The sequence below is a fragment of the Cupressus sempervirens genome, chromosome 2 (assembly GCF_028749045.1).
Source record: "Cupressus sempervirens isolate cs-2001-9-10 chromosome 2, ASM2874904v1, whole genome shotgun sequence".
NCBI classification, from domain to species: domain Eukaryota; kingdom Viridiplantae; phylum Streptophyta; class Pinopsida; order Cupressales; family Cupressaceae; genus Cupressus; species Cupressus sempervirens.
In genome coordinates, this window is record NC_143119.1 from 465088979 (window position 1) to 465233157 (window position 144179).

At 34.8% G+C, this 144179-nt stretch overlaps 2 protein-coding genes across 2 annotated transcripts; one reads left to right on the top strand and one right to left on the bottom strand.

The window, feature by feature from the left end:
- Positions 1–8965: 8965 nt before the first annotated feature.
- Positions 8966–51007, bottom strand: LOC149573060 (uncharacterized). The gene is made up of 2 exons (XM_089815906.1): positions 49687–51007; positions 8966–9084 (listed from the first exon to the last, which is right to left on the bottom strand). The coding sequence occupies exons 1-2, from the start codon at positions 51005–51007 to the stop codon at positions 8966–8968; spliced, it is 1440 nt and encodes a 479-aa protein (XP_089672032.1).
- A 9048-nt stretch (positions 51008–60055) lies between these two features.
- LOC149573061 (mitochondrial import inner membrane translocase subunit TIM14-1-like) lies at positions 60056–60965 on the top strand. The gene is made up of 3 exons (XM_089814232.1): positions 60056–60223; positions 60300–60469; positions 60566–60965. The coding sequence occupies exons 1-3, from the start codon at positions 60221–60223 to the stop codon at positions 60720–60722; spliced, it is 330 nt and encodes a 109-aa protein (XP_089670358.1). The 5' UTR covers positions 60056–60220; the 3' UTR covers positions 60723–60965.
- The last annotated feature ends 83214 nt before the right edge of the window (positions 60966–144179 follow it).

A 144179-nucleotide genomic window follows, 5' to 3' on the forward strand; every position in this document is an offset into this window, starting at 1 on the left:
TCCACTTGTCAGACCCTCATAGTGGAGAGAGGGTCACATTTTTAGCTACCATCAAAGCAAGGGTCAAAAACTAAAAATTATTTCAAGCTCAAAGACGTAATTCAATATCTGATTGAGGCTGGTAAGGTTGTCACTGATGGCCTCGTTAAAAATTCTGACCACAAAGCTTTTAAACAACCCTTTCCAAAATATGAGAAAGGTGAAACCTCCAAAGCTACTAAGAAGAATCCTGATGTCAAGATCAGATATGCCTATGCTGACATAGACAACCTTATAGGCATGCTTGAGCCGGTTGAGTATTTATGCATGGCAAGTTCTAATGATGATAACCAACTTGAAGATGAAAGACCCAAAGTTTTCCTAAAAATGCAAAATTATCCTCAACACCATAATAACACTAAACCTAAGGTGGTACTCTAAGTGGCTGAATCTTCCTCTTCACGGAGTGAACTGCTTAACTTCATCACTAGGGGGCAATATAAAGTTGTCCTAAAAGTTACTCATGATCCTAAGAATGCTTCATCTTCTAAACAACCAACTACTTCTAGGATCTCCAACTATGACCTCATCAGCCAATTACAATGTACCCCAACTCAAATTTCTATTTTTAAGTTGTTAGAATTATCCCCTTTGCACAAGGATATCCTTGAAAAAGCTTTACATTATTCCAATGTTCCCATGGATATTGATCTGAAATGATTCCAGGCTATGGTGAACCATATCTCCTTTTCTAAAGAAGGTGACCGAGCTCTCAATCATCCCCACAACCTTTCTCTCCATGTGGAAGTCTAAATCTTCCATACTTGCATTCGTCGAGTCTTGATAGATACATCATTTCATTTAATGTGATCCAACAGTTGGGCATGTCTGAATTTTATATTGACTCTAGGTGCAAGATCACTATAAGAGCCTATGATGAGGTTGAAAGACCTTCCAAAGGTCTAACTGTGCTTCCAATAAGAATTGGTCCAGTTGAGAAGGATGTCATTTTCCAAGTCCTAGACATACCACTTGCATACAATTTGTTGTTGGAATGACCATGGATTCATGACATGCAAGAAGTACCTTCTACGTACCATTATTGCATCAAGTTCCCTTTTAACGGTACTAAGATAGTTATCCCAAGTAACAACTCAATGTCTATCAATACATTATCTATTGTAGAAATATTGGTTCCACATAATCACTCTTCTCATAAGCCGCCACCATCCTTTACAGAGTGTGAACAAAAATTGAAAATAATGAGCCTTAGTATGGGTGAATACGCTCTCAACTCTACTATTGCTTTACCTATTTCCCCTCGGTCTTATGGGAAACCTTCTATCAAAAAGAAGCCTTTTGCTTCTGCAATGACTCTTTTTGGTAATTTTGTGTAATCCTCAGTTCCCCTAGAAGCAGAGAATGAAGAATAAGCAATTAAAGATTGGATCTATAGTGAACAGGAAGATGAGGAAGAAGTCATAATCACTATTCCCATTTCTCCTAAATGTTATGGAAAAGGATATAAATTTCTTGCAAACATGGGCTATCAAGGCCACGGGTCCTTAATTGGTAACAAAAAAGCTCTAGTTGAACCTTTAAGTCATACTCAAGGTCATGATGCTCAAGATATTGTTGGCCTAGGTTTTGGGTTAGAAGATGACATACCAACATTCGATTGAAGAGCACCCATGTCTAGCAAATTGAAGGATGATGATCCTACCTTTGTTGTTGCCACTTCACCAAATGAGGACTTTATGCCCATAACTTCTCTCCTTTTAGGAGAAGAAACAATAACTACCAATAATGATGCTAAAGCCTCCACTTCTCGATAGCCGGAACAAGATGAATCTGACCATGAAGACATGAACAAAGGATGAATTAGACAAAATATTGCTCATCTAATTACTAGAGATTAGAGTATAGACTCTCACATGTATGAATGCAATCCTGTCAGATGCATCTTGTGAGCTAGGAGTAGATGTTATTCATGCCTATTTAACCCAACTGAATGTAGTTGAAGAGTCTAGTATAAGGTTAGACGAGTTTGGCTCACAACATGCTTTAGTGGATCACACTAGTCCCTCTAGGTCTATTCTTGGTCTGGCCTCCCTTGCAACATTCACTATAGGCTTGACTTCACATGTCACCAAAGATGACTCTTTTGTAATAACAACCTTGAAGCTTCCACATCACTCTCATTGATTCACCCTGATCTCATAGATTGGTCAATTCAAAATCAAAGACTTGAAATACCATCTTTTCAAAATGACTATGAGATTGCTTGTTACCTAAATACCATTGAACCTATCATTTCTTCCACCACTGAACCCATGGTTAGCATGATGGAATTAGATATCAAGTACCTCAGTCATAAAATTAAAGGAAAAAACAAGCGGTTAGATGGCAAAAACCACATTGTGGTGGTATCTAAACCTAAAAAAAGTAAAAACAAAGATGTATCTAATGGTGAAAACCTCCTTGAGGCACATGCAGATGAGGTGCTTAGTAGTCTACCAAGCTATTTTCAGGATAGATCTTCAATTCTCATCAAACTTACACAACCTATCAACTTGGGGATAGACGAATCTCCTAAAATTATCCATGTGGCTCAATCATTGTCAACCAAGGAAAAGGAGAATTTTGCTAAATTCTTTCAAGACAAGAAGATCAATTTTGCATGGACGTACTCAAATATGCCAAGACTTGACACATCTTATCATGCATCATTTATCTATCTCTCCTAGTGTAAAATCTATTAAATAAAAATTGAGAAAGATGCATCCACACGTAGCCCTATTGGTCAAAGCAGAGTTGGAAAAACTCCTGAGTGCAAACTTTATCAGAGCTATTGACTGTGTGGAATGGATTTCCAACATTGTACCTATGTCTAAACATGACAAATCCATCTTCAAGATCTAAAGAAAGCATGCCCCAAGGATGACTTTCTACTAACAAACATAGACATGATAATGGACATGATGATGGGTTTGAAATTTACTCCCTCGTGGATGGCTTTTCTAGGTATAACCAAATTAAGATTGCTCCAGCTGATCAAGAGAAGATAGCTTTCGCATGTGCCTGGGGTACTTTCTACTGGAATTTCATACACTTTAGACTCAAAAATGTTGGTGCCACCTATCAAAGAGAAATGACTACCATCTTCCACGATATGATGCATAAAAATATGGAAGACTATGTTGATGACACACTGGCTAAATCTAGAAAATGAGACACACGTCTTGAAGACCTTAGTATGATGTTGGACCATATGGAACAATTTTAATTGAGGTTGAACCCAAAAAAGTGTGCCTTTGGTGTCACATCTGGAAAATTGCTAGGCTACATTATCTCAACAAAAAGCATTGAGGTCAATCCTAAAAAAGTCAAAGCTATCATGGAAATGCCACCTTCAAGAAATATTAATCAACTTAGAAGTCTACAAAGATGTCTACAATCCATAAGGAGATTCATTTCTCAGTTGGCTAATAAAGCTCAATCTTTTAACAAGAATTTGCATAAAGGCTTTACTCGTATCTAGAATGATGAATGTCAACAAAGTCTAGACCAAATCAAAGGATACTTGGCTAAACCTCCAGTTTTGATGCTACCCACTCTGAGAAAACCTTTGATCTTGTATATATCAGCTATAGCTTCTTCTTAGGAGCATTATTAGCCCAAAGAGATGGGACTGGTAAAGAATGGGCTATATATTACATCAATCAGACTTTGGTAGCTTATGAAATGAATTACACCAATATTGAGAAAGCATGCCTTGCAATGGTCTTTGCTTCTCAAAATCTCTAACATTACATGTCGACACATACAATTCACCTAATTACTAAAATTGATCCTTTGAAATATTTGTTGAGAAAAGTTGTGCTTACCAGTCATCTAGCTAAATGGATGATGATTCTTTCAAAACTTGACATTTAGTATGTTGAACATAAAGCCATCAAAGGATAGGCCATAGTTGACCAATTGGTTGATTTTCCACTAGACAATACTACACCCATGCCAATTGAGTTTCTAGATGCCTCAATTATGTACATTACTGAGAGAACTTGGAAAATATTCTTTGACGGTTCTCATGCATAGAATGGGGTTGGATCAGGTGTCTTGTTTATTTCCCCCCATGGTTATATTATCCCAAAATCCTATAAACTCTTATTCCCTTGCATAAACAACATTATAGAATATGAGGCATTAACAAATGGGATCAAAATGGCTCTTCAATGGAGAATCATTGAATTATACATCTATGGAGATTCTCAACTTGTTACAAACCAAGTGAATAATGAATATCAAACAAAGGATGACAAGTTGATACCTTACAAGAAGTTGATAGATGCTCTAAGAACTATTTCACTTTTGTGACATTCTAGCAAATTCCTAGAGTAGAAAACAAGGTTGTTAATGCTATGGCCACTTTGGGATCTATCCTCCAACTAAAAGAACATGAATCGTGATTTGAGTTCCAAGTGGAAGAACTATGTCATCCCACCTAAAATTCTCAAGATAACTAGGTGATTTGCACTATTGTAGGTCATGATTCCTCCCACTATGTGGCTATCTTCTCTTACCTATGTGATCAAGTTATTCCTGAAACCCTCACGCACAACCAAAAATGCCAACTCCTCTGTAATGCTTCACATTACACTTTAGTCTCTAGTGACTTGTATAGGAAGAGCCTAGATGGAACGTTGCTTAGGTGTTTAGAGCTATAAGAGTTTGAAAAGTCACTCACTGAAGTCCACGACAGTATTTGTGGGGCACATTCTAATGGCCTTGCACTTGCTCAAAAATTGCTTAGGGTGGGTTATTACTAGCCCACCATGCAAGCTAATGGCATTCATTATGCCAAGTCTTGTCAAAAACATCAACTTCATGGCAACTTAATTCATGCTCCTGGATGTGAGTCGATTCCCTCTGTGACATATTGTCTATTTCAACAATGGGCCTTTGACTTGGTAGGTTTCATCTAAGTTCATCTACTAGTCACAAGTTCATCATTACAACAACTAAGTATTTCACCAAATGGGTTGAAGTTGTACCACTATCTGCTACTATAGGCAAACATGCTACCCTGTTTATACTAAACCACATCAATTTTCATTATGGTATTCCTTCCTCCATTATTATTGATAATGGAGAACAATTAAAGAACAAGGACCTCAAAAAATTGTGCAAGATGGCCACGCTAAGGCCTCCAACAAAACATTGCTAAAAATCTTACACTAAATGGTTCAAAAGTCTAAGAAAGATTGGCACCTACAAATAAATTTGACACTTTGGGCCTACTAAACTACCATTCATACTCCTACAGGGGTCGCACCCTTTTCTTTAGTCTATGGCTTTGAGGTTGTCCTCCCCTTAGAAGTTGAGATCCTCTCATTGTGAGTCTCCTTACATGGGTTGATAATTGATAAAGATCATAGAGCTATGCGAGTACAGGAACTAGAAACTCTTGATAAGCACCGCAAGGCTACTTTTGATCACATGATGGCTTATTAGAAGTGCATGTCTACTCGGTATAACAGAAAGTTCACCCACATGAGTTTCAAGTAGGTGAACTTGTGCTTAGAGAGAATCCAAAAAATTAGCAACATAGAGAATAGAAGGGAAAGTTTGAACCTAATTGGTTAGGCTCGTATATTATCACAACAATATTTGTGTCTGGTACTTATCAACTATCTACTCCTAAAGGAGAAGAACTTGCAAAGCCTATCAATGTCCTACATTTAAAGAAATATTATGCTTAGAGGCTCACAGCTTTGCTATCTTGTACATGCTTATTGATCCTTAAAAAATAATCATCTTAGTGAAAACCTAGCAATGGGCACTTTGATGTATCACCGACAAAATCAAAAAAATCAAAAATACAATTTTTTTTTGAAAAAAGCCCTAAAAAAATGAAAATATAAAATCTATCAAGTGGTGAAAACTTAGAAATAGGCACTACTTAAGACCCTTGCACCTATGTCTATTAGTCTCAATCACTCACTTTGCAACACATTTCCTAGCTTGGAATTGTTTCTTGGGCATAGTTGCTTAGCCTATTCAGGTGTGCTTGTGCATTAGGGTTTTTTTTGCAACTCACGCAATAGTGTTTCTCAACACTACCTCCCCAACTTGACATCGAGTGTTTCTCAACACTTTTCAGATAGTCTACCTATAGTCTCTGATGTCACAATGTTTCTAACTATCAGAATCAAGTCTTGAAGAAATGGCCAAGTGACTTACACACACACACACACACACATAAACACTTAAACGACCAAGCTATTTTGATCTTTATTTTCTTTGTGTGTTGTCTATGACAATTTCTTTGCTATATGTTCCCTCCCTAATAGTCTTTTGAGGATGTCATTGACTAGAAGACTGGGGGCATGGGGCATGTTTTCTTGATTTCTACTTGTGGGTATACTTTGTCTACAATGTTTTTGAGCATTAATGCTTGTCCTACTTAACACTTTGACTCACAACATATTATCCTTGATTGTTTTCACAAGACCAAAATCAAGGGTTATTATGGCACTTATGTCTTGATACTGGTGTAATCTTGCTATATCAAACCTAGGGAATCTAATTGTGTAGTCATCTTGACTTACATGTCTTTGATGGTTAGATTGGATTTCCACATGCCTATCTAAAATTGATCTATCTGATATTGATCATACTCATATCCTCATAGTTATACTATTGATGGTTGTATGATCTCATGATGTCCTTATTAAATGCTCAATGATGAAATTAGAGTCTAAATGTTATGTGCTTCTTGTTGGTAAACCACTTTGCATATTAGCTTGCATTATAGGTTCATTCTCTATCATAGTTTTGCATTCTTGTGTATGGGGAGAACTCTCTTTGTTCATCTTTTTTGTGTACATATATGCTAACTACTTTCATATCTTTCTTTACTTTCTTTTGGATCGTGTCTTTTCATTTTCTTGATCTTTCACCTCACCTTTTTGTTATCCTATCATCACAAGGGGTTAATCTAAAAATCACATTCAATCTATCCAAATGTTACATGTTCCAAGAACATAAGTCTATATCATACACATGAGAGCTAAACATCATGGATGAGAGAGATACATGAGCATAAACATACAAGTATAAAAGCAACACATATATGAGCAAGAAACTAAAACATCACATGAAAACTTAAAATGCTGAAACATCCATCAAAATGAGACAAGTACACAAAATATGTTGATCAAATCTAGTATCTCATATATATCAATGTGTCATAAATACATATACAAATGAGTACCCCAAAATCTGGATATCTATCTTAAACTATAGGGAGTACACTCAAAACTATCAAAACTGCTAGCCTAGACCTAAGATTGACTTGCACCCTCTGCAGCTGGTGGTGGCCCTGGTGGCAGAGCCTGTCTCCTATCTAACCACTATACTACACCCTCTGATATATCGGCCTACTCTAAATAGTTAGGAAGTCCTTGCCCTGGTGGCACCACTCCCCTATAGGTGGCATAATAGTATGTGATACATGTACCATGATGCGACGCCTCTCGCCTAGCATCATCTCACTCCCTACGAAGCTCTTCTCCTTGCCCCTACTCATCCATGAGCTATTGATCCTATACTACAATAGTGACCCAGGCTGCCTATAGCTCTGCCTCTAAGGTTTGAATCCTCACATCATGGTTATCATCTCCCCTGGTAGGCCACTTTGCATATGCCTCTACCTACACTGCTCTCTATCACCTCAGTGACACCTCCTCCTCCTCCTCCTCCCTAGTGGCTTGCATCCACGTTCATCTCCTCCCAGACTGGGAACTATCCCCGACCTCCATCTGTCTCCCAACTCCACCTCTGTCTCCTCCATGTCCCCTATTGTGGGTAGGGCATCTGGCTCTGTAAATTGTAGAAAAGGATGTCTCAGCATCTTGTATAGATAGCCTAGATTTGCCCCTGCATCAACTACCTCTGGGCGATAATCCCAAGGAGTCTACACTAAGGTTGTTATCTCTCTAATAGTTGGTTGATAGTCTAACATAGGTAGCCATCCTCAGGCCTCATCCAAGTGGAAGTGAGCATAGGTAGTAGTCTCCATTGAGATGACCTATCATTCTACAATCTGTCACCATACTTGACTGATCACAAATCTCTCCATGATCTCTGAGTGCCTGCCCACTAATGGTTTGCTATAGCACATATACTCTAGCTCCCAGGCATCCAACCATCTATGGCACTCTTGATAGGGCCACCATGTGAAAGTTGTCAACTCATCAAAAATGTGTTGGTAATATGGAATATCACCACTATGGGTATGTGGGACAAATCTTTTCTATCCAAAAATATAGGGCTAGCTCCACTCCTATGGTTGCACCCATGGTCAAATCACAGCAATGTGCTCCCATGCCTAGATCTATGCTAATATTGCTTGGCATGCCCAGGAATGACCCTCATGGTACACTATCTCATGTAGCACATGATACATGTTTGCAAGAATAGCTAGTCCCCATGTCATCCTGCGAGGCCACACAATCAAATTTGCTACCAGTTGACCCCATCCCAGTGGGAAGCCCTTCTGGCCCCTATCCATCACCAATACCTAAGCAACTAGAGAGCATAATAAACATGGTAGGGGGAAATCACTCCCATACTTATCAATGAGTCGCTCCCAACTCAAATGATAGTCTAAGATGGTGACATCATGAAGCATCTACTACATCACTGTCCGCCCCTCTGTTAGGGTCTAATCATAGTACACCTATGACATATAACGAAACTTGGCATCATTATACCTCACATCCATATCAGAACTTAAAAGTATAGCAGTGTAATCAAACATATAACTCACTGGATCACCATGGAAAGGTACTCAAAGGATGTCATACAAATCCTCTATGGTGGTCAAGGCCTCTCCAGTCAGTGAGTGAAATGTATTATGCTCACTATACCACCACTTAGCAAGCATAGTCAGCAATCCATGATTCACCCGTATATGGGGCATCTATATAACCCATCTCAAGCCCATGCCAGATATGGTGGCAATCTCATCATCTGTCAGATACTGTACAACCTGCAACCCACCACTTTGGGGGCTCTGATAAGAAGCACAGGAAATACCATCTACAACACAAGCCATGCAAACATCAGTAACACATCAAAAACATGATCAACACACAAAATTCAATGAAAAATGTTTCAAAACAAGTTGTGCAACATTTCCTACTATATGCAGGCGATATAAAATTTTGCTTACATATCATGCAATAGTTCTTGATATACTTGTGCGATACATTTTTGCGATGCGACATTTTACATTGATTTGTGCAACAAATGGGTATGATCCATACAACATAGTTTTTATTGCCTGTACGATACATTTTTCAATGTGAAGTATCGTGTGATATTTTATAAAGTACTCGTGCAATACTTTTTAAAATAGCACACAATATTCCTTATTTTACTTCTAAAAACATGCAAAAAAGGATTTTAAAAGCTTAAAAAGTGGTAAAAAGGTGAAAAACTTACCGACTCCTTGTAATGGATTGGCCAATTGTGCAACCAATTGCACTCAAAATGGTGTCGATGGATCAAAATGCCTATTAATGCCATTTTCTCTCTCCAAATCACTCTAAGCTCTCCAAATTCACAAAAGAAAAAATGAATTTGAAAATGACCTGTGGACCCCTTTTATAGCCTTCCAACCTCATTTTGACCTAATTTTCAAACTCCTCATAATTCTACAAAAATTGCACCCCTAGTTAATTTCAATGTCTTGGATCCATTTTTGGGATCAAAATCAAAATATGAGTTCATCTTGATAGTCAAAATTACATTTTAAAATTCTACCTTCTTTTGAGCAGTTAGCTGACCTTTTCAAGTCTAATCTTCAAATCTTTGTTGGGGCATCTTCATTTCTTCATGTCTTCATCATTTCTATGCTTCATATCTACTCCAATTTACACTTTCATGTCTAAAATAACCTTTCTACTTGATTTGACCTAATTTTTGCTTTATCTTTCATGGTCAACTATGGTCAAACTGGGGCATTCTATCATTCTATAAGGTCATTCTTTGGTTCTAATCATCTATATGTCATCGTGGACATTACTATATCTCAATTTTATTAGATCTCACTTGTTTCTACATTTCCCTTACCTCATTTCGATTTTGATCTCGAGGGGGCAGAAATACTCTATCATCGTTTGCTATAGATATCTATTTCTTAGGGGCATATGTTTGATCTTTTCATTTGCTCTAGGATCTATCTACTTTGCTAGGTGTTAGTATTCTTCTTGAATTCAGACATTGTCTGTTTCCTAGTGTTTAGTACTACCGCTTTCAGGCTGTATATTAAGGATTTGCTATCTTTTTTTGCATTTCATTCTTCAAAATTAGATATCTATATCTATTGCTGCCGGCTTGGCTTCTATTTACTTTGACATAATGTGTTCCCAAATAGAAAATGCATTAGTCAAAGAGGGGCAAATGTAATCACTTAAAAATTGTCATCTAGATTATTAGCCCCCTTCTCAGCATTTTGGCTAATTTAATTAATCATTTACCTAGACAAAATTGCTAATAATCAATTAATTTTATTATAACCTATAGTTTGGCTATGCTATCCTAAGTTCATTATTTGATTAAAAGAACATGTCCCCTTTTAGTTAAATAAAAGACCTCATTCTTCTAACCCACTTAGAGTGCACACATAAAGTCTTTTTTCTATTTTTCAAATTAAAAGAAAAGGGTTTTTTGACTTTTGTCTTGTATGTGAAGTCAACTTCTATTTATTGGTTGACTTGCTTGCGCAGATGGATCACTTCTATTTTTAAACTCCATCATTGATCTCCCATCATCTTGACCTTGATCTCTACCATCCATATGACTTTAAAAGAGAGAGCTTTCCTCCTCAAAGGATTCATCCACCTTTTGAATATTGTTATGTTGTAGGTTTTCTAACAGGTTTCTTTGGAGCTTTGTGGAGAACTTCCATTTTCTTGTCTTCATTCTCTCATTCCATCACATTCTAGCTTAATATCATGTTGCATGTTAGTTTAGTTTCTCTTATGCAATGATTTTTCTTACATAGCTTAATCAGGTTGGTGGTAACACTCTCATGCTTGCTTAACATAGCTGCATTTTGCATATTCATACTAGTTTAGTTTACATTTGCATTGCATTATTGAGGCATTCTTTGTAGACATTTGCACTCTTGCATCTCGTCTCTAAGAGAACCTCCCATTGCATGGTTTACTAGCAAGAATAGCATTCCTAAGGCTCAATTGAGAGCCTTCATATTTAAATCATACTCTCTTGCACTTTGTGGATAATGAGCTCTAAGCTGACATCCAAGCATTCTAAACTCATGGAATCACTTGGATAGAAGGGTTTAGAGTGTGACACATTTCTAGTGTACAAATATTTGGTTATCCAATATTTAAACATATCTCTTATTATGTTAGATGTGGATTTAATACTATGGTGATTTACTTCATTCTTGCTTTGTTATGCTTTACACGAACGTGAGTAATCTAAATGGATTATTTCAGTATATTTGAATAAATGGTTAAATTAGGTAATTAATGCTTTTATTGCTTTGACTGTGTTATTATATGCAATTGCACTTGATCATGTGTTCTACTGTACAAGATTTATATCCCTAGCAATGGCATGTGGAGTTAGTGATTCAATTGTTCATATGTTACCAATGTCATCCCTATATGGTTGAGGTATCTTTATTAATTGTTTAAATTAAACCTTCTCATGATTTGATAAATCTGGACTCATTTGCATTATGTGGTTAGACCTGTGAATGTGTTTGTGCATTTAGAGGTTTGCATTGTCGTGAAAGTTTTTAAGGAAATTTATGTGATTTTGGGTTTTCAAGCTTTATTTTACTTGATTTTAATTTCTAGCAACTTTTCCATAGATGAATTCCAATTACTTGGAATAGTCTATTTTCATTTCTATGATTCAGAGTTTAACTAGGTTACCTAGTTATTTACCCCAATCGATTATTCACTCAAAAAGTGAATAACTATCCAAAGAGGAAATTAATTCCTCACTTCTCACTTTTGAAAATTACAAATTTGAGAGCTTTTTCCAAAATCCTCTTCTAGAGGATTGTGTTTCTATTCATTGTGAGAGTTGTGAGTGTGGGATCTTCACGACATCAGTCTCATTGGATCCAACTTCAGGAAACCTTGGTTTGCCATGACTTTTGGCAGCTTCTGCGAGATATTTATATTAACTGGTTGATTCTTGTTTTAGTCCTTTTGGCTATTAGGTAGAGCTTTCCCATTTTTATATTTTAGCTTTATTTCTACTTCCATTTTTGGTAGTTGTATGCTAGGAGGCTAAGAACTAATGTTCCCCTTTGTTTTTGATTGCTAGTTCTACTCGGTTGGACAACTATGAACATTTTCCTATTTTTCAAGATGAGGGTTTGGGGTTTCACACTGTCATGTTAGTCACTTTTGCATATGATGTCTAAATCTGAATTTTATTGGATTTTGTGGCTTTTATGCCCTAAGACCAAATGGGTTTTATTTTTAAAGTTTTCGAGTTTTGAGGTTTTTACCTCGATTTGTGTGTAGTCCAATTTTCTCAAGTTTTCTTGGCATGATGTTAGTCATAGACTTAGATCATTTGTAGGATGTTAGTTAGACCATTGTTGCACTTTTATGATTGCATTAGGATGTGTGTCTCATCTGTACTCCCAAGGTTGTATTCAGTTGAGTGTGTTTTAGATTGTGTTCTCATCCACCCCTTGTGTTTTGAATTTCATGATGCTAGTGCACCCAAGAACAAGCATGTGCGTGTGTATTTATCGGGTGACTTGCAAGGCCCAGACTCTCAATGGTAATTTGGTTGAGTTATTTCTTATGGGTTTGGGTTAGGAATGTGCATGCCTATGGGCACTCATCGTTGGATGAGTATGGGTAGGGTAGGGTAGCTTCATGGAGGGGCTTCTACCGCAACCTTGGTGACATTTCCTAGGTTGGCAGAAAGAAGGCTTAACAAGTGATAACTAAATAAATTACTGGGTAATAAACTTAAGATAATAAAATGTGTGACCATCGGATTAAGTTCGAGGACACAGTGCATGAGCCTTCCATTGGGAAGTTGATTCAACACCATGCTAACTTTGGCTACCTAATGCCAAGCTATTTCCCCTCTAGAAAAGTCCCTACATAGTAACTCATTGAGTGTATCACCAAGACTTATTGTACTTGCATTGTCTCATGATCTTGGTTGTAGTCATCTTACTGTTTGGCATGAGTGTTAGCCATGGATGTTTGCTTTATGTGTTTCGTGGTTGGATCATCATCTCCATCAGCACAACAAGAGTGGACCTATAGGTTTCATGTGGTTGGGAGGTGTAGCTACCTATACCACTACTGGGGACCAGCGTACAAAGATGGTCTATTATTCTAGTGCAACTAGTGCTTGATGTTCACTTGGTATATTTGAGATTTCAGAGTATGCTTCCTTTTTATTTATGCTTTCATTGGAATGCTTGGATATCATGTTTACATGATGTTATTCACTTGATGCATTCCTATATTATGATGTTTAGCATATGATTAAATGATGTGATTTTCTTAGTTGGATTATCTATTGCTTATTGGTTTAGCATGTTCAATTTCCTGTTTTTATGATGTTATTACATTTTAGAAGTGAAGTCCTAATAAGATAGCTATGAATATCTAGTTGGTAGTTTGGGATGTTATGCACGAGGGATGGCTAGGGCCTTCAAGGTCTCATGATGCTATTATGGTTGGGAGGATTCACGCATGAGTTTTGTTGTTTTTGTACATTGTGATGTTGTTTTCAGTATGTTTCCTTTACTATTGTGGTTTAGATGGTTAGTTGTATTTCTATTTGTTGCTTTTGTGTTCGAGTGTCCAAGCCTCAACTTATGGATGTGGTACTCCATGGTGTGGAGGTTCTAAGTCTCTATTTTATCTCTCTAAAGATTTTTGTATTATTTCTTGTTATTCCTGGATGACAGTGTTCCAGCACTGGACGATACTTATAAAGTATCGCACGCCTAAAGAAGAAGTATCATGTGATGCTGGAAAGTATCACACACCTTAAAGGAAAATGTCATGTGATACTAGAAAGTATCGCATGCCTTTTGGTGAATTGTTGTACGACACTAGAAGAGCGGTGCACAACTTTAGGGGAAATGTCGCCTAGACCCTGAAACTCTCGATGACCTTGGAAGAAAGGTCATATGATACCAAAAAGTATCGCCCATGTTGTATGAAAGTATCGCCTAGGTTTGTGAAAAACTTGCTCAAACAACTAGCAAGTACTTTCTGACTTGACCAAAAGATTTTGAGAGGTGTTTGGGATACCCATTGTAGATTTTTTGAACCCTAGTGTTTGACTTTTTAAATTCAAGATGTTTCGGATTCAAATGTGTTTTGTGACTTTCGTAGTTTTTCATTTTTGGTCAATAGTGGCATTTGGAGATCCGTTGGTGTTTGGATGTTTGTTTATTCTTCTGTTGTGATATTTATGATCTTTGTATATCATTTTTCATCTGCATTCATACTTGTTTAGAAAAAAAATATCTTAGTTTGTATTGATCCTTGTTCCAAGGATCTTCGGGTAGGGCATTAAAGTTGTAACACTTCACCAATATGTCATTTGTTTATGAGATATAATGAACACTTTATATTATCCCTTCCAAAAAACCATGCTAAGTAGCCTTAAATTTCTTTTCTAATATGAAATTTTCATTTGTAAACATTGGTTGCATTCATTTTCTACTTGTGACAAATCATCATAACTTTCTGACTATAGATTGTTGGTTGATTCACCTCACTTCTATTCTACACCATTTCACTTATTATGTATTGATCATTTTGAGAATTACAAGTCAAATGAACTAAAGTAGTGCTCTTCCATACAAGGACACTATAATTGAAGCCTGACATAGAATTAAACCTCAATGAGAAAATTCATTGTATAGAAATGAATGTTATGAAAGCCTCGTTGAGATTTGATTTGGAACAAATGACTATGTGACAGTCATAGTTATACAAATTGAAAGAAAAAATTTCAAAATAGGTACTTGCTTCTACTTATTTAAAAGTTAATACCTTTGATTTAATCATTTGATTGAATATCTCTCATAAAGGGAACCACATCTCTTTGTACTTTGATAATACTTACATAACCATTATTGTTGTATGAATCTTTTCACCTAATTGCATTATATTTTCTACTTCATGATCATTCTTGATGTTATGTTGATAGTTAAACATGCTAATAAACATCTCCACTTTTATCCATTTTTAATTATACATAAATCCATAACATGTTTCTTAATGAAATATAAGGTTTCAATTACAATGCATTGTCCCTTTGATAATCTATTAGTTTGTTTTCACTTGTTTACAACTAAATGCAATAAAAGGTTTCATGTATTATGATTGCATGTCCCTTCAATATTGTTTAATAGTTCTTCCCCTAGATCTTGTCCACACATCACTAGTAGACAAGATTGTTGCACAAAACAAAATAAGCTAGAAATGAATTTGGGTTTGGGGTTTGAAGCATGGATACATGTGTAGAGTATACTAGTGAGGTAGAGTTAGTCATTGCTAAGATCCATTGGATATAACCCCTTTGAATTTTGTCATTTTTAGGATCTAGCATTAGAAATTAGGAATACAGGAGCATCAAGATAACGGGAGCACAAATGGCCAAGACAATCAGAACAACCTCCAGTCATTCAGAAAATGACTAGTCCTACCCTTCTCTTATGCCTTCTCATTTCACACATATGTATTCATCTTAATATATTAAAAATTCTGAATTTGTCTTTAGCTAGTTTCATGGCTTGTGTGAAGCAATAAGAAACTTTTAAGAATAAATATTTACATTTTAATAAAAGAGTTTTATGATGTATGATGTAGTTCTATTTGTTCTCTTTCCTTCATCAAATGTAATACTTATACACATAAAGCAATCAATGTAACTGCATTTCTTGGAATATTATACAATGAGAGCAATTTTGAATGTACCTTTCTTTAGTAAGTAAAAGTTCTACTTGATTGAGCCTATAGGGTGAAAATTAGGTAACACTAACATTAGTGGTTCTTATATTACTCACAAATCCATTGAATCTGTAATATCTATCTGTATATCACAAATTAATGTATTTGTAACATGTGACAACATAGTTTCCATACCTTGTTCCATTCCTATTTACTTATAGTCTGCAATCTCTAGTGATGTGTATAAAGTTGTTGCATTTGTCACATGTGACACCATTCAACATAACATTATTGTTTCCCAAATTTCTTCTTGCATTAACATTCAGTCTTTTATTTTTTCTTTCATTATTTCATTGATTATGTCTTTTGCATTCACATAACTTATGTCCATAAAGTCAATAATTGAAAAATATCTAGTAAAATCAATTTTACCTTTGCATTCTTTCTTCATGTGACAATATTTGTTGCATGTGGAACATCTTCCCCTAAAATGCCTTTTCTACTCTTTAGGTTTCTCATTTTGATTTTTTTTAAAATTATGATCTTGTATAAATTTATCTTTTGATTCCTTTGAACACTCACCCTCAAGATAGCCAATCCTTGCCATATCTCCTTTAGGCTTCTGTTGCATCAATTGCTCATCAAGTATGCCATTATCTAAGTATAAATTTTCAAGATGCAACTTGTTTCTACAAGCTCACCCTTTATAATATTAGTATACTTCTCAAGTTCTTGATACTTAGTCTTTGAATCTTTAAGTTTGGATTTTACCTTACCGAGCTGAGTGTTCAAACAGTTGCATCTATCAATTTTTCTCTTCATATCTGCTCAATTTTTTCTTTTAGTGATTTTCCTTATTTAATATCCTTAGCCATCTGAATTGATGTAACTTCATGTTCGTGTTTCAGAATATGATTCTCCTTCTCAAGTTTTGTAATCAAATTTGATTCATTGTTAGGTTTAGATTCCTTGATCTATTTAGCTATCTCCTTCCTCTTACTTCTTGAGACATTAATCTAATCTTTGAGTTTCTTGATGTAATCTTGTGAATCCTTAAGCTTCAACTTTAATTACCTCTATCTGGATCTTCAAGTGTCACCTCAAAGCTACCTTACAAGTTATCTATATCCATCTGGACTCTCCTCAAGCTGCAATTTTTTTTCTAAGGAGTGAAGATCAAATACCAATTGTTAGAAATAGGAAATACTAAGGGGGGCAAGGTGAATCAATATTGCAACAGTTTTACACCAAGTTATTATTTCAAAACTTAACCATATGCATTCACTAAGAACAATACTAAAAAGTAAATAAATTAACAACAAGAAACTCATAATACCATGATTTGTTTTTGAGGAAACCCTATCCAAGGGGAAACCTCATTGGGGATGGTAACCACAATTATTTACTAATTTGAAAATATTTTGTTAGGAGTTTTGACCCTATTAGGAGTCATTATAAACATTTAGTGTGTTAGTCCTTATTAGAGAAAATTACCTTGTTAGAGGTCTCAACCTTGTTAGTATTAGTTTTATAATGGGATTTCACTGCTCAATAGGGATTCATTGTCCAACACATAAGAGATAGTGATTATAATGCCAAAATAACTGTGTTGATATCACAATATCTAATTATTCATTTATGTAGCTCACATGCATTCTAATCAATTATTGAATCTAACATCTAATTACTTGAACAACATCATGTCATATACAAAGTTCACATATCATCATCATACATCGCATCCAAAAACTAACTCCTTTGTATACCTTTCCAAGTTATTTTCTCAATCGGCTTCTAAATTGTTTTTCACAAACAATGTGGCACATTAACAAAAAATTAATATTATAATATGTTATCTAAAGGTTAACATCTAGGATGTGGTTCCTTCAATGTTAAGTAATTGAATTGACAAGGCAATTCAATTCCTTGGACCAATTTATGTGATTACTAACGCTTACTCTAAATTTTGCAATATCAATCATTTTACATAACATCCATCCAAAATGTGTTGTTGTGATGTGGAGCCTAATCAAACTCAGAGGTTTATTCAATGCAGTTTCCCTCAAATTATTTTTATGGGGGTTTGAGGGAAACGTCCTTCGGGGTCCTAGGGCAACACCCTAGGTGTGCTCCTTGTTGTAGTTTAGGGTAGGGTCAAGGGGAAATGCCCCCGCAAAGGTTTTCAGGGGCAATACCCCTAAAGCCAAAAATGACCTTATATTGCAAAAGGTGTTGGCTACTATTTTTCTATTGGAAGACCTATTCTAGCCCTAATTTTGTAAGCAACAAAAGATTGTATAAAATGGCTTAGGGTTAGGGATTTTATAATGTATGGTGATATTGTAGCTTCTTGCAATGGTAATTGAGCTGTAAGGGATTGCAATAATCACTGGATAATAATAATATTGGATTTGCTATTGGTGGAGGTAGCCCAGGGATTTGGTGAACCATGTTAAATCTTTATGTCTTGTGTTCTCTTCCGTGCAATCTATTATTTTCTGATATTGGTTATATTTGCATGTAACTGTTATTTTTGTCCATAGTTAATCCTAACAAAATGTATACCAATCACTATATGAACTTGATTAAACATTCTTAAACCATATGCATACCTTATACTACCAATCTCCAAAATTGTGGCCATAGAAGAGTAATATCAAGTGTGCTCACTAATTGAAAATATTTGACTGTACATTGTCTTCTTGGATTATACTTAGGCATTTTTCTTGATTACCCATAACTAAAACTAATCATTAAGTCAAGTGACCATACCAACTAATTATTTTGCCATCAATGAAAATATATGTGCCTTCAATACCTCTCATACATTAATAAACCCCTTGGCTTATTACAAGGATGTTCTACCAAGAAGTGGTCTTCTAAAGCTATTAATTGTCTCCAAGATGTTTTTTAGAATGTTGATCTCATTGCATGGGAGGAGTTTGCCATGAAGTTTTATATTCCTAGTACTTAGTGTTGGATATAATTGTTCAATTGTGTGTTGTCTTTGATGTCACACAAATGTCATATCAGGCAAAAGACAGAGTCTACCGAGCTCAGTTGGTCAGCAAGGCGAAAGATAGAGTTTACCAAGCTCAGATGGTTAGCAAGGCAAAAGACAACATCTACTGAGCCCAGAAGGTTAGTAAAGAAAATTTGCAGTGTCTACCAAGTAGATAGTTGTTACCGAGCTTTCAAGGTTAAACAAAGAAATTTAATTGTTATCGAGCTCATTCGGTCATCAAAGGAAATGTGGCAGAAGTAGTTCTTACTGAGCTCTCACAGACAGTGAAGGAATTTAGTTCTTACCGAGTAAACTCGGCAACCAAAGGATTTTGTAGATGTTGCAATGTTAACCAAGTCAAGACGGTTAACTCAGGAAATTTCTGGAAGCAGTATTTACTAAGCAGGGTCGGCCAATGAAGGATTTCATTGTTTTGTGAAATAACATTTATTTGTTTAAAGTAATATTTGTAGCCGACTGATGTATGGATTATTGGTAAATTTAACATGAGAATGAGCCGACTTGATAATCTAAATGGTATAAATAAGAGGTCAAGTTGCAAATTCTAAGTATGGAAGTAGAATTGATGTGATATGAGGACTAATTATTATGGAAGCGAATTTGAAGGATGATCAAAGATCATTGAGGAGCAGCAAAGCCATATTTGATCAAAGAGGATCTAATGATGCAGAACAGAGACCTGTAATCAGAAAATTCAGTTGCATCTTGTTCAGGTCACATTGTTGCTTTCTAACAATTGTAGTAGTGATTTCAAATCTCTTAACAGAGTTGGTTTAACAACCATTTTGTAAATCCTCTAACAAGGTGACAGTTTAGTTAATTTTTTCTAAAGACCTCTAGCAAGGCCACTCCTAATAGGGTGATCAAAATCCTCTAACAGGGTCACACCTAACAGTGTGTATTGTAACCTTTAACAGGGTTGGCTCCTAATAGGGCTCACTTTAGAAGATTGAAAAATTGGTAACTAGTTACTTGGTGGTCTTTCCCATATTGGGTTTCCACGTTAAATCTGGTGTCTCTTGTGTTCATTTTATTTTCAATTGCATACATGAATGCTTGAAGATAAGTAACAGTTTAATTTACTGAGTTACAACATTTTTGTTATGTTTACCGAGTATCAGAAGTAACTAGATCTTTAAGACATCTAAGGGATCTGAGGATTAATTTTTGTTAGTAACTGATTCACACCCCCCCCTCCCCCTCTTAGTCACTCTCTCTTTAATCCCAACACTTAGGGTATACACTACTCTAGCAGATGCCTACTCTTTCCTTAATCTTCTTAAACCCTGTTGTAACCCTTTAGTCTATTCTACTCTCCTTGAGTGGTGTGATATATCCCTTGTATTTGGTCAAGGCTAAATATAATCACTCCTTTCTCAACCATAAATTTGACATCCTAGACCACCTTAATAGAAGATAAAATATTAATTTGGATTATCAGTACTGGAGTAAACACTTGTCTAACCCATGTCATAAATCCATTGAACCCAAGATTGCTTGTTTTTATTTTGTGCCTCTTCCTACATAAACTGCCCTTAAAGAAGCCTAATGACTAGCCATATATTTGCCTATTTGTAGATGTTGTGAGTCTATTTATCATGTTTTTGTTGATTGCCTATTTTCCAAATAAGTTTGGGGTACTTTTGGCTCAAGCTTGAACAACAACTTCCTTCTTGAACATGTGATCTTTTGAACTATTTCAAGTGACAACAAATTTTGCAATATCTTTTGGTAAATATTTCCCTCTCTATTTCTTTGGAATATTTAGAAATTTAGGAATGATGATGTTTTCAATGGGAGGGTTCAATATCTTTTCGAGTCCTCACAAAGACTCATATCTTTTAACATTGTTATGCAGGTTACTACCATTCTCAAGTTGAAAGAGAAAAAAATTCCTTAAATTGTTTAGAAAGGGAAAAGCAAAAGTTGACAGGAAGGATGTCACATATGGCTATACCACTCTCAAATAAAGGAATGAATTTGACATAAATTTGGAAAAACTCATCCAATAGTTGAAGAATGAGGGAAAGTGGAGAGGTTCAAGCATTGGGAGCAATGATCATGTAAGTCATAACATAAATAAGATTTGTAGAACAATTTAGATAGTTCCCACAGGAGGGCAAAGATCTACTGCTCAGACCAAAAATGGCATCCCAACTACTCATCGCTCAGGTTTTGCAGGGATGACTTTTGTAAGGTTCACTTATGATCACCCGACATCACTAAGTCACCCCAAGATTATTCCTAATGTGACACTAACTGAAAACCTAGAGGCAAGCATTTCAATCTTCTAGTTGTTGGTAGACCACCATCCATAGATAAAGGATGGTCTATCATGTTTTAAAATTGTTGGTTATGATTATATTTGTATATGTCTTTCGTAACTTTTGATATTGATCATATGGTAAACTCTACTGCCCTAAAATTCTATTATATATTCTGGATGTAATGCTCTGAAAGTTTTTTAAATATATTCAATAGGACAAAATAATTTTGGAACTCACAAATTCGATCTTCGTTATGTTTGAGTAGTATAAAGATTACATTTTTTATAAAAACATTTAGCGAATCTATTGAATCACAAGATTCATTTTCTCATAGTTTGTAATCTTAAATAGATAGACTTTGCATGTTTAAGAGAAGATTTAGAGACAATAAACAACCATTTAATGGATGTAAGACAATATATATGTATTTATGTATTAAATTTCACTTTTTCTCTTTATGACTCAAATTTAAGATATATACAAATTTTTTAACAATAAATAAATATATTTAAATACAAACACTAAATCTCAAATCAATAAAATTATGCAAAAATTAATTTACAACAATTAATAAAATAACCAATAAAAAAGTTTTTAAAAAATTGAAGATTACAAAATTGAGCAAATCTAAGTGAAAAAGATAACTATAAAAATAAAATAAGTCTACAATTAATTATACGAAGAATTAAAATATAGATCAAATTACAGTAGCTACATATAAGAAATCTTAAATGATTGAGAATTTCAAATATGCTACAAAGCAAAATATAAGCTAGCACTTGCACAAATCAATGCAAGGGTCTAGTCGATTCTAATTAGAAGTTGTTGTGAACATGATAGTGTAACAAAAGAGTTTCAAAATAAATTATTTCTAAATTGTTTTATTTACTTGATTGCTAATTATGTTTAGTGGAATCTAAAAGTTCAACACCAATAGAAAAGAGCAAATTTCTGCATAATATCAGTAGATCATGAGGAAAGTGGATAACATTTTGGAAAAATGTAACAAAAATAAATTACAACATAGAGAATCAAATTTGTTGGAACATAACTATAAATTGTGATCTATAGATACAAAAAAATATTGATGACAAGCATTGTGAAAATAAATATTCTCTGATAACCTCCATTGTTCACTTTCCATGAAAACTCTGTATTGTTGGCTATAATGGCAACGAATCTTTCTCATCTTCAAATATTTCTGATTACAAAATTCATATACAACCTAAATATGTATATATCTTTCTATAATCTATTGTGAAATAACTTCACTTTGGCTTTCTTCATTTTGCCAACAAATGATACCTTCGTTGTATGCATTGCTTTCATAGTGCTAACAAATGACATGATCCCATTAGATAGGTACATATAGAACTTAAACATGTTAACATTTGACATATTATCATTATATTACAACACCATTTAAAGCTACAAAAATTTAATGTTTTTCTATGTTTTATTGTATTTGTTTGCAACTTTATATACCAAGTTCATTAGGTTTATTGCTACCTGAACATTAGCAAAAAAGTTCTAATTATTAAACTTTTAACATGCATTTGTAATGTTCACCATAGTCCTAACTACTTAAAAAACTTGACTAAATGCATCTCTTGTCTCATCTTTCCAATAAAATTACCCTAAATCCATGAGAGAAGGGCTCAATCCACTTAAATGAATTATCCCCTCAATCTAATTAAATAAATTATCCAACCAAACCACCATTGAAAACTCCTAATTGAATTCTTGAATCAAAACTTTACTCTTATATAATTAAAAAAGATAATCCTTATCAATGTTCAAAATATAAAATTTCATATAATTTATGTAAAATCTCTAATGATGAATGTATAATGTTTCTAAATTAAATCACGCAAATTTATGTTATTTTTTGGAATAATTGTGTGTATATTTGTATTAATTTTTTGAATAATTTTCTAGAAAAAAGTTTTAAAATAATATAAAATTCATGAATTATAATAACTTAAACACAATCATACTTATAAGTTCAAGCACACAATATTTATTTCTATCAATATTTTTCATCACACTTCACAATCTATCATCCCTACATCTCTATAAGAAAATTAACATATCAATTTGTGAAATTCATCTATTGAAAAATATTCAAAATGAACTGCTACAGTATCATGGGGATGTGGAATTGGATATAGCCAAAATTCACCATTTTACAGCAAGATTATTTAGCAATTCCAAACTTGTTTAAAAAAATCATAAGAGAATGTATAGCAAACAAAACATCCACCTATGCCTTTGGCGGTCTCTTCAAAATTGTAATAAACTAATGATAGCAGGCTACATCTCGTCCAGTTCATAGAATGAAATAACCAAGCACACTTGTATCTGGTTTTGAGCCAAATAAAAAATGGATGTCTAAGGTGGCACCAAGAACTCTAGTTTTATGAAAGAGCTCAAATACAACGTCCTCTAGAGCCATACAGGTTGCAATGGGCCCCACAAATTGAAGGTGAAATGGGAAAAGAGAATCTGATACACCCAAAGCATCGAGTGCCTTCCCGACATTAGGCCACATATTGAAGGCAACTTTGACATTTATATCATAACCCATTTTTCTTAAACTAGATAAATCACTATTGTTACTAAAACTTAGAATTATTTCAAAATTCTTTATCTTTTATTTAATTGAAATGAAATTATTCAGTTAATGTGGTCATTAGGAATAAAAGAATCAGTTTTGTTTACCTTCCATTTATTGGTTTCATTGCATGCGAGTGGGGAAGAAAGTGGGGGACAACACACAAAAGGTAAGCTATTGTTTGTAGTTGACACAAAGAGAAGGAAAAACAAGACGAAAAAGAAATTGGAAGCACATCAAAGAGGAAATTGTGGATTGAACAAGAAGTTTTAAAGGTCGCCAACGCAATACAATTATTAATCCTTACCATTCCTATTGGGTGTTTAGGCACTCAATCATCCAATGGAAAGAAAATGTGGCTTTTGGGAAGAATTCTAGAGGAGACTCAACCCATGTGACCTTTGGGTGCACATTCTAATCATCTACCAATAATCCAATGTTGGGAAACTTGGACATAGCACGTAAGAAAGAAAAGATAGGAAGGGAGATTTGGAAAGAGTTATAGTGGGGATAGATGGAAGGCATCCTTGTTTGGCTTTACCAGGTTCACATCGCTTATACTCATTTATTTATTCTTGTGTTTCAAAATCTGAGACTATAGTAGAATGCAAAAAATAGATCTTCTTAAGAACTGCTAAAATTTTGCTTGTTACTTGAATACTATAACGAGCCTTCTTGTTGCAACTTTTTGTGTGTGTTTATAATGGTTCTTGTCGGTAACCTAACTCTATTTATTCATTCTGATTAAAATATTGTTGTATTCCCTTCACTCGGTGCAAATTCCAATTGATTTCTCTAAAGAGTCGATCCTTGTAGTCTCAAAAGGAAATGGAAATGTTTAATGACAGTCCATTTTAATTTTTGACCATTTCCCTCTCTAATTTAACCGGACAGCTTAGCTTTGGGTCTGGATAAATTAATGAATAGATAGTCACACTATCAGAGCATAGTTGACATTGCCTTCAGATTGGGCACTACCCTATTGGACGTCGTATGCTTGTCTCGTTGCTAGAAACCATTTTTTCATGAGCCACTAAAGATAGGTAGCTTGAACACTTTTGGCTATATACATTCAAGCTTGTTGGAACTGGGAACTTGTCACACCAAACCGAGGGGGGGAAATGAATCTGCACTATCCGTTCCTTGGAAAATTATACCTCCTGCTATGCTTTCGGATCTGTTCCAGCATCTAGTCTGTTCAACTAGATTTACTTTTGTGTAATCAATAATCAATTTTCTGGTAAGACCATTGAGCATTATAGATCTAGTCTTATATGCCAAGAAATTATCTGTTGAACATGGCTGCCAATCAAATTTAATTGTCTATTGATGCTCTCCTTAAATGAAAATTATTGTAATTAGCATTGTTAACCCTTATAACTCTTGCGAATCAATACAAATATCATAACATGCATCAAGCCGAACAAGCACTTCCCAGGTTCAGTACTTTCATTATCTATTCGAAACACATTTTACTATTTCCAATTATATACTTAAGTGCTATGTATATATTGAACTCAGTCACAATTATAGAGTCGTAGCTAACACCTTGGAATGAATGTTAATGATAAACAACATAAGAATGTGACATGGAGGTCATCTTCAATAATGTCACTTCTGCATCTATTCTCTTATCTACTACTAAGGAAACATCATGTTGTTTGAAATCTCCGCTAAGTAAACTGTTATTTAATTATGTTCAGGGTAACATTGTAATTTAAATGTATCTTATCGTATGCCTATGTGTAGGCATATGTTGATTAAATGCAAATGATCTTGAAAGTGTTACATAATATTTAAGCAATGTTCACATCCTTCAATAAGCATAAAATTACTGTATGGCCATGTGTTGATAGTATATAAGGACTTTGCAGTTAGTTTTGGAATTATTACATACATTGAATCCTTCTTTTTCTATCATGAGTGTGTTATCTTCCTTATGAATATGTGTTTTACATGATTAATATCTTGGAATTCATAATGATATGTTTGGAAACAATTTTTAATAATCAATGTATAGTACTCTAAATTCTTGAGAAAGTTGTGATTCTGGGTGGGAAATATATTGCTATTATACTTATTAATATTGATATCTTACCCATACTATGAGATGTCAAATTTATTGTAATAGGAAGCATTTTAAATCTACTAGGGTGAATGTGATAAACTATTAATTTCCATCCTTACTCATACTTGCTTTGTAAAACGTTTATCTTGTTACATGATAATTGCACACAGATGGAAGGAAAGGTATTATTGAGTTTAGGACACATAATCTTGGGACTTATTATGTTTGTTTAAGTTCCATTATGACATGGTGGAAGTCCTTTCTCAAAATAAATAATGACAATGAATGTATCCTCTATACTTCATTTCAATTTATGGTGGGTAATATGTTATTTTTCCTTATGTGAGTTAGAATATGAATTTTGATATATTCTTGAGAACTGAAAGAATGGTTCTTTGTGTACCGGTGTCTTATAAGATGAGCTCAAGATATGATGATATACTTTGGATGTTATGCGATGAAGAGTAAGTTTCAATTATACTAGAGAAAAGATATATTATACTTGTTGCACAAAATTCCATTACTATTTGTAGTTTTACTTGTTTAGACTATCTCGTTGCCAAGATGGGTATCTTTCATGTTAGGAAAGATTTTGGGGAAGTTTAACAGCGTTGTGGTAGGGTGGTAAAGCACACCTACAATTATTCTCATCCTTATGTTTCTTGAGCAAGTTCTGGAGCCTCTATCAGAATGGTCGATATGTTTAGAACTTCTTGGTATTTTGGTATATGACTTACTGATTATGGGTTATAAATTTATTAAGTTCATTGTAATTATTTTAAACTAATGTTAATTAAAAATTAATGTTGACTGGTCAATATTCAAATGACCTTGACTCTCGTTGAATCTTTTGCTTTTTATGGAGAGTGTTGATGTGGCATTGGTTTTGCATGGGTAGTCCTTACAATTTCAAAGGCCATTGGCATGCTCAAGTAAAATTTTATGAGTTTTTTAGGAGTGCTTACCTATGGACTACTAGTGTAGTGGCTAACTCTACAACACCGCCTCCTACGAGCACAATATCTTCTTCTTATAACATCAACAATTGAATTGAAAATAACAACAAAGAAAACACTCATAAGGCGGTAATTCATAGTGAGCATCTCTATGTCCAAAGTAGATTTTTTCGGTGGCATGCTTCTCCAGCAGTAAAAGCACCATTCCTGTAAGCACCTCATTGGCGAAGCCACCACAATAGCTTTGTTGCATGTCATAGTCAGCCACGTGGTAGGCAAATATGGCCACCTTATTTGGGTGAAGGAAGATTTCAACCTTTTCCCTTATTTTATTGGAAAGCTCCTCTATCAGACCATTGACTGCGATGAGACAATCAAACTTGACTTCCCCGAGTAATAGCCTATCAACTAGATAAATAAAGGGCAGTAATAACTAGCACTTGCACCAATAGGGTGCAATGGTTATGCCAATTAAGAATTATGTCATCTCTAATAATTTTTTATTATATCAAAAAGTCAAAAGATCAATACTAGAAGAAATTATACATCATAATTTCATGGATCAAGTATATTGCCATTTACAAATATATAGGAAAGAGAAACACAATATGGTTCAATGGATCATTGTTTTTTAAGTTGTTGAGACTTGTAGAGAATATTGTCATAGTACAAAAATGTTTAGGAATAGCTCCCTAGAAGACCTGCACAAATCAAAGAAGAAAAACTATTAAAATTGTGCATGATAAATTTAGTATCCTAAGAAAATGGTTGTTTTGTGTTGTGGACCTTAGCAAGTGTATGAGGAGAATGTGTGAGAAATTTATAGCATTAAGTGGCATAAGAAAATAGTTTTGTTGACTTATGTACCTTAGATTTGTTAAAGAGAGCACTGTTGCAACCAGGCTTCCTCTTTTTGCCTTGAGATTGTATTTAAGTTATCTTGCATTTTGGAGTATCTCTCGAAGGAGAACATGGGTTGAATGCGAAGGTCATTCAATGTTCTAACTCTAGACATAAATGCACATGAATGTCAACCCCTGCCTTTTTGTCTTCCCAATGTCAATTGTTGCTTTTTGCAGTGTCAGACCTTGAGATTTGTGTATGGTTATAGCCCATGCCATTTTGAGTGGTATTTTCCTTTGACTACCTAGTGACATAGGAGTTATGGGTACAATCTTGGGGTCATCTTTGTTCCATGGGGGTCCAGTATAATTATCGATCCTTGTGGTAATATACATTGGAATATCAAGTGGTTTGGAACTAGGACTATACATAATATCAACTACTTCACCAAGAGATCCATTTACAAGACCTACTTGCGTCCATATGTTTGTCATGAGCATGATGCATTGGCCTTTACAAAGTAGCACTCATTTTTTGAGTTTTTCATCACTAATTGCATTGTCCATTTTGTTCCTTGTGTTCGCTGCAATACTTATTGCAATAGGGCAATTCAACAATTTCAGCATTTATTTATTGTGTAGATTAACCAAATCATTAGTAGAAAATAGACGCATTGAGTGGTCAAATTCTTCCCTTTCAGATGATGTTATTTGTTTGTTTGTTCGGGTCATCAACAACTGCCAATCTTCTTGCCTTGGCTTTTCATTTCATATGTTTCGTAACATTTGATAGAATTATGTTTGGGTTGTACTTTCACCTTGTTGTTGAAACATTATTTCTAAAGTAACAATTATTGTGAACTACTCCCATAGAAACCTAGCGCTAGAGTGTGTTGTGTAGATAGGTTTGTCCATCACAGGTGGCAATTGCACAAGGTCCATCATAGGTGGAAATTGCGCAAGGTCTCCAATTGAGCTAGTGTGAGTGATTGGCTTCCTTGTTCTGGTGTCTCACTCTTGAGTGCATTTCGTATGCAAGCAATCAAGTAGGATTTTCTTGTACTAGTTGTCCCTTGAATGATCATGTGAAGTGGTTTGGAACTCAAGTGATTCTTGTGGTTTATAATTATTTCTAAAGAAATTTATGGCTTTTTTGACAATGTATAGCTTGGGATGTCAAAGTTAGACAACATGCTTTCCTCTTGCCAATTTGTTTTCTTTTCAATTATGAATTGTGTTGCAATTACATGTAAATGTTTTGGTATTGTAACCAATTCCCATCTATTGTTGTGATCAAACTCACGCCTACCAAGCATTTCAAGTTCACTTACGCTGACACAACTTGAGGGCCCCATTTGTGAAAACAATTGCCATTCATTTAGCTCTATTGTTTCGTCCATGTTGTATCATTGTTACTTTCATCTTCTTCTAAGATTGCTCCCTTTTGGGTAGTATGATTGACATGCCATACATAATATCTTGTTGCATTTATTTGCTTCTAGTTTGTAATAATTTGATCCTTTGTAAGCCCCATTTCGATCTCTATATGACAAAAATATTTATATAAGAGTAACTCACTCTAACATAATATTTTAAATTTCTCTAACTCCTTATCTAGGATGTTGTAAAACTTTGGGTAGACATTGACTATGGCTTTTACCTATCTCTTTTTCTACTTGCTTTGTTTACGATTCACAGAATAGGTGTGTGATCTTGCAAATTCAAGAAGTGTTAGTGTTTTGAGCTCTGAGGGTCATTAAATGTAGCTATGCAAGTAGGTAGATTGAACTTGGCTTTCACCCTTTTTCTTTGTTATCTATTAGAATACTTTTCGTCCAACATTCAAGGATGCAAAAGGACAACTGCATATGACAAGTGGTAGTTTTTGGAGCATGTGGCATGTTTCTTATGCCCCTATATCACACTTGCAACAATCTCTGTTATTAACTTTTGATATGCAACGAGGACTAGCATGTCTTCTTTTTGTGTTGTTGATATTCTTCTTAGCATATTCGTACAAGTATCAAATGCTTTCTCTGCTTTTGATGCATATTTGGTGATGTACTTGAGAACAAGGGCTTGTGAGATAACTTACTGACAATCTATATTTTCTCTCTAGATCTTTAACATATCTTTGTTGGTTATGTTTATCCTATCATCATTTCATGCAGGTGCATATATTTTAATCCCATCACTATCACATGATAAAGTGGAGACATTTTGTTCTTTCCATGGAGCTTTATATTGACACTCTATTTTTTTACCCTTCTTCCACAAACATGTTCCCTCTTTACATTTTGTGTGTCTCTGGACATGGTTAATAATTTCTTCATAGTCATGTACATGATCCGTAGCGAATATCTTAGCTGTATTGAGCAAGCATGGATCATCTAGCAAAGCTCGAAATATTGTATTGCTTCTATGAGCTGCATCTCTAGGGTTCCAAGCGCATACATACATGTCAAAAAAATTGCGTGCTTTTTCAACCTCTGCATCATTTTTCCAATCATTTTTTTCCATATCCAATGCATTTCTTAGCCAGATAAAATCCATGTATGTGTGCATTCCCTCTATGTTGCCATTCATATATGTACCAATAATCTTTTGCACCAAGAAGTTTTTCAAGCCTCTTCATGAAATATTGTGAATCGCTTATGCAAGCAAGTACAATGATGTGGGGTGGGGGTTGTTTATCCTGTTTGCCAACCATTGTTTTCTCAAGACCATATTTTGATAGGTGTGTCATGTGCAAACAGACATTATAGATCTAGCCACTTTGTGTCTACTACACTTAAAGGGAAAAATAACGTCGATGCTCCTAGTTGATTGATCATGTTTGTTAATTATGAGTGATACTTTTTCCAATATTGTCTTGTGCCTCTGATTGAAGATCCAAAGTTCATGAGTTCCTCTACAAGTTGTGAGTTTGGGAGGTTTTCTAGATGACTATGGAAACTTTCGATGGTGACCAATATCTTCTCTTCAACGTTTCTCTTCATGAACACTGTTGCAAGGGCTTGACTGCGATGTTGCATCATAAGATTGTAGATAAAATATCAAAACCAAAGGTGCTTTCCAAACCTATGGTCATGAAACCTCATCAAGTGTAATATATACTCATGAAATTATACTTCTTGTAGTCGTAATTGCATGTGTTATGCAAAACTTGTTGAGGAGAGGGTGGGAATAGCCATATCCAACAAGCCCTTGGTGTTGTATTCATTTATTGGAGAAGTGTCTATTTCAGGCCAGTTGATGACATCATCCATATTGTTCTCCAATTCCAATGTTTTCTTAATAATTTCTAGCTCATGACATCTATTTGGCAATTTAGACATGAATGATGATGTGCATGGAACACTATTTTCAGTTACATCTCCATCAATTTCCATCTTGTCATCTAGTATCACCATCCCTTCCTTTGTTTCAATGCTATGAAGCATGCTCGAAACATCTATTCTTTTTTCAAGGATTTTCACTAAGCATTCAACATCTATGGTGACATCATTATAATATGGGTCATGTCTGACTTTGTATTTTTGTGCATCTATAACATGACTTCTACTCACATAACAATCATAATAATGTCCTTGTGTATGCACTCTTCGAATTATGAACACATCTAATTCTTGTATTCTTCGTGGAAGCACCTTGGTAATATTTTTTAATGTCCCATGAAAAGTTGATTGTGTGTCCACTATATTTATACTGGCCCCCAAAACTATGGATGACTTTCAATACTGGGTTGATTCTGGCAATAAGCATCTCTTCCACCTAGGTCGATCTTCTCAACACCAAAAATTTCTCTCCTGGGTCCATGTTGTTCATTGGTGAGAATCGAGGTATCACTTTCTCATTGAAACATCTCCTACAAGATGGGTTTGAGCTTGATGACTGCAAAAGCATGCCTAGATAACATTTGTTGCCTATAATGCATATTCGTAAGTTTGTTAAGGAGTCTATTTAGTGTTGAAATCTTTTTAATGCTCTCACAAAGTTAGCATTAGCATCTGGTGGTATTGTGACTTTTGATTCTTATTGTTTTTCAACTTCTCTATGTGATGCATAGTACCGTCAATTGTAATCTTGTTGTCCTCGTCTATCTGTGCCTTTTACATGTCTACAAATAACTATTTCATCTCTATGGTGTACATAGTATTATCATTTTCTTTTACAAGTTTTCTCTCTTTGCATTAATATCCGTTTAGTATCAATTTCACTTTTCTCATTGCAAGATCCCATTGTTTGGATTTTAGCATCACATGTTAGGTTAGGGTTTTCATAATAATTGCATTTATTAATAAAGCTAAAAAATCAAGAAGCCAACTATTATAGACTATCTATACTGTTATTTAATTCTTATATTTTTTGATATGAAATTTAATTGTTATATTAGTCTTATGTTAAATAAATTAAAACAAAGATATCTACATTTCAAGTACTACAAATTTAACGTAATCCAATATCAACAAAGAAAACCTAATTTTATTTTATCTAATATATAATTCACCATCAAGCACATAAATTAGAAAATTTTGTAAGATATAATAAACATTTATACTAATGACATAAACAATGTAGATTATTTTCATATATATGTACCTTATGATTAGAAGACAAATAAATTAAGTATGATAATTTAATATATTAAACCTATTTATAAAAACTTTGACAAATTGTCATAATTGAAACGAGATACTCTATTAACATTCTTAAGATAATATTTAATATTCAAGACTACTTTATTATTGAGGCAGTCACCCCTATCATATCAGTCTTGTGATATTTCACTAATAACTACTAATTTTCAAACTAATTTGTTTTTCAATTCTCTTTATACACAGTTTCATGGAAGATGTGACATAATGTATTTGAGCAGCGAACATATGCCTAGACAAATCTCAGGCCAAGCAATTGCATGAGGCCATAGAAGAAAAGGCTTAAAACTATTGTACCACACATAAGCCACTAACAATCACAATCTAATAAAGGGTACCATTTTACATTGAAGAAAGTTTCTAACTTCACATCCATTTTTTAAAATTAAAATGTGTATACTTTTTAGTTGAGGTTTCACCATGTCAAGTGATTAAGTAATATTTAGAATCACATCATTTAGTCACATCCAGTCTTAATACAATGCATCATTTCCTAAATAATATTTCAATTATACTCAATGATTTATCATTTAATTTGAAATCATGCCTACAATACAATTCATCTAGTGATTCCATGAGTTGATGATTTGCTTAAAAAATATGTTCCTAAATGATATTTGAGTCACTGTCACACCTAATGGTTCATCATCTAATTTTGAATTACACCCGATGATTCTAAAAGTTGATTAAAACATTGTACATGATTTCATAAAAAATCCAAATGAACTATAGAAAATTCTCATATTTACCCAAGATGTTGCCACATGAAATGTTTACTTAGAGGCCCAGGTTGTATAGTTTACTTCCAATGTTCAATGCTACGTGTCGCCTACTTACACTATTTAAATCTAATATTGGTGTGGCTTTTTGTAAAGTATATGAAGATTGCAGATGTGTTGGCTATAACATATCCATGATATTAAATTTGCATTGTGCTGGATAAATGTTTTTCAGAGATGAACATTTGCACTAAAAATATTAAATAATATGATTAACTATTTAATCTGAAATATTTTAAATGATTTTTAAATAAGTATATATCACTATTGCTAGAAGTTCCTAGGGGAATGATTATAAAAATATATATTTAATTTATTTTTACGATGTTGTAATAAGATCATAGCCAAAGTGTCTTGACAACAATAGATAGGTATGTTCTTTTGTTTAAAGAGCACAGGGCTTCAACAATGACTGCAACATATGTAACAATTATGCATCCTTGACAATAGACCTAACAATATTCAATAATGACAATTGGAATTTTTTTTACAGTTAAGTACATTCTTGAGAGCGTTAACCCAACTATTAAAATAAGGTATTTTGCAAAAAATCTGGTTATTATCTGTCATCTACCTGCAATACTTTCTTTTACCGTACTACAAGAAATACCTTCATCAAGTTCCAAAAATGCCCTGATCGAGCTCTAAATACAAATCTCTCTCTCCCTCGATGGAACAAAGTCTCAACATTTAACATGTATAGGCATCACAACTAAATATTTCTTCTGCAAAATGATAAAAAAGTCACACTGCCTCTCACAATATGCAACAGTAAATAAATACGAAATAGAATATTAATACTTGAAAGAGTGAGCCTGAAAATTCTCCAGAGGATGATAATGCAATCTTTTCCCATGCAGCTACTAAAACCAAAGCCTGATATGAAGTACATGAATGACAATCAAAAGAAACCCACAATGAAAGTTTGCTAATCAAGAAAATCGATTTCCACTAAATTAATAAGGTTGTATAAGCAAAAGGGTGAGTGAATAGCCGAGTTGGTGTGAAGGCGAGTCGTGAGGCATAGTGTTAGGCTAATGATCCCGGTGCTACGCATCAACTCCGGTTCGAGTCACACTAGGTGATGCAGGAGCATCCAGAGGTATAAGGGCAATCCTGTGTCACCCAAAAAAATGTACTTAGACTTAGTTTCTATTTTATGTCTTTGCATTTTTGGATACCCATTTGGCTCAAATAAAGGTTCCAACTCTCATAGTTCAACTATCAGTGCATTTAAAAATCCCGAAAAAATAGGAGCATGCAATTTGACCATCATTTTGGTGACCTAGAAGGTGTGACTTGGCCAGATGAATGTAATCAAGATTTAGAGCATTCCAGAAAAAGAATCAGGTCAAAAGGCCCCACGGTTTGAAAGTTATTGCAGTTTTTTGGGTTTTGGAGACCCCCTAAGAATGCTTCAGAGTCAGATTTGGGGCATTAAATGACCTCGAAAAGGGTCGAAAAATGGGGGACGAGCAAAGCTTGTCCATAGGGCTATAGAGCGCTTCGAGAGCTTTCCGAAAATGTAAACGGTTCGTCAATCGGAGTTACAGTTCAAAAGTTATGCCTCCCGGAAGTTCGGCTACCGTTTCTGGATTCTTCTAGAATTGCACCGACTTCTAACGCAGCTTCCGGAACCTTCTATTTTGTCGGTGGATGCCTACTAGCACTTTCTAGAATGTACTCCTAGTCCTTAACCCTCCGGGGTCTATTTAAGGAGATTTTTGGCATTGTAAAAGGCAGTTCGGATTGGAGCTTGAGAGGAGGTGCTAAAAGGAGAAATATTCTCCAGATTTATGCTATTGTAAGCCCGCAGGGCATGTTTTGAGTTTATTTTCTCCGCACTGTTTGTACCAGCTTATTTTCTCAGTTAATATAATTTCCCCTTTCTATTGTGTCTATTCTGGTTGTTGGGTTGTGTCCCCATCACTAGGTTACCACAAACCCTTTAAGCCAATAGTGGCATGTTGTGATGGTTAAGTTGTTGTGTTGTTATCCTTGCCATCAAGGTTCAAATCTAATGGGGATGAGGTCCCCCGTTTGTGGCCTCACTGGTTCATAGCTCCAGGTCAAAGCGTTTACCCCTCTTTTAAAAAAAAAAAAAAGGTTGTATAAGCAACAAAATACCTGTGAAAAGGAAGGATTTGAGGAAAAGCTTGTGAACTTTGCAAAGTAGTGTCAATAGAACCCTGTGAGAACTATTTTGGCATCAAATTAAGACATAATTGTTTGAGTTAAGAATGAAGCATATGCATACAAGATGGGGGATTATATGGCTTCCATAAAACATTCATATGACATGTTCCACCTACATGCTTGGGTTGTCTCTTCTCCATATGTCATATCCTTGCTTGGTTGTCTCTTCTCACCGTTCTTTCCAATCTCAACTATTTATGCCTATAAATGAAATCACAAATCTTTTAGGGTCCATTTGGTTCATGAAATTGTAGAAATCAAGATTTGTAAAAATCTCGATTTAGCCAAATCAAGGTTTTGCAAATCTTCATTCTTATTTTTGGGATTTTACTTGAACCATTTGTTTCACTCCGAAGATGAGTGTGAAGACACATTTTTATGTGTAAGCTTGGAGTTGAAGCCAAACTCCAAAAAATAGTCAAATCTATTGATTTTACACTCCTCAAAAAACATAACCAAGCTTTGATTTTCAATTCCAACTTGCTAGTAGAAGTCAGAAAACCTAGTTTTGAGACAAAATTAGAAGTCTGGTATTCTAATTCCATTTTGCCAATTTTGAAACAAACGCAAAAATACACTTGCATATATCAAACACAATTCCCATGTGCAAGAGATGTTTCCATGAGAAAGGCGTACACCAATTTTCATTCTTAAACAATATGGATCCAAGAGAACAACCTATAATACTCAAAAGATTGACCCAGGTTGAAGAGATGTTGATTGCTAAAGTTAACCTAGTATTATAGGTGACTTAGGATTTTGGAGGTCAATATAAATATCATGGTCATATGATAATGTAATGACCCTTTTTGGGACATTAGGGTTTCTTACTGTAAATATGTTTTCTCCCGGTTCCTTCCATTTGTAATGACTTTTTAGGGGTCATTCGTTTGTGATTTTTTCTATAATTTGTATCCCCTTTTCCATATCTTTTCTCTGATGTATTTTCCAATGCGTTGATATATTATATATGAGTATATACATAGAGTCATGTCCTTTCAAATTAATTTTAATTATATTAATAAGGTATTTTATTATTTTATTAATTATATATTATTTTTAATGATTATAAACTATATTATTATATTAACTATATTAGATTAAATAATGATATATTATTATACATATTTAGATATATACTATATATATATCATGTATATTTAATATTATTTATCTTATTTATTATAATTTAAATGTGATAATAATTAGATATATTATCGTCTTATTGATTTACATTGTAATTATAACATTTATTGCTTATATATATATATATATATATATATATATATATATATATATATATATATATATATATATATATATATATATATATATATATATATATATATATATATATATATATATATATATATATCGGTATTATTATAATGAATAATAATTTCATTATAAATAATATAAAAAATTAAGTAAAATAGATCATAAATATTTATAGTTTATCAATATTATTTCTTTAGGAATAGTATATGAATTATTATTATATTTTATCCCATAATTATAGGATTCTCTTTAAGAGGGGTCATGACAAGTCTGCCCCTCTTGAATTTGCTTGTCCTCGTGCAATAAACATTTTCATATTTGTTTCACCTTATATAACGAAATTGACTACTAGATCCTATTCAAATTTTTACTTGTAATATTACTTCGTTTATTCTATAAAAGAGTCACATATGTAGTATGCATCTGAATGCAAAGTATACACATGAATGTATGAATACACAAAGCAAACACGAAGCATGCATGAAGTAGACACATGTAAACACAAAGCATACACGATGAAGACAGATGATGCATGAAGGCACGAAGTAGACACGATGTAGACAGATGAAGACACGGAGCAAACACAATGCAAACACATCATACATAACCTTGATTAGATCCTAAAATTAACAATGCACAATGACTATACTTCTTCATTAGGCTTATGAACCCTGCAACCACAAAATGAGCATTAGTGCATGCATATAAATATATATAAACTTCAAAGAAATTTGAATAATAATTAGTTAATCCAAGCCAATTCCATACTAAGCCCAAGAGCAAAACTTTGGCCCCCTTGGCCCCAGTGGTGGGTGTTAGGCATCCACACGAGGTGGTCTACTTAGTGGATTGCTTGTTTGGCTAGAAAGGTTCTTGTGAAAAGGATCCATTACTATCTTTCCCTTAACTAGCACTACAATAGGGTGTTCTCTCCCGATTGCAGACTCCATAGGAAAGTGGTAGGGTTCCTTTTTCTTATTTACATAATCTTTTGGAAGGAATATTTCTCTCTCTTCTTATTATGATCATCATAAGATGGTAGATTTATGGTGCAGAGGGCACGTGAAACAAGCTCCAAGCATATCCGACAAGTGCTCAAAATTACTCCGCCTCTCCCTCCACCAACTCCCTACCTTAGGATATCATAATGTGGATGAGAAGATGAGAATTTAATTTAATTTACTTAGTTCATTTGAAAGATTTTTTTCTTATAGTACACAAACAACTTTAACTTTCTCTCTCCTTGTTACAATCATCTTGATGGTAGAATGACGGTGCAGAGGGCGCGTGAAACAAGCTTCAAGCGTATCCAACAAGTGCTCGAAATTACTCTGCCTTTCCCCCCACCAACTCCCTATCTAAGATTACATAATTTGGACGAGAGATAGACTCTCTGTACTATAATTGAAATGTATTCTAATTACTATATTTTCCTTAAATCAACATATTTATATTTCATTTTTTTTCATTTTTTGTATATATATTTTCCATTTATATTTCATTTTTCATATATTCTGATTTCATTTCTTTGTAACTAGAATCATTGATAGACTATTCAATATTCTTCACAATAACAAATGTGTCAGTATTAAGAAAGACATTATCAATTATTTCATAGCAATATATGCACAAAATATATATCTTACCTCATTACCCTTATGTGTTGAAGTGGTGATTAGAGGCATGAAGTAACCTTCATATCCATTTTCCATATTGAAGTCTCTTAATTTAGTCGAGCCAATGAAACTCCTCTTCTGACTTTGCTTTATCGAGGCCTTATTATAGGTCTTTCTCATTGATACTACCTTTGGCATGAGGATTGTATAATCAAACTTTTTTCCTTAATGTTGATTTACCTTTATAAATGCCACTTGGTGAGTAGAAGCCATTGGATGCAATTTGGGAAAGTTTTGCATCTTTACCTTGTTCATAGGAACAACCTTTCTCTTTGTCAAATGATGTGGATGCCTTGTGACTACTCGGTCAATAGTGATTAAGTCACTTTCCAATAATTTCACTTTAATTTATCTATTCAATATTGTTGTTGATATCTGTCTTTATATTTGTTTTGCTAATGAAACATTTGTTTCAATCACTTCCATATAACTTCATGGTAGACTTATTTCTAACACCATGTTTAACCATTTCTTAATACTAACAGCACACCCCCCCCCCCCCCCCCCATAAGATTGCTACTTTTGATGACTTATCAGCATCCTAATGCAATTCTTTGTAACTTTTATTTATTCAATATCGATGGTCTCTATCAGGAAGTCGTTATATGATACAAAGCTTATTAATTCCCTTCTATCATGGGATGAATTTGAAGTTGATTTCCACTCCTTCTGAGCTACTTAATGTCCATCTTATGGCTACCACCTGATTGGACGAGGAAATGAGCAATATGTTCTCTTCAAATCTTCCTAGTTGTCCAGCTTATTATTTCCACTACTGTAATGGGGAAATGTGTCAATTGACAAGAATACTTTCAGTAAGGAGAATAATAGTGAAAGAATACTTCAAAAGGGTTCCATGTAGAATCAAATCATGGATTATTTTCAAGTAATCAGTGGTCAATCGATAATGCTAGTCACCACATTATTGTGTTATCAAATGTGATTAGATGTGGTCAAGACTTCTGCTCATGTCATCCACGAAAGCAAAATGGCATATTCTTCCTTACAACTCGTATCTCCTTTTAATCCATCTCTTTGATGATAGTTTTATGCGTCAATATAGATTTTTCCATCTTGTCTCATTAATAGCCTCATATTAGTTATGTAATACTATTTGACATTTATATGTCATCTTGAGGAATACTCAAATCACGCTGCTCCTATAATACATCAAGTTCATTTAAAAAAAACATTTCTTCTCATAATTCTTTGCATGTCTATCAACCACATCGAATGAGACGAGTTTGGGTTTTCTAAAGACCCTGTGCCTAAGTTGTCACATACAAATAGTGGCTTTGTATTCCAATTATCAGTTGAAAACATGCTTACAATTATTTCAACTTTTTCTTTTAGTATTGAAGCCCCATATGACTATAACATAACATTCTAAGTTAAGATCATTCACTGCTGAAGCTTCTCCTTTCACACTAATATCTTTCTTCAGAAAATGTAGGAAGGAAAATAAGAGTATCTTTATCGAATTAGGTTTCCAAGTTTAGGGTTTGCGTAATATGTATTGTTGTTGTCCATAATATGTATTGTTGCTTCTCATCTCGACAGAGATTCTTTCATATCTATGTATTTGTATATCATTTTTTTATTCCAGGTGCTATGTATTCTTCTAGAAGTGAAGTAACACCTTTCATGTTTTATGACTGCCTAGCTTTATGGTAACAATATGCTAATATTATCAATTAATAACGTTTGTTGTTATATAATCAACTTGAATCTTTATTCTTAAATGAATAGAGCTGATGCAATTTACACATTATGCCATTTACGCATCATGCAATTTACAATGTAGTGACCATGTGCATCTCTTTAATACTAATATCCTACATAGGAATTTAATTAAAACATTGTTTAATATCTTTCTGACTTCATCATATAATAGTGTATTTCTGTTCAAATCGTACCTAATGATTAATAGCATTTTGTATTGTCAGTTCTTGGATAGTGCTTAACTGTACCTTGATAGGATACTATGATTGATGCCAGAGTTTGATGTAGATATTTGGTCAGATCTCCACGTTAGATATTAACGCTTCCTGCACTTAAATTGCTTTTTTGTGCTTATATATTCTTACTGCACTCTTATTTTGTTGTTGCCCTTTTCACTTTTATTTGTTTATATCTTTTTCCCTTTTAAAAACGATGAGACGCCTATATGCCTATAGTCATGTACCTTTAACATTGGCCCAACTCAGAGGATCTCTTGCCACTAAAACTAGTAATTTGATGAGCATTTTCATCCTCAAACAATCTTAGAACCTTTCCATTTAATCCAGCAACATCCTTTATATTCACTGAAATAAGATCTTGGAGAAGTCAGTATCGACTGCTTGTCTTGAGTGAATGCTTGTCTTGATGTACAATGAATTGCATGCAATGTACAGGTCATCTCATACAATAACAACAGTATTGCATAGTTTGTATTTGTCTCTAGCACTGAACAATGAAAGTTGTACCTAACATCTCTTTATATGATTATGCTTGAAATATAATTGTCTCTGGTATGCAGATAAATACTTGCACTTTTGATTGCTTTTAGCAATCAGATGCACTAACAAGCATTCTCCTAGGGATAATATATTTTGTATACTGAGTCTATTGTAGAGGGTGGTTATTAAGTGTCATGTCAAAACTGGCATCCGAATGGTAGATAGCTCTTTGCTTAGTAACTGATATCATTATGCATTCCATCAAATATACTATTTGATTTTGATTATGCATCTGTTGAAGACTATAAGAGATTATCAAGGGTGATTTTTCTGAGTATTGTGTGAGCCCGTGCATGAGTTCTACAATATATTGGTTTAATGCTTCAGAATTGGAAAAGATGGTAGTGTGTGAAAAAAAAATTTGGTGTTTCTTGTGTCCAGAATATGTAATGTCCCAAGTTCCTAACATTCGGTTGCATCTATCCCATTCTCTTATTGCTTCACTAGTCTGGATCATAATTGGAATTTGATTCTTCTACATTTAGATAATTGAATCAACCATTTTTGCAAGTGTTTGTGATAAAGAACAAGGATGAAATGCACGTTGCTTCAACAAAAATGTTGGAGCATTCTTCCATGAATGTACTTGTAGGGAAAGGTCAGGCTACAGCTTTGGTAGCTTTGACAGAGTTGCGAAAGATTAGTAATGTTTTGTCATAGATGTGATCCCAATATATATATGCATTCATTCTTCTATTCTTGTTTGATAAGGAAAGTCATTTCCACTGCCTGTAGCAGATCAATAATGCAATTTCACCTTTTGGAGTGGATTTTGTAGTTCTTTTTTCTCATACATAACGGTGTTGTGTAAATAAGAGGCCGTGGAGACTTTCCTTTCCCAGTAATTGTGGAAAGATGATCTGATCGAAATAGTATTTCTTGCTGCCAAACAAGTTGTTGATAGTAAACTCCATGTGTAATTAATTTTTTCCCTCATGAAGTGAAAGAAGGAAAATTCATTTTGGGATTTCCTTTCAACACAGGATGGCAGGAAAGTTGCTCTGATACCTTTTGTAATGACCCTTTTTGGGACATTAGGGTTTTTTACTGTAAATATGTTTTCTCTCGGGTCCTTCCATTTGTAATGACTTTTTAGGGGTCATTCATTTGTGATTTTTTCTTTAATTTGTATCCCCTTTTCCATATCTTTTCTCTGATGTATTTTCCAATGCATTGATATATTATATATATGAGTATATACATAGAGTCATGTCCTTTCAAATTAATATTAATTATATTAATAAGGTATTTTATTATTTTATTAATTATATATTATTTTTAATGATTATAAACTATATTATTATATTAACTATATTATATAAATTATGTAAAGACTATTACAATATTGTGTAATCTTAGATATTATGATAAATTATAACTATATCATTATTAAACATACCCTAAGATCATTATATTAAATAATAATATATTATTATACGTATATATATATATATATGTATGTATATATATTTATTTATTTATATCACGTATATTTAATATTATTTATCTTATTTATTATAATTTAAATGTGATAATAATTAGATATATTATCGTCTTATTGATTTACATTGTAATTATAACGTTTATTCCTTATATATATTGATATTATTATTATGAATAATAATTTCATTATAAATAATATAAATAATTAAGTAAAATGGATCATAAATATTTATAGTTTATCAATATTATTTCTTTAGGAATAGTATATGAATTATTATTATATTTTATCCCATAATTATAGGATTCTCTTTGAGAGGGGTCATGACAGATAAGCTTCGCACAAGATATAAACAACATTGCAAATATTCTGCCACATAGAATACACGACCTAGATATACTCATTTTTCAAAGATTACATGCAACATGTCAATCCTATGATTGTTACATAAAGAGAAGCCACATTATAGATGCATTGCAATACGAGGTGAAAAATGGCTCATACCATAAAGATGTCAGTATTTATGTTGAACATCTAGCCGACATCCTTGAAATAAGAACATATGTTTAATTGTAACAGATTTCCACAATCCATGCTATGAATATTTATGCTTCTGGTGAGATTGTGTGAAAGTTTATAGCATCAATGTTTCGGATCATACTAGATGAGAGAGCTAAGAAAAAACATAATATGTTGCAGACCTAGACTGAATAAAAAGAAAAAGAGAGAGGGGGGGGCACTAAGGAGGACAACACGCAGGTCAAGGAAACAAAAGAAGGAGAAGGAGGATACTAAAGAGGTCAAAAGAGAGTAGGAAAAAAGGAAGATAAGTTAATATGAAAAATTAAAGGAGAGCCTAAAAATTAAACACGATTAATAATAAAAATGAAAATAAAAACTAAAAACTAAAAAGAAGAAAATAATAATAATTAAGAAAAACAATAAGATAAATTAAAAACACAAACAATAACTAGAAAGATTGAATTACACATAATACTAATACTAATATATAAGCAAATATGCAAAAAAGCTGAATGTATATATATATACTAGAACATATAAGAAAATGAAAAACGAACGATAGAAAATGAAAAAATTACAAAAAGAATAAAAATTAAAAAATGAAATTAAAACCATAAAAGAGAAGAAGTAAGGATAAAAAGAAGAGATATAAATAAATTAAGGAAAACAAAGAAAAAATAAAAGAAAAAGGGAAAAAGTAAAGAAAAACTAAATAAAAAATTTGATATATATACACACACACACTAGCTAAAACATACCAAAAAGAACAAATATAACAATACATAAAGCCAAAAAATAAAATAATAAGAATAATAAAGAATGTATAAATTAATAACAAAATAGCAAGAAAATAATGAATATTAAAGAATAAAACAAAATAAAGTCAAGATTGACTAAAAAATGAGAAAGATATATAACGGAGTAGGTGTATAAATATGTGTGTGTGTATAAACTTACCTAAACATTTAACTTAAAAAAGGAGAATTTTTTTTTAAAATAATAATAATAATAGGAATAATAAATAAAAATAAATTATTATTATTATTTATTTATTTATATATATATATATATATATATATATATATATAGATATTTTAAATTAAATTAATTAATTAAAAAATTAAAAATTAAAAAAGACATGTCCAAACCCACACAAGAATAAAAAGGGGAAGTTAATGAAAAAATAGATGATAATACTAATAAAAAATAAATAAAATTAGATAATAAAAATAACAATGAAAGAGAAATTTTTATTTTTATTTTTATTAATTAATTAATTAAATTTATTATTATTATTATTATTATTTTTTGATTGGTAAAACGACCAAGGCCATTATGATATATAGATAAAATTAAATAGTTACAATAGCATTCCTCCATTCAAACGGGCATTGGTAGGAAAGAACAGGGAAAGAAAACCTCCAGTCTAGCTCGGGACCTTAGTCCTATATTATTACACATACAAAGGGGCATACCCCAGTTGGAATATCCTGATTAAAATGCCCATTTGGTACTAATTTACATTGAAAAAACTGTACATTGCTTTGAAAATCTAGCATCTCCTTTTAGAGAGCTTCCTGCATTCTTTAATCTAGGCGAGATGATCAGAAGCTTGCAACCCTGTTTGATTACCTTGCCATTGAAGAGGTTAGTAGTAATGCTCAACATAACTATCCAGTGCTAGATCAAATAATATGAAAAAAGGAGGCCTTTAACAGACAGTAAAAATAACAAGACAGAGATAGACATAAACTCTAAAAAGCACCTGCAAACCAAAAAGGATCAAAAGGAGGGAACATAAAAACAAAGGCCAATCAGATCCTAAGATCGAACCACAACCAAACAAAAAACACACCAAAAACAAAGGAAAGAACAACAAACGAAAAGAGAAAGACAAGAAACAAGTCAAGGAGACATAGGCAGGGCCATGAAAACCAAGGCCAAAACAAAACAGGGCAAAGAGGAAAAGAGAAAAAAAGAGAAAAAAGAAAATGACAGAACTAAACAACAAAGAAACACAACAACCAGAAGCCAAAATCTAACTAAACCTCTCAGAGAAGGGAAAGAGGGAAAGCAAGAATAGCCCGACCAACTACATGCTAGGACTATCTGACCTCAGAAACCCGATGTAGCAACCCGACCACCTCACCAGCAAACTAACAAAGGAGAAGGAAACAACAACAGGCAAAAAATAGAGAAAAAAGAAAATCTATACTAAGGCAAACAAACAAAAAAGGAAGAAAAGAAACTAGAGGACAGAAGACAACGAAAACCAAGGAGAAAAAACCAAAAAAGCAAGAAAAGAGAAACACGAGGAGGGAAGAAGATAGAACACTAAGAAGCTTAAAAAGGGCTAAACAACCCCTCCAGACCCCTACTAACAAGAGAAGCACAACCACACTTTAAATCCAACAACGATAAGATCCCTAGCTAAAATGTCATGCAGAAGCTTAACAGAAGAAACTCGACAGACATTACTCCTATCCCAGTATCTAGCAGCTATTAAGGGAATAGAGATATGACCAAAGGACTAACCCAAGAAGCCAGACTTAACATAGAATTCTAATCGAGCGTAGGAGTTCAGATGGACAACCCTCTCCTTAAAATAGAAAATTAATTCAATGAAGAGATCCATACAATCTGAGTATTTCAAAAAAGAGAACCTTCTGATTACTGCTGAAGTGCTAAGGAAACTCTAGCATTAATACCATAACATTACATAAGAGAATAAGTATGTGCATTTCATCCCTATTGGGGACCATATAAAAATTGAAAGGGACTAAACTTAAACAATATCTACAAAGACCAATTAGCAAACAGATCAGAAGAATGAAAACTAGCTACTAAAGCAAAGAGGGAAAACACGAACAGAGGGCATAAGCCAAATTCTTATCAAAACATTTTCAAATCAAAGAAAATAAGCAACCCTTATGCGGAAATAGATCTAAATTAAGAGATGAGGGCCTACTCGATCACTGCTCAAGTTTAATAAATCAAACTACTATTATTTAGAAATGCAAAGGACGAATATTTAAATAAAGCCAAAACTCCATAGCCCGGAAATAAGATTATCCTAATAGGTAGTCATATATTATATAAAAACACATAGCCAAGAGAGTGAGTTATGATATAACATCTGTACATATGTATCAAACTAAGTTATTGAACTAGAGAGTCAACAACACACTAACAAAATTGCTTGCTCTGAGTGGAAACCTTACTAATAAGATACTAATCCTAAGCAAGGATTATATTTCAACCGGACCTTTGCCTTCCTTCTACTGGACTGTGATAACATCCTCGATGTCATTGAATTGTTCCACCTGGTAATTCGGCGAGATCTCAAACTCGAACCTCCTTCTGCTCGTCCTTTCTGCATTTGGTGTGTTGACGTCTAAATCATTCAGATTCTCGAATGTCACCCTAGGTTGGATGTAGGCTTTGAAGAGTTGGAGATATTTAATTAGCCATTCCATATTTTCTTCTGGAATGATGTCCCTCCAGCACAGAAGAAAATTCAAACTGGCCTCCATCTTTGTCCACTCACAGTAGAATGTACAGTGCTCTCGTATGAGCAGAGATTGGTGGCGGGGAGCTGTGACAAGATCTAGATGGCCCAGAGGAAGATTCATGTATCTTTCGGGGAAAGGAATCTAGAATTTGTTGTCTATACTATAGACCGTTTGTTCAAGCCCCTTTCTCCAAGAAGGGACAAACAAGTCGCAACAGAGCCTAACCATGTTATCACCTTGAACTTTAGCTCTTACCAGACAGCCTATGAAGGACCCAATGATGTCACTATTTGTTCTCCAGGTGTATTCATAATCAAAACCCCCTTCACCCATGGCTTTGCTAAGAGCAAACCGTGTCATGTCATCTACTGGGTGTAAAATATGATTCCATCTTTCAGGTTTCACTGCTCCACAAAAGGCCATAGTGCGTTTCTCTAAAGAATGGAAGAGAGCAATATTGGATTCCATGCTCAATGATGGCAGAGCAGAGCCGATTTCAACTGAAAACCCTTGTGATATGCGAAGGGAAATTTTTGGAAGACAACAATTAAACTATAGGGGCAAATGTGAAGAAGGGGGTAAATAATGAAAATACATGCAGGGCCAAAACTCGTGATCAACCATGATTAGAGAGATAATTACGTGATTCTCCTGATGTTCACACATACGAAGCTGGCGTCGGGATGATGTGAATAATACCGCAGCCATCCATTTCAACTAATGATTAAAAATGCTACGCTACAGAGTGTCAAATAACTAAAGAAGAAGAGAAAGGAATAAAATTAATGAAGATACAAAAGTACTCAATCTATCGTGACATAATAAAGAGGATGGTTTAAAGAAAAGCTAAAAAGGATAGGAAGAGAATTAAACGGGCTCAAAGAAAAGACTAACTCAAATATGAAAGAAATAAATAAAAAAGAAAATATACTAAGGAGCTAGAGAGTAACCATCATTAGAAAGTAGTGAGTTAATTCCATCTGCTCCTAAGTTGGCAAGATGATCTGCAATTTGATTACCTTCCCTATAGATATGGCTGATCCTGAAATCAGCAAGCTTGTCTATAAGGGATAGAGCCACTTTTAGTTGAGAATTAAGAGCCCAATTGGGAGTGGACCATTTCCTAATAGCATTCACAATAATCTGAGAATCGCCTTTGATGAAGACTTTATGTAAATTAAGCTAAAGACATAACTGGATTCCTTGGAGGAGGGCTTCAAGTTTTGCTAAATTATTGGATGTCAGTGTGATTGATTGAGCTTTTTTGGCTATCCATAATCCATCCTCATTGTGAATGATACAACCAATCCTAGTTGTGCCCGAATTTCCCCGAGATGCCCCATAAAAATTTAGTTTAACCCATCCAGGGGGAGGAGGCTCCCATTTGCAATTCTTCCTAGCCTCTTTACTAGCCTTAGGGTAGTACAAGGGGGGATTAATCAGATTAGGCCAAGATTTCTTCATGAGGCCATCCCAATTGGAGAATGATCCTTCTTTTTGGTTCACTTTTCTTAAGTAAGTGTTAAGAGTTTCTACTATACATGCTTCTATTTTGGATATAAGAATCTTGGGTTTGAGATCGTGATTGCGAAAGATGTGGCGATTCCTTTCCTTCCAGATTTCCCAAATCATGATGGAAGGTGAAATGTTCCAAAGTTTACTATAGACACCTAAGCCAAAGAAAGATGGTCATCCCTTAATCAAATCAGAAAATTTTATGGGAAATGGGGCTGACCACCCTAACATCTGTCTAAGCCATTCCCAACATTTTTGGGAGTAGGGACAAAGAAAAAGAAAATGATCCACATTCTCTGAACTTTGGTAGCAGAGAGAACATCTTGAAGGGCCCTAAAAACCTACAACATTTAATCTGTCCATAGTGAGGATCCTATTCTGAATAGCAAGCCAAAGAAAGAATCCGGCTTTTGGGAGGCAGGAGGGGTCCCAATAGAGCTTAGTAGGGATGTCCACGGAGACAGGTTTATTAGCATCTAGAATGATCTTGTAACCATCTTTGACATTATATTTCCCATTGTTAGATGCTACCCATATAAGGCAGTCTCTTTTGTTAGACTGAATAGGTTTCCTGCCTTCCACAAACTTCTCAAATTGGTCAATTGATTCTTCATCAAAATCAAGACCTCTAAGAGATTTCCATTTCCAAGATGGATAGCCTTCAGAGTCCACAAGACAACAATAGTTTCTCACTTTATTGCCCCATAGTTCAGTTAGCCTATTCTTAAGAGTCAAGGGAACTTTGCAAGAGGAGAGTGGTGGTTTACCTTCCCAGAATAATGCTTCTTCCCCAAATCCCACATCCCAAGATAGGCATTTATTGATCAAATGGAGGCACTTTAACATAAAGTTCCAACATTCGGACCCTTTAGGAGGGGAGCAGATTCTAAAAATTGAGAGCGGATCCTCAGCGATAAGATATTTATTATAGAGGATCTTAGCCCATTTTCGGTTGTATTCATGATATAGCCTCCAAAGGAGTTTTGCCCCTAAGGCTTCATTTTGCCATTGCAGATTTTTGATCCCTAAGCCCCCTAGGGTCTTGGGTTTGCAAATATTTTCCCATTTGATAAGAGCTAATTTATCATTCCAAAGAAAGTTCCTCATCTTGGAATTAAGTTTCTTAAGGTTTTTTTTCAATATAGGGAGGTTGGACAGGGGGTAAGTTGGGATGGTTGAAAGAACTGCACGGATTTTAGTGCATTTTCTAGCCTTGGTGAGCCATCTATCTTTCCAGGAGCATAACTTTGAGTCCATTTTAACGAGGGTGTTATCCCAAACCTTTCTAGATTTTGAGCCTTTTTCTAAAGTTATACCCAGATATTTGCAATGGAAGGTTCCTTTCCTAAATCCCATAATCCTACAAATCTGGGATTCCATATCTGGGGATGTATTTAAGAAGAAAATTTCCAATTTCAGAGCATTAACCTTTTGACTTGAGGCTTCCATATATAAGTCCAAAATACCTTTGAGGGAGCAAGCTTCAGATATCTTACTTTTGCTTGGGAGAATGGTGTCATCAACGAATTGCTGATGTGTAATATTAGGCATGTTTTTTGTGACAGTAATACCCAATATTCTCTCCTTATTATAAGCATTTGTCACTGCTCTCCCAAAAGCTTCTACCATAATGATGAAAAGAGAGGGAGACAGAGGATCCCCTTGTCGAATGCCTCTCGAAATATCAAAATAACCTTCAGGGGTACCATTGATAAGGATCGAGATCTTAGGTGTTGAAATGAATTTGAATATTAGATTAACCCATTGACGAGAGAATCCAAATGCTTCTAGAATTTTACATAGGAATCTCCAATCCACCATATCATATTCTTTTTGGATATCCAATTTCATGAGCATACATGCTTCCTTATTGAGGCCTGTAGAATGAATCATCTCTTGGATCATGATGATGCCATCAAGGATGGATCTGCCTGGCATGAAACCAGTCTGTTCTTCATAAATAATCTTGGGAAGGATGTCTTTAAGCCTGTTCGCTAGAATTTTTGAGAAGATTTTATAGACAGTATTGCACAAGGCTATTGGTCTGAAATCGCCTGGAGATTCAGGGTCACATTTCTTTGGAATCAGCATAATGAAGGAATGATTGATCTCAGCTAGGATAGAGCCCCCATTTCTAGAAGCTTTGATAGCATTCCAGAGATCCTGACCTATAATATCCCAGCATTTTTGGAAGAAGAAGGCCTGAAATCCGTCCGAGCTTGGTGATTTATCTGGATTCATATCAAAAACTACTTTCTTGACTTCTTCTAAAGTAATAGGTCTATTAAGGTTTTTTTTGTCATCTTGGTTCACAATCTTGGGGATAACTTTTAAAAGACTAGATTGCGCAGTATAATTTGAGCAATGCTGGTGATTCAGTAGATCCTGAAAGAAATCAACAAAGGTGTCTACAATTTCTACAGGATTTTCAGAGAAGTTTCCTAGCCGGTCTTTAATGCATGTGATTTTGCTCTTGGCTTTGTTATATAAGGTAGAGTTGTGAATTTTTTTTGTATTGCTATCCCCCTCAGCTAACCATCTATCTCTTGATTTCTGTCTCCAGAAGGTTTCTTCTTTGGATAGAATTGACTCTTGCTTTGCTAGCAATTCCTTTTCGAGGAGATAGCTACTATTATCCATACCTTTTCTAATGACCTCTGAATTTAAATTTTTAAGATGATTTTCTATATCCAGCTTTTCTTTAAATATGTTATTAAATTGTTCTCTATTCCATTTAAGGATGCGCTCTTTTAGCATTTTTAGTTTCTGGATAAAGATAAACATTTTTGATCCTACACAACTATCTTGTTCCCACCATAATTTGATGTTATGGAGGAAGTTTGGGTCTAGGAACCACATTTTTTCGCATTTGAAGGGATTCCTAGAAGGCTTGAGAAGCTCAGTAAATTCAAATCTGACCGGAAAGTGGTCTGATCCAGAAATGGGAAGAATTGAGGACTGAAAATTTAAGTTGTTAATGTCTAATTCACCTCTGATTAGAAATCTATCAAGCTTCTTTGCTATGAAGGCAAAGTCCTTTCTTCTATTGTTCCATGCATAGGTTCCATTACTGGTAGGAACGTCAATTAAGTTGTACAATGTGCACCATTCTTTAAAGTCTCTAGATGCTTGTGAAAGCACTTGTGAGCCTCCTGTCTTTTCCTTGAAATCTAGTATCATATTAAAGTCACCCCCTAATATACAGAGTTCATCTAGACTATCTAGAAGGTGACCAATCTCATTCCAAACTAGAAGTTTATTTGTATTATTAACCAGACCATACACATTAATGATTGTAAAGGTTAAATTAGATTTTAAGCTTTGTACTTTGCCACTAATTTAGTTTCTATTACTGTTATGAATATTAATATTGACCTTCCTAGGGTCCCAAAGGATACCCAAACCTCCTGAGGCCCCTACCTATTCTAAAAACTCAAAACACCATACCCCAAGCATTTTGCTAAATTTATCTATTTATATTGAATCTAATTTAGATTCCTAAATGAGAATAATATCAGAATTAAAGGATTTGAGGTTATGCTTAAGTAACCTCTTTTTGCTAGGGGCATTGAGACCCCTAGCATTCCAAGTGGTGAGTTTCATACCTAAGCGAGAAGGCACTTCCCCTTCCCATTGTGAAACAATTGATCTATCTTCTGCTGGTCCTTGTTGAGACTCTCTGTTTCTCTGAGTTCTTTTAGGGACTTTCTTCCTCTTTTGCCTTTTGTTTTACCACAACAAGGAGACTTAGGCCCAATTTGTGTCATATGAATCCCAAGCTGTCCAATGTTCATCTCTGCTACCTGACTTGCTTGCAATTGTTCTTGTTGCTCTGAATTGTTGTCTTCAACAATCTGGTTATTTGTTTTAGATTGTTTGGAAAATGCTGAGGCCAGTTCTTTCCTTTGAATGTTCAAAATATTTCTTCAGAGATTTTCACCAAAATAGTTTTTGCCTCCCAATTTGAGGACCCTCTGAATAAGTTCCTCCTTTTGTGTTACTAAAGACTTATCAAGATTTTCTTGACTGAAAATTTGAATCAGCTCCTCAGTGAGCTGGTCAATCATTGCAGCATCCTCCTTTGCCATATCTTCATTATATGGGGGTTTCGAGAAGCATTCCTCATTCAGAAATTCTTGGAACTCCAATATTGGTAGATCCTCTTCTTGAATCTCTCCCTTATGTGACTGTTGAGCCGGCCTATTGGGGGAAAATGGTGAGCTGAAGCTAGCAAGGGGAGTCTGCCAGAATTTACTAAATGTTTCGAGCGGGTTCATCCTGTTGACTGAGGCCTGGGGTAGAGTTGATAAAGAGGTGATAGTGTCCTTTTGAGGCTCTTTATTGTTGATTGTTCTTCCTGAAGAAACCATTAACATATTTTTTCTTTCCTCTAATAGACTTACTTCATTATCCTCTATGTGGCCTATTTGATAAGGGGTAGAAACTTCTTCCCTATGAGGATCATAATACACTATACTATTTGATTTTGTTCTTGCCCTCTCTTCATCCCATGAATTTGGTTGATCCTTTTCTAAAGTGAAGGGGGAAGAAGGGTACTCATTTGGGGTCTGCCAAAATTTGGATAATCCTTTGATTCGATTACTGTTGAGTTTCACTATTTTTGGTACAACCTCTCTTCGTGAATGCGACCACTTCTGATCCTGATTTTCTATCATGAGTGATGTGTTGTTCCTTCCCCTCTCCTCTGTATTGAATAGAAGAGAATTTTCTTCTTCTAATATGTTTAAATTTAAATTCTTATTTCCATCTCTGTCTGGATCAATTCCAAATACCTCATTGCTTCTGATTAACTCTCCTGTTCTGCAAAGGAGCATTTTAGAGAGACCTTCTACTTTGTGGTTTCCTGTTATAGGTGTAGTTAGGATTGGGCCTTCCTTGTCATTCTTATCTATATCTTTATGAACTTCCTTTTCAAATTGTCCTGCAATCATATCAATATCTGTATTGAGTTGATCTGGGCCACCCCAATCTTCCTTACTGGTATAGACATTCTGATTATCCACATCTACTAAATCCGAAACTAGGCACTTTCCTTGTTCTTTATCATTGACAGTATCTTCGATATGTACAAAGGTAGGTTCTTCTCCGGTTTCAACATTATTCTCCTTTTTGTTTTGTTGTTGAAGTTTGACAGATTCATCTCCACTTATTGTATTATCATTTCTTATTGCCTTTGTTGTTTTTTTCTTATGTTTTTTTGATCTTTTTGGGGATCTCCTAGCCTTCTCCATTTTAGATTTTGTCGAGATATCTATGCTTGGAATAGGAGAGGAATCTATTACTTTGTGTGTTATGATGCTTTTTAGAGAAGACCTCGGCCTGTTCTGAGCATTCTGAATATTCTGGTTCTCTGAACAGGATGTTTCCTTACCTCGTTCCTAGTTCCTACTATTTAATATCTGGCTTACCCTGGGAAAAATAATTCTAAAGTCTGAGGTAAGGGGGAGGATCTTGGGTCTGATTTTGTGAATCTCATCAGATCTCAAGATATCAATGACTCAAGATATCAATGATTTCCCCTTTATACAAGTGAAATTTAATGTCATAAGAAGCTTTACCTGTTTCAACTCTCTTCTGAACTTCTGAATTGTGTTTAATGTTAACATTAATGAGGATTTTAACGTTATTACAATAGAAAAAGGATGCATCAATAGCAATGACTTCACCAATTGCAAAACCTAAAGAATTAATAATGTCTATATTGCACAACTCCGGAGGGAGAGCACTCAAGGAGAACCGTGTGGGAATCATGCAATTGGCCGTTTCTAAGTGGAAATTATGGAACCATTCTAAAAATTTGACACAGTAACCTCTAAAAAAACATTCAAAAACAGAGATGAGTTCTTTCTTAACAAATTCTTCCTCACATTTTAAGAACAAAGTATTGTCTGAATGGTGAAAAATACTTACCTGATCCTGGCAGTTGTCTTTTAGCCAATCTATTAAGAGCGGGATTTCTTCTAGCGGACCATTCTAGATAGCAAAAATCCCCTTCTTAAGACAACCAAACCAGGCGTCATCTACTACTTTATTGGTAATCTTAATAGGAAGATCTTGGGGTTTCTTTGGGGAAAATCCTGCGGATGGTATAAGGTTAGATGACAAGTTTCTATTGATTTGTTTGCGATGAGGGGGAATGTAGGAAGAAGGGGAAATAGGCTTGAAGGGAATCTTAGCTGTTGGGGTTGCGACCACCTAGGATTTGCTCCTTGGATCGGATAGAGAATCAATAAGCTTGGGCTGCGCATATCTAGTTAGATTAAAAACACGAATTTGATCATTTAGCTGTTTGACGGTGAAAACCGGGAGAAGGGCACGGGATTCAAATCTTCTTGAGGATTCAACATAGGCATTTGTACTGTTAACTTGAAACCCTTCTAACTGGTGTAGGCGTTGATTTCCTCCAGTCCGTTCTTCCAAAATCAAGAACCTATTTGCCATCTGAATTTTAAACCTATTATCTGCTTTCCCAAGCTTGTTATGGAATTCGTTGTGGTTGGCTATCAAACCGTTCCTCCTATAGAGATCTCTGGGATGTTTCTTTTTGTTTCGTTGCCTCCACTTTTGCCCTAGATTTCTTGTAAGATTCATGTCCGAATTCATCATTTTCGCAAAGCAGAGCAGAGAGCTATTTTTATTATTTATTATTTATTATTTTATTTTTTATATTTCTTAATATTTTTATTTATTTATTTATTTATTTTTATTTTTTATTTTTTAATTAAAAAATATATATATTAAAAAAATTAAAAAATAATAAATAATAAAAATAAATAAATAAATTAATAATAATAAAAGTAAGAATAAAATAATAAAAAATAAAGGAAAAGCAAAAACAAAAATGCGAAAGGAAAGAAAAAGTGAAAAGAATAACTGAATTAAAAAATAAAAATGATATATATGAATAAATGTATATATATGTATGTATGTAAATGTATACACTTACACACACATATAGACGTCTATATACATATAACCATCTATAAATAAAAAAGATTAAAAAAAATAATAATAAAAAAATATATATATATATAAAAATATAAAAATAAAATTAAAAAATAATAAAAAATAAAAATAAAAATAAATAAATTAATAAATTAATAATAATAATAAAAGTAAGAATAAAATAATAAAAAATAAAGGAAAAGCAAAAAGAAAAATGCGAAAGGAAAGAAAAAGCGAAAAGAATAACTGAATTAAAAAATAAAAATGATATATATGAATAAATGTATATATTCGTATGTATGTAAATGTATACACTTACACACACATATAGACGTCTATATACATATAACCATATATAAATATAAAAGATAAATAAAAATAGAAAAGCACCTGCCCCCACTTAAGGACTCTAGAGACACCTTCTCAAAATCGAGAGTCTACAAAGTGTTGTGCTCTTGTGGTATGCCATACATTGGTGAAACAGACAGATCTTTTACCACAAGAATCAAGGAGCATAGTGCTGACATCAAACATGATAGGGTGGTTAAATCTTCCTTAGCTGAGCACTCATCCTCAACCAAACATCATATTTGTTTGGAAAACACCCAAATCCTCTTTAAAGAGGACAATTATTACAAGAGAAAGATGAAGGAGGCGATTGAAATATTTAATCACCCTACCAATCTCAATCAAGATGAAGGATGGACCATCAACCAAGCTTGGCATCCTCTTTTATCCTTCATCAAGAGACCCCACCATCCACCTAGTTGACCTTCGCAACTCTCTGCTCAGCGCTGCTCTCATTTTGTCTTTTTTCCCCTCATCTCTGCCCGCTTGTTCCTTCCCCCCGCGCTCCCTCTCTCTCCCTTGTCTTTTCGTCCCTTTTTTTGTCTCGCCTGTGCCTGCTTCTTCCTTCACCACCACCCCCGCCCCCTGCCCACCCCTTGTAGTTTTATCTTTTAGATTTATATATGGTTATATAATATAGACGTATATATGTGTGTGTAAGTGTATACATTTACATACATACATATACATTTCTTCATATATATCATTTTTATTTTTTAATTCAATTTTTCTTTTTGCTTTTTCTTTCCTTTCGCATTTTTATTTTTGCTTTTCCTTTATATTTTATTATTTTATTACTACTATTATTATATTAATTAATTAATTTATTTTTATTTTTATTATTTATTATTTTTTAATTTTATTTTTATATTTTTTATTTTTTTATTAAAAAAATAAAAAATAAAAATAAAAATAATAAATAAACAAATAAATAAAAATTTCTCTTTCATTGTTATTATCTAGTTTTATTTATTTATTATTAGTATTATCATCTATTTTTTCATTAAATTCCCCTTTTTATTCTTGTGTGGGTTTGGACATGTCTTTTTTAATTTTTAATTTTTTGATTAATTAATTTAATTAAAAATAAATTTAAAAAATAAAAAATAAATTAATAAATAAATTAATAATAATAATAATAATAATAATTTATTTTTATTTTATTTATTATTCCTATTATTATTATTATTATTATTTATTCTTTATAATTTAAAAAAAAAAATTCTCCTTTTTAAAGTTAAATGTTTAGGTAAGTTCACACACACACACACACACACACACACACACACACACACACACACACATATTTATACACCTACTCCCTTATATATCTTTCTCATTTTTTAGTCAATCTTGGTTTTATTTTCTTTTATTCTTTAATTTTCATTTTCATTTTTCCTTTTTTCTTCTTTCTTTCTTTATATATATATATATATATATATATCTATTTTTTAATTTAGTTTTTCTTTACTTTTTCCCTTTTTCTTTTATTTTTTCTTTGTTTTCCTTAATTTATTTTTATCTCTTCTTTTTATCCTTACTTCTTCTCTTTTATGGTTTTAATTCCATTTTTTCATTTTTATTCTTTTTGTAATTTTTTCATTTTCTATCGTTCGTTTTTCATTTTCTTATATGTTCTAGTTAGTATGTGTGTGTATATATATATACATTCAGATTTTTTGCATATTTGCTTATATATTAGTATTAGTATTATGTGTAATTCAGTCTTTCTAGTTCTTGTTTGTGTTTCTAATATATCTTATTGTTTTTCTTAATTATTATTATTTTCTTCTTTTTAGTTTTTAGTTTTTATTTTCATTTTTATTATTAATCGTGTTTAATTTTTAGGCTCTCCTTTAATTTTTCATATTAACTTATCTTCCTTTTTTCCTACTCTCTTTTGACCTCTTTAGTATCTTCCTTCTCCTTCTTTTGTTTCCTTGACCTGCGTGTTGTCCTCCTTAGCCCCCCCTCTCTTTTTCTTTTTATTCAGTCTAGGTCTGCAACATATTATGTTTTTTCTTAGCTCTCTCATCATGATGATGGATCATGTAGTATGATCCGAAATGTTGATACTCTAAACTTTTACACAATCTCACCAGAAGCATAAATATTCAAGAACATATGTCTCAACCATGCTTACAAGAAATACCTTCATTAGGTTCCAAAAATGCCCTGATTGAGCTCTCTCTCTCTCTCGATGGAAAAAAGTCTCAACATTTAACATGTATAAGCGTCGTAGATAAATATTTCTTCTGCAAAACCATAACAAAGTTAGTTTGCTTCTCACAATATACAACAGTAAATAAATACGAAATAGAATATTAATACTTGAAAGAGTGAACCTAAAAATTCTCCAGCATATGATAATGCAATCTTTTCCCACATAGCTACTAAAGCCATCTTTTCCCACGCAACTACTAAAGCCAAAGCCTGATAGGAAGTACAAGAATGACAATCAAAAGAAATCCACAATGAAAGTTTGCCAATCAGGAAAATCAATTTCCACTAAATTAATAAGGTTCTATAAGTAGCAAAGTGCCTGTAAAAAGGAAGCATTTGAGGATAATCTTGTGAGCTTTGTAGAGCAGTGTCAATAGAGCCCTGTGAGAACTATTTTGGCATCAAATAAAGACATAATTGTTTGAGTTAAGAACAAATCATAGGCATACAAGATGGTGGATTATATGGCTTCCATAAAACATTCATATGACACGTTCCACCTATGTGCCTCGGCTATCTCTTCTCCACATGTCATTTCCTTGCTTGGCTGTCTCTTCTCACTCTTCTTTCCTATCCCAAGTGTTTATGCATGTAAATGAAAACACAAATCTTTTAGGGTTTGTTTGGTTCGTGAAATTGTAGAAATTGAGATTTCTACAAATCTCGATTTAGCCATATCAAAGTTTTGCAAATCTTCATTCTTATTTTTAGGATTTTACTTGAATCGTTTGTTTCACACAGAAGATGAGTGCGAAGACACATTTTTATGCGTAAGCTTGGAGTTGAAGCCAAATTCCAAAAAGTAATCAAATCTATTGATTTTACACTCCTCAAAAAGCATAACCAAGTTTTGATTTTCAATTCCTACTTGCTAGTAGGAAGACAAAAAACTTGATTTTGAGACAAAATTAGAAGTCTGGTATTCTAATTCCATTTTACCAATTTTGAAACATATGAAAAAATTCTCAAATCTAGATTTTGAAAAAGCCAATTCCTATCATCTTCCACGAACTAAACAGATCCTTAAAGAAGTCGGTAAACATTCTTCAAGTATCCTCCAAAAGAAAGCGTGACGCAAGCTTGACACTTTTCCAGCACCAACGTCTACCATCCAACGTTGAATACAAACATGCGGCGTCCCACCAAGTCATTCCTGACCAGGTCATTATGTAAAGTCGGCATCGGTGGTAGCCCATTTCTGTCATCATTTTTATGTTCTCGGCATCTAACCTTGAATTCCGACGGGCGTCTTCATAGAAGGTAGCCTATCAGCTAACTATCGGCTAATTAATAATTAACAATTAATAATAATAATAACAAGAGGCGCAAGCGCCAAAGTTCCTACTTTTGGTGGTGTTGTTGGCACGAGAACATCGAAAGAAGTTTTTGGTGTTGGGCTTTAATTCATAAATAGAAATTAAGCATGACATGTTATTTTTTTATATATATGAGCACAAGTTTGAAGGGAAAAGAATAGAATTTGTGTATGTATAATCCTTTTTTGAATTTTTAGGAGAACTATTGAAAATTTGAAGGACGTTTTCATCTAATGGTAGAAGGTTGTATTTGATAATAAAAATTATTTAACTAAAAATATTTTAAAATGTGAAGAATATTTAACTAAAAGAATTGAGAAGCTTATATATTTTAAATAATTTGAATTAATATTACAACTAAAATTTATATTTAATGACTCAATAATATAATTATACTCATTTAGATGGAAAAATAGGTACATTTCATTAAAAGATAATATTTTTTTAATAGTTCTCAATATACTAATCATAAATCTTTTTAAAAGAGTAATAAAATACAAAATATCATTAGTAATTAGCATTGTAAGTCAAGTTCAACTAAAATATGAGAAATAAAAATTTAAAAAAAATTAAAAATGAAAAAAGTAAAAGTAAAATGAAATATATTAGAAATAAGAAAATAAATGACATTTTAAAAGAAATATAATAATTGTAGATAATAATTAGAATTTAAAAACATAAATAATTTTTATAGATAATCTTACATTAAAAGAAAACATTGATATGTATGTAATAATTATATATTTTTTAATAAATTTAAATTTAAAGTAAGAATATTTTTTCAATAAATAAATATATATTGTTTTAAAGAAACAGTTGATAATTATAAATTACCAAATATAAAATTAAAAAATGTCTTACTGATAATTGAAATTATGTTAATGACATAGCTATACCTATGTTGTATTAAAATGTCATTTACAACCAACATTTTTCATGCGCACATTACAAGTGGCTTAATGAATTAATTTTTAAAAATTACATAAATATTCTGCCACGGAACTAATGGCCCTCTTTCCCACTAAAATAAAAGGAACCTGAACATCGGTCCATTTTGACTTAATACGAAACCCACTAATGGCCCACTTTCACATTTAATACGAAAGCACATCTGTCCTTGTTTTTAATTTCTTTGTAATTTTAGCTTAGAAATTGGATTTTTTTCATTGTTTTTATTGAAGACAGCCAATATAAATTCAGATAAATAACTTTTTGCAAATTTGAAAAATAGATTAAAATATTCAATTATGCAAATAAATAAATTATTTAAAAAAAAAAAAAAAAAAAAAAAAAATTCATAGATAGATTAATTCTCAAATCCTATTGGTGAAAACTAATTAGCTTCAAAACTGAACGATTCCATAAGATTGCCGTGGGAACTAATAATAATAAGAAGATCGAGGAGAAATTTTGGGCGAGAGCAAATTGATGGAAGCTAATCCGCGGTGGTTCGAGTTCGAAGTGGGCATCAAGCAGGACATCTGAAGAGGCTCGTCCGTCCCTGAGAATGGAAGCTTGAACATAGCTGCTGCCGAGTCAAATGGTGAGTTGGTATATGAAGCAAATGCAGTTTGATTGGGTGTTTTTCAAAGTTGTGATTGAAAAGTGGGTATGTACAGGCAACGCCATTGGCGGTAGGGTTAGCAGTTGCAGCAGCTGCGCTGGCAGGGCGATACGGCATCCGCGCTTGGCACGCTTTCAAGACTCGCCCCGTCACTCGTAAATTCTATGAGGGCGGATTTCAGCAAACCATGAGCAGGAGAGAAGCCGCCCTCATTCTCGGAGTCAGGTATATACCTTCCTTAAGCTTCTTATGCTTCCACTCACTTATTTTCCTTCCTTCAAATCCGCATCTCTTATGACATAAACATCTCTGCCTCAACAGAGAAAATGTCAATGCGGAAAAGGTGAAGGAGGCGCATAGAAAGGTGATGATAGCGAACCATCCAGACGCCGGTGGCAGCGATTACCTTGCCGCAAAAGTCAATGAAGCCAAAGACATACTGCTAGGAAAATCTAAAAGTACTGGTTCGGCTTTTTAGCACATATTTCGTTTTTATACATATCGTACAAGGGAACTAGGCTTTTTAGTTAACAATTCGTTTATATACATATCCTGCAGGGGGCTTAGTTTTTGCCTCCAATTACAGAACTGAAATTTTGGGCGATCAGTTATTGTTGTCTCATGGTTTATAATCTTGTACAACGGGGTTTGATATCATTTGTTTCCAAAAGCAACTTTGCCGCCAGCCTATTCAATAAACTATCGGCTTATCTATGGACTTTATCGTTTGTTATTTCATGCTACACTATTTTATTACTCAAGTGTGATAAAATGGGAATTCATACATGCGAGTGTGATGCATTGCAAGAATGCAAGAGCTGGAAGCTTGCATTATGCATACATACAATTCTCAATGGTAGGGCACAATAGACTCTGATCAATATTTTTGCTTTTATTTATTTTTGTTATTATACGGAAATGTCTGCCAAGGTGTGGGTTGCCTTAATATAGTGTATGGATTTGAACTTGTCTTTCTCTCTATCATTGCATCTTTATAACATTGTATCACAACTTCTCTCAGACAACTGAAATTTCAAGGTATTGAAAACATTGTTCGAATTCCTCATTTGTCTAATTCTTTCCTGCCATGTGCTCGGGAAAAGACATTATGGTTTTATTCAACCTCCTTTTCCAAACTTTCCCTTGCTTCTGTTGGATATATCTGCGATGCCTGAATAGTTTGAGTTTTCAGTCTACACGTCCCTGATTTGTGAGTTTTATTGTTTCAAAATGTCTTCTTGCTGTGACGTTGCACTTGCAGCTCTTCATTCGGAGGTTACCATTCGGATTTTATGGAGACTTCTAATTCTTTTGCTTAGATGTTGATATTAACCTTGAAGTCCTTTAATGTTGTAGCTTGGAAGTTTTTCTGTCCTTGTACACTTTCATCATTTTAACACTCAATTCTCATTTCAGAATTTTCTGCTTTTGCATTCAGTCGCTCCATTCACATGGTCTCTTGACACAAGGGTGGTAGGGGGAAGGACATAAATCCAATCTCCTAACAGATTGCCAAGAGTACACATGGAAGCAAAAACACATTCAGCAGCAAGAACCAATTTATTCCATGAATCAAGCACTGTTTGATTAGACAACTCGCATGATAAAATATATATTCAACATCCAACATTCCCCACTGTGAGGCCTTCCAGGTTGTGGCCAGTACAATGAATTACGACATCAGAGCTTAAAGCTACAAGCTTGAGACTTTCTTCTACCTCAGAACTTCCTGCTTTGTCTGAACTTGATAATCATGCTTTCCTAAATCTAATCCAAGCTCCAAGAGATGTCTTTCAACTGTGCAATACACCATGTCATGGAAGGAAACTGCGCTGAAAGAATTTCCACAATGCGCTGCATGAAATACACACTGAAAAGTGAGCGGAGAAAGAGGCACGTAACTCCAAGGACAATGGGAAATTAGATTTCGTGCAGTTAGGATAAGGATCACCAATGGGTCCACAATAAGATGCCAATTGCGCACAACTTGAAACCATGAGCAACAACGACTACTCCTCAAACAACAAATTGGTATAGAAAACAAAGTAATATTTTTGGTTGATGCAAGATTGCTCATTGACCCAAGATGCTCTTGCACCATACACTTGGGGTAAGCAAAGAATTGATGTCCTCATCTGGAAACCCTGATGCTTTGAACTGAATCATAAAGATCCAACTCAGCTTGTGTTATCCATGAAGTATCTTCAACTGGTTTACCGTTTATTCTTCCATTAAACAAGGTACTCCAAATACTCTTTTCCTATTGTGTTCTTACTTACTTTGCTATCCAAAACCTTCTCAATGCTATCAATCTTCTTCTTGGTATAATCTAGCTCATCTTTTAATTCCTCATTTGATTCAAAATATTGAAAGATATTTACAATATTGAATATTGGTGTAATATCCACGTCTTCTGGTAATTCAACTTCAAAAGCATTTCCATTGTCAAATTTCTTCAAGATCTTATAAGGACCAAACTTCTTCATCTTCAACTTGTTATAAGTGCCATCTGAAAATCTATTATTCTTCAAGTGAATCATAACCTTATCTCCAACTTCAAAAGATTTGTGTCTTCTTCCTTTATTTGCCCTCTTTCTATACTCTTGAGCGTGTCATAGTGTCCACTGAATTTTTGGCTTCAAATTCAAAATTCGGCAAACCAAAAAAACCTAAATTTTTTTGTTGAAATTCGTCAAAAGTTTGAATGGAAAGTTAAATAGTTTTCGTTTAACAAAAATAGTATTTTATCATGCTATTTGTAGGGTTTTCAACCACTTTTTATTATTATTATAAATTCAACCATCTGCATACTGAGAATATACCAATAAGTTTTGAGCATCGACGGCTAGGGCTTCTGTTTGTGTTTTCGTGACCATCAGCGGCTAGAGATTTCATGTGTTATATTGAGCATCGATGGCAACTATCATTTGTGATTCAAAGCGCCAATCTGGCTTTTATGTTAGAGTGGAATTCGGATGTAATTCAAAGCCATCGACGGGATTTTGTTCCAGTGTCGTCCGTCATCTCTGGTCTTTGCAGATTGCAACCCGATGACAAATTTTATTCAGCTGCAACTCGATGACCACTCGTCTGCAATGACCATTCATCTGCAGCGAGTCTGATCTTCCGTTGACAACCACTAGGTACGAGTTATTAAGATTTCAATTTTTTGTTTTTAGGTTTAGGTTTTTTTAATAAGAATTTATTTTATGTTTTTAGTATGAGTATAATGTTTTTTAAATTATATTTTATTATATGTCTTTAGTATGAATATAATGTATTTTAATTTATTTAATTGTTTAATGTTAGTAGATTTAAAATATTAAAATATTTCAACAGGATTCGATAGAGATTTTAATTTACTTTATTGTTTTTGATTAATTTATGTTAATGCAATGCAAATTTTATATATTATTTTAATTTTGTAAACTTTAAAAATATTATAATACAAATTTTACATTTTTTTTAAAAATTTTGTAAATTTTAAAATGGTTAACTTTTCACATATATAATTTTTAAACTTCAAATTTTATATTAAAATATTATACTTATTTTAAAAAATTGTAAACTATAAATATTATAATGACTTTTTAAAAATTATTTATCTAATCTTTATGTCTTTCTTATTTATTTTTAGTTTGTAAAGTGCAAAATAGTATATTTTATAGGTCTATCTTTTTGATAGGTAACATTTTGATTTTTCATTAATATTAAAAAGAGGAATTACATCAGATATGCCATTTGCATAAGTTGGCCAAAAGCATTACAAACATATATCTTCCCTACCCCACATACATATATAGATGATAAACAGTAAAAACCAGGCACTAACACCCCAATCAAAAGACAACAGCATCCCCACCCACAAAAAAGATACTTTTTATATGCCCAAGTCAAAGACACCGTCCACCTCTGCCAACCATCTGTGTTTAGTCCTTAGACCACTCTGCCGCCTCCTCCCTTGTGAAATTTGGAATGGTCTGGTCGTCTTGAATTGACCTTGGCATGCCTAGAGGACTGGTTCCTTGGCGATGCTTACTGCCCTCACTTGTGCCCGCCTCTTCAGTTAATGAGGCTTTCCATGCATTGTGGAATCTCCAGCATCCTTTTGGGCTTTCCTTTCAAGTTGGTGTCACAGAGACTGTCCTGGAGCTATCACACTCTTTTGTGGCATTGCCTTCATAAACCCCCACCTCTCCTCACTCGACACTCATATCTTCTCTTGCAGAAATTCCACAATCCTCATCCACCCTTTCTTTGCCTACGGAACATGCACCCCTTGTGGATTTGGCAATGAATAGATGATCAGGGGTTGAACTGAAGAATCCCCTCCCCTAATCAGCCTCTATGGCTCCTATCCCATCTCCAACTTGACACCTAGAACAACTCTATCCATAATCTCCTCCAACCCCTGCAGCCATTGTGAGTCCACACATGCTGACACGACCCTATAGACTTCCTCCTTGGTCTCACCAACTAGCGGCATCAACGCCACAAAAAGCGAAACCACATCCAAGTTGGATCGTCTCCTCCAGTAGGATTCCAGATACTCCATTCCAAACATCTGCTGGATGCCCTCCAGGAACTCCTGATCATCAAACATTAAAATGTTCTTTAGACACCTAACCGTGATCTTCCCTTCATACGATTGCGTCTGATTGCTGATTTAAGCGCAAAATTAGCCTCCATTTCCATCTCTCTCCTGAAAACCCTATGGAATGCCCTTTTTTTCCTTCCTTAAAATCACACACTTCGAACAATTTGGAAGCTTTCTCTATCTGGGGTGCCAATAAATAATTACAATCTCTGACACGTGCGAGGGATTGATATTTCATGAATGCTATTGGGAGTATTGATTCATGATTTCAATTGTACTCCCTTCTTTAGTGAGCATAAATGGTTTTTTGGCCTTTTCATTGTTTTTTCCAATCTTTATTCCAAGTCGAGAAGCATAAGGTCTTCAAAAATTTCGTTTTGAATTCCCAAAGCTGCATTTGCGCCCATGTTGGCCAACTTGTCCGCCACCTTATTTGCTTCTGTGTGTACATGGGAAGCCTTAAACTCTAACTCCATTTATAGGCATCTAATCAACTTTTGTGTTTGTCAAGATGCCACACTTCCAGCTTCCCTTTCTTAATTCCGTTAGTGATTATCTCTGAATCCCCTTCAAGATGCACTCTACAGAAACCCAATTTAGCACCTAAGACTAAAGCCTCTTTAACCGCTTCACATTCTACCACATTATTCATTCCATCCCTCAATCGTTTGGCCACAAAAGCAAGGGTGTTGCCCTGATGATCTCTTGCTATACAACCACATCCAAAGACCCCTAGATTTCCTTGAGCTGCCTTGTCAAAGTTTATTTTTACCCATCCTTCCTCTGGTGGTAGTCAACACACCATTTCCCTTCTCTATTTAGGATTAGCCCTTAAAAGCCCATGAATCGGCCTTTATAGGTCTATTCATTATTACCAAATTATTTATTATATATTATTTTGATTTAGTGATATTATTTTGTTTTTAAAGTTTAAAATAGTTTTTATTTTATTAAGAGTGAAGAAAGGTCATTTTTTACTCCCTTAATTAAAATAGAATTGCCAGGAGATTGCTCTTAATTTAATATGCATTATAGAGTTTCAAATAGTTATTTTTGATATTTTGTTAAACTAAAAATATTAATTTTCTTGTATATCATGCAGGTTGTAATTGAATGGCTCCCAAAAAATCAAAATTTGAAGTATGGAAATATGTGACAAAGGATGTTTCTAAACTCTATTGTACTAAATGTACGAAAGATTTTACTAGGATTTTAGCAAGGGCAAGAGACTACTTGGTATTATTTTGGGGGTACAAGAGGGGAGGTGTTAGAGCATGTCCAAAAGTGAGTAATGAAATGCGAGCTGATATAGAGAGAGAATTATCCCCTTTTGAATGAAGGTGACTTGAAAAAAGAAGCAAAAAAAAAAGAATTGAAGTGGACATGTCTAGGTTCTCATCTATGGCCTCTTTTAGTTTCCTCAAGTTTATAATCATAGGTGCAATAAAACAAAGTGGAACATTAAATACCTTTTGGAAACTAATAGAGAAACAATAGGTGGATGATGCATGTGTTGATTATTTTTTACAAGTGCTACTCCATTCAATTCAGAAAGAAATCTCCATTTCCATAATGCAATTTCCAAAATTGTGGAGTTTGGCAAAGGTTACACCTCCGTCTTCAGAGGCTATCAGAACAACTCTTTTAGAGTGGTTCAATGATAGAGTGACAGAAAAATTAGTTGATATCAAAGATTCTTGGAAATCAATAGGTTGCACTATATTGAGTGATGGGTAGTCAGGTATATGCCAGAGGCCATTGATTAATGTTTTAGTGGCATTCCCTGAAGGTGTTGTGTTCTTGAAAGTGATTGACACAATGAATCAAAAGAAAACTTCAGAACACATTTTTTCAGACATTAGAGGAAGCCATTATTGAGGTAAGGGTGGAAAATGTGGTTCAGGTGGTTACTGATAGTGCAGCGAATTGTGTGGGAGCTGGGAAGTTGATTGTAGAGAAGTACCTGTAGATCTATTGGAGCCCACGTGCAGCCCATTGTTTGGATTTGTTGCTGCATCACTTGGCCAAGTTCTCATGGATACATGAAGCAATTCACAGAGGGAGAGTAGTTGCAAATTTCATTAGAAATCATTGTCTCACATTGAGACATGCATCTAGGGAGTTGTTGAGGCCTTGTGACACAAGGTTTGCTTCATTTTATATCACTTTAAGGAGAGTGGTTGAAGAGAAGACAGCTTTGAGATCTGTGATTTGTTCTAATGAGTGGGAAAATTCAACACTCTCTAAAAGTGCAAAGGGAAATAACATAGACCAAATAATTTTAAACAACAATTTTTGGGATAGTAGAGCAAAGGTTTTGAATATATGTGGGCCAATTGTTGATGTTCTTCATATGGTGGATGGTGACATGCCTTGTCTTGGCATGCTTTATGAAAGCACAAACCGTTGTAAAGAGTCCATTTAGAGAGCATTGAAAAATGTAGAGCAAAGTGCATGGAGATATGAGAGGTGGTTGACTCTAGGTGGAAAATTATGCACACACCTTTACATACAACTTGCTATTTGGAGCCAAGGTCATTTCGTATTGGTAGACAAACTTTTTTTGAAATTATGACAGGGCTTTATGATGCCATTAGCAAGTATGAGCGAGATCGAGACATTGCATTTCTAATCAGAGACCAATGTTGAAAATACAAGAAAACAAAAGGGATGTTTGGAATGGAAGCAACACAACATGACATGGCACGAGCTGAGGTAATTGGGTATAGATAGTGGATAAGCTATGGGGCACAAACTCCTGAACTGCAAGGCTTTGCCATTAGAGTATTGAGTTAGGGAGCAAGTTCATCAGTCTGTGAGAGGAATTGGAGTTTCTTTGACCACATTCATTCTAAAAAGATGAACAAGTTGCTGTTTGGAAAGTTGGGAGATCTTGTCTATGTTCGCAGCAATTTGAAATTGCTCTTGAACAAATCAGCAAAGGACTCCACATCTTCTTCACAACAAGGAATTTCAGAAGACATGACAACTTGAGCTATAGAGGAATTTGACTTCTTGGATGATGAGTTGAGTAGTGATACTGATGATGATACTCTTGATGACTTGGAGCTTTTTTGAAGTTTAATAGTATTGACTTTTTACTATAATGTTTTGACAAAAATTATCTTGATACTTTTGATAATTTTGAGCTATTTTGAAGGTTCTAAAATGCTGATCTTTCTTTGGGATAGTAAAAGGACTTTGTAATCATGATTTCACATGTTTCTTATGACTTATATCTTATAAATGTGATATCGTTTTTGGAATGATTTCAAATCTATTTTGTAATGTCAAACTACTGGATATATTGTTGGACATGAAGAGATGTTTTCTTTTGTTGTTTTGAATTGAAAAGTTCTTTGCATGAAACTCAAACATATAATAATAAATAACATATATTTATATATTTTTGAAAATTCCATAAGGCAAATTTAATATCAATTTTTTTTCGATGTTTTGACTTGTCAAACTTCATTTGAACTTCATAGTTGTCGAACTTCAACTCGAACCTTGTGACTTAGCTCTTGATTACTAGTCTCCAAATTCTTCTTTACTTCATGCAAATTCTTCATGAAATCCACAAACTCCTCTACATCAACACTTACCTTCTTTTGAGTATTAAAATCTCTCAACTCAATAGTTCTTTTAGGGTGTATTGCATTTACTATCTCAAAAAAGGTGTTTCCTTCGTACTTTTGTTTACAGAATTGTAGCAAGTAAACTCTGCTTGTGCTAAAATCAGGTCCTAATTAGCAGGCTTATCTCCAACCAAGCATATTAACAAGTTACCCAAACTCTATTTACAATTTCAGTTTGTTCATCTGTTTGCTAATGAAATGTAGAACTAAACTTAAGTTCTATATCCAACTCCTTCTGAAGTGTCCTCTAGAAATAACCAGTAAACTTAATATCCCAATTTGAAACAATAGTCTTAGGCAACCCATGCAATCTTACCACTTCCTTAAAGAACAATTTAGCCACATGTACTACATCAGATGTCTTCTTACAAGGTATGAAATGAGCCATTAAAAAAAACTATCAACCATTGCCAGAATAGAATCATCACCTCTCTGAGTTCTAGGTAAGCCAAGAACAAAGTTCCTATTGATATCTTTCCAAGGTTTATTTGCTATAGGCAATGGTGAATACAAACCCAAATTCCGATTAGCTCCTTTTGCTGTTTGACAAATTTCGCAACTCTTGGCCATATTTTAAACATCTTTGTATATCTGAGGTTGGTAAGATCTGTTAGAGATCATCTTTATTATTTTGTCAATTCCAAAATGTCTAACAAGCCCTCTACTATGTTTCTCCTTCATGATGTTATCTCTCATAGATCCTCTAGGTATGTACAATAGAATTTCTTTAAACATGTCTACCTGAATGAAATGCTTACTTATCTTGCTCACTTATCATTTGATTACAAGCATGGTTTTGCAAAATCATGATCAGTTTCATACAATTGTTTCAAATCATCAAAACCAAGTACCTCAACTCTCATTTCTATTAACAAATTCTTCCTTTTGCTCAAAGCATCAACAACCTTGTTACATTGTCCACTCTTATGTTTCAATACAAAGGAAAAGTTCTGCAACTCTACCCACTTCATGTGTCTCCGATTCAATTTATTTTGACTTCCCAAACACTGCAAAGCTTTATGGTCAGTGTACAACACAAAATTTTTAGGCATCAAAGAATGTTTCCATTTCATCAAATTTTGAACAAATACAATAGGATTCTTGGTCATAAAGTGAATACCTTTTCTTAGCATCATTCAATGTCTCACTAAAGAAAGTTGCAGGTCCCCCCTCTTGACTCAAAATAGCTCTAATGACACTTCCACTAGCATCACAATCAGCATGAAAAACCTTAGTGAAATAAGACAAAGCAAGTGTAGGTAATTCTGCCACCTTTTGTTTCAATGTTTCAAAACTCTTATGTGCTCCATGTGTCCAATTAAAATCCTTTTTATCTCTTTTGATAGTCTCAGTCATTGCATTGCATACTGTACTGAAATTTCTAATAAACTTCTTATAGAAACTTTGCCAATCCATGAAATGATCTAGGCCAGTTAAGAATAACTTCCCCAACATTCTCAGGTGTAGGCCAGTCAAGATAACTTTTACCTTTTCAGGATTCATCTTCAAACCATTACCAGAGATCACAAAACCAAGGTACACAATTTCTTCCTTCATGAATGAACATTTCTTCAAATTAATCAACAACTTTTTTTCCTTCAACCTCTGTAGCAGTTGTTTAATATGCTGAAGGTGTTCTTCTCTAGTCTTATAGGGTATCAGAATGTCATCAAGATATACAATCACAAACTTACCCAAGAATTTCTTCAAAACTTCATTCATCAGTCTTATGAAAGTACTAGGTGCATTAGTTAAACCAAAAGGTAGAACCAACCACTCATACAAACCTTCAATTGTTTTGAAAGCAGTTTTCCATTCATCTCCTTCTCTGATTCTGATTTGATGATACCCACTTTTCAAATTAATCTTTGTAAAATATCTTACTCCACTTAAAGAATCCATTATGTCATCCATCCTAGGCAATGGAAATGTATACTTCACTGTTATCTTGTTTATAGCTTTAGAGTTTGTGCAAATTCTCCATTCTCCATTCTTTTTAAGTGCCAATGCAACAGGTACAACACAAGGACTCAAACTTTCTCTGATCTGATCCTTACTAAGCAATTCCTACACTTGTCAATTGAATTCTTCATTTTCAACAGGTGTTAGCCTATGTGGTGCTTTATTAAGCAAGCTAGCTCCATGTATCAAATCCATACATTGACTACTAATATCTTGTTTCTCAGTGTTCCTAGGAATCAAGGCAAAACAAATATTTTGCTCCTTCACATCTTGTACAAACTGATTTCCTTCAATTAAAGATACTCTTACTGTGTTACAATGATTCTCATCAAGTTTCTCCATCAAAGGAAACAATACTTGTTTCTTCCCATCAACCCAAATAGTATATTGATTCAATCTACCATCATACAAAGCTTGTCTATCATGTTGCTAAGGTCTACCCAACAGAATATGACAACAATCCATAGGAATAATATCACACAAAACTTCATCGTAATAATATCCAATTTTGAACTTAACAAGGCATTGTTCACTTACTAGTAAGTTATGCTCCTCCTTGATTCGAGCAACATGATAAAGTTTAGGACGTCTCAATCTCTGCAACTGCAATTTTTTAACCAGCTCCTCTGATGCCAAATTATCTGAACTTCCACTGTCAATTTTTACTTTGCAACTTTGTCTAGCAACCTTATATCTAGTCTTGAATAAACTTTTTCTCAGAACAAGTTCTTCATTAGTTTCCTCATTCCACATGATTCTTCTTAACATTAGGTTCTCACCATGCTTAGGTTCATTAGGTGGTTCAACAACTTCTTCACAAGCCAAAGTGTTTTTGCTGCCACCTCTAATTTTCTTGCTAGAATTGGTACATTCAAAGGCTCTATGTCCTTTTTCTCCATACTTAAAACAAGTGCTTTTAAACCAAGATCCCTCTTCTCTTTTACCTTTATGTTTATTTATAGAGTAAATAGTATAGCTACCTCTAGTGTAATTACTTCTCTTACCTGCAAGTTCCTCTTTCCATTCTATCTTACCCTTATATTGCATTGTACTGTCAGACCTGCTACTTTCTCCATAGGTTCCGCCTATGCTTCTTTGAAATCTACCACCTCTTCTTCTTTGTCTTCAATCATGTTTCTTTGCCAACAACTCTTCAGCTTTCAAGGCATATTGATACGCTTCTTCCACACTATCCATCTTAACATAACTAATCTTATCTTGAATTGATGTCCTCAAACCATTCAGGTATCTAGTCACCTTCTCAATTTTATCATTCACATGTCCATATTTTATATTCAATTTTAAAATTCCTTAGTATACTCTTTTACTATCATATCCTTTTGTCCCAAAGTTTGAGTTCTCCTTAATAGATTAACTTGGTAATCTACAAGAAGAAACTTCTTCTTCATCTTGCCAATCATCTTTGCCCATGTTTTGATCTTTTCTTTCCCTCTTTTGTGCCTTTCAACCTGCAAATGATCCCAACTGAAGCATGACCCTTTAACTTGGTGACTGCTATTGTAACATCCACATTTTCTAGGTCTTAACTAACAACTAACATATCAAAGAAATACAATTATTACTTCATTATCATAGGAAGACAGTTATGTTCATGGGTATGGGATTAATGACTACAATTATTTTAATGGAAATCTCATAACTAACAATTGAAGATACCAACAATGAATTTACCAAGGAATTTAAAATCTACGTACCGTAGAATTCAAAACCGAAAACTGTCTAGGGATGCTTTTGCAAAACCCAAGTTAGTCCATAAAATACTTCTTAAGGAACAAATAGCTATACTACTTTATCGTAAAGACAAATACCAACACGTCATCTAGGGCATCAAATACCATTGTATCAATTAGGGCATCAATTACCATTGGATCATTTAGGGCATTACATACCATTGTATCAATCAATTATCATTGGATCATCTAGGGCATCAATTACTGTTGGATCATTTAGGGCAATAACATTCGGTTAGGAAAATACGTTCATATTCATTATTCAAATAAATAGAAGACTGAAATATCAATCCATCAGATAAACCTATCTCCAGCATATAGATATATTCTAGGTCTAGTTCAAAGATCAATCGATCTAACTGGTTGCCAAATTACATTGACGATAAGAGTTGCTTTTATTTAAAGGAATAACTGAAAACGATGATATAACTCAATCCATCTTTTCTTCTACTTAAATGAACATCATAATAGTAAAATATTTGTTACTAATAAATGTTTGAATGCTTAACTTATCTTTGTCTGATGCACGTCCCGACATCTTGTGGAGAGGGGAAACATTTTCAGGGGCTTAACCACCCAACTACGGACCTTAAACTTATCTCTACACTTTCTCTAATTAGAAAGGCCCTCCCTACTTGGAATCGACATGGAACACCTTGTCAACCACAGAGCATCCTGGTATTTAATCACACCACTTGACTTGACAACAGAGAATGAATTGGACATGCATGAGCTATTAAATGATTCTTTAAAAGTAATAAATTTGCTGAATCAATTCTGATTCTGTTTTACTTGTTCTTGTAGATCTTTATCTCACCTCTTCTCCCTCTTCCTTGGCCATACAACTCTTTCTGTTGAACCTTAGCCGGTGTAAAAATATTACCTATTCCAGTATATCATAGGTTTTATGACTTGAGAAATAATCTTAAGGCTTGCAAGAATACAATTCAATTCTGATATACTGCAGTAAAATAAGATGTCACTTATCATGAACAGTTGGTCTTGACTCAGTATGAAAAGATCCGACTCATTGAGAACCTATTCGGTGATATCAAACAGGGACGAAATATGACATTTCATGGAAATGTACCTTATTGCTGTAAATAGAAATGCAGTATTAATTGATAAAATAAATTATATTTCAATCGGATATGGGAAGCCGACCACATAACCTGGTAAGTTTTGAAGATAAATGAGCCAGTGCCTTCACGGGAGTAATTCCGAATGCAAATCTCAGAGTGATTATCAATCACGACTTTCAGCAAAAATAATAATGAAAAGGAAATAACATGACAAAATTTGCAGAGGTAAATTGTGAGGAAGGAGAATTCAATTCCCTGCGTTCTTGGTTTCTCACGACTTCATACCATTCAAAGATGGCAAGCCGTAACTCATGAATAGTTTAAAAGATTTGCTTTCTAGATTCATCGACATCAAATGACAAATGTACATTTCGGCCTCTCATAATGAAAATAATAAAATTTGGAAAAGAACTTGAAGGTTATAAATCAAAAGAATATTATAAACATATTTATTTACTTGCACGCAAATATATCTTATTTAGATGGCACATAGTAAATGTTTATCCAAGGTCGTACCTTTTAAATATGTATATCTAAATACATATTTCATCTTAGAAGATTTATTTTATCTTCCTGTATATGCATTTATATGTACATATGAAATAGATAAAATCTTGTATAAAAATAATACTATGATATCACCTTTAATTTATATATGTGTACGTACATAAATATGTATTATAATGATGTGGTGGAAAAGTCAACCAAAAGCCATTTGAGGTACGCATTAATTAAGTTAAAATGATTAATATTTTAAATGTTTATTTAATAGCTCATGCGTGTCTCATATGTGAATCCTGTTATGTAATCGCTAAGTCCTCAACCATGGTGATTTACGATGCAAATGGTCATACTCTTGTGCCCAATTCTTTTTTGACAATGCTTCCACCCTTTTGATGTGCTCCCTACAAGAAAATTCTCCGCAGTTAAATCATATTATTATAACAAGTTATTAATCATAAATAATCATAACGGCTAACTGCCTTTTCAATTCTTTGATTTCATGATAAATAATCAACTAACATGTTATCTTCATATGAATTTATAATGACTAACCATCTTACAATTTCATAGGATTATAACAAATTAACTATCAACTGACTTCATGTGAACCTCAACCGCTATATGAACATTTTAAATTGGGTCGAAAGTTGGGATGTAACAGCTATCTTTACCTTTCTATTCTCTGGAGTACTGTCATACTCAAAGAATTTACCATCTCAGAGATCCAATCTAATACAACAATAGTCTCAAGTCTTCCATCATAGCAAGCAACTTCAACAACAGGTCTAGAGTTTGCCCTTGACAAAACTCTCAAAAGCCTCTCTTCATGTTTGTTCCACTTCAGGTTTAGGTTTTGGATTAGGGGCCACTTCTTCATCATCACTAACATCCTCAAGATGTACACCTCTTCTTTGGGCTGTCTCAACAGCTTCAAGTCTTTCTGTAATCTACCTTAAAGTCTTTCTGTAATTTGCCTCAACATATACATTATAGCATTATTTGCATTCCTTCTACCTTGAACCATCTTGACAATAGTTCTTGCAAGATCGTACCTTTTGCAAGTTATAGGTTAGATTCCCGATTGCTACCCTACAACCAATCCAATTATGGTTCTCCACAATCAACTCACAAGGAAAGAAAATCTTGCTCTGATACCACCTGACACAAGGTTGGTAGAGGAAAGGACAGGACTTCAATCTTCTAATAGGTTGCCAAGAGTACACGTGGAAGCAAACACATATTCAACAACAAGAACTAACACATATTCAACAACAAGAACTAACTTATTCCATAAATCAAGCACGAATTGATTAGACAACTCGCATGATAAAATATATATTCAACATTCATCATGCACGACTGTGAGGCCTTCTAGGTTGCAACCTGTACAATGAATTACAACATTAGAGCTTAAAGCTCGCAATATCGAGACTTTTTTCTATCTCAAAACACTGTACTTTCTTTGAACTTGGTAATCATGCTTTCCAAAATCTAATCCAAGCTCTTATATAGCCAGCAAGACCACAAGTCAGCCTGTTAGACATTTAATTACAAATTAGGTCTTGCCTTGTAGGAGGAAAAAAAAAAGAACTATCTAATGATCAAAATAGGATCCATGCTCTTAAGGATATGTCCACACATGATCCAAGACATGTCCTTTTACTGCGCAAGATGCCACATCATTGCAAGAAACTGCGCTGAAGGAAATTCCACAACGCATTGCATGAAACACCCATTGAAAAGCGACCAGTACAATGAATCACAACATTAGAGCTTAAAGCTCGCAATCTCAAGACTTTTTTCTACCTCAGAACATCATACTTTCTCTGAACTTGATAATCATACTTTCCAAAATCTAATCCAAGCTCTTATATAGCCAGCAAGACCACAAGTCGGCCTGTCAGACATTTAATTACAAAATAGGTCTTGCCTTGGAGGAGAAAACAAAAGAACTATCTAATGATCAAAATAGGATCCACGCTCTTAAGGATAGGTCCACACATGATCCAAGAGATGTCCTTCAACGGTGCAAGATGCCACATCATTGCAAGAAACCGTGCTGAAGGAAATTCCACAATGCGCTGGATGAACTACACATTGAAAAGCGAGCGGAGAAAGAGACACATAACTCCAAGCACAATGAACATTGGATTTCACGCACTTAGGGTAAGGATCACCAATGGGTCTTGTTGGTTATCAAAACTATTGATTAGAATCCTACGAGCCTTGCCTGCTCGATGCTGGGATGTTTAATTGGTTTTGGTCAACTTGGTAGGATAAATCAATTCGATTTAGATCCTTTGTGCTTTTGGCTTCGCAAAACCAAGGCCTGTACACCTGATCTTGGACAACAAAACTTGGATCCAAGATGTTTTATAGCGAATAGATATAATGCAAAGACCATTTTTTAAGTGGCAAGATTTTAAGGAAGGCTTTTGGATTGCGAATGGTGAATATTATTCTTTGAAGTATGATTGCTTTAATAAGTTTGAGAACGCTGTAATAAGATTAAAAATGATTACTAAAAACAAAATTTTTTGTGCTGAAGACACCCACATGTTGATGCTGCAATCAACAAAATATCTTACAGTATTTGAAATGTATGCCCCAATAATCTCACTATTCAGGAGTTTTGTTCAACTTCAATCCTTTCAGAAGAGAAATTTAATAGTATATATGCTTCAGGAAATATCAAAAGCCTTTTTGAAAGTATATTCAATGGTAGATTGTTCGATTTTCCATTACATACATTTATAGATGATCAGAAGGTATCGGTTACCTTTCCAAACCATGCACCTCTTCGAGCATTTAACAAATTAATTTTAAAACTTTTCAAATGCCTTGTATCTTATCGGGCTCTTAAGAAGATTAATCAATTGTTTCGTATAGTTTAATTGTCTGAATAATTAAACTCTCAATGCACAAATTTGTCATGAGATTTTCAGCCAAGACTATAGTGGGAGGAAATAATTTCTTTTTTTTGAGGCGAAGAATTTCCTTGGCATGGTGAAACCCATAGAAACTTGGACGTTCGGCCCTTTCCTTCCACACAGGTTCTACATTCGTTCGAACACCTGCTACAAACATATAGAGCATTGTAAGTAAAACTGACAGAAAATACTACCGAAAGGGCTTACGGAAATCGCCAATGCTAAGGAGAGCAAATACACTGCAGTTAATGACTCGCTTATTCCTTTGCCGACTTTGCATGATGTAAACATTTCTACTGCGATGAGGAGATCAATCCAAACGTTTGATCATATGGAGTCCATTTTCAAATTCTTGATGTCCAATACCATCTCGGGAAATCAGCTTCGTTTTCACTAGGCAAGCAACAAGTTCTTTCAGATTTTCATCCAGAGGATTTCGGTGATACCACTCATGGGTGAGTTTTCTGAATCAATCAAGCAAGCCGTCCCTGCACCTTGATGCTGATTATCAGAGCCCTTTGGCATTCCTTTGTTCCTTAAATATTGCTACTTGTACATTTTGTATGAATGATTCTTCATATGCAATATAGTCTCCTGTTTAGTCACTGGATACATATACATGGCTGTATATATCAACTCATATGAATTGGTTTTGAATTTTTTGTTTATACAACCATCTTCAATGCATACATTGATATATTTGTTGGGTGTGGATACTTCTCTTTTATTATTGTGTAATAAACTGATATCTGCAGCACACTCACCCAGAATTTGGAATAGTGTCTCTGCAATAATCACTTACGTCAATCTGAACGGGATACTTCTAAATAAAAATTTACTAGTAACAACATATATGTTTGTCAAATCTTAGTGCAATACACATACACCTTTGCCAATTACATGAAATCAGATTATCTTGCCATCTCCCAATATATTCTCATTCCAGACAAATCTAGATTTAGTAATTGTCACAATATATCATTCAGGATCACTTAGACTGGCCAAGCTTTGCTCCCTGTACTAGTGCCAACTCCTCTTTCTAGTCTATGCCTTATACTGTACACTTTTCTGTAAGAAGATTCATAATTACATCTGTATAATCAATATTATAGTGAACATCATTATATTCTTCTCTGGACCAAATAGTCTTTTGTAGTTTGGCTCCTTCTATGGATAGGCCAAGTCTATTCAAATATACATAGACATCCAAAACCTTTCCTTTCCAAATTTATATTTGAAAATGGAGATCGTAATTTTGAGCTCCATCAGTGGCTCTAATTGGGGACATATGCCCCTTGCGAGCATAGTGAGCATCTCAACTATCTCTGGAGAAGCAGACTTGCCAAAACATGAGTAGTCAATATCATGAAATAACACATATAAGAACCTTAAAAAATAATAACATAAAAAAGGAAAAGGAAAAGGAACTCCCTTTATATGCTCATTGAAAGAATGGTTTAAGATATTGTCCATGAATCGGAAAATCCTGCATGCGACCATTTGTATCTTGCAAAAAATAAGAGTATTCCCCTCCCTTTTCAAAGATGATAAATGGTCCTAACCATAAGACGTCAAACTTACCACGCTTCCCTTTATCTTGATCTTTTGCATTCCATTTCAGGACCCAATCACCTACCTTAAAAGATCGGTTTAAAGTTTTCTTGTCATGAAGAAATTTAACTTGTTGCTGTTTATTAATATTCTGTTCTTGCGCGAGCCTTTTTACTTCATCGAGCTCAATTAATGCGTTCAATCTATTTTCCATGAAATTGATATCCTTTATTTATTCCTCAGTAACAAATTTGTAAATAGGTAGTAAATTGTTTAAAGGAAGCTTTGCTTCTTTGTCATAAACTAAGTTAAAAGGAGAGAAACCGGTAGATTTTTTCACCTTGATTCTGTTTGCCCACAATGCTAGATTCAGCTTCGAATCCCAAGTGTGCTTGTTATTATCCAACATCCTTCTGATAATCTTCAAGATGTTTTTGTTGCTAGACTCAGCTTGTCCATTGCCTTGGGGATGAAATGGAGATGAGTACGATACTGTTATGTCATATTTCCTACAAAATTCAACAAACTCGTTAGATCTAAAACACATACCATTATCTGTTATAATCTTTTGAGGAACTCCGAATCTAGTTAAGATGTTCTCAGTAAGAAATTTAATTACTACTTGTAGATTGTCGAGTAGGTATAGCCTCTACCCACTTGGTAAAGTAATTGGTAGCCACTAGAATCCAACTATGCCCACTGCTTGATTCATCGCTAATTTCACTGATAAAATCAATTCCCCACATTTGGAAAGACTCCTCCACTTGTAATGTCCTTAAGGGAAGGGCACCATCATATTTTAACTTACCAGAGAATTTTTGACAAGCCTCACATTTTCGCACACAAGAATGACAATCTTTAAAAAGCTGGGGCCAATAGTAACCTGCTTGTAATATTTTATGTGTTGTGGTCCTAGCTGAAAAATGACCGCTACACACTCCTCCATGCATCTCCCTAAGAATAATTGCTGATTGAGCAATATCCAAACAGAAAAGCAAAATTCTATCTTTATTTTTGCAGTATAGATCTCCCTGAATTAGAACATAGCGGCCTGTAATTTAATAGTTCTTTTTTGATTGTTATTCAGATCATTTCTACATTTTGTATGCTGTAAATAGTAAACTATATCAGTATACCAAGGGCATCTTTCAATAATAACCTTAGTATGATTGTCATTAATCTGATTTACCTGTACAACCTCCAAATTTGATTCTGCCATAAGTCTAGCCAATCCTTGCCCTCTAACTAATTTTGTGATTTGAATATCTATATTAAATTCTTGGATTTGATTTATCCAACGACATCATCTTCCGGTAGTTTCAGGTTGTCTAAATATATCCTTAATGGTAGCATTAGGCACATAAGCAATGACTTCAGCTCCGACTAGATAGGGTCGAAAAGATTTAGCTGCTTTAACAAGAGCATAAGCCTGCTTTTCATTTATATCATAATTAAGTTCAGCAGCTTGTAAACTCTTACTAAAGAATGCAATCGGTTGTTCATGTCCTTCATCATTCTTTTGCAACATAATGGTGGCTATAGTATGGTAAGAAGCAAATGAGAATATTTGAAAAGGTTTTTCAAAATTGGGGGATTTAAGAACTGGAGCTTCCTTTATTGCTTTCTTTATCTTAGTAAAAGCTCCTACAGCTTCATTATCTCATGCTATCTTCGCTCCCTTTTTAAGCATTTTAGCGATAGGTTTAATAATCTCAGCAAAATTAGAAACAAATCTTCTCATGAAATTAATTTGCCTAAAGAATGATTGGATACCTTTAGTTGTTTTAGGCATCTGAATATTATCGATGAGTGTTACCCTTTTTGGATCTATTCTTACCCCCTCCTTAGAGACAATATGACCTAATAGTTTCCCTTTAGTGACTCCAAAATGACATTTTTTAGGGTTCAAAGAAATTCAAAATTCAAGAGCTCTTATAAAGATTTTCTCCAAATGTTTACAATGATCTTCCGCTCTTTTTGAATAGGTAGTGATGTCATCCTGATAAACTAGCATAATAAGTCAATTAGTCCATCAAAGGCGACATCCATTGCCCTTTGAAAAGTGGCTCCCGCATTTGTTAACCTGAAAGTCATCCTAGGATATACATAAGTACCCCAAAGAGTTGTGAAAGCAGTTTTATACTGTTCGGACTCTTTAACCTTAACTTGATTATAACTCGAAAATCCGTCCATCATCGATAATAATTCATTACTAGTTACTTTCTGAAGTAAGATCTCCATGTTAGGTAACGCATAATTATCTTTTAGGAAAGATATGTTCAAATTTCTGAAATCTATACATAATTGAATATTGCCATTCTTTTTTCTGACTGGTACTAAATTTGAAACCCATGTAGAGTGCCTAATAGGTTTAATGATTTCGGCATCTCTTAACTTGATGAGTTCATCTTTCATCTTTGGGGCTAGAGTTGGATTGATTGGGCATTGTCTCTGCCTAAAAGGTTTAGCATCATGTTTTAATGGTATTTCATGTTGAAATAAGTCTTCGCTATAAGTTTTAAGTTCATTGTAACTCCAAGCAAAAACATGTCTGTACTTTTTTAACAAAGAAATCAAGTCAGCCCTAATCTTGGATCATAACTTCTTCCCCATATAAACTTTTTTTGGAGAATTTTCAGTTCCTAAGTTTATTTCCTCAATATTGTTTTGGATTTTAGTGGATTTGCTAGGTTTTGCACTTTCTCTTTCAAAGATTCTTTCTAAGGCTACTAGAACCTTAGGTATTTTGTTTGCTTTTAATTGAACTATTGCTTTTCCAAATAACATTTCCTTGCCATCCTCTTCTTCCACACATCTGTTCCAATCAATGAACTGATTTTCATAATCCTCCAGACAAGTTAAAAACCTAATAATATCTTTGTCATCTTCAAAGACCTGCCAGTTTTGTTCATTATCTGGTATTGAAGGTCTATTTTTCATCTATACCTAATTGACCTCATCAAATGGAAGATCAATCTGTCTAATAGCAAGGTTGGCCATTGTATCAGCCAAATAGTTGGTTGACCTATCAATCCATTTTATAGAAAAAATGTCAAAAATTTCTAATAAATCCCATACATAATTACGATATTGTTTTAATTTTGGCTTCCTAGTTGAAAACTTATGCCTAATTTGGGAAACAATCAAATCTGAGTCCCCTAAAACAGTGAGTAATTTAATCTCATAAGCCTTAGCAATATCAAGACCAATAATCAAAGCCTCATATTCAACAATATTGTTAGTACATTCAAAATTTAATAGGAAGGAAAATTTAAAATTTTTACTTCATGGCGAAATAAATATAACACCGGCCCCATTTCCTTCCTTACTACGAGCACCATCAAAGAACATCTGCCAAATGTCATTACAATCTTCTTTTGCATTTATTGAAATTGGATTAATAACTTCAGAAGCATGTTTAGTAATACTTACCTGGAAATTATCCATGTCAGAGTGGCAAAAGTTAACTTCAGGATCTGGAATTTAATCCTCAACTAGGTAATATGATTGGGGTTCCGTCTCAATTATGATTTCTTTGACCCCTATTAGTATGGTAGCATAGGACAAATCTAGTTGTACATGACCACCAACCAAATTTGACCACTGTCTAGATAACATGTCAAAACTCGCTGAAATCTCAACTACAGTGATGTTAGTCCTATATGATATATGTGGAAATGATGGAAAACAAAATTCAACATTTTTAACAATTCTAACTACTAGTACAGATTTGTTATCCATAGTATAGCATTTGCCAAAATGAGTATCTACTTTGAGACCTATTTCTTTAATTACATCAGCAGACATGATATTAATTGCTACGCCATAATCAATCATACAATTCTTTATCAATTTATTATTTATTATAAATGTTAAATAAAATGGGTCTACTTGATTTGATTTTTTATTCAATGCTATCCCTAGATATACAATAGGCGGTTCTTCATTATTTCTTGCATCATTTTTAATAATATCCTATATTCTAGATAATATCTTCAAAGTTTCCTCCCTGTAATCAGGAAATTTCATCATTTTCATTAGAGGAACAGTAATTTTCAACTGAGACAATGCATGATTCATAAAATTATGACAGTTAGATATTTGCTTACCATTATTGTGCGTGACCGGCTGTTTGGTTAGCTTAGAAGACTGATTAATTCCTTTTTGCTTAGCCTGAGCTTGATTACCAGATTTTTTAGATGTTTCTACCTGTTGCTAATTTTTTGCAAATATACCAGCAGGATTACCTTGATCAGCAGTGTTGTCTTTATTTATTCTTTGATAAGTGTGTTTAGCATGTTCTGCAATTGCCATAGTTAAGTTTTCCTTTCTTTTGCTATCAATCTCCGTAGAATAGGTATATCTTCCTCATCTAAAAGCACCTGCTGGATACAATGTTGCTGATTAAAACCCCTATAATGATAATCAGAATTTTGGTCTTCGTCTGTAGAATAATCCTCATCTCTACCCTATAATGGTTCTGATGATATGGCGTTAACCACAGGTTTTTCCTCACCTTCTTGGTTTTCCTCCTCAAAAACAGATTGTGCAACAATGCAATACTTAGGATCATGGGGCAGCCTACATACATCACACCATGGCCCATTGTTGATTTTCTTTAAAGGATCAGGGGTGTCCTTAACATAATTCGGTCTTTTTGGTTTCCCATCCTTCCAATTTGTATTGTAAGGCATGTCTTGAAGTCTCACTCTGTCATTTCTGTGGAATGATGGTCCTTCATTTTTATTTTGTTTAACCTCATATCTTTGAGCATGTTCATGATCTCTTTTAAATCATCCTTCTTAGGGTTTTTAGGATTATATAATTTTGGGTCATCCCTTTTGTTAATTTTGCCTGCTGCTTTCTTATCATTTTCAATTATCATAGCAACTTTGAAAGCTTGCGGCAGCGAAGAGGGTCTTTGAGATCTTATCTCATAATGGGTCTTACTATCAAATGCACATAAGTAGAAATCAATGAGGAATGAATCTACTGGTCTAGTCTCTCTAGGGATCTTGTTTAAAACTTTGTTAAATCTTTCATTAAATTCTGATACTGATTCATTTGTATTCTTCTTAATACTTGTCAATTCATGTGATGCAAAAGATGTCTCATTGTGATCACCAAATTGCTCAATAAACTGATCAGCAAAATCGCACCATCCAAAAATAGATCCATCCGACAAACTTCTATACCATTCTGGAACATCTTCAGTTAATGATTGCATGAAAAGTTTCATAAATACATCCTCATGATCCTCCTCAAAATCTTCAATTATATTTTTCAAATTAATCACATGCCGCTCAACAGATTCTATCCCATTTCCTGAAAATTTTGGAATAGCATTCTTTAAATCATTAGATACTGGATTTGGATATCTTCTAATCCCACCGAAGTCAAGTTGTCTATATCTTTCGATTGTCATAGGCTGCCTTATTGCTTGATTCCTAATGCTCTGACTTTGTACCATATAACCTTTGGTGTTTTGATTGTTATTATTTTGATTCATACCGTAAGGTTGTCTGATGTTTCCACTGTTTTGCTTAATTCCTCTAGTATGTCGTCCGCATTCCAAGCCCGTTGGTTATTGTTGAAATGCCTATTAAAGTTGTTATTTTGATTCTTATCCTTTTTGTTCTCATATAGCGGATTAACATGGCTAGTGGCAAATTGTGATTCCAGATTCTTTCTATGAGGTGGATTGTACTTTGATGATGTGTTCACTTCATTTTGCATCTGATCAGACCTTTCTTCTCTCCACCTATCAGATTTTTCTTCATTGCAAGTTTTTCTAAGTGGGAAAACAATAAGATCCTTTGACATCCCTATTTTTTCAAGGATATGATTTGGTTGCATTTTTAATGTTTTTGCTAATATTGCACTACTGCCATTTGTTGTTTCAGCCATTTTCTTTATAATTATATCCCATTGCATTATCTATTCATGTTCTTTGTCATCCTCAATATGAGTTATCTTGCAATTTGGCTCTTTGTCTACCCTAGGAATGTGAAAAAATGGATTACAGTTTTCATCATCCTTTTCAAGACTATTATGACTTGAGTTGTCTCTTTCATTTTGCTTGTTGGTCCTTTCTTGAAAACTTTTGTGTCCTGTGTAAAGCATTTTTGATTTTTGATTTTTAACTTTCTTCTTTTTTGGTTTTTTCTCGAAAGTTAGCTGCTTAAGCTTTTTAGGTCTAGGAGTCACAGACCTTCTTCCCACATAGACCTTAAAAGCAAACAAATGCGCTTCAATAAAATATATTAATGAAACACAATAGAGTTGCCACTTTCTTTTAAAAAAGAAAGAAATAAATGTCTAGTTGTTTATACAGCAGAATTAATGCCAATAATAACTTGAGAATCATTTTCTGAAAATAACAATGAAACTTAAGGTTTAGTTGCTTTCAAAGCTTTATGTGAAATGGAGAAAACTTTAGATTAAGCGAGAATTAGAGTTTTGAACACAATAAAAAATTTTAACCTCAGGAAGAACTTTCTGAATTTTATGATTAAATACTGATAAGAAAACTAATTTACAGAATCTGAAAATTATAAAACAGCAAATGAAAATACTGAAAGTGAACTTAATAATATTTTCACGATTTTGGCAAATGCTTACAAAAAGACAAAATCTGAAAACTTACCACAAAATTGTGGTTTAATGATTACACTAGTCTGATGGAGTAAGTATGCAAAGCTTACTTGTAATTCCCCAACAGAGTTGCCAATTTGGTGGTTATCAAAACCATTGATTGGAATCCTACGAGCCTTGCCTGCTTGATGTTGGGATATCCAATCGGTTTTGGCTAGCTTGATAGGATCAATCAATTCGATTTAGATCTTTTGCACTTTTGGCTCCGTAAAACCAAGGCCTGTACCCCTGATCCTGGACAACAAAGCTTGGATCTAAGATGTTTTATAGCGAATAGATATAATGCAAAGACAATTTCCTTAAGTGGCAAGATTTTAAGGAAGGGTTCTGGATTGCAAATGGTGAATATTATTCTTCGATGTATGATTGCTTTAATAAGTTTGAGAATGCTGTAATAAGATTAAAAATGAATTACTAAAACCAAATAAATATTAAACCCTTAACAGAAAAGATCAGAATATTGCCGACAAATAGATATAGAAAAATGAGCAAGTTAAGGATCAGTGCCAAAATTTAAATGGGCAATGAGAGTCAATACTATATGTTTTCACATACAACTTTGTGGTATTACGAATATTAGATCTATGAACAATTCAATTATCAGGATGCATCAAATTATTTCGTTTTATGCATATTTAGACCAGTCTATAATGTTTTAACCCTTATATGGACAAAATAGATACAAATAAAGAAAACAATAATATTTCACTGTATTTGTATTTATCAGATTTAAATAGCAGCGAATAATTTGATTTACTTATCCTGATAATAAATTGAAAATAAATAAAGAATGAGAAATGATCACAAAGGATGAACTTTATAATATTTAACTCAAAAGCAAATAAAAATCTCACTAATTATACTGCAGAAAATTTTTGTGCTGAAGACACCCACATGTTGATGCTGCAATCAACAAAATATCTTACAGTATTTGAATGTATGCCCCAATAATCTCACTATCTTGGAGTTTTGTTCAACTTCAATCCTTTTAGAAGAGAAATTTAATAGTATATACACTTCAGGAAATATCAAAAGCCTTTTTGAAAGTATATTCAATGGTAGATTGTTTGATTTTCCATTTCATACATTTATAGATGATCAAAAGGTATCGGTTACCTTTCCAAATCGTGCACCTTTTTGAGCATTTAACAAATTACTTCTAAAACTTTTCAAATGCCTTGTATCTTATCAGGCTCTTAAGAAGATTAATCAATTGTTTCATATAGTTTAATTGTCTGAATAATTAAACTCCCGATGCACAAATTTGTCATGAGATTTTCAGCCAAGACTATAGTGGGAGGAAATAATTTCTTTTTTCTGAGGTGAAGAATTTCCTTGGCATGTTGAAACTCGTAGAAACTTGGATGTTTGGCCCTTTCCTTCCACACAGGTTCTACATTCGTTCGAATACCTGCCACAAACATATAGAGCATTGTAACTAAGACTGACAGGAAATACTACTGAAAGGGCCTGCGGAAATTGCCAACGCTAAGGAGAGAAAATACGCTGCAGTTAATGACTCGCTTATTCCTTTGCCGACTTTGCATGATGTAAACATTTCTATTGTGATGAGGAGACCAATCCAAATGTTTGACCATATGGAGTCCATTTTCAAATTCTTGATGTCCAATACCATCTCGGGAAATCAGCTTTTGTTTTCACCAAGCAAGCAACAAGTTCTTTTAGATTTTCATCCAGAGGATTTCGGTGATACCACTCATGGGTGAGTTTTCTGAATCAATCAAGCAAATTGTTCCTGCACCCTGATGCTGATTATCATTGCCCTTTGGCATTCCTTTGTTCATTAAATACTGCTACCTGTACATTTCGTATGAATGATTCTTCATATGCGATATAGTCTCCTGTTTAGTCACTGGATACATATACATGGCTGTATATATCAACTTATATGAATTGGTTTTAAATTTTTTTTTATATAACCATCTTCAATGCATACATTGATATATTTGTTGGGTGTGGATACTTCTCTCTTATTACTGTGTAATAAATTGATATCTGCAGCACACTCACCCAGAATCTGGAATACCGTCTTTGCAATAATCACTTACGTCAATCTGAATGGGATACGTCTAAAACAAAATTTACCAGTAATGACATATTTGTTTGTCAGATCTCAGTGCAATACACATACACCTTTGCCAATTACATGAAATCGGATTATCTTGCCATCTCCCAATATAATCTCATTCCAGACAAATCTAGATTTAGTAATTGTCAAAATATATCATTCAGGATCACTTAGAATGGCCAGGCTTTGCTCCCTATACTATTGCCAACTCCTCCTTCTAGTCGATGCCTTATTCTGTACACTTTGCTGTAAGAAGATTCATAATTACATCTGTATAATCAATATTACAGTGAACATCATTATATTCTTCTCTGGACCAAATAGTCTTTTGCAGTTTGGCTCCTTCTATGGATAGGCCAAGTCTATTCAAATATACATAGACATCCAAAACCTTTCCTTTCCAGATTTATATTTGTTCATTCTAAAGATTAAAAAATGGAGATCGTAATTTTGAGCTCCATTAGGTCCAGTAAAGTTTAAATATCGTTTATTGGTGGAGGCTAACTAAACTAATAATCTATCTATGTAAGTATCTTGAGCAATCTTCAAGTCAATTTCTTTTAATATATATGTAATTCTGAATTGAAATGAATATCCTTATATGATAAGAATATTTTCTTTTATCTTTGACTGAAATAGTTTTATATATATGTGCAGAACTGAATTTCTCTGAGATGCAATTGCCTTTGTTATTGATTGATCTAAAAATCAGCATTTATGCGATATATATATATGTGTGTGTGTGTGTGTGTGTGTGTGTGTACGTGCATTGAGATATGTTTAAGTAGGGGTTTGACCCTACGTAACCATACCCCAATGCATACTTAACAAGCACCGATCAGAGATACTGATTCACTTTAATATAATTGCAGCCTTAACTAAGACTGGTGACCGTTCATGTATCGGTTATACTTAGCACCCTATACTTGTCTCATTCAATACATATCATCTTATTTGATTATCTCATTCAATACATATTGCTTTGATCGGTTAGTATAACAAGGTTTTGATATATATATATATATATATACACACACACACACATGTGTATATATACATATGTATATACACATGTGTGTGTATATATATATATATATTCATGAATAGTCAGATTTAATATAAATCAAATATGTATTGCTTCAATTACCATGATGGTAATATACTTAACACTCCCTCTTTAGTGGATTCAATTATCTTGTTCTAACAATCAAGGATTTGTTATGAAAGTGGACATTGCTAAGGCTTATGATAGAGTTGATTGGTCTTTCCTCTCTAATATTTTGCTTGCCTTTGGCTTTGATAAGAAGGTTGTTAGACTGATTCATCAGTTAATTTCTTCTTCTTCTATTGCTGTCCTGGTTAATGGTAGCTCTTCTGTTTTTTTTAATCCCTCTCGGGGATTGAGACAAGGGGACCCTCTTTCCCCTATCCTTTTTGTTATTATGGCTGATTGTTTGGGGAGGTACATTGGGGATCTAGTGTTTAGAGGAGTCATAAAGGGTTTGCAACCCTCTTCCCATCCTCTTATTTGTTCTCATGGCCAATTTGTTGATGATACCATTTTTATGGTGAATTTTTTCTCAGGGCTAATGACAGTGGACCCCTTCATCAATTTGGAACATCAGGCTGAGTTTCTCAGAGTGATCCCCACTCTGGTTTCTAAGGATTAGAACAAATTGTTAAGCTCAATTCCTAAGAATGATGAAATTTTCAAAGCTGTTTGTTCTCTAGGAGGAGATAAAGCTCCTGGTCCTGATGGCTTTCCCATGTTTTTCTTTCAGAAATTTTGAAAACTTGTTGGAAAAGATGTTTGTGATGCGGTGAAGGAATTCTTTGGGGCAAAACAAATGCTGAAGGAAGTTAATTCCACCTTCCTGTGCCTGATTCCTAAGAAAATTGGAGCTGACTCGCCTGACCAGTTTAGGCCGATTAGTCTTTGTAATTCTCTATATAAAATTATATCCAAAGTTCTTACTTCAAGACTGCTTCTGGTGACCCCTTTGCTCATTGCTGACCAACAAAATGGCTTCACTCCAGGTAGACAAATCCTCAATTCTGTTATTTCGGCTCATGAGAATATTCATTCCTTATCTTGTTCTAACAATCAAGGATTTGTTATGAAAGTGGACATTGCTAAGGCTTATGATAGAGTTGATTGGTCTTTCCTCTCTAATATTTTGCTTGCCTTTGGCTTTGATAAGAAGGTTGTTAGACTGATTCATCAGTTAATTTCTTCTTCTTCTATTGCTGTCTTGGTTAATGGTAGCTCTTCTCTTTTTTAATCCCTCTCAGGGATTGAGACAAGGGGACCCTCTTTCCCCTATCCTTTTTGTTATTATGGCTGATTGTTTGGAGAGGTACATTGGGGATCTAGTGTGTAGAGGAGTCATCAAGGGTTTGCAACCCTCTTCCCATCCTCTTATTTGTTCTCATGGCCAATTTGTTGATGATACCATTTTTATGGGGAAATCCGAAGTCAAGAAAACCAGAAATTTGAAGCAAGCTTTAAATCTTTTTTCCTCTGCTTCTGGTCAACTGGTTAACTGGAATAAAAGTGCTGTGTTTTTTCTCAATACCCCCATTCTTAGACAACATAAAATTGCCAAAATCTTTGGATCTTCGATTGGTTCTCTCCCTTCTTCCTATCTGGGTCTTCCTTTAGGCTTGAAGGTTCCGGATTCCTTCTGGGAAGACCTCATTAACAAATTCAGCAAGAATTTGGCAGGTTGGAAAGGGAACCTTTTAAGTCAGGCTGGTAAATTAATTCTTCTTAGAACTTCTCTCCAAAGTATACCAACTTTTGCCTTAAGTCTCTTCAAAATCCCCACTAAATTTGCTGAGGCTATTGATAAAATTCAAAGGGATTTTTTATGGACTGGTTCAGAGGAAAAAAAGAGAATACCTTTAATTACCTGGGATCATGTTTGTAAACCGGTCAGGGAAGGTGGTCTGGGTATCCGAAAAATCAGAAGCATGAATCAAGCTCTTCTAGCTAAACAAGGATGGCGTGTGTTCCATGAGAAGAAAGAATGGAGTACCATTTGGAAACACAAGTACCTCTCTGATGCTGCTTCTCTTCCTGATTTCTTCTCCTCTGCTGATGTTATTCATCCCTCCTCAATTTGGGGAGCTGTGCAGGGTACTAAGAAAATGCTTGGAGAAGGGTGCTCTTGGAAAATTGGCAATGGGTCTAGGGTGAGTTTTTGGGAAGATATCTGGCTTAAGGATCATCCCTTGATTGAAGATTTTCAAGATCTGAATCAAGTTGACTTATTCAAGCAGAGATATGGCACTCTTGTTAGTCATTATTGGCAGAATGATTCCTGGGTTAACTTGAAGTACATTGATCAAAGTTTCTATCACATCCAATTATCTCTCAATGCTGTTTCTCTCCACCCTTCTTTTGAGGATGAGATTATTTGGTATGCTGATTCTAGTGGGCAATACAAGGTTTCTTCTCTCTTTGCTTCAAAGGAGAAGGAAAATCATCCTTTGTGGTCTCAGGCTTGGATTAAGGGTCTCATTCCTAAAATTAATTTCTTCTTTTGGGTCCTGCTTCAAAATAAAATTTTGACCCTTGATAACTTGCAGAAAAGAGGTATAAATTTGGTGAATAGGTGTATTCTATGTAAGAATGGTTTTGAAGATAGGGATCACCTGTTTCTGAACTGCTCTTATTCCCAGATGGTTTGGACTGAGATCCTAAGGTATTGGAACTTGACTTGGGTTCATCATAACAATGTGGATTCTTCTTTTAAAAGCTGGAAATGCCCGTACAAGAATTCTGACGTTCAATTTCTATGGAAAATTACTTTGCCTCATCTCTGCTGGGGTATTTGGAAAGAAAGGAATAATAGAATTTTTAGAAACAGAGAGGTTCCTGGATGGGTGATTGGTCAGAATATTATTAGAGCTTGTAAGGAGAATTTCAGATCTCTGAATATTTCTAATCAAACCTTTCCTATTGATAATCCTATGTTTCCTGAAAACCCTAAGACTCAAACTGATAACCCAAGATTGAATGTCATCTGGAGTTCCCCTTCGAATGGTTGGATAAAAGGAAACTTTGATGGTGCTGCTAAGGGAAATCCGGGGAATGCGGGTTGTGGAGGTGTGTTGAGAGATCATATGGGAATAGTTACAGATGCTATAGCTATCCCTATAGGTCAAACTAATAGTCACATTGCTGAAGCTACGGCGGCCCTTTATACTATGAAAATTGCAGTGGATTTGGGATGTCCAAAATTATGGTTGGAAGGTGACTCTTTAAATATTATTAATATCCTTAATAATAAAAGTGCTATCTCATGGTCGATAGAGGCCACTATCAAGGAGATTAAATACCTTATTCAAAAATTTGAAAAAGTTGTCATATCTCATACCTTTCGGGAGGCCAATGGTGCTGCTGATTGGGTTGCCAACTATGCTGTCCTAACGGGGCAAATGGTGAGGTGGACTGATGAACTAACTAATCAAGTTGATCTCAAAGCAATTATTCATTATGAAGCTCTTCATGCGAAGGTGGGTAAGATTTGAAATGATTGGAAAGTTAATGATTTCATGGAGTGATAAAATTATTGCCAGATTTGCTTCCCCTATGAAGTACACTCAAATGAATGCGACGTGGTGTTCGCACGTTTCTCCGAACAAAGGTGTTTCTTTTGGTGGGAAGAAAAACAGATTTCTTTCTAACCCTCTCATTCTTTGCGTCTGGTTTTCCTGGTTTGAATGTGTTTATTATTCTCTGCTGATGGGGGGCGAACCGCGCAAACAAGAACCAAAAAACTGTGAGGCATGGAAGGCTCGCAAGGATGTGTGGAAAATTTTGCAAAAAGGACATGTGACCCATTACATGGAGCGACTCAATGGTTTTAAGCCACACATCACTACGGCTTTCTTTAAGAATTGGTCCAACGACAAAGTCACTCTCCATGGTGTGACTGTGAAACTTACAGAGGAGTTTATTGCTGAGATTACGGGGCTTCCTACGGTAGGCATAAAATTCACCAAGCAAACTAGTATTTCAAATGCTGCCTACAAAAAGTTTCCGAAAACGGAAGAAGAGAAGAGGCTTCTGGAAAAGAATGGTGATTTCTTTGATGCGAACCAGATAAAGGAGATTTGGAGGGATGTTCTCTGCTGCATCCGTGAGTATTTCATACTTGATGGAAGAAATAAAAGAGTGCATAAATGTCATTTTGTTTTTTTAAATCATTTTAGATATAAAGATAGAATTTCTTTCCCCTTCTTTCTGCGGTTTTCTTTACTTAATAGTTTAGAAGCCCATAAGAAAAAGGAATCCAGACCCATTCTTCATGAAGGTCTGATCCTTCTTATTGAGGGATATTGTAAAAACAAGCACATTGCCTCTACTCCCTCTAAGGACAAGAAGAAAGAGCCCATTAAGAGTAAGAAGGGTGACTCTGTTAAAGGGAAAGAAAATGCCCTGAATTTGAAACCCTCTGCCTCTCAAGTTCTTGAGGATGAGGAGTCTGAGACTGAGAATTCGGAAAGCTGTGAGAATTGGAAACCTGAGGATGAGGATGATACTGAAACTGGAGAGTTAAGTTCTAATTTGGACGGGTATCCGGAGACTGAAGATAATAATGAAAAAGGAAAAGAGGAAAACAATAGTGAAGGTAATTTTGAACAGAGTAAATTTAATAATGAGGGTAACCAGGTTATTTCTAGTGGGGGTAATAAAGTGGAAGATAACAATGTCGGGAATCCTGTTGAGAAGAATGAGGAGGACTATACGGCTATTACTGCTTCTCCTGTTAAGGGGATAGAGGAAGAAAAAAGGAAGGACTCTACTCATCCTGAGGACTATGCCGAGGGTCGAAAGGAGGATCAAACGGATATGGAGGATATCAATGACAATATCTGCTCCCCCCACACGAGACTGCTGAAGATGATTGTGACGATATGCAGAGGGACACCATGCTTACCTTCCTGCATTCTGCTAAGGAGAAAGCCGACACCAATCTCAAGGTTGATTCCTGGATCTACAATGAAATAATGGGTTTGAAGAAAAAGGTGGAAATTCTACAACATAACCTGGATACTATCAATGCTAAACTTAGTCATATGGAAGGACATATGAGAGACATCCCAAACAAACTTAACAACTATGAGCAGAACCTCACAATGTTAATCAAGGAGAGTAGCACTAAAATGGAACAGGTCACCTCGAGTATTTGGGCAGCCACTGCTAACTTGGGCAAAAGGGCGAATGAAGATATCATTTCGGCTGAGGGTCCGAGCAAAAGAACAAGGCAGAGCTCAAGGAAGAGTGCTATGAAAGCTGCCGCTACAATGGATGCTGTTTCCACTCGAGAGACTGCTGCTATAAGTAAGGAAGCAGCTAAAATGATCCTGGAGCTGCAATAGTGGCACTGGGGTGGGTTCTCTGGTTTGGTGCTTGTCTGGTTTTCGTTGCTGGTTGGGGTCTCTGGTCCTGGTTTTTGGTTTTTTTATAGTTTAGACTGTTTGTGGTTCCAGGTCCCTGTAAAACCTAGGTAAGTTTGTTCTTGGACTTTTCTAGTGGTTTCAGGTCCCTGTAAAACCTGATTTTGATATTGTTCTTTAGTTTGTTGCAGGTTTTTTCCTAGTTGGGCTGTATTGCTTTATCTTTCTGTTTTCTTGTTTAAGGGTTTTGGGGTCCCTTCAAAACCTGCTTTTATCGTAATCTAAAACACTCCCTCTTTAGTAAGAAGGGAATTGAAGGAATTATAACACAAGGTTATACACCACAGTCCACTTAAAAGTGGTCAATTATGGTGTCCGGCAAATTCCGGCCTGAAGAACCATGATGGTTATCAATGTGTTCGGCAAAATCCGGCCCGAAGAACAATGATAACACTTACTTAAACACATTTGGTGTTAGAAGATAGATCAACTATGAATAAGGTCTTCGCTTTATGATGGTGATCTTACATGAGAAAAATTGTCACCTTTCATAACACAAGTTTGTAAACAATCTAATTTTATTCATGAATATATTAATTTACAAATGCATTTACAAATTTGTCATACCAAGTTTACCTCTGAAGTACACTATTTTCAACTTTGCAAGAGGCTTGGTGAAAATGTCATCATTTTCCTCATTTGTGCTAATATAAATCAGCTTGATAGCACTTATGTCAACTGTGTCTCTTATGTAATGATAAAAGTCTTGATGTACTTCGATTGATTGTGGAAAATAGGATTTGCAAAAAGTTTGATGCAGCCCTAGTTATCACAATGAATCGCTGTAGGACTTAGTTGTTTTCCAAAAAGTCCAAATAATAGCTTTCTCAGCCATACTCAGCTTTGGTGGAACTCAAGGCGACTATTGGTTGTTTTCTATTGAACCAGGATATCATTGCTGATCCAAGATTGAAGCAACACCCTGTAGTAATTTTGTGGTTTATGGAACAACCAACCTAATCAGAATCGGTATATCCTTCAAGTTTGATCTCTACATTTTTATATTTCAAACCAAGACCAATAGTGCCACGTAGATATCTCAAGATATGTTTGATAGCCATCAAATGAATCTTCTTTGGTTCACACATAAAATGACTTAAAACATTTGTGGCATAGCATATATCAGGTCTAGTATTTACAAGATAGATAAGTGATCAAATGATCTATCTGTAAAGAGTGGGATCAATAGATTCTGAATTCATAGCTTCTTCTTTTAGTTTGTGTAGATTAGTTTCCATTGGAGTTGTTAGAGGTTTGCTATCTATCATTCCAAATCTAGTGAAGATGTCTTGAGTGTACTTCCCTTGATTTGGAAAAATATGATCTTTCTTTTGACAGACTTCTAGGCCCAAGAAATAGTGTAGTAGACCTAGATCCTTCATTTCAAATTCAGCTATAAGATCTTGTTTGCATTTTTCAACATAATCATTACCTATTATTAATAGATCATCAACATATAAAATAAGAATTAACATGTTATCATTAGAAATTTTGAAGTATATGTTCGGATATGTGTCATCATTCTTTGAGTTTCCTAGTTTGGTGAGGTAGCTATCTATCTTTTCATCCAAGCTCGAGGTGCTTGTTTGAGGCCATCCAGGGCTTTCTTGAGTTTACGTACATATTTATCCTTATCTTTTATAGCAAAACCTTTAGGTTGTTCAATATATACTTTTTCATTTATGACACCATTTAGGAATGCGGTCTTGACATCCATTTGATGTATTTTCCATCCTTTTGGATGTTGCAATTGCAATAATTGTTCTTAGGGAATTGTAGCGAGCAATTTGGGGAAAAAGTCTCCTCATAATCAATACCTACCTTTTGAGAAAAACCCTAAGCAACAAACCTTGCTTTATGCTTTTCAATATTGTCATCAGAAGCATATTTGATTTTGTATAACCATTTTGATGAAACAATTGATTTGTCTTTTGGTCTAGGTACAATATCCCAAACATCATTTTGTAATATAGATTGATATTTTACAACCATAGCATCTTTCCAAGCTTGACAAGTTGGGGCTTCTTCAACAGTTGATAGTTTAGATTTAGTAAGCTCAGTTACTAATTCAGTGTAACAAGATTTCTTTATGGTTTTCTTGCTTTCTTTGGAAATCTCATTGGGCTCAACATTATTTTCTTCAATCATTTTCCTTGCCCATAATGACCTTTTCTTGATATTTGTGATGTCTCTATTTTTTGTATCTGGTAATGATTCATTCTCCTCTAATATGTTCTCCCTCTTAATTTCAGTTTGTAGATTTTCATCTAAGTTTGTGATGGGCTCATCTTCTGTACTTGTAGATAGTTTTAAAGCAGTGTTTTCTTCAAGTATGACATCTCTGCTCACCTGTCCAAGTACATAGACTCTATACCCTTTGGAGTTCTCACTGTACCCAACAAATGTTCTTCCCAGATGGTTCTAACTTGGTTTTTTTTTGTTTACTTATGTGAATGTAAACAGGGCACCAAATATTCTAAGATGACTTAAGTTTGGTTTAGTTCTTGTAAATACTTCTTCAGGAGTTGTGTTTTCTAGTATAGAGTGTGGACATCTGTTTTGAATGTATACGGTTGTATTGGTGGCCTCTGCCCAAAATGAGAAATGTAAATTTTGATCATGAAGCATGGCTTTTGCTGCTTCAACAATGGTTCTATTTTTCCTTTCTGCTACCCCATTCTGTTGAGGATTATAAGGTACTGTATACTCTCTCTTAATCCCAATAGAGGTACAAAAAGCTTTAATTCTTTTTGACATTTGATTTTCCACTATTTCTTTGAACTCTTTAAATTTTGATAGGACCTCATTTGATTCTTTGACCTTTAAAAAACAGATTTAGGTTTTCCTAGAGAAATCATTAATGAATATTATGTAATAAGAGAATCCTCAACATAAATCAGAGTGAACTAGTTCCATAATTGATTTATATTTGTGTTCACTAGGAGGAAAAGGTCTTTTTATATTCTTTTCTAGAGCACATCCTTTACAAGTGCCTATAAATGTTTTAAGTTAGGTGTTCCAGTGGTGATTTTTTCTATATTTGAAAGTGAATTGAACCCAATATGTCGGAGCCTTCTATGCCATACTTCATCAGAATTTGTCACTTCATGGGTTAGAGCTTGCTTTTGAATGTTGCATAGTTTATATAGAGTCTCGTCTCTAGTCCCTATGGTGATATCATTCTTGAGATTAGTGTTTCTAGGCTAGTACAATACTTTGTCTTCATTGAAGGTGACTTGAAACCCTTCATCAGGAAGTCTAGAGATCGATACTAGATTACTTTTATACCAGATACAAAAAGAACATCTTTCAATTTAGTGTGACCCCAGTTCTTAGTTGTATAGAACAGGTCCCAATTCCTTTTATTGGATATGTGGAATTATCTCCAATGGTGACTCCTTCAGTGAGATAATTTTCAAAAGTTTCAAACTAATCTTTGAATCTTGTTATATGTTAGGAAGCACCGCTATTTATTATCCATACATTTTCGTTGGATTTCATCTCACAAATTTTCATCCTTTTTTGTTTCGGTCAAGGAAGCTAGGATTTTTTTCCCTTTTTGGACAATTTTTGAAAGTATGTCCGAATTTCTCACACTTATAACATTTAACTTTGGAGAAGTCATTTCTTTTGTAATTATTATTTCCTTTCCTCTAATTATATTTCTTCCTTTAAATTTCCTCTTCTTTCCTTTGTTATTGGAGATTGAGAAAAGAGCTTGATTTTCTCCCTCTTGATTTGAAATGATTCCTCTCGAGATTAGTCTTGATTCTTTTGATGTGCAATCATTTTTCAATTGATCAAAGGCTGGTATTGAGGGTCTGCTGACAACATGAATAAATGCTTCCCAAAATATAAGTAATCTTCTAAGTGCTATTATGGATAGTTTTTGGTCTTCTACTTTGCTTCCAATAGAAGATAGATGATTCTTTATTTCAGAAATTTTTTCAAAGTAGGATGAAATTGACTCTCCTTTATTCATTTTTGTATTCATCAGTTGATTTTTTAATGTAATTAATTTTTTAGAGTTGTTGATTTCAAATGTATCCTTAATTGTCTTGAATACTTCGAATGCCTTTTTGAGATTTGAGATGGAAGGAAGAATATGATCTTTTACTAAATCAACAATAATTTTCCTGGTTTTATTATTTCGTCTTTTCCAAGTGGCCTTTTCTGCCTCATCTTCAGTATTGAAATATCTGATTCAATGAATGATTCTAGTTTTAATTCTTTGAGAATTGTTATAATTTGAATTTTCCAAGAGAAGAAATTTGCTGCTCCTTCAAGCCTATCCTCTACTCTAACATTGTTTGACATGTTGTCACTTTTGTTTCAAGAATTTAAATTTAGAAGTCTCTCTACTAGTTAGGCTCTGATTGTAAAGTTTAAAGATCGTTTATTGGTGGAGACTAACTAAACTAATAATCTGTCTATGGAAGTATCTTGAGCAATCTTCAATTCAATTTCTTTTAATATATATGTAATTCTGAACTGAAATGAATATCCTTATATGATAAGAATATTTTCTTTTATCTTTGTGCTGAAATAATTATATATATATGTGCAGATCTGAATTTGTCTGAGATGCAATTGCCTTTGTTATTGATTGATCTAGAAATTAGAGTTTATGCAATATATATGTGTGTGTGTGTGTGTGTGTGTGTGCGCGTGCATTGAGATATGTTTACGTAGGGGTATGACCCTACGTAATCATACTCCAATGCATACTTAACAAGCACTAATCAGAGATACCGATTCACTTTTATATAATCGCAGCCTTAACTAAGATTGGTGACGATTCATGTATTGGTTATACTTAGCACCCGATACTTCTCTCCTTCAATACATATCATCTTATTCAATTATCTCATTGAATATATATTGCTTTGATTGGTTAGTATAACATTGTTCTTGTCTTCAAGAGCATCAAGACCACAATCATCGTTGCTTGCGAAACTCAGAAATTCAGATCTCACCGCAGGTCGTAGGTGCTTGGGAAAGCGTCTTTAGAGGGCTTCCTTGTACCCTTGAGCAACTTAAGGATCTCTGTATGAGGTAACTCTAGTGGTACTCTCCTTGAAGACTGATGGGCTATAAAACTTGAGGCTCAATGCAAAGGCAAGTAGATGCAAACGAGTAGTCATTTTGTTTCATTTGTCTACCGTGATTACTTGTTGCTCTTTGAAGAACTTTTCATCAAAATCTTGCTCTTTCTCATTTATGATGGTTCTAATATCCTCAATTATGCGGTTAATGCCACCATATTCCTCACCCAAGCAAGGCCTATCCATGTCAGTGTATCAAATCATGCTCAATAGGCTCGGTGAACTAAAGAAGGTACTCAACACAATCCTACCAAGAATCATCTAGTATCAATGCCTTGATGGAAGTTGCTTTGGCATTATTAGATTGCCTCCATATTCTCCACTTAGCACTGGTTACCATTCTAGACAATGCCTCTTTAACTATGACAAGGTGTCTCAAAACAATAGTGTTGGAGGCAAAGTGGGTCTCAATAACCTATTTTAAGATAAAAAAATTTAAAATCAGTAATCTATTTAAATTTAAAAACATAAAAGTGTAGTATATATTAAACTAATGCGATTAGATTTCTAAACATGTTTAAATTTCAAACAATTGAACTTACCTTCAAGAGCTCCAATTTCGAGAATTGTCTAAATATGGCTCGCATCATATGGTGGTTCGTGACAAACATTTGGATTATCTTGTGCCTCTTTATACATTTTTTTATCCACTTAACCTTAGTGCCAATTTTTTGCAGCGTTAGGTTGATTGAGTGCACAACACAAGGTGTTTAAAATATGTGTTTGTACTGCTGCTCAAACAATAAACTGACAGCCCTACAATTCTTGCCATTATCGGTTATTACTTGAACAACATTTTGAGGGCCAACTTGCTCAATGGCTTGGATGAGAATGTTTGCAATGAATGGAATGTCCTTTACTTGTCCTTCACAATCCACAACTCTCAAGAACATTGCCCCTCTTGTAGACACTGCAATAACATTCACCAAAGGATGGTTCCTCGCATCTTTCCATCCATTTGATGTTATTGTGACACCTGTTTCGATCATTGAATCCTTGATGGGCAGCATGGCAGTCTCTACACAGGCCACACCTCATCATCCAATAAAGTGGTGCGTATCTTCTCATAACTAGGGCCGTTGAGCCCCTTTGGAGCCTCGTTATATGCTCTCATCATGTATTGCCAATATGGTGAGTGAACAACATTGAATGATAATCCATTTGCATAGACACATTTTGCTATGGCTTGATTGACAATGTCTCTAGCTTCATTTTGAAATTATGCTTCCAAGGGTCCCAATTTGTTGTTGAAGAGAACACAAGAATGGATGACCGTTTGCCAGTGGTTCATTGGTAGTGGAAGCTAAAGACATAGATGACATTTTTCCTTTCTTTGAAGGCCTACCACTTTGCAACGGATGAAAATCATTTGCCCTCCTAATAGCTTCATCTGCTTCTTGTTGTTCTTGAATGTATTTGTTCAAAATGTGGTTTTGGAAGGAGGCTTTTAGGTGGCACTCCATTTACTCTTGGCTTCCTTGTACAAAATTTAATGCCTTTCTGACAAATAAAGCACAAATGTGCTTTCACTCTACTGTAGGAGCTACTTGATTCCTTTTTGAAATGGCTGCAAATCCATACATAACCTCCTCCACCCAGCATTGGATGAACCATTTTCACACGTTTCCACAATGGGGAGCATCTGTAAATTTTGAAGTGGGGGTTTCCGGTCCTTGGATCATTTGCAGCCATTCAAACTCAAACCGTTGAATCCTGAAATAAGGAGCCACAAAGTTCAAAATTATTTAGAGATTAGAATTATGGTAGCAATATTTTAATGCAAAGCAATACAAAATGAAAAATCAGGAGGGACTGTGATCAATATGAACATTGAAAGATTTAGAGTAAAACTGTGATCAATATGAACATTGAAAGATTTAGAGTAACAGTAAGACAGTTTAGGGAAGTCTTTTAAGATTTAAATTGTAAAACTGTAGGCACTAAGACAGTAATAAATTAGTAATCAAAAGACACAGTAATAAATAAATAATCAGAAAGACAATGATTATTAATTTATTACTGTGTCTAGAAATAAATTAGAATATAAAATTTTTTCTAGAGTCTATACATAGTAAGACACACTAATATCTCAAATAAATTAATAATAATCAGACAAATATTTGGCTATACATAGTAAGACACTAATCTGAACAGCTGGGGCTGGGAAAAAACTAAAACAATAAACATTTGCAACAACTAAATACAATTTATAAAAATATTAGAAAAAACTAAAAAAACGTTAATCAATATACAGGGTTAGTACTTGCCAAGTTTCAACTCTGCAAATGCTGTCACAGTAGGAAGAAAAAGAAGCGGCAAAGCAAGCAACAAAATTCTGCTTCTGCGGCAAACAAAACTCTGCAACTTAGCTTTAACCAAGCTCTAAACCTTTGCAACAAAAATTTACTTCTGTCGTTGTGGGAGAAAACGTGTTTGCCATCACAAGAGGAAATGTGTTTGCTGTCGCGGGAGGAGTGGTGTGTGCTGTTGCTGGAGGAAGGAAACAATGTTTGCTTTTTAGGTTTGTCATTTCATTTGCCATCACAAATTTGTTGCCAAATTGACCAGGGTCTGTAATGTCCCCTATCAGGATCTTTCACAATTTAGTTGAAATAATTCAATTCAAGTTTTTGCAGATCCAATTTGATATTTCTCATTTTTTGTTGTATATGTTTTTGAGTGATTGATATTCTTAATATACCTTGATATGTGAAAAGATGTGTCTTTTCATTATAACATTTGCTAATATTAGTTTATTATTATGTTATTTATTATTAATAATTTTATTAATATTGATATTAATACCATAGAACAAAAACTTGGACCTGGCCCTGACTTGGCAAGGGTAACTCAACTCGTGAAATGGCGTAGACACTTATGTGACTCGGCAAAGTGACAAATCCCTTGAAAGTGAGATTTTTTTAGGATTTAAAGAACATTCCATGCACCCATTATTCAATAAAGCTTAAGACACAATAACATCATGAAATAGAAGGTGACTTGGTCACATACATAAACATACATCAATTACATAAGTAGAAAGGTAAATTTTAGATGTATTAAGAAAATCTAAAAAACTAAAATTAAAGATTAGGCAAGTCAGATGAGTCTGTCAAATAAGCTAGGTGGGTCTGCCGAGTCAGCCAGGCGAGTCAGTTGGGTTAGGAGAGTTAGGCTTGTTGGTAGTGGGCTAACGTCTCTCGCAGGGTTTCGTGATATGGCTTAACCACCTCCTGTGGTTCTATAAGACTATTGGTCATATTGGGCATTAACAAGTCGATCTTTTGATGCAACGACAACCTTGTCCTTTCTAATAATTGGTATCAGAGCTTGGTCACAAGTTCGAATCTTGCAAGCCACGACAAGTGACGTTGGGAGGGGGATTGTTGGCAGTGGGCCAGTGTCCCTCGCAGGGTTCGCGACATGGCTTAACTGCCTCCTATGGCTCTATAAGACTATTGGTTGTATTAGACATTAATATATCAATCTTTTGGTGCAATGGCAACCTTGTCCTTTCTAACAAGGCCGAGCCAGGGTTACAAGCCATTTTGACTCAGCTGAGGTTACTCGACTCGCTGACTCAGGCAACTCGTCTGACTCGCGGCGAGTCTCATTACTCTGATTAATACAATTACTTTATATTATGATTATTAATCTATTATAATATTAATTTCTCATATTTTAATATATTATGCAATATTATAATATGATTAATATTAATATTAATATTATTCTATTTATTTGTTATTTATCTGTATTCTAATTTAATTTTGATAGGGATATCACAGTCCCCCCCTCTCAAATTTTGCTTGTCCTCCAGCAAGATTATAATTTTTTTGTAGAGCCAATATATAGAGCATACAATTAGATGCATGAAAACCCAAAGTAGACATATGAATGTATGAAAACACGAACTAGATACATGAAAGCACGATGTAGACACATGAATGCATGAAAAAGCAAAGTAGTCATAATGTAGACATGTAATACATGTTAAGAAGATGATTTACAAATTTTACTTATTCAATAAAATCTTGCAACCACAAGTGATCATTAGTATATATGTGTTTGTATAAGTTAAAGAAAATGTGAGTCAAGATAATTTATTCCAAGCCAATCCCACACTTCCACACAAGGTGGCTTACTTAGGGAGATGCTTGTTTTGTTTTGCCCTTATTATCATTTTTTATTCAAGTAGAACACTTAAGGGATGTAAACAAATCGCTTAAGAGCCAAACTCAATAGTCTTCCTCAAGGTTTCTGTGGATCCAAGCCCAAGATCCCATCTTGGAATGACCTCAAGGCAACGCGATCCCATCTTGGTCAAACCTCAAGGCTACTATAGGGATGCTGATCCTACCCATCTCGGAATGATCTGTTAGCAGGATTTATACAAGCCTTTCGTGTATTGCATCCCTATTCTTTTCTTCTAGCTTAGATTTTACAAGGAGATTGAGCATGGATATAAATTAAATGAATTTATTTGAGTCATTATAATGGATAATATACTTACCTCAAAGATGCATATGTCTTAATAGAATCTTGCCTTTAGTGTTGGGGGTGTAATTTATGCCTGATTGTATCAGATGGAGATTGCAGAGCAATCCTTATATGTGCCAATTAGCCATAAATGTATCTGTCACATTCTTAGGCTGATTGTAATCAGATTTGTTTCTGTCTTACATTTCTATTCATCATTTATATTAGCCATGCCAATTGTTTTTTCTGTTTTTTTCATTTTCGTATGTTTCTTGTTGTTCATCCTCCTTTAATCTTTGTTTCTTAATAAATACACATCTATCATTAAATTAAAGTTGATAACTTCTCTTCATTTCCTTCTATATATGACTCGCCTGATGGAATGTTTATCACCTCTGCTAATTGGTTATAATGCATTGGTGCTGAGTTGGATCATTTAGTATGAATTTTAATCTGCCTCAATATAACCAATGGTTCCTCCAGCGATGAATTGGGATACTTGGTATTGTTGTTAAGAGTAAAATTTCCTCATTTTGAAAATTATTATAAGCGGTAGTAGGCAGTAGTTATGGGCTTTTAATATATTCATCAGTCTGTCAGATAGTGTCCAAGACTGCATTTTCCAGTTGGTGACATGTATTGTAATTTTTTTAAAACATCCCATGATATTCTAGAACCTTTGAGCATCAAGCTTTCCATAGTTCTTGCCGTTTTAGGCCACACGTGCTCTCGTGCCTGCATTATAATTGTGTGACCGAGTCATGAGAGGGAACTTGATTCTGCAAGTATACCAGTTAATATGCTGCTAAAGACCAGAACCTTTGTACAGCACCAAAATTAATTGTCTTAAAAGGGCTTAGATAATTATCACCAACCATAGCTTGATCAACATTTATGATTCAACATCTGATATTCTGTCTTGTTCTTTCTGAAGATCACACAAACCCAAAATTCCATGACCAGATGCTCATCTTCCAAACAATCCTGAAACATATCAATCATGGAAATACTCTCCATGACGTTAAAATAGGCCTCTTTCTTCAGGCAAAAACTTAAATCGTGATGTGACCACCATATTGATTGTCTATGCAATTTAATTTTTACAGACCCAAGAAACATTGTGCAATACACAATCACTACATGTACGTTAGGACCAACACTTTTTCAGAATCTTTTGCAATAGGAGAATAGAGAAGTTTTTGTCCAGTGCTAAGTCGGGAATGTAGTTGCTGACCGCTTGCTGGCAGCCCTACAAACACTGGACACACCTTTTGTATCCAGGCTATCTTTTGAAACATTACATTTTTAATCTTCTACTTCACATTATATTCATCTTTATCTTGTATAATCTCCTCAGTATTTCACCCTGATATTTTCATTCATTATCCAACATTGCCTCCAAGAGTCGACGATCCAAATTATATGTTTTTCTTTGTCTTTTTCCCAAATCTCTTTGCTATCAGTATCAAATTGTAACACCAAATTTCTTATCAACTTTCTTCTATGACTGAATCAATATCTTTTGTTTAATGTCCCTGCTTTAGATAATTCATTGAATTCCTTCAATAAATGTCATTTGATTCTCCCTAGATTATTGACTGGCTGTTCGAATTTTGTATGCTGCTCTGAAACTGTAACTTTTATCTTAGTATTTGGAATATTATGTTAGTGTATCCAGAAAAGATAATTCTTTTTTGTCAGACTTCCAAAAATGTCTTCATGATTCACAGGCTGGCAGGATGCTAGCTCTGATACCATTTTTAATGTCCCCTATAGGTATCTTTCTTAATTTAATTGAAATTATTCAATTGAACTTTTTGCAAATCCAATTTGATATTTCTCTTTTTTTGTCGTATATGCTTTTGAGTGATTGATATTCTTGATATACCTTGATATGTGAAAAGATGTGTCTTTTCATTATAACATTTGTTAATATTAGTTTATTATTATGTTATTTATTATTAATAACTTTATTAATAATTCTATTAATATTAATATTAATACAACTTCCTTTATATTATGATTATTAATGTATTATAATATAAAAATCTCATATTTTAATATATTATGCAATACTATAATATGATTAATATTATTATTATTTTATTTATTTGTTATTTATCTATATTTTAATTTCATTTTGACAGGGATATCACTGAGTCCTGCACATTGACTTTTTGCAATTTTTTCAGAAAACATACGAGTTTGATTCGATTTTGAATCGAATCAGACTTCAGACCGGATCAACTACCAATTTTGGCCTGGGTTGGGCGAATATTTGAACTTAGCTTTTAACCTTTTCCCTCTCAGGATGCTTAGAGTCCTTGTGAGTAACCATCTTTCAATGCTAGCTTCACATTAGCTGCATGTTGTCCTCGCCACCTGTCATTTTTGAGCGTGATTCATTTGAATTTTGGACACTAGTGTGCTGTGTGGATGTCCGTGCTCCACACATTCATCCGTCGACATCTTAATGTTCAAATGCCAGTCTTGTGGATGTTTCCCACTTGTCACTTGCTTTTCTGGGTGGAAAAGCCCAAAATCTTCCTGAATGACTTGGAAGCCTCTTTTTCCCTCCTATACTCCCTTTAAATTTTGAGGTCTTTGCTTCATTCAAGATCTTCCTTGAAATTCTCTACTCCACAATCTCTCTCTCTCTCAGTATTTGAAAAATATCTCTCGTATCTCTTATAGCATATTTAGTAATATCTCTCCATCTCTCGTGTGTCTTTGAGCATCTTGGGATTCACCACGTCATTTCTCTATGATTTATCTCATGCCATAGGGGTTTTCCTCCAATCGCAGGGTTTGTTTCTATTTGCATGTCTCATGTAATAGGGTTTTCCTCCAATCGCAGGGTTTGTTTCTATTTGCATGTCTCATGTAATAGGGGGTTTCCTCCATCAAGCAGAGTTTGTTTCCATTACGTTATCATTTTCTTTACATTTTTTATCTATCATTCTATCTGGCTGCTGTAGAGGTGGAAACACCAAAGCAGGGACTTGACTGAGGCAAGTCTCCAAATAGCCCCAAACAATATTCCCTTTCTTGGTTCAACTGCATGATTTTTTGCTTATGTTCTATTTGTTCTTCTATGTTCATTCCTGTTATCCAGTATTGTTTATTGTGTTTCTGAATTCTGCATTTTGGAGGTTATTTGAAGAACAGCCCTGGGTTTTCTCCACATTCTAAGTATTCTTTGTCATGGTGCGTACAGGACTACAGTGCACGGCATAGATGTCTGCTTTCTGCACTAGTGTCCATGGCCAAGACACTTAAACTTGAACCGAAGACTCCTTGTTGTCCGGTCTTCCATTTATGGAAACAAATAATTTCTTTTCTTTATCTATAATAAGATTTTTCACTGGTTTAACTAGTTGGAGATATCCGAATGTGTGTTGTGAAATCAATACTCAAGGGAACATAACTTCCTTTTGACGGGGTCAAATTTATAACATTAGAACTCGTAATACCCATTTTGAAATGTTTGACTTCACGATTTTGCCGTGGATTAATGGGCTGAAACCATTACACAATACCTTAATCCAGGAACAGTGGAAATAACTCTGCTAAATGAACAAAGCTCCCACAAGCTTCATAAACTAAAAGATACCCTTTTTAATTTCTGCCAAGGATTTTAAATCTGTATACCTCTACTAGGATTGTAGGGCCCTTTTATTGAGGCTGGATATAACAAGTCAGGCTTCCATCAAGAAGACATTAACAGGATAAATAATATTAAGGTCAATCCTTCTCAATGCAGCTAGCAGATTGTTTTGCAATTAGCAAATATTCAAACTTCTAAGCCTGAATGGTCCAGAACGAAATGTGGAATGCATATAAAATTATTTCTCTAAAAAAACTTGTAAATATAACCTTAAGTTTTAACTTCAAACTCCTAAAACCGAACATTACCTGAGAAATAGGAGGATTTTAAGGCAAAGGGTGGAAGCAGGATACTATTTTAGAGGGTTCAAGTGGTAGTCCACTAGTTTTTGTAGATGTTGTATGCCCACTTGAAGGCAACGTATATCCTGTATTTCGAAGCCTAAAAGGACGAAGTTCCCATATACTGGATTAGTGAAATAAACACAAAGAATTGAGTCAGTCTACCCGGTTTAAGTGTAAAAGATTATTACTGAATTGCTTCTTTCTATTCATGGTCTTGTAAGAGATTGAAGTAGGACGCAATTAAAATATTGGAGCTAGAAGTTGAGAACAGATGACATAGAAGTGATATGTTTTTGACCTGTAAGATAGAAAAATTTGGTACAAAGAGTAACTAAGTTGATCTGTTCATGCTCTGATTTTGTTAAACACTATGACTGGTTTCTGACCCAGTAATGTAACTGAAAGCCAAAGTGCGGCTCACAATTCTCAAAAGCAAAATATAACCTTGAGAAATGAAAATGAGAATTGTTGGATTTAACTTGGGCACATATCTAGTCTTTGTGAGTATGCTGTTTGTGCGCATTTCTGAGACCTAATGCATTCTATTCATTTTAAGTTGACTTATATTAGTCATATGTGTAGGTCAATTTTTTATGACTGGTTAACAGAATTCTGTTCATTCCAGTAATCTTGTATTTTCCTATTTTTCATAAAAGGAACTTAAATCAACATGGACATGATCTGATACTTGGTGCTGGAAAGTACTCTTTGATTTATTTTGGGGAAAGCTATGACTTTTGTATCTCTGAAATTCCAATAATGTATGATTGCTTAAGGGAAGCCTCTGATGTTTTGTGTGATGAACTGAGGAATGGTTTTACATCCCAGCCAAGATTGTTTGTGTACCATTTCTGATTGACTGAATTCAAGAGTCCCATAGATTTATGCTGTATATATATCCCTTATTGATTGCCCCACGCAACCTTCAGAATCAGCACTATGATTTTTTTTAAGCCTGAAACTCCTTTGTATATTCTTGAAATAGATAAGAACCTAAAAAACACTTGTGATGTATTATGAAATTCAGTTCTTGAACTATATCAACACATCCCTGACTCTGCCATTATGTTGAAATGGGAATCCAAATTACCAAGATCACTGGGTGTAGAATCTCCATTTCCTAAATTATATCAGAGTTGTTCCACTTTTCATCTTTTGATGCCCTATCTACTACGAGATCAGGGGGAGGTTTCACTGCTTATTTAGAGAGTGCAGGTCCCTTTCCTCTTTCTTCAGTTACACTGATTTGTGGGGTTTTGTCCTCTATATCCCAGATACCATGTGGTTTCATGATCATATGTTGGAGTCCCTATTCCCGTCGAGGCAGACCTTAGATCAGCTCATCACCTCCTTCTTCATGCCTGGGTCTCGTGCCCGGGGAAAGAAGAGGTCACTCGGCCCTGTTTCTTCGGGTCACACAGCAGCTTCAGCCTTTTTCCAGCGGCTCCTCCAAATGGTTTGGACATAGCTTCACCCTGGGCCGTATCCTTCGGTTCTGATCTACTTCTTGCCTATGAGAAGTATTTAGTCTTTTCTGGCTCTGTTCTTTTGCCTGTTCTTCCCGCAGACACTGTTTGGTGCTCTTGCTGCAGGCTGTTGCCTTGTACGTTCTCCAGTCCCTTAGACCATTGTGTTCTCTTGTTGGACATTAATGAATTTATCTTATCTTATCCGCAAAAGCCAATTAGATCACGAGGAAGACTACAAATCTCCAAAGGTTGATTTGGTATCCTTTTATTGGCAGATGATTCGGTTTGACAAATTAAAATTGACATTGCTTGAGGACAAACAATTTTGGGAAGGGCGGACTGTCATGGCTCTGCCCGTCGAACAGGAATCACAGCCTTATAAAGTTATCACTTTCTTAATAAATATAGCCCAGTCTTTAAATCTGGGAAATAGCTATGGTAGGCCTAGTCAAGAGAATATTAAAGCAAGGGTTGACTATGGTAAGAAAAAGACAATTTATCCTTAGGGACTACTAAAATGTAGAGAGTTTAATTATTAATAAGTGGGGAGCTGATCAGATTGAGGAAATTTAGAAACAACATCCAGACGATTTGCTTTAAATAAATGAGCTATCGAGTAATTATCATCTATCTTTAGGTTGTGGTTGATGATTTTTAACATTGACCCTTAAATAACGGTGAATTTTAAACCAGTTGCTTCACATTGAACTCAGGTATGTTTGTTGTTGGGAACTGGATAAGTGACTACAACACAATGATCAATTATTTGATTTCTCAAAACCATCATTATGGCATGCACACAAAAAACTTCTTTTCTGCTAAATTCGTTTTCTTCTTATTTCTGATTGCAGAAAAACAAGATGATAAAGTCAAAGCTATTATAGGTCTGCCCTCACTAATTCTATGTCATTATCATGTACTTTCTGGAAAAATATTTAAGGAAAATTTGGAAAAAAATGAACACATTGTTTCAAGTACAAGCAGTTGTTGGTAAGTTTCCTTTAAAGTTACAAGTTCAAGATGAGTGATGGATTCACTATGCCGAATCATTTGAAAAATTTGAATCTCTTCTTGGACAACTAGCATAAGTCAATTTTGCAATGAATGATGAGGATGCTTGTCATGTCTCCTTCCATTGCTATAGAATAAGGGTTAGAGGCAAGAAGAACCGACCTAGGGATTGAGTGAAGATAATGCAAGAGCAAGAGCCGGCTTATCTCTTGTATTATGAATACATATCATATCCCTGCCTCAGATGAGGACAACAATTTATAAAGCAGGGAATAAATGAATGTAAGACACCAGTATTACATACAAGTTGGCAACCTTAAACAGTAGTCAGTGATCAAGGATAATCATTTTAAGGATAAGCATTAGTAAACAATAGCATATAAACCAGATAAAAATTTGAAGAGGTGCAACTGATTTGTTAAGTGGAGAAGCAGCGATTACTTCATTAAGTCTGGAATATTTGCTCAGAAAATACACAACAGTTATCAAACACAGAGAAATTAAATGAAGTGATCTTATAACAATTAAGAAAGAAGAAAGTTAAGGTGCAGTGATATTAGTATGCAGTAATGCAGCATTCATTTGATACCCATAAACTACAGCAAATAGGCAGTGATACACAAATAAAAGCAGTGACTTCATTTGTGATTAATTTGTCTTTAAAACAAAAACAAATCAAAAGGGGATAGTAGTGTTGTGAATGGATGCATAAACAAGAAGGCATGTAGATGATGGGAGAGTGCTTCCCCTGTAAAGGAACACATCCCTAATGAAGTTGTGTCTCTTCACTTTAATATGAAGATATAAAAACATTTTATAAGTTTTTGCAAAAGTGTGTGCTGGAGGTGTGAGACAAATAAATACTTCAGGTCAAACAGGAGGAAAGAAGAGAGATACATGAAAATATATACAGAGAAATCAGAAGTTACAGACAATTGGAAATCATCAGAAGCAAGAAGAAAGATATGCTTTGGAATAACAACGATTGATTAGCACAGAAGATATCGATCAGAGAAAGCATCAGAACTCATCACTGATACAACTCTAACTGTGATACTATATCCAGCAAAGAAATAAATACAACAATACCTCATCAAGCATTAAACTGGACACTTATTCAGACCAGACTATCATCTATTAATATTCCAACTTCCAGCAGTAACATAGAGAACAGTGCTTAGCTTCGCATTTCGCATCACATTTGATTTCGCAAGATGTCCTTTGCATAAATACCATGCCTTTTCACAAATTTCTGCTAGGTCAGATAAGACCATAATATACTTTTCCGACTTAGAGTAAACATTAGGATGTCGGCCGTAATTGGTCAAGTAATTATTTTGCAAACAAAATAATTCCTTTACCTTTAATTCTGCCGTTTTGTTTCACTAGTAAAATGCGAATATCACTTTTCCGTACAGTTCGTACTGATGCCCAAGGTTATACACATCATCATCAACATGTATATTGTCTCCATCTAACTTTGCTAGTCATAATATGACGTCAGAAGCATTTTACATATAAAACAATGTACCGCTGTAAACCAATTTCATACTTAACAATTTTCTGAGTACCCAAAGCCAAGTATCTTTATTTCTAAGGTTTACCACAAGTATGTACCTCATGTGTTGCCATTAATGACAACAATTACATCATTGCATATAACCAATTATCAACAATTATATCTTAAGTATATCTTAAATGATATATTTTATACCTTGTATAACTTATCTGTTATGATCTAAGCTGATCCAATACCCAAAAGGGTATCCAAAACTACAAATTCTATCATCTCGAAGTGTGTAGAAACACTCACTATTTTCAATGCAAAAACAGCTTCAAATCTCGCACAAGTTAGGATGGACTTCTGTGTAACTATTCGCCATGAGCCAAATGAATTTCCCTACCAGGCTCGCGCAAGACTTTTCTCTACCATGTGAGTAAGTACATACTCTCATGAAACTTTGCACTACCATGCAAGAGAGTACATACTCACAGGAGACTTTTCTCAGTTGCACAAGAGAATACTCCTCCAGGTGACAGAATTCTGACAGCAACACAAATATGGAAGAAGGAAAGAATGAAAACATGAAACCTCCACGTTGGGGAGTACTGGATCAATGTAAATTGAGGAATGATCACTCGAGAGAATAAAAGTAAATCTAAGAACTTGAATTAAGCTAAAATACATGTTGTAATAACATGCTTTGATCTAATCAACAACATCAATCTACAAAATAAACATAAACAACATCACAGTGGAAAGGAAAGTACACACAAGTGATATAACCAATTCAAATCATTTGCACTCGTTTCCTTCCATAATGGTAGCATTAGATCTCAAGGATCCTAACCATACACCCGAGCATGTATCTATATTTCCCAATGAGAGTTTTGGAGTTGTCTTATGAGATCTTTCTTACCAATAAAAATCAACTAACATCATAAGAACAAGTACATCCAACATGCTTATTTACAAGTAGCATCACTAATCCAAAGCAATGGTAACAAACATTATCTAAGCAATAAGATACACCATAATGATAAAGGAATGCATCAAGCAACATACTAAACATCATGTAAACATGATATTAAATGCATCCAAAGTAAAACCTAAATCACAAGAGAACATACTACACATACATTGCAGTACCAACTGAATATTTAGCACTGGCCTCAAATTGGAAGTAGACCATCTCCGTACACCAGTCCCCAATAGTGGTATAGGTAGCTACACCTCCCAACCACATAATACCCATATGCCCACACCTAGAATTCTCATGGAGATAATGGCCCTACGACAATCACAAAAGACCATCACCCATGGCTAACACAAACGCCAATCAAGACTATAAAACACAACTTCTATATAATCATGAAGATAATGTAGTACATCAAGTCACTGGCCAGGCCAGCTATAGGATAACTATGTAGGGACTCTAGGGGAGTATAACTGGCTAGCATCAGAAATCCTAAGCTATAGATGGCATGGTAATACACTCCCCCTGGGAGTTCCAATACCTAGTGTGGTAACATGTTCCCAGAGGAGGCCCAACAGCTAGTGTGGTAACACATTACTATAGGAGGCCCAACACTACAACCTCATACTAGCTCCCTTAAGATGCTCATAGAACGTACAAGTGTTCACTAATCTTATCATTAAGTTAATTTTGGATTTATTAATTTTGATTATCACTTGTTAGAACCTCTTCACATTACCTTGTGGGCCACTTTTAGGATGGGTACAAGAGAAAAGCCAATCCATACATCTACCCTACATATCTATGCTCATCACATGATGCATTACCATAGGAAATGCAAGATCCCAACCCAAACCCCAAATGAATAATCCCTCAATTGGCCTATATCTAAGAGTTTGGGTCTCACAAGATCCTGTCATACGCATGCACACATACACTTGGGCACAACCAACTTTACGAATGCAATCACATAATGCCAATGCAAGGGTTGGATATGAGAAGAACAACATTGATACAAGCAAACCGATCTCACTCAACTAACCTATGTCTGAGAGTACAGATCCTATAGGAATCCCAATGAGGTAATAAAAACACCAAACATTATGAACTCACTCAACTGACCTTAATTTGGGAGTATAAATTCTATAGGATTCTCAATGAGGCAATAAAAATACCAAATATCATGAACTCAATAACCAACCTAAATCCAAGAGTACAAATTCTACAGGAATCCCAATGAGGCAATAAAAATACCAAATATTATGAACTCACTCAACCAGCGTAAATCTTAGAGTATGGATTGTACACGAATCCCAATGATGCAAATAAAATTATGATCGGATTGGAAACCTAATATATACCAAATCCATGACTAAAATAAATGTCAAGAAACACCCAAGAAAATTTGGTAGCGCACAAAATGAGGCAATGTGAAAATCGCCCAAAAAATTAACATTAGTAGAGTTTGATTGCCAAAAAAAGCCCAGTCTATTAGACCTACGTCTAACAACTTAGCAGAGTTTGAAGCACTGGAAGAAGGCCTACAACTTTGTCTTTTATTAGGTTCATCCAAAGTCTTTATTGAAGGCGACTTGCAGATAGTATTAAATGCAATCAGGAATAAAGTCACTCCAAACTGGATCCTCAATTCAAAGGTAGAAGAAGTTTTAAACCTATTGGACAAGTTTGAAGACATTAGGATTGGACACATCTATCGAGAAGGGAACTAGAAAGCAAACTTCCTGGCTAATAGAGGAGCTGATGGTGAAAATATATTGATGTTTAGAAATTCGGTCTAATCTTCAATTTGCATAAATGGTTCAAATAGGTTGAAGGTCATAATCATGTCTTCTAGCTATTCTTTTACATTCGATTAGTATATCTTTTAAGTTGTAACAAAGATTAGGTATATGGCAAGGGGACCCCCTTAATCATTTAGTCATTAGGTTCGATAATCCTCTAGGGACTTAAAAAGAGGAGTCTCAAAGGGGATTTTTCCCTCTTTAATATTCTAAGGTTTGTTATTTTGCCTAGGTCTTTAGGTCGATAGAGATACCTTTTAGTATTTTGCTGAAGCCAAGGTTAGATGTCTTGGTCATTTTAAGTTACAACCTGTCTTTATCATCATCAATCAATGAAGATTAGAGCCTTCGATGATAAGGATCTTTCGAGGAACTTCAAGAGGTTTCGGCTCTCGAATATTTCAATCAAACTAGGTTCTATCAAGTGGTTCAACCAAATTTGAGGATGGAAACAAGCATCTGTGTCTACCATACATTAGAAGCTCGAACTATGGCCTTTCAGGGTAATGTTAAACCCAAACGATGGAATAGGATACTTAAGGCTGTCGATAGTATGACCCGAATTGTAGTAAGTAGAGCAATTGGAGAAGGAATCTTCAAGTATGAGTATACTTGGCAGACTAACAGTGATGTTATTGGCACCTTCATTGCTTGCATGGCTAAAGCAAAAATCAATAAATGGGCTATGGCAAGGTTATGCCTAAACATTTTTGATTCCACCTGGAGTCTAGGTATCATGGAAGCAATAATGGGCTTGGATGAAAATTTGTGCGTGCCTCTCCCCAAAATGTATATGGACCACCCTCCAGGGAGTTTGAATGTGGTGAACATCCCCAAGAGATCGGCCCTAATCATCAGAGACAAGTATGTCTTTAACATGGCTTGGCCTAAAATGGAAGCTTACTTCCATTTCCTTCTAGGTTGGAGGAAAATCTCAGCGGAGGTTGGAATTGCATGGCTGAGTAACTATCTCAATCTTCACAAGGCCTACATTCATCTTGGTGTGAGGTTTGACAACTTAGACAAGCTGGACTTTGTCACCCCCAATTTAGAAAAGACCAGTAAAGAGAAATCCTCTTTCGAATTTCCACCAAATTTTTCAGGTAGATAATCCGAGCAATGTAGTGAAAGTGATTATGATATATTGGAAGAAGTAAGAGGATAGGAGGGGGTGCTGGGATCAAGAATTTTGGTGATTCGATATGTATATGACAATTAGGACATGCAGCTCTGTTCTCTTCAGATAAATATGGTGTCAAAGGCTGTTTTGTCACAAGTTATTGCCCTTGGTATAAGTTTCTTTTTCAGTATATTAGACTCTACTAGGGCACTCTAGGGTTTTAGCTTCAATTATAGTCATAGTAACTATCAATGTCAAGTTTTTAGTGATGGGTAGTTTTGATTATTGGTAAAGACATATGGTGATGTGCGTACTCTCTGTTTTTATGCAACCATTTTTGGATCCTAATATTGTCACGTTACAAGGAGTTGAAATGTGGTATAGTTACTATGGATATGGTTGATCAATTGTTCGAAACCAATGTTATTTTAATTTTTGATACGTATCCTCATTTAAATCTTGAAGGGTTTCATGTATGCTTATGCCTTTAAAAGATTTGATGGGCTTATACTTAGAAACATTGTTTGCCGAATGCTAGATTTTGAGTACTCGGGATTCAGATGTCGAGCTCAGAAGGGTTGTAGATAGATGAGTAGGATCTCATTCAGGTTATGATGCTTGTGATGTTAATTTTGACTGAATTTGTTTTAAAGTATTGCTTGCATATGGTAGAGTGTATAACTGATTTGATATAGATATTATGCATAAGAAGTGCAGGAGAGCTTCTATGATAAAGCAATATGGATAGTATGGTACTGGATGACCAATTGTTAGATAATAATTTGAGAATTGTGACTGGTTTCTTTGATTTTCTCTTCTATTAATCCATGGCTAATCATACTATTTGAGATAATCAATGAGGTTTGCAATGTAAGTTTAATTAGTTTATTAGATATAAATATTTATCATTTATTTCATGCAAACCGTATCCCAATGTTGACATGGAATATGACTCCGGTAATATTAAAAGGATTGTGTGATCGCTGAGGTTTAGATGTGCGTATTTGATTTCGATATCTCTTTGGGACATCGATTGTTGCTTTAAGAAAGCTCTCTGCTTTCAGGCCTCCTAGCAGAATTGTTTGGGTTAGAACTTAGACACTTTGTCAGTCCAATGACAGAGGCTGAAGCTTCTTGGCTTGTGGTGTTGAGCACAGAAAAGAGGACTGATGTAAAGAAATAATTTTAAGATGTTACTTTATGCATGTTGCTTCGGTTTGAGAACATGCAATGGAGCTCTATGTCTTCTGACATAATGCGACTTTCCATTCTTATTTTGATCAGCATGTTAGTAGTTCGGGTTTCTCTTTGTATACTTAGATATTGGAATTAGGTTTAAGAGTTAGTAAAGACAAGACTAGAATGTTGAAGATTATGTGATGGAGCTCTTTGTCTCCTAGTAGAGTGTGACTTACTATTTTGATTTTGATTAGCATGTTAGTCCCTCAGGTTCTTATTAGCATATACTTTAAGATTAGAATCCTTTTCAAATACTATGTGGTAGGTATTGTTAAAGAAATATCCAATCTCAATATTGCAGTTTAATCAGTAAGTAGAGGTAAGATGAGATTCATAAAGTTGGTAGAAATATTTCATCTAATATAGGAAGAACATAACCTTTTGGTGACTCTACAAGGATTTCATTAATTAGTATAGATGTTTATAATTTTCACTAACCACGAGGATTACTAAGCCAAGGAGGGATGAGTGCTTTGCTCAGCTTGGGAGGAATGTCCGCGTAAAGGCAAGACTTGGTTCTATTTTAATCGGGCACATCTACTCCTGACAAGTGTATTGATCGACTCTAATATTTCTGTTGTCTTAATAAATATGATGTAATTTGACTGGGGTATGCTCCTTTTATGATGTAATAATAAAGGACATTTGTCCTGGGCTAGACTGGAGGTTTTCTTCTTTGTTCTTTCCTACCAGTGCCCGTTTGAACAGAGAAATGCTGATTGTTATTTATTTATTTGAAATTAATAAAAATTATCAAGGCCTTCTCCGTTTACTGATTAAAAAAAAATAAAAAAATAGAGTTCCAAACTTGTATGCAAAAATAACTAGCATAATGACATGAAACTTCAAATTAAAACCCTAAAAAAGAATCAAATGTTTGTACATGCCCAAGTGGGCAGAACTAGCATACCAAAAAGGAGGGGAACACTAGTTTTCAACCTCAAACCAATTAATGTAAAAATAAAGCATTGAAATAGGCCAAAACTAATACAAAGACCTTACTTCATAGCCAATAGGGTAGAAATGGAAACTAACACTAGAATATAATAAGGGCACCAAAGTTTATGAAACACTTGACAAAGGAGGACTTTCTCGCTTCAAATCCAACAAGCCTATTCTCGCAGCGATCCCATGAGCACAACTTTCTCAAGAAACAAATTACTATAAAGCTCACAAGGGGTTTTGAAGGAATTGCTCCAAAAATCTTGAATTAACATGTGAGAAACGAGAATAAATTCGCTTTTAACCAATATATGCACTTTTCCAATGTGACTTATATAATAGATTATTAAAATAAAATAATCTAATGAGCTCCTTTAACCTAAACAAAATTAGGCAACTCTAATTAAATTGGAATTCAACTACAACAAATTAGCTGACAAATAAAATAAATTAAACAATTATATAAAATCCTTTTAACCCATTAAATCAATATTTAATTGATATTTTTTGTGGCAACTGCAGATTTCTAAATGCACATAAATGCTCATGGGTCTAGATACATATGCATAATGAATCTAGATTTACCAATTACCAGAGGGCTAAAATAATAATAAAGATACATTGCTAGTATAGGAATAATATTGGCTCAACATGAAAGGTTTGATCACTAACTCCATGTGCCATTGCCCAAGGATATAAGTCTCACACAATAAACAAACACAATCAAGTAGAGATGCACAATAATAATAGTTGAAGAAACATTTACGCAAAATCATATAATTAAAGCGTATAATTAAATTCATTTAAATAATCATTGAAATAACCCATTTGCATAAATTATTGAAATGAACAAGCTAAATATCTATAGCACATAATTCCTTAAATCTAATATGGATAGCTCATTTTATAATTATTCAAGCATATCGTAATGGAAGTAATTACAATTACCCAACAACATAAATGACACTAAAAATATATAAGTCAACATGTTCAAATAGAACATGAGTCACTACTGCATGAACTTAGTCAAGTGCAATAGGACAAATAATACATAATGCAATCATTGCACACATCTCAGGGTAATCACAAAACAAGATCGTGCTACCATATAAATTCAGGTTACCATTGGCACAACTTGAAACCATCATATACATTATAATCAAGCATAAATCATTATCAACTAGCGAATGAAATAATATAAATCAAATTACCCCAAGGGTGTAGACCACTCACAAGTCCCAATCATGATTAGCTAGAAAGAAGTACCATCAAGGTTTCATCCATGAAGATGACACATAAATAAAATAGGAGAGGCACTACATCACTACCTTTCCCTAAAGATTAGGTTTACTCCTAGAAGTCTATGATCCAAGAATAGAAGCCGAGCACACCAAGTGCAAAACAAAACCATCAAACCATCAAACCAAGAATGATTCATTGAATTCTTCACAAGTCAAACCAAATCAATCAAACACTCACAAGCCACCTTGTCAACCCCCAAATAGCTCAACCAAGAGAGAGAATGTGTCACACAGATGCAAAGTCCTTCAACAAGGAACTTCCCATGTGCAGTAGGAAAGCTCATCTAGCCACAACCTTAACCCTATGAGGCAAGGAACAAGCCATTCTACCTCGTCAATAGGTGCCCAATTGCAACATGCACCTACCAAGCATAGGAGAAACTTAATCTCTATAGTACAAAAAGCTCAACTATCACTAGAAAGCTAAGGTTACTTATCTCAATCACGTAAGGAATCACCTTTCAACAAGGTTGAAAAGAATTTCATTAATGGAAAAAAATCATATAATCGACTTTACACCAACTCACAAGATGGTAATCCATGTCCAAAGATACCATGTCCCTCAACATGCTGGGAACAATACACCCAACCTACCACTAAACTCAATCTCCAATCCTCAAGTTGACCTTGAAAGAGTAACTTGACCAAGATAACATCCCAAAGATACAATCTCAGGGAGATGGAACTACAAAGAATTAGGATTGAGAGGGAGACTCTCTCACCCTCTAGACTAAATCAACCCAAGATGCATTAGGGAGAACTCACAATTCCACCATCTAAACACTCATCCAACATTAACTCAACTAGTGGCATAGCTATTCCTACCTACTCCCTTAATAGAGGCAGCTAATGTAAAGGTCCAAAAAGAGGTTCTAGACTCACCAAAAGGATTGCATCACTTCCAAATGACCAAGGCAACATCTACTCCAAGTAAGGGAACACTAATGGTATCCACTTCACATCATAGAAGTGGATTGGTTTAAAAAAACATGCAAACCCAAGCATGAATCCCAACTAAGTAAAAAGTAGATCATGGATGGCTAATAACTTATCCCTTAAGAAATAACATGAAATTTTAAACTTCTCGAATGTCCATAAATCCAATCTTACATTATTGAATTCACCTCTACTTGATAAAGGGTATCTAGAACATCAATTTGCACCTTCCAAAAGTGTAAAAAAATGACTTTTGTTCCCCATGCAATATTTTGCATTACTGCATTCCTGCACGAGATTTTTCACATAACCAAGCGAGATAATGCATGCCCCAGGCAAGCAAATGCATGACAACTTATTTACTTGCACAAAATTTCCTTTACTATGGAGGCCATAACTTTCGTGTCTGGACTCTGATTGACTTTGTTCAAAATACATTAGAAATAAATGATGATTCCTACAACATGATGGAGCTTAAAGTCCTAAGACCTAAGAATTTGAGTCACCACTCAAAAGAACACAACCTAGGAAAAAAATAGACAATCTTGGTTGCCAAGGCAAGCAATGAACGAAATACCCTAAACAACAAGAGAGAAGACATGCCCAAATCAACATAAGACATGAAATGAAAGATAATTCACACATTATAAACAAATATTACTTCACTTCCATGATTTTATTAATTCAACCATATCATGACCATTTATGAACAATGAAATTGAAATATTTTGAGGGAAGGGATTAAGAGTCAATTACCATAAAACAAGTACATATCTTTTCAAATGTCCTTCGAGCATAAGATTGTATTTTAATAATAATTTAAACAAGCACATTTTTAGTAACACATTTACTTTTATTCACAAAAACACTAGTATATTCTCTGTGATGGTATCCCTTGTACATACTACTAGATGTTCAAAATGAACACGATAGAGTCACAACACATGACTAGTCAACAGTAGAAAACATTCATAATAGTTGCCATAAAATAAAATAAAAATCCCAAACGGCAGAATTATCAATTCCAATAATAAATCATCAAAAGAGCACATTTGAACAATAAGTCAACTGCGAAAATTGTCACAAAGAGAGAGAGAAGAATTTGATGACTAGTCCAAGTAAGGCAAATATTGAAAACCAATGCTAGCCCAAAAAACTCGTGGAAAGATCCCCATAGCCAAAGAAAATAAGACATCAATCAAGTCACATTACATGTGATGACTGAGAGCAGTCACACAAGGGGGATAAATCAACACCCAATTCTAAGGAATGCGTCATCCTAATAGTGCTAGAGAACACACTCATGCACATCAGGCATTATACCATCAATGACCTCATTATATGCATAAGTACATTTTCGCTAATTATTTTCCATGCAATGTAACATTATGATATCTAGCAATATCACTGCAACTTTTCATAAGCTTAAGAAACAAGCAATTTGGGGGTGTAAGCCATTAACCAAAATAATCTAATACAAAAACTACTTCCTTTTCAATGATTTTAAAATATACACTCATTTATTTCAACAAAAGAAACTATTTCATTACTAAGATGAATTAACGATGATTTAAAAAATACATTTGATTGCTTTACATTTAATAGGAGAATATGAGGAAAACAATGCACCTTACTCCAAACGGATAAAAACAAGAGGCACTCAAAGCCGACACACACACACACAAATTAGTGGCTCCATCTAAGAGGGTCACACAAGCAACCAACCATACTAAGGTGTCACATATAACTGTAGACGCTCAAAAATGGTTCGTGTCTATGGTTTAATCATATTTTCATACCAAGTTGTCCCATTTTCTAATTTTGCTAATCCTGATCTTTTGGCCAACTTGATTATCATTCGACCATGATTTGACAATATCCTTTATCATTCATATCCTCTTTCACATCAATTGTAGATCATTTCAGAATCTCGTATGCTCAACTTAAAATCATCCCAAATCAACTTGGAATCACCCCAAATCAATTCAAAATCACCCCAAATCAGCCCTAATCAACCCAAAGCATCTCAAATATCTCAAATATATCATCTTTTGTCCAAGCCTAGGCATTTTCATGTCTCTGAATGCCTTGGAAACCTATCAAATCTATCAAATTTGACTGTAGCATTGTCATGTCCCTTAGCCTTAGGTCAAACTATTATTTTCATCATTTGATCATTGACATTGTCGAGTGCCTTAGTGTCAGATTGTGACATCATCAAATAAATTTTATAACATTGACAATGTTCGTCGATGTTACTATGATCAATCTTATCAATCAAATTCGATCCTATGATATTTACAATGTTTGTTAAACATCATGTCTTCTTAATCCATGTCATGTGTCCTTGGCATATGTTATCAGTCCTGATCAATCAATCAATTTGATTATGGCTTTGATCTACCCACCATCATCCTAATCAATTCACATAATCATCCCATTTCATCAAAATGATAATCCGTTATTTATCTAGTCAAATTGGCCAATCAATTACTAATTTATCCTATACGATTTGATAACCCATAAGCTAATCCTATGTCATTTCAATTACGTTAATCTTGCATTACTAATTATTCTCATTAACCAAACATTCTCAATCAATTGATATTTATTAATCAATTGATTCATCTCCACAAACTATGGGAGTTATCAGTTTCCTAAGTTCTATTTTTCACTTCTAATTTCTAAACTAATTTTCATTTGTGGGAAATAATGAATTTTAAATTCAAATATTCCACATAATCTTGACACATGGATATTTCACTGTAGACGCTAAAAAATGGTTCACATCTATGGTTTCATCACATTTTCATATAGATTCATCCCATTTTCTCATTCTACTAATTCTGATCTCTTGGCCAACTTGATTATATCTCAATAGTGTCTGTCATTATTCATATCCTCTTTCACATCAATTGCAAATCATTTTGGAACCATTTCAACACCATCAAAAATCATATCAAATCAACCCGAAATAACCCCAAATAATCACCTAGAATTAGTCTCAATCAACCCAAAACGTGTCAAACATGCCAAATCAATCATCATTTGCCCAATCCTAGGCATTATTGTGGTTTTCAGTGCCTTGGAAACTTATCAATCTATCAAACTTATCAATTTGACCTTAGTACTATCATGGCTCTTAGTGCTAGGTCAAATTGTCATTCTTGTCATTCGATTATTGACATTGTCAAGTCCCTCAGTGTCAGATCATGACATCATTAACCATTTAACAACATTGAGAGTATCTGTCGATGTTATTATGATCAACCATATCAATCAATCTTGATCCTATAGCATTTGTGATATTAGTTAAATGTTATGTGTGCTTAATTTATGTCATGTGTTCTTGGCATGTGATCAATTTTAATCAATCAATAAATTTGACTGTGGCTTTGGTTTACCCATCATCATCCTAGTCAATCTACATTATCATCGCATTTTCATCAAAGGATACTATCGCACTTATTTAATCAAATTGGCCAATCATCTACTAATTCTCTCTATAGGATTTAGTAACACGTAATTTAATCCTATGTCATTTCATTAATTATTCTTCCTAACTAACATCTTCAATTAATTAATTTTATTAATTACTTGATTCATCATTCACAAACCATGGAAATTCTCAATTTCCTAAGTCATATTTTCCACCATTAGTTACATTTTGACTAATTTCTATTTGTGTGGAATAATGGATTTTTAATTCAAATATTCTACATGATATTGACATCACTGTGACACATGGGCATGACACATCATGGATTCTCCATTTACACTTGGCTAAGATATGTCATAATCCATATATTCTGATTCCTTACGCATATACCATATTTGGCTTCCATTGTCATAGATTCTTGGCTTTAAGTGGGTTTGAGGTGTCACATGACGCGTCATAGATCCTCTTCCATTTATAGCCATGTTTGATTTCCATGCGTCATACAATCCTACATTTGGCATCTTGTGTCATACGTGTCATAGATTCTCAAAAGAATCTCTTGCCAAGTCGCATATCCAAGGTGACAAGTCCAATGCTCTCATCTTGCGTGTTGATTATAAATTGAGCATTCTTCCTCTCATTTCTGGTCCTAAGTCTTAAGTCTTCAAGTCCTTGGTTTTTCTCTCTCTCAAGCTTAAATCACTTCTTCTATTATTCTCATAGCATTATCATTATCATAGACTTTTTCTTCCTAATTGTGTGCATTAGGCACTTGTGGCTACATTACATGGAGAAGAAAGAAGGACATGGGAGCTACAAGTGAAATAGGGGGTTTTTAACTTTATGTTGCTTCCTTTTGTTTATTTGGCTTTCATGGTAGATTAGAGGGTATCAATGTATGTCTATTGAGTTTGTGATTTGCTCATAGTATGTTAGATATTAGCACATTTTTTGGTCCTACATTTACATCATAGATTCTCCATTTACACTTGGCTAAAGTATGTGATATTTGATATATTTGATTCTGTACACGTCTATAATAAGCCTCCATCATCATAGATTCTTGGCTACAAGTGACTTTGGTCTGTCATGTGCACGTCATAGATTCCAATCCACTTTTAGCCATGTTGAATTTCATGCATTATAGAATCATACATTTGGCATCTTGTATCATAGGTGTCATAGACATTCTAAGGAATATCATGCAAAGTTACACATTTGAGGTGATAAGTGTCCATACTCTGATTCAATTCTCTTCTCTTGCATGTTGGCTATAAATTGAGCCACATTGCTCTCATTTTTGCTCTTTAGACCATTCCTTAGAGTATTCAAACTCTTAGACCATCTTAGAATCTCTACTATCACATTATTCTTCAGCCAGACTTCTAGTACTCTCAATAACATCATCTCATCATAGTCATTTTCTTTCAATTGTATAGGCAATATAGGCAATTGGAGCTACATCAAATGGAGAAGAAAGAAGGACATGGGAGCTACAACTAAAGAGGGAGTTGTACTTATGTTGATTTATTTATTTTAGTTGGTTTTCATGGTAGATTAGAAGGGTTTACTGTATGTCTATTGAGTATTTGTGGTTTCTAATAGTATGCTAGGTTGTAACCCATTTTTTGGTCCTACAATTGGTGAATTCGACGTGAAGAACATGCTTAGTAACTTGGGTTTGTTTGTTTTGTTCTTGTAGGTGCAAGGAAGGAGCTCATTTAGAGGGGTATAATGCTTATCTTCTCTTTCTCAATACATATAGTCTAATTAGAAGGACCAATAATACATTTTTGGCTTTCATTTATGCATTTCTATAGCTGCTTGTCTCAGGTGTGCACTGTTAGATCACACGTGGGGCTTTAGGAAGCTATTTAAGGGGCCTACGAGTCCATATAACCTCTTTCTTTTGTTCACACCTGACCAACTGTGCTCCAAAACCACCAACTACACCCTTCTGGGCCCCAAGTGCACTAGGGGTGCACTCTGCACTATCATAACACACTTGGTAGTATAGGTTTTAGTTTTTGCATGTTCTGGGCTTCATTTCCCACAATCTGAACGCAATCTCCCAACTACACTCGAAAACTACCAACTGCGCTCTAACTGGCCCCAACTGCACTAGGGGCACAATTAGCATTGTCTGAGAACACCTGGGGACCTACTGAGGATTTTTTGGCCTTCTGGGGAGTAGTCTGCACTATCAGAGCGTAGTTGGTTCACATAAAGTACCTATTTTAATCAGAATTTGCATCTAGGGTTTCAATTTCATTCTAGGGCCTAGAGTAGATTTTTTGTGCTACTAATGATTTATTTGTAGCATGTGGCAATCGTTGGGAGAAGATATGTCCATTGAAAACTACTAATACTTATTTGTAGGACATTATTGAAGACCTATGTGCTTGTTCAAACTTTGTGTGTGGCTTTCCTAGGTTAGATAACACTTCGTTTGGTGCTCTAAAATAAATTTTCTTTTCTTTCTGGTGTCCATGCATTGTATATAATCCTAGGAGTTGCATGGATGTATCCTCTCCCCTCACCATTCGTGGATCTTGGGTGTAAGAGAAATCCTTGCAACTTCTTTAGAAAGGCCTACCTTGGAACTAAGACTCACCACTTGGTGAGTTCCAGGGGTCAACCTCGAAGCGGTAAAGTGCCAAAGCTAGGTCAACATTCTAGCCGCTATAACAAACTTGATATGGTTAATGTTGTGTCGGCAATATTTCTACATGATAGCTCTCCTCTAGTACCCTTGTGGTGTGTCAAACCTCAGATCTCAAAGGTTGGGAGACCTTCTACAGAAGTTTATCATTCACTTGCCGAACAAAATGCCCAAACAAAACACCTTGTCTTAGATTCCAAAAACCTTGCTATCCACTAGCTTAGGGGGTCACCCATGCCCATGAAGACATCCCACATTCACATGGTCCTTAGGAGAGATAACACTTCCTTAGGAAGTGATGTGACAACTAGCCTTACTCCTACCATAATTTCCTCTAAGGCCACCTTGGGTCTTCCACTAGACCTAATAGGGTTTCTAATTACCCTAATCTCTTGAGAAACCTAAACATGAGGTCCTAAGCCATTTAACTAGTGCACACCAATCAAAAAGCTTATGAACGCTTCCACACTACAATCAACTCCAAATGTCCAAATGGCACCCCAATGACTAGATGATTATCTAAGAAGGTATTTGGACTTCCTTCAAGGTCCTCAATCACAATCAGACTTGAAACCCTAATTGAGTTCTGACAACCAAGCAAGAATTCACTCAAATGCTTGTAATAGGGCTACAAGCAGTTATCCCTGGAAAAGAAACAAAACCCAAATATCTTGAAAAGATCCTTAATAAGGGGTCAAACAAAACACTGATATAGACACCCTTTTCAAAGACGTTAAGGATTTTTGGGGTCTAGGGTTTTCGACTTGTCTGTACAGTATGACCATAATTTTAGCCTTAAAATAAGGGTTTCAAGGGTCTATCAGGTTGTCTAATGTTAATATTGTTTTTCCTCACATAGGACTTCCACCATGGCTTCCCATTGAGGTTGGAACTTCATTAAGTATTCCCCTAACACATTCCAAGATTTGATTGAAGTATCATGCACATTCAACCACCCAAACATCTCTGCACTTCACTGTGATCCCTAGCCATGCATTTATGGCTCACCAAGGGCATTAGCAATAAATCACTTTGATTTCCAAGGACCCTCCTTTGCTATACAATATGTACAAGGATTCATCTCTCAAATCCCAAGAGATCCTATAGATCCTATGGTGGGAGAGGGAGTTATGACTCCATTTTGTTTAGACCCTTGCTTCAGGACATCAAACAGTGAAGAAACCAAATGATTTATTCAAGCACTTAAAACCTTCTTGAACAACCAGAATTTACTCCCAGTTCCAACCCTACCAAAAGGTCATGGATGGCCTTATAAAAACATACCCATGCCTATCCCAACTACTTCAGATAGTTACAAATCTCCAACTGAAAAGTTGCTCGATAGCAAGAAAAGTTGTCAATGTTGTCAAAGACAACATTGACAATTTTTGAGCATTTGACTCTCAAACTTACTTCAAATGTTGTTAAACCTTTCCAAAGGCCTTATATGGATAGAAAACATGTAATGAGGACCTTGAAACCCCTATTTTACCTTTCTACCTTCCAGAAAACAAAAATTCTCTATGGAGCCTAATTAAGCAACTAGGAGCAACTTAGACCTTTTGAAACTTTCCCATCTGAACTAACCTCAACCTATTAGGCCTATTATTCACCCAGTGGCATGGCTAGTATTAGTACAAGCCAAAATACACTAGGACCCCTAGGTCTTTCACAAGCCCACCTAAGTGCCCCTGCACCGTACTCCCCCACAAAAAGAAAACTATGTCACTCTTGTGGACAATAGGTCCTGGGGGATGCCTGCCTTATTGAAATCTGCTTCAGCAACCCAAGTTGCCTCTGAATCAGGCTTACTCTTCCACTTGATGAGTGCTCTATGTATACGTGGTGCCTGGTGGTCGCCTTCACCCTTGAATCTAACACTTGTTCAGATGTCAAATTGCTTGATGAAGGTACTACTGTGGGCTCCAGATTAGTATTGACCCCATGATTGCTCTGAGGTAGTGTACCCTTGAACTCAACCAAATCCTGCACATTGAAGATAGGAGAGATGCCCAAATCTGATGGAAGATCAATTTTATAGGCATTGGCTCCATGTTTGGCTAGGATTTTGGAAGGTCCCACTCTTTTCTTTTGTAGCTTGGTTGGCATACCCTTTTGTAACCTGGACTTGTTCAAATGCACCATGACATAGTCATCAACAACAAATCGAATGTGTTTCCTTCTTTCGTCCACCTTGGCCTTCACTTTTTGTGTATTTTCCTGAATAGTCTTCTTAACTTTCTCTTGGATTTCTTTCATGGTTTGGGAAAAATCCTCATCATGTCCACTTCAATGCTTCATTCCTCTTAGATCCCTCAACTCACACACACCTCTAGGATGCATTCCATACACAATTTTTAAAGGACTTTTACTTGCGGTTCTATTACTACTATCATTGTAGGCATACTGTACGTGGGGAATGATGACATCCCAAGTTTTCCAACATTCCTTAGTTAAACACCTTAAGAGATTATCTTGCACCTTGTTAACCACTTCATTTTGACCATTTGTTTGTATCCAAATGACAAGTTTATGCCAAGTCTACTCCACAAGGTCTTTCAAAAGTGGCTCACTAATTTAACATCCCTATCTGAAACTATACTCAATGGAAGCCCATGAATCCTCACAACCTCTTTCAAAAACAAATGAGCAATGTGGCTTGCATCATTAGAAGTTTTGCATGGGATGAAGTTCCCCATCTTGTTGAACCTGTCAACAACTACATAAACACTATCATAACACTATTTTGTCTTGGACAATTCTACTATGAAGTCCATGCTCACACACTCCCATGATCTATTAAGGACTGGTAAGGGCTGATAAGACCTGCATTATTCATCCCTCCTTTGACTTTCATACATAGCATGCATTATTTTACATACTTAGTTACATCTCTGACTAGTTTAGGCTAATAGTAGAATCTTTGGACTAGTTCTAAGGATTTTATCACACCAAAGTGCCCACTTAGACTTCCATTGTGGTTTTCCTATATTAGGTTCTCCCTTATGGATCCCCTTGGCACACACAACCGATTGCCCTTAAATAGAAATCCATTATGCAATGTAAACTCAGAAAATTTTCTAAGAAAATGATTTTCAAAGTTAGAACATACCTTGTATGCCTCTGCAAAATCTTCATCCTCCTTGTAGAGACTCTTGAAGATATCTATCCCAATGCTATGCAACTATACCTCTTGAACTGTTAACATCCTTCTACTTAATGCATTTGCAACTTTATTCAACTACCCTTTCTTATGCTTGATTTTGAAGGTGAAAGCTTGCAAGTACTCTATCCATTTTAGATGCCTATTACTCAACTTTTCTTCTGTGTTAGTGTAGCTGAGAAGTTGATTATCTGTAAATACAAAAAATTGCTTGGGTAATTGGTAGTGTCTCCAATTCCTTAGAGACTGAACTAGGGCATAGAGTTCTAGGTCATAGGATGAATACTTCTTTTTGGCTTCATTAAGTTTTTCACTAAAAAATGCTATTGGCCTACCTTCTTGACTCAACACTCCCCTTACTGCTAGGCCACTTGCATCACACTCTATGATGAAAAGTTTCTCAAAGGTAGGCAATTGCAAAATAGGTTGGGTAGCTACTTGTTTCTTTAGCATCTCAAATGATTTTTTAGCTTCTAAGGTCCATTTAAACTTATACTTGACCCCACCATTTATGGTATCTAGAAAAGGTGCACATATGCCACTAAAATTCATATAAAATTGAGCTAGACCATGAAAATTCCTTACCTCATTAGATGTAGTAGGTGGTGACCAGTTGAGGATTGCATCAACCTTCTCTTGATCCATCTTCAAGGATCCCTTAGAAACCACAAAGCCTAGATACACAATTTCTTGCTTGAAAAAGTCAAACTTCTCAAGATTGATAGCACACTTCTCTTCATGCAACCTCTGCAATACTGCTTCCACATGCTTGATGTGTTCCTCTTCTGTCTTGCTAAAGATGAGTATATCATCTAGATAGACAACCACAAATCTTCATGTGAAGTCTCTAAGCACTTCATTCATGAGCCTCATGAATGTTCTAGGAGCATTAGAGAGACCAAATGGAATCACAAGGCATTCATAAAGCCCATTTGTTGTCTTGAATGTTGTCTTCCACTTATCTCCCTCCTTAATCCTAATTTGGTTGTATCCACTCTTCAAATCCAATTTGGTGAAGTACATAGATCCTCTAGGACAATCCATGAGATCCTCAATCTAGGTATGGGAATCTTATACCTAATTGTGATCATATTTTTGGCCCTTGAGTCCATACATAGACTCTATTTTCCTCCTTTCTTGGATTCTAACACAAGGGTTGCACATGGGCTTATGCTCTTCTTGATTAGACCTTGGTCCATCAGTTCTTGCACTTTTCTTGCCACTTCCAAGTTTTAGTCTAGAGTGAGCTTGTATGCTGCTTTGTTTGGTAAGGAGGCACCAGGAACAAAGTCTATTTGATGAGTTATGACTTTTCTAGGAGCTAAGGTAGCAGGATCAGTATCAACCACAATGTCTTTGTACTTGTCAAGCAATGCTTTAGCTTTTTTTAGTAAAGGGTCCCTTATTATCTTGTCTTCTCTCTTGGACTTCAACACGACATCATAGTCTTGGTTCTCTTCATCTTTAAGATCCTTAACAAACTCCTTCCCATTGCATAACAACACACTACATACCTTAGTTTGTGGCTCTTCCCCCTCCAACAATGATTGGATTTTAAAATTTCTGCCTCTTTCTTGAATGATATATAGTTTTCCTTGCCATCATAGACTGCCTCCTTGTCATACTACCAAGGTCTACCTAATAGTAGATGGCAAGAACCCATGGGAAAAATATCACCCAATAATCTATCCTTGTATCCTGCAATGGAGAAGTCCATCCAAGTCTTCTCATTCACAAGTAAGCTTTGATCTTTGTTGAGCCAAGTTACCTTTATATGAATTCACATGTGGTATTTTAGTTATCTTAAGCTTCTCAATTGCCTTCACTAATATTATATTATCAATAGAATTTGAATTCACCACAACCTTGCAAATTTTTCTAAGGATCTTGCATCTAATCCTAAAAAGAGCTCTCCTATGCTTGGGTTCATCAGGAGCAAGTTGTTTGATCAGCATCCTTCTAAACATAAGGTTGTCACCTTTCTTAGACTCTATGTGATCCAGTTCATTCTCCTTGCAACTATCCTCTTGTGCATAGGCCACTCTCTTGTCATGACTTGAAGAAGAGGGCTTTTTAGGGCATCTATATGCAGGGTGACTAAGTTGACCACAGTTGTAAAACTTCATACTAGAAAAGTATGAGTTACTTATGATTGATCCTCTACCCCTATTAGAGCCTCTTTGGTTACCTCTCCCTCTTCTATAACCTCCTCTAGAAGTTCTTTTTGTGGATTTCTCTATGAGCTTGTTCTCACCTTGATTCCTCTTCTCATTACCTTTACCTTGGTAACCTCCTCTTTATCCTTTATTATTTTTACCCTTGCCTCTGTCTTTGAAGTTGGAATCCCTTTTCTTCTTGTTCTTTTCCTCCACCTTTAGGGATAGATGATGGCACCTTTGACCTATAGTAGGTGTCCTCAAGCTAAGATCTTGAATATTCCACTTCAAACCACCCAAGTACCCAGCCACCTTTATTGGCTCCGCTTCTTGCTTCTTGGATCTAAGGCATAACCTTTGAAACTCCTCTGTATAAAGACACCACATCCAAATATTTATGTTTCAGTTCTTGTCTCCTTTTGTCAAGCTAAATCTCATAGTCCTCTCGTAAGAAACTCTCCCTTAATATGGTGACCATGGAATTCCAATTGGCTATAGGCTTCTTTCCCATACTAATCTTCTCATCTTGGACATATTTCCCCCAATTTAAGGCCGAGCTTTTGAGTCTTGACTTGGCCACTCTGAAACTACCAACTGCGCTCTAATTGACCTGAATTGCACCATGAGACTAGTTGGCTCTATTTGAGTGCACTTGTTTTCTAGAACACCTAGTTTTTACTTCTAGATATCATTTTTGATCTTCAAGAATGCCACCAAGTGCCTAGATAGGTCCCCCATGCCGATCATGTCCTGAACTTCATTTTGCATGTACTAACCCTATTTTACACACATTAGGCTTCATTTCTTAAGTTGTAACCTTCATTCTACATCTCCAATATGATCCTAACATCATCCCCAACCATTTAGCTCTCTAGTATAACAATCTGACAGTTACCTAGTCCAAGATAATACAAATTTCAACCCAGTCTCCCAGCTGCACTCAAATCGGCCCCAACTGCACTTTAAGCATAGTTGGTGTTGTTAGAGCGCACCTAGTGCTATCATATAACACTTGGTTGCAAGAATACCCATTTTGGACCTCTAGACTAAATTTTGGTACCCTAGAACTGCCTCTAGAAGCCTGCATAGGTGTTCAGTTTGAACATAACTTTGAACATCATTTTACATCCCAAACAACATTTTTCATCCTAGGATCCTTCCATGTTGCATATCTAATTAGCATAATTCTGATTTTGATCCCCCTAAACCTCATTTTGAACCGAAAACCTTTTGAACTTAGTCAAAAATCTGAACAAAATATGAACCCAAGAGTATTTCTTGATGCCGATGGATGATGGGTCTTGACCATACTCTTTTTCTCCTTTTTTTTTGTCATTTTCTTGGGTCAAATTTCGTCTCTGTCTTCATGGATTTGACCTTGTCATTTTTATCAATTCAATCTTTTTATTTTTATCTCTTTGGGTCAATATCGAAAGTCCATTGTCATAAGGTTAAACTCTTAGGTTAATACCTTTCAAAGATTCTTCCTTAGTTAAAAACCTTACACACACATTTTTCATAGCATTATCATATCTCTCGTCTCCCTAAATGTCATTTTTCTTAACCCTAGTTGCATGATAACTCCACTTTGCATCATCCAAAACCCTAACATTCCCTCTAAATATCAAAATCCCATCAACATATTTGACTATCAACTCATCCAAATCTTGGTACAACCTATTAATTTTCTTGATCCCATGTCCCTATCTTTCATATTCCAAATATCATTATCAACCTTGACAAACCTCCATTTGCATAATACACATTGCATATATCAACCTTTGACATCCTTCCCAAGTCTAAAGTCCAACCCTGATCTCCATTTTGCATACCCTAGAGTCATTTTTATACCCCATAGTTAGACTTCAAGACATCATTCACATGTGCATTTGCGTAATATTACCTTAGGTCATATTCATCTTGCATATCAAAACCCTATATCATTTTGCAATTACTTAAGTTGCATAACATACCTAAGCCCTTAAAAATCTAAAACATATTCATATCTTGCATACCCACTTCCACTTTATCAAGTTTTGCCCTATTTTACCAATTGCAGCCTTGTTTGACCAATTGTACATCTCAGGTGCATGATTGGTAGTTTTAATGACCAATTGGTAGTTTTATAGTGCACTTGGTAACTAAAAAGTTCATCTTAGATTCCAAAACCCTAAACTACATCTCTACACCTTAAACTGCATCCATAAACGCTAGAAAACACTAGAAGCACTTAGATCATTCATAACTTGCATTTTGTCACCCAAAACCACCTCTTTTACCAATTGCATACCTTCTAGTCACCAAGTGCACCAGGGGTGCAGTTGGTACCATAGAGCTTAGTTGGTAGCTTAGTACAAAACATAAATCCAACAATCTATGAATAGTTAAAGCTCTTCTCTGCTAGTAACTTTCTTTCCTTAACAAAGAAGTGAATTGGCATTTTTTCTTGTGGTGAGCTAGTTAGCAATATCTACATACCATAGATTTTGTGCTAACAATAGAAAAATGTTTTCATCTAGAAAACTATCGTCAATGGCTACATGATCATCAGGGACATGCAATCAAGAGAGAAATTCAGCTACCACATTGGCCTTGCCAGGTTTATCTACTATGGTGATATCTAATTCTTTCATGAGTAATAAACAATGAGCCAATCTTCCTAATATTGTAGGCTTATTCACCAAATACTTTATAGCAGAATGGTCAGTATGGATGAATATTTCATATCTAGTAATATAGTGCCTAAATTTTTTTAGGGCATAGATAAATGCAAGTAACTCCTTTTCAATGACTGTGTAGTTAAACTCTGTACTTTGCAAATTTTTATTGATGAAATAAATGACATGTTCAAATAAGTCTAACTTTTGTCCTGACATGACACCTATAACATAGTCTGAGGCATGTGTATGAATGTGAAAAGGAAATCCCCAATTATTTCCTCTTAGAGTAGGTGTTGTGATAAGAACTTCTTTAAGTTTGAGGAAAGATAAATGCAAGTAATATTTCATATCTAGTAATATAGTGCCCGAATTTATTGAGGGCATAGATAAATACAAGTAACTACTTTTCAATGATTGTGTAGTTAAACTCCGCACTTTGCAAATTTTTATTGATGTAATAAATGACATGTTCAACTAAGTCTAGCTTTTGTCCTGCCATGACACCTATAACAGTCTGAGGCATTTGTATGAATGTGAAAAGGCAATCCCCAATTATTTCCTCTTAGAATAGGTGTTGTGGTAAGAACTTCTTTAAGTTTGAGGAAAGATGTAGCATACCCTTCCCAAGTCTAAAGTCCAACCTTGATCTCCAGTTTGCATACCCTAGAGTCATTTACATACCTCGTGTAATCACCTAAAAATGGTCATCTAGACTATTAGCCCCCTTTTCAACATTTTGGCTAAATTAATTTAATCATTTACCTAGACCAAATTGCTAATAATCAATTTATTTGATTATAATCTATAGTTTGACTATACTATCCTAAGTTCATTATTTTATTAAAAGAACATGTCCCCTTTTAATTAAATAAAAGACCCCATTCTTCTAACCCACTTAAAGTGCACACATAAAGTCCTTTTTCTATTTTGCAATTAAAAGAAAAGGCTTTGTGAGTTTTGTCTTATATGACAAGTGAACTTATATTCTATTGGTTGACTTGTGTGTGCACATGGATCACTCCTCTTTTTGAATTCCACCGTTGATCATCCACCATCTTCATCTTGATCTCTACCGTCCATACATCTTTAAAAGGGAGAGAGCTTTCCCCCTCAATCCATCCTCATTTGAATATTGTTATGCTGCAGGTTTTTTAACAGGTTTCTTTGGAGCTTTGTGGAGAACTTCTATTTCTTGTCTACATTCTCTCATACCATAGCATCTTAGATTAGCTTTCATTTTTACATGTAGCTTAATGTCACATATCTTAATAATGGTATTGTAACACTCTCATACATGTTTTAGCATAGCTCCACTTTGCATCTCATTCTAGCTTAATTTTCATTTGCATTGCATTCTTGAGGAACTCCTTGGGACATTTGTATTCTTGCATCTCGTCTTTGGAACCTCCCATTGCATGGTTTACTAGCAAGAAGAGTATCTCTAAGGCTCATCTGAGAGCCCTTGAACTTGAAATACACTCTCTTGCACTCCATGGATAGGGAGCTCTAAGCCGGCATCCAAGCATTCCGAACTCATGGAATCGTTTGGATAGAAGGGTTTAGAGTGGGACACTTTCGAGTGTACACCTCGTAGTTAGAATTAAAGACATCGTTCACATGTGCATTTGTGTAATATTACCTTAGGTCATATTCATCTTGCATGTCATATTCATCTTGCATATCAAAACCCTATATCATTTTGCAATTACTTAAGTTGTGTAACATACTATAGGACCAGAAAATGGGTTAAATGCATAACATACTATGAGAAAATCACAAAACTCAATCAACATATGTTAGCACCCACTAGTCTACCATGAAAGCCAAACTAATAAAGAAAGCAATAGAAACCCCCTTTTTCGCTTGTAGCTCCCATGTCCTTCTTTCTTCTCCAAATGATTGTAGCTCCAAAGTTGCCTATAGTGCACACAAAATTGAAGCAAAAGTCTATGATGTGGATAATGCCATGAGAATACTTGAAGTTGTGATTTGAATGTGAGATGGAGTGAGAAATCTAAACGAAATTAGGACCTAAAGGCTTCCAAGACTTCAAGAGGGCCCGAAATGAGAGAAAGAGTGTCCATTTTATAATCAACACTCAAAGTGAGGGCATTGGATTTGTCACCCATAGATGTGCGATGTGGCAAGAGATTCCTTTGAGAATCTATGACACATATGACAAAATATGCCAATTGTAAGATTCTATGACACATGAAAGTCAAACATGGCTAAATGTGGAAGAGAATCTATGACGCGTCATAAGACACCTCAACCCACTTAAAGCCAAGAATCTATGACAAAGAAGCCAAATAGAGACATGTGTAAGAGAATAAGAATATTTGATTATGAGAAGTCTTAGCGAAGTGTCGAAGGAGAATCTACAAGGTGTCATATCCAAGTGTCATGATGATGCAATATTTTATGAAATATTCGAATTAAAAATCCTCTTATTCCACAAAATAGGAATTAGTGGAAAATGGAATTAATGATGGAAAATGGAACTTGGGAAATTAAGAATTTCCATGGTTTGTAGATAATGAATCAATTAATTAATAAGATTAATTAATTGAGGATGATAATTAGGAAGAATAATAGAATTAAATTACAGGTTATTTAATCCTATAGAGAGAATGAGTGAATGATTGGCCAAATTGATTAAATGAATGCGACAGTATCCTTTGATGAAAATGTAATGATGATGGATATGGAATAAGATGATGACCAGTAGATCAAAGCCATGGTCAGATTGATTGATTGAAGTTGATAACATGCCAAGGACACATGACATGAATTGGTTGACATGTAACATTTAACCGACATTGTAAATGCTACAGGATTGAAATTGATTGATAAGGTTTGATCATAATAACACCGTCAAACATTGTCAATGTTATTAAAATGGTTGATGATGTCGTGATTTGACATTGAAAGCCTCAACAATGTCAAAGATTGGATGACATGAATGATAGTTCGACCTAGCACTGAGAGCCACGACAGTACTAAGGTCAAATTGATAAGATTGATAGGTTGATAGGTTTTCAAGGCACTGAAAGCCACAACAATACCTAGGAGTCGGATAAATGATGATTGATTTGGGATGTTTGATATGTTTTGGGTTGATTAGGACTTATTTCGAATGATTCCGAGTTGATTTGGGGTAATTCCGAGTTGATTTGAAATGGTTTTGAGTTGATATGAAATTGATGTTAGGAAGGATACAAATGAAAAGATATGGTCAATCTGGCCAAAAGATCAAAGTTAGTAAAATGAGAAAATGGGACAAATTAGTATGAAGAAGTGATGAAGTCATAGATGCGAACCATTTTGAGCATCTACACATACCTAAGCCCTTAAAAATCTAAAACATATTCATATCTTGCATATCCACTTCCACTTTATCAAGTTTTGCCCTATTTTACCAATTGCAGCCTTGTTTGACCAATTGTACATCTCAAGTGCACGATTGGTAGTTGTAATGACCAATTGGTAGTTTTAGAGTGCACTTGGTAACTAAAAAGTTCATCTTAGATTCCAAAACCCTAAACTACATCTCTACACCTTAAACTACATCCATAAACCCTAGAAAACACTAGAAGCACTTAGATCATTCATAACTTGCATTTTGTCACCCAAAACCACCTCTTTTACCAACTGCATACCTTCTAGTCACCAAGTGCACCAGGGGTGTAGTTGGTACCATAGAGCTTAGTTGGTAGTTTAGGTGTACACTTGGGAGTCAGAGAACCCATTTTGACCTTTTCCTATTGTATCTGCATCCTTAGGTATCATGCCAGTACTTTCAAGGACACAATCAAGGGTTGGTATAAGTTTTCTAGTCTATGAGTTGATTGTACGAACTTAAAATCAAAAGTCCAAGCACCATTTCTAAATTAATGAAAAAAGGAGTAAGCATTGAAGATTCCCTCATTTTTAAAGGCATCCTAAAAACAAACAAGGAAAACACCAATACAAACTCATCTAATGACAAAGAAAATGATGTAGGAGCATCCTGGGTTGTCTTGTTATCCTGCTCATTTTTGTTCATTCTGCAAGTTGGTGCCTAGAAATTCCTTCATGTGCCTAGTTACTATAGCAATTCCTTCATGTGCCTAGCAATTCCTTCATATGCATAGTAATTCCTTAATGTGCCAAGTTACTATAGCAATTCTTTCGTATCCCGAGTTACCCACTATATGCCGAGTGACTCTTCATGTGCCGAGTTACCCAGTGCATGGCGAGTGTCAGCATTTGGATGTGATTTCTGTGAGCCAACTTGCAAGATTTATTTTGATCGTGACATTTATTTAAGATCTTTTCTTGGGATGCATCCAGACCGTTGTTGGGTTGGCCTTCCTCTTATGTAATGTTCTAGAATAATCTATAAGCCATTTTAGAAAGTATATATAGAGTGTTTAGGCTTAGAGTTAGGAAAGTTTTTGAGAAGAGGAATTCTGAGAGTAGAACTGAAAGTGCAAATTTGCAATTGGATCTTTGAATGTGAATGCATTTGTAATTGGCCGTAACCCAGAAGGCCTTATAGTTGGACATGTATGAAGATGTTTTGATGAATCAATAAAAGTATTTCTCTCTTCTTCCTCCTTTGGTTGCTATTCCTTATGTTTGCTTCCATTGTGTTAACTCTTGCAGGTTGGTTTGGATAGCTGGGTGAGCCTTTGGCCCTAGTTATTCATCATTTGCCTGCATCAGTTGGTATTAGAGCTTGAGGTTCATCCTTGTGGAGATTGGATTGTGTAGAACCTTGATTCAGATTTGGTTGTAGGGTTGCAAATCTGTGAATTTGACCTATAACTTGTAGAGAGAGGGTTACAATTTTGGAGGAACCTGATTTGTAAAGATAGTTCGTGATAGAGGAAATAATGTTGATAATGCTATATTGGATCAGTTGAGACAAATTGCAGCCCGATTAGATGCTATAGAGACAACCCAAAGGAGAGGAGCACATCTTGATGATGTATGTGATGATGAAGCGGCAACACCAAATCATAATCCAGAACCTGAAGAAGATCAATATGAGGAAAGATTATTGCGAGTGTTGTCTAGGGAAAATTCAAAGCTTGCTGTAAAAGTTGTTCCTTATGATGGAAAATTGGATACCAATGTTGTGTTGGATTGGAGCTCTGATATGGAGAAGTTCTTTGAGTATGAAAATACTCCTGATAATAGAAAGGTGAAGATTGTAATCACTAGGTTGAAAGGTCATGCATCACTATGGTGGGAGAACTTGCAGATGGATAGACAAAGGAGAGGAAAGGAGAAGATCAAAACTTGGCCAAAGATGGTGAACAAGGTAAAGAACAAATTCCTCCCTGCTAATTACCAAGTTACCTTGTTGAGAAAGATGCAAAATTTGAAACAAAAGGACATGACTATGAAATAATATACTAAGGAATTCTATAGATTGGACATAAAATATGGACATGTGGATGATGATGTTGAAAAAATTGCAAAGTACATTAATGCATGGAGATTCCGAATAGAAGATGAAATAAGTTTTGTGAAGTTGGAAAGTGTGGAAGAAGCATACCAATACACCTTGAAAGATGAGGAGATCTTAACAAAGAAGCATGAACAAAAACAAAGAGGTAGAGGTGGTAGATTCTAGAGAGGCAAAGGTAGATCTTATGGTAAAGGTGGCAGATCTGAAAGTTTTGTATAGGATAAAGGAAAATTTCAATGGAAGAACGATGACAAAGGCAAGGCTGAATAGAAAAGTGGTAATTCTTCCTGAGGAGGCACTAATTCTTATTGAGGAAGAGGTAATTCTTATTCTAGAGGTGGATTTCATGGTAATTGTTTCAGATGTGGTAAAGAGTGACATAGATCTTTTGAATGTAGATCCTCTGAAAGTGGGCAAGGTAACAAAAATGCTGTAATTCAAGGAGATTATGAAGGTTCACCAAGTGGACTTGAGGTTGGAGAAAATTTGATGGTGAGAAGAACCTTATGTAATAAGGGAAGTGATGAGGAACCTTTTTTAAGAAGAAATCTTTCCAAGACAAGATGTAAGATGGATGGAAAATGCTGCAAAGTGATCATTGACAGTGGAAGTTCTACAAATCTGACATCAAAAGAGCTGGTTACCAAGTTGCAAAGTTGGAGAGGCTGAAACATCCCAAACCTTATCATGTTTCATGGATCAAAATTGGACATTACTTTGATGAAGTTTTGTGTGATATTATGCCCATGGATTGTTGAAATATTTTTTTGGGTAGACCTTGGCAATATGATAGATATGCTATACATGATGGAAGATTGAATCAATATACTCTTTGGGTGAATGGGAAGAAATAAACATTGTTGCCTTTGATTGAAAGTCCAGATGGGGTCAATTGTAATGCAATAAAACTTTGCATGGTTAATGGAAAGCAATTTGAAAAGGAAGTAAAGAAGAATCAAGTTTGTTTTGATATAGTTCCTAGAGGACCAAGTGTTGGTAGAAATGACCAAGTAGCACAAGCTAGTAATGATCGAGTGACATTAGATAGTGATAGCCAAGTACCAGTAGAAATTATAGAATTGCTCAATGAATATAAAGACATTATTGTTGATGATATTCTTGATGGTTTACCTCTAGTAAGAAGTATAGGTCATTGTATGGATCTGATTTTTGGAGTTAGTTTTCAAAACAAAGCACCATATAGATTGACACCTATAGAGAATGAAGAACTTAACATACAAGTGCATGAGTTGTTGTAGAAATGTTTGATTAGAGAAAGCTTGAGTCCATGTGCTGTACCTGTAGTATTAGCACCTAAAAAGAATGGAGAATGGAGAATGTGTACTGATTCCAGAGCTATTAACAAGATCATAGTTAGATATAGGTTTCCTATGCTGAGGATGGATGACATAATGGATTGTTTGAGTGGAGCAAAGTTGATTTGAAGAGTGACTATCATGAAATTAGAGTCAGAGAAGATGATGAATGGAAGATTGCTTTCAAGATAAAAGATAGTTTGTATGAATGGTTGGTTATGCCTTTTGGTTTGACTAATGCACCTAGTACTTTCATGAGGTTGATGAATGAAGTTCTAAAAATATTTTTGGATTAGTTTGTGATTTTTTATTTGGATGATATTTTGATATTCAATAAGACTAAGGAAGAACATTTTGAGCATATTAGACAAGTATTGCAGAGGTTGAAAGAGGAAATATTGCTAATTAATCTAAAAAAATATTTTATAGAAGAGGAGATTGTGTATTTGGAATTTGTGATTTCAGCTGATGGATTGAAGATGGATCCTAAGAAGGTTAAAGCAATTTTGGAGTGGCCTACTCTTGAGAATGTGGGTGAGGTAAGATTATTTCATGGTTTGGCTAGATTTTACAAGAAGTTTATAAGGAATTTTAGTTCTGTTTGTAATGCTATGACGGAGACAATGAGGGGAGATAAAAAGGAATTCAAGTGGACACATGGAGCTGATAAGAGTTTTGAGACTTTGAAACAAAATGTTGCTCAATTACCTGTATTGGCTTTACCTGATTTCAACAAAGTATTTCAAGTTGAATGTGATGCAAGTGGTAACGCAATAGGACCTATATTAAGTCAATAAGGCCTATTGTTTTCTTTAGTGAAAAGTTGAATGGTGCTAAAAGGAAGTATTCTGTGTGTGATGAAGAGTTTTATGCTATTGTTCAAGCATTGAAGAAGTGGAGACATTATTTGATTCCTAAGGAGTTTGTGCTATATACTGATCATAAAGCTTTACAATACTTGGGAAGTCAACATAAATTAAATCATAGACATATGAAGTGGGTTGAGTACTTGTAGAGTTTCACATTTGTTACTAAACATAAGAGTGGAGTTACTAATAGAGTTGCTGATGCATTGAGTAGAAGAAATTCTTTATTGATTGAAATGAAGGTTGAAGTTCTTAGTTTTGATGAAATGAAAGAGTTGTATGATGCTGATCCTATTTTTTCTGAGGCTTGGAGAGAGAGCAGAGCACCAAATCTGATAGATCACATAAGTAAGTATGATGAGTATTTATTCAAGAAGGTATGTTGTTCAAAGGTATTCAATTGTGTATTTCTAGAAATTCTATGATGTTGAATCTGATTAAGGAAAAACATAGTGGTGGATTAGCTAGACATTTTGGAATTGATAAGACATTGAGTTTGTTGAAAGAGAAGTATTATTGGCCACAAATGTATAAGGATGTTCATAAATTTGTAAAGAGTTGAGTTTGTCAAGTTGCAAAAGGGGTGAGTCAAAATACCGGTTTGTATAAACCTATTTCTGTTCTTGAGAAACCTTGGACTGACATCAATATGAATTTTGTTCTTAGATTGCCTAAGACAGTGAAATGGTATGATTCTATATTTGTTGTAGTGGATAAATTTTCTAAGATGACCCATTTTATACAACGTAAGAAGACATCAGATGCTCAACATGTTACTGAACTTTTCTTTAAAGAGATTGTGAGATTCCATGGATTACCAAGAAGCATTATTTCTAACAAAGACAATAAGTTTGTTGGTTATTTTTGGAAGACTTTGTGGAAGAAGATGGGTACTGAATTGAAGTTTAGTTCTACATTCCATCCACAAACAGATGGAAAGATAGAGGTTGTGAATAGAAGCTTAGGTAATTTTCTAAGATGTTTAGTTTGGAATAAGCCAAGTAATTTGGAGATGGTATTGGCACGAGCTGAATTTGCATATAATAATTCTGTGAATAGGCGTACAGGGAAGACACCTTATGAGATTGTTACTAGAATGCATCCTAGAGGTATATCATATTTGAGAGATGTTGCTGGTGAAGAAAAGAGAAGTGTTGTAGTAGAAGAGTTTTTTGATTTTATAGAGTCTCTACATAAAGAAGTGAAGTTGAGGTTGGAACAAAGTAATTAGAAGTATAAGGAGAAAGCTGATCAGTCTAGAAGACACCACGATTTTCAAGTTGGTGATGAGGTGATGGTTCATCTGAAGAAAGGAAGATTCCCAGTTGGAACATATAGTAAGCTGAAGATGAATAAATTTGGACCTTGTAGGATCTTGAAGAAGTTTGACAATATTAATGCTGACGAGGTTGAGTTACTTGATGACATGGATATATCTCCTATATTCAATATTGTTGATTTGTATAAGTATCATGAGTGAGGGGATGAAGTTGTTCTATCAGATGATTATCCTAAGGAGCAGATTGAAGAAGTTGAATAGATATTGGATTAGAGAGTTGGCAAGAGCACAAGAGGAAAAGATTACTATGAATATTTGGTGAAGTGGAAGAACATATCTACTGAAGATGTTTTATGGATTTATCGATTTGAGTTAGATTCAAATTAGGTTGTGACATCTCAATGATTCAGGAGAATCATTTCTTTCAACCCTAGTTGTCTGATGTAGGATCATCCTAGGTTGCCTTGTTATCCTGCTCATTTTTGTTCATTCTGCAAGTTGGTGCCTAGCAATTCTTTCATGTGCCTAGTTACTGTAGCAATTCTTTCATGTGCCTAGCAATTCCTTCATGTGCCTAGTTACTATAGCAATTCCTTCATGTACCTAGCAATTTCTTCATGTGCCGAGTTACTGTAGCAATTCCTTGATGTGCCTAGCAATTCCTTCATGTGCCAAGTTACTATAGCAATTCCTTCATGTGCCGAGATACCCAATATATTCCAAGTGACTCTTCATGTGCCGAGTTACCTAGTGTATGCTGAGTGTTAGCATTTGGACATGATTTCTATGAGCCAACTTATGGGATTTATTTTGATTGCGACATTTATGCTAAGATCTCTTCTTGAGGTGCATCCAGACTGTTGTTGGGTGAACCTTCCTCTTATGTAATATTCTAGAATAATTTGTAAGCCATTTTGGCAAGTATATATAGAGTGTTTAGGCTTAGAGTTAGGAAAGTTTTTGAGAAGAGGAATTCTGAGAGTAGAACTGAAAGTGCAAATTTGCAGTTGGATCTTTGAACATGAATGTATTTGTAATTGGCCATAACCTAGAAGGCTTTACTGCTGGGCATGTATGAAGACGTTTTGATGAATCAATAAAAATATTTCTCTCTTCTTCCTCCTTTGGTTGCTGTTCCTTGTGTTTTCTTCAATTGTGTTAACTCTTGCAGGATGGTTTGGATAGCTGGGTGAGCCTTTGGCCCTAGTTATTCATCCTTTGCCTACGTCAAAAAATGTTTTCTCCAAGAACAAGAATGTAACTAATGATGGTATTGTGGACGCACAAACAATTAGCATGACACAACTTGAGCTAACCCATAAAGGTACACACCCTAAAAAACCACAAAATCCTAATCAAATGCCACCTTAGCAACAAAAAACTGAGACTTCCATGCAAGATAGACCTTGGAGATGCCCCATAAAGAAAAATAGAAAATTTACATGCTTGGGGATAACACTCTACACTGCACTTCAACAATTACTGAGCAATAACTTCTTGCAATTACTCCTTGTGAAAGATGAACAATTAACAAAAACCTCTTGGTGGGATGACAATAAATTATGTGATTATCAATGTACTAGAGGATGCAAGACCACCTCATTTTTTTAGCTAAAACATGAAAAAGATCCTTTGGGTATCATGAGAAAGGGAAAGCCTCTAGATCAAACTCAAGTTCATAGGCTAATGTGAATTACACACACAATGGATATGATTACAACATCAATTGCTTCAATGTGTCTAACTCCTGCATATCCACATTCACCTTAAAGGCTGAGGACCCTCATTACGTTGACACTATAGGTTGTACCAAGATTACTCTACATGGAGCACCTTCTAGACCTACTGCCCCTACTATACCTACAACCCCTAGTAGAC

Excerpts from the sequence above, each read along its gene's own strand:
- LOC149573060 (XM_089815906.1), bottom strand. The coding sequence starts at position 51,007 with ATGATACTAGATTTCAAGGAAAAGACAGGAGGCTCACAAGTGCTTTCA. Across the intron at positions 9,085-49,686 it reads AGGCCTCAATAAGGAAGCAT|ATGGTATTTCCTGTGCTTCT; the intron begins GTATGCTCATGA and ends CTTGTGTTGTAG.
- LOC149573061 (XM_089814232.1), top strand. Across the intron at positions 60,470-60,565 it reads GCCCTCATTCTCGGAGTCAG|AGAAAATGTCAATGCGGAAA; the intron begins GTATATACCTTC and ends CTGCCTCAACAG.